We start from the raw sequence: 144,179 nt of genomic DNA, 5'->3' as shown, positions 1-144,179 counted from the left end.
GCACTGCCAGGGATGTTCCCGGTGCCACCTCCCCTCATTTAGACTTTCTCTTCCCACATACAGAAAACCACAGCCCTGCAGGAGGTCCAGGACAGGCACCTCAGGCCTGGTGCTCAGCACGGGCAGCTGCCCTGCGGCCAGAGGCTGGGCTGCAGCGTCTTCTCTCCCCAGGAGGAACGCAGCACGGCCACAGCCCAAAACCCAGGAGAGCACTTTTGGTAGGGAGCACCCACACAGTGCTTATTTGCAAGCTGAGTCAACCCGGCTGTAATGGTTTTGTGGATGCCACCCAACTCACCTCTCTCTTATCCCAGGGATTTTCATTATCTTTTGGGCAATTTTGACAAGAATTCAATTTTCCCTGCCCACACACGCATCCTGCTGTTCTCTCATTGAGCACATCAATTAGCAGCCAAAAATCTCCTCAGCGCCGTGTTTCTCTGGCATTCAGCTGTAAACACCCTTCCCCACACGATTACCCACCCAAAGCAGTGCCAGCCTTCCCTGGGCATGGCCCTGAGGCCTACAGCCTGGTGAACCCGGGGTCTTCAGGATTCAAGGCAGCCCATGAAGAGGCAGAGCCAAATCCTCCCTGGTTCTAGGCTTTGAGGAGGCTGGCTGGGCCTTCTCACTTGACCCCGGTTCTTGTCATCCCCCAAGGTCTCTCTGCCATCCCAGGGAGATAAACCATGACCTAAAGCAAGCAGCGGCAGCACCACATGAAACCCCCACCTCCACACAGCCCCCAGAGCTCTGGGAGAGGACAGAAGTTAACAGGCCTCTCACTGGATATTTACTGCAGCCAGAGGAACACCCGGAGGCTTCCCAGCTGCCTTTGCACACCGCGGAGCTCTCCCAGTTCCTGCTTTTTATTCCTGCTGGGCTACAGGCAGCTATGCCATTTTCCACAGATCCAGCCCTTTCCAGAAGGCAGAGGCTGTTTTCAAGGCCTGAAGGCCAACAAGTTATGGTGTAGCCAACATGCCAGGCCCAGCTTGCTCTTCTCCAGGCACTTGTCACCATGACACAGGACACCAGGGCTTTTGGACTGCCCCAATGCATCACCTTTTTTTTTTTTTTTTTTTTTTTTAATCTTAACTTCAAAGTAAAAGTAGGCTGATCCTTGCTTTGAAGGGAGTCACCCCCAGGAGCCATGTCTGCAAGCCAGGCCACGGGGTACCACAATGATTAGAAGTTGGTGCTCTCAAAACCCACACAAAAGGCCACCACACCAGCACCCAAAGAGAGCCACAGTTAACACACACCACACTCATCCCCATGGACCTTCTGCTCCCAGCTGGGTGAAGAGGCTGCTGGCCACCACAGCACTGGTCCAGACACAGGCACGCAGTGGTGGCAGCCCCGTCCCCACCAACACGAAGGGAGAGAGGGAGGTTAAAACCCCAATCCCAGCTCTAGTGGCCCCAGAGGGAGGTTTAAACCCCAGCTCTGTTGGCCCCATGGCCACTCAGACGCAGCACTCCCAGTGCCGGCCCCTCTGCACCAAGGTGGAAGTGAAAAGCAGATGTGGAATCCAGGACGGTTTCCAACTTTTTCATTTTTTTTCCTCCTCCTTATTTAAGCCCCAGCCCTGAGCCATTAACAAAGCAGAAGCCGCTGGGCACAAACATCTCGTGCAGAGAGGGCAGCAGCAGGGGAAGGCAGTAGTCCTTCCCTTGACCACAGAAGCCACCTGCAAGCCCAAAAGCCTTGGGGCTGTGGGGTGGAGGAGGGCTGTGGTGCTTCTGTTCTTGAAGAGAGGCAAGAGGAGCACCTCCTAATTAAGCCGGGCTCATGCTTCCATAGTCTTTAAAATAGGAGAAGCGTTTTTATTCCATGCCCCAGCTGCAAGGGGCTGAAGAGGTCCCAGCACAGGGGCTCCACCACACCACAGATCGGCCGCACCCAAGGCAGAGAAATCCCCACAACACAACTTAAACCACAACCAAGGGGAAGGCAAGGGCAAGCAATTTTCTGAACCCTTTGATGATCAAACACCCCAATTCTCCTTTTCTTTGTTCGACCGCTGACACAAGATCTCCACCTTCTTAGAGGAAACCCAAAACTTGCATGTTGGCAGGCAGGCAGGGAGAAGAGCCGTACCCCAGCACAATGACTTCTCCTCCAGGTCTGCATGGAGCCTTTGAATTCTTAGAGCACCACCTTGTGTTTAAACACAACACAGGCAGTCCTGAGGGTTCTCATCCCACCTACAGGCACAAGCAGCTAACAAACAGTCCACATCACACCACTCTACAACAGTGTTTCAAAAAGCAGGGAAACAATTCTTCTCAGAATTAGGTTTGTCACTTCAATGTCTTTCAAACAAGTTAATTGTAACCAGGCAAGATTGCTACAAGTCCTGAAACTGGAGCATGGTCCAAGGCCAAAAAGCCCCCTTCATTCACCTGCAGAAGACTTGAAGGGGCACTCCTGCCTCAGAGATGATCATAAAGTTAAATAATGTTCACAGACTGTATTGCTCAAACAGCTTTCAAACACGTTACAGGATGGTGAAAGGGAAGTGATGGCAAAAAGAATGCCTCATTTTGGTTTAACATCCCATTGCAGAAAAAAAGGAAATTCACTCTCTTTCACTAAGCCTGAGGTTTAATTTCCAGCAAACAAAGTACTTTCCAATAAATAAAAAACACATTCAGGCAAACATTTTCACTTCTTTTGATTATTAACATTTTACATACTATGATTTGAAGTTGGCCGCTTCTTCTTATAGGAGACAGACCACTGAGATTTTTAAAAACTTGCTACAGAAGCTGTGTTTTTCCTGTTACCATCATGTTCATTGGTGAATAGCTGGGGCATTTATCACGGCTTAAAACTTCAGTTTCCAAATATCATTTGATAGAATTGTAAGCTGTGGTGCTATAGGCACTTTTTAAATGAAAAATCTGAAGAATCAAACTACTTATCCACATGCACAGCTGGGCTAGGAGAAGAAAGCTTAAACATTTGCCCAGTAAAGATTTTTCTTGATGCTTCTTCATATTTAATACACACACTCTTATGAGCACAGTGCACTGACATGCATGTGAACAGACACATCCTGAGAATAAACACTGAGGGAAATGTCAGCACATCTGTTCTGGAAAGGCAACAAGGCAAAGATCTTGCAAGAAAATTCCAGTAAATGATCAAAAAGAATCTCTGCGTATGTTAACACGAGGTCTTTGCATCCTAGAGATAATCAAAAGCAACTTTATATAGGCTTTTCAATATGGTTTGAGAGAAGCAAGAGTACATCAGCACACACAGGCAGGGGGAACAGGCTAGGCAGCAACATGCCACCAGCACACAAGAGGACAGAATGTTGTTGCACAAGGAGGGCGCCACCAGAACCCGTTATAACAAAGGTTAACCAAATATTTTCAGTGGCATGGCCAGTTCTTACAGACTCAAGATAAAGTGCTGGGACAAACAGGGGTAGAACGTGGCAGATAACCCAGGAAACAACAGAAAACCTGGTTCTAGCCATGAGCTTTGCTTCTGCAGGAGAAATCAGTCACCCAGCCCTCACTCTTCTGCCTTGTAAATATATCATTTCCTGTGCTGTGCAGTAACTAACCAACATGCTTTTGGGCTTAAATGAATTAAGCCAGTTCTTTTGTAAGGTGCTAAGAAGTTTGGAAAATAAATTCCAGTGTCAGTGGCTACCTCACCTGAGCTGCAGTTCAGTGGTTATCCATCCTCTAGTCTTAATCTATGAATCAGCAGGTTTGTAGGCTATACAGGAGATGAAGAGAGCATTTAGGATCCAGTCAGTGTATGCAGTTTTTCTTCAATTTTTTTGCTTAGGTCCAGTATCAGATACCAAGATTAGAGCAGTTGTGGGACGACTCAAATAGATTACCCGTATTTATGATAGCAATATTTAGCTGCTAGTGTGATGCCTTCTGGTAGCATCAAAAGCTTTTGAAGTTAACACAAGACCACAAAGAAAACACCAATCAGATGCATGTTTCATATACATATTTATATATATTTCATGTACAAAGTTACATTCTGAACCCCATGGATTCAATAATAGAAATAAATACTGAAATAACTACACTGCTATATGAGCTTTTCTGCTCACAGAAGCCTCAAGTTTTAACAGACAGCAAGTTTAACGCTGTAGTATCCATCTTGGATTACAGAGGCAAGTAAAATTCAGCGTAAAGTGTCCAACAGACAAAACTTTCAAAAATTACAGACCATAAAATGTTTAAAATATGTTTAAAAGATTGAGAAATGTGCATCAACAAAATTAATAAAGGAAACTTAATCTTGTTAGAGGGCGGGAGAAACATTTAGTGTATAGAAAAATGCTTTGAGGTGCAACATAGGTTGTTACAATATGGCATAACCCTGTTAGAAAAAAACATTTAATTTCCCTAAAGAACTGTATTTGAGTTTACCGTGTCTTGTTTTACAGATCAGGGCCTTCACAAGACCCTGTTGAGACAGGGTCACTTACAAGAGTGCTAAATCAGGTTTAATCCTTTGGTAACTTTTATAATACTCACATGGAAATAAATATTCAGTTACACAGCATTTTAAAAGACGCACGTTCTTTAGAACAGTTAGTATAATAAAACAGATTTAACATTTGTTTGTTACTAAGGCAGCCTATGATAAAGTGTCTACGCTCTGCCAGCTCTATCTGATCCAACGCAGGAAGACCTTTACAAGAAATGGACAATGCAGCAGCTTATACAATGCATTTCACCTTTACCATGCAAACACCCTTACCCAGGCAAGTAATGTGCTGCATATTTTGTGCTCGAAATGTTTCCAAACTATTAACAAGCTGTAGCTATCAAAAGATTAGCTCCTATTTATATGATGCTTTAATCATATATGAGTGTATGCATAAACATTCTGGAGACTGATTTTTAGGGGTGTATTCTCATCTCAATGCCTGGGGCTTTCCTTGTTTTACTCACCATTCAAAGTGACCTTAAGTCAGAAGCATATAAATCCCAGTGCACTGCAATAAGAATAAGGATCCATTTAATCTACTGTACCTTAGGACAGGGGATAGTTTTTAGATGAGAAATACAGAGAAGTGCACATGCCTTTTATCTACACCAACAGTGGTACATAGTTAATCTATTATCTTCTTTAAAAACCTGTCTACTTTTGGACAGAAACAGCCGTTGCTGAAAAATCTGCTGAAGTTGGTCCACTGAGGTGACTAAAATGGCACGGTGGACCAGATACATTTGGCAAAAAAACAGGTACACACTTGCCAGATTTTACTGCTCTATTTGACAGCAGTAAAGCCATTCAAAGAAAACTGATCATTTCATTAATAATTACAAATAAAATGCTATACAAGAACCAAGGAATGGAATTGTGCGTTTGGTTGTTTGTGTTTTTTTGAGAACATAAGAATGCGACAATCAACCAGTGAGTAAAAGCTTTGGAGACTGTGCTTTCTGAAGAAAAATGAATTTAAGATGGCAGGAGAAGCAATGAAACTGCACCACTCACAGTGAAGATTCTGCACAACTGTAAAAGTTTAGACAGCATTTTTCTTAGACGTCTAATTTCATAAGTTAATTCAGATGTGCTTCAAGTTCAGCATACATTTCTACAGGAGTTTTAAATAGGCCTCTATAAGAGCATTAAGTCAGTTTACCTTCTGTATTTGTATAATTTTTAAGAGCTCCCAGACTTCATAATTACGCCAAAGTAGTTTGAGTGACATTAAAGATGAATTTGGAAAGCAAATTATGAACAACATGCTCTCATCACTTTTGGCATTCTGAAGAGAAAAATACTACCAAGATATTAGACTTCTTTAATAAGGATTTTTTTTTTTTTACTACATAGTTCATGTCCTAAATACATATTTACGAGAGGAACAGCTGTGTACAAAATATGTTGCTTAAAAAGTATTTATACATATAAATCTAACCAATAGACCTGAATGGAGTTTTTCTGGTTTATCAGCTATGATATGCATTTGAAAAAGCTGCCTAAATATATATTTACACAATAGACCTCAGCTAAATGTGTTCATTTAAAAAATTAAGAAAATATATAAACACATGTTTGCCTGATAGACCAGAACTGCTCCTATTGCATAAAAATGTTTAGGCAGTTTTAAAAAAGTGTGTCTACATTTAGTCCTCTGAAACTGTTCAGTTCTCTCACATATCAATTTACTAATTCTTCTGCTAATCTGAACAGAACAGTCCCAGCTTTTGGGGGGTAAATGCTGGATGTTTATTAAAACCCCTCAAACTTGTATATTCTAGCAAATAAATGAAAGAGCAAATCTAGGTTTTAAAATAGTCTGAGGAACAGAAGTCATGAAGTGTTTAACTTAGGTTTGATACTAATGTAGGAAATTCAATGTAAAAGGAAGACAGTCTTCAACTCACACTTATGGTTAAAAAAATAGACGGTGAGTAGACAGAATGTCAGCCTGATATTAGAGTCTCCTGACTTTCAACAATTTACTCAATCCTGCTAACATGGTTAAACTTCTTTTGGGTGGGACTAAATGGGAGTATGCAGCTACAAAAAATACACTTTGTACCCTATTATCTGGCACTAAAATTCCTTTACAATCTCACTTGGGCAGAATGCATTTTTCCTGTACACTCTCAGTCTTTTCTCATGCTCTACTTGAGGTCTTTAACCTTCACACATGTAGTGCCTCATGAGTTTGACCAGCTAGGCAGAGAAGATCATTCTAGTGCTTAGGACATAAGGAGTTAAGACAAGAAAAGAAAAAGAAAATGTATCCCCTGGTTCAAGAATTCTGCAATTGTTTTCAAATTTAAATCATCCTAAGGATACCCTTTGGAAACAGTCATTCACATGTATCCATGTCAGGGAAATGGGAAAACACTATGCTCAAAATTGCTGATCGAGGGCAGCAGTTCTCAAACTTTATGGTTCAACAGTGAAAACATGTTGTTTTATTTAAATATTGTCATAATTTCTATACAACCCCTTTCCCCCCACAATTTTTGATGAAAGTAACAAACTAATCTGTATACACTAGGTAAGCAAGACTTTCCAAGTTTGAAAACAAAAGCTGAAACAGTTTGCTTTAGCCCTCACTGAATATTTGGATGAGCCTTGATAATCCATCTGATTTTTTCTTTTTTAATACTCTGGGAATAACTTTGCTGTTTTACTACTCAATGCATTATACAGTGAAATGAAGCTCAGCTGAAATAAAGCCAAACTCAAGTGAGACTACCAAAGAAGTGAACTATATTAGGTTGTTGTGGTACAGTAAAACTAATGTCTCGATTGCTTACTATGGTGTGCACACCAGTTTTGAGAAAGTTCTGATTTCATTATACTGTTCCATGTAACAACGGTGCAGTAAAACAGCACAAGCTAATTCCTGTATAGTTAAAGGTATGACAGATTTGCAATATAAAGTTAAACAGCAAAGAAATGCTTCAACATCATGTAGTGAAACATGTTTCACAAAATAAAAAAACATGCAGAAGCTTTTTTTTTTCCTTTTTAGTTTTTAAGGTCTCCAGCTGCATCCTACAGGCTCACTCACTGCCATACATTACTTGCCACACTATCAAGTGACTCCTCTCAGCTTTGGCTACAGAAGGTTCTAGTTGCAGAGCTTCTCCAAGGAGTTCAGATTCTCCACCTTCATCACCTGAAAAACAGCAGCTTTGATTCAGACAGATAAAAACATTTTTAACACCAAGAGGAGCAAAATAAATGACATCTAGATTTACAGCTCACTACAGATAGTAGTTGCCACTTGCTCCTTTAAAGGAATATTCACAATCTTCAATATGTAAGTTACAAACTGGAAGTTTGTTGCCTAATTATTTTGAGCCTAGTATTCTGATAGTTGCATTCTGCAGACCTAGCCCCACCACAAATTAACTGGAGTTTTGTGAGTATCTCAACTCTACGTATTTCTTTACCCCTAGCTCTTTGATGCAAGAAAGAAACGGCCTAACTTGCAAACCTGCAGCATCTTTCAGGAGGAAATGGAGATGGTTATGCTACAAAGTGCACTAGCATAAACACACAAACCACAAAATGCTCTAGAAATATGGGCAGTAATTGAGCACATATAAGACAATACAACATCCATGTGTTTGATAAACAACGGTCCTTTTCTTCTTTCCTCTTGTTCTAGTTAACCTAGCTTGTCACAACACCGCACACACTGGCACACGGCATCCTTAAACCTACTCTCCTTTATAACCCTTCAAAAGAGAAAAGAGCATTTTTACAACTGCATCTAAACTTTGTGACATGAGCCAACTTGGATCAAAGGTGATCAACTAACCACTAACAAAACCGCATGTAGACAGCAATAAACATCAGTACAGAGGCAGTCTTGTGGTACAGAAGATCAGTTTAATCAGATGAAATGGGAACCTACTGACAACTTCAGGAAGGTTTCAAGTCAGAATTTGGCTGGGATTCTGGTTAGACTACTTTGGAGCTCTGAGGAATCTAAACATGCAATAGACTGAACTTGCTCTTGAGCCAGCTTGCTGCACTGGTGTGGTGAGGGCTGAGTTAATGCAGCTTATACTACGCTATGCTTAAGTTCAAGTCTTTGCATCATGCCACAAGGACAGCAAAATGCACGTTTGGTATGTGGCTATACCAGCTTGTTTAGAACAAGTGCCGAGTTTTCAATACCTCACTGCAACATGGCACAGAATTGCTACGTCCTGCCTCCTACATACACTCCACCAGGGTTACTGGCAGGAACTTGTTTTGCATTGGGAATAACAGCACTTGAGCTAGCCCTTTGTTTTTTTGGTTTTGGGGTGATTGGTTGTTTGTATTTTTATTGTTGTTTTGGGTGGGGGTTTCCTCCCCCTCTTTTTCCTTTTTTTTTTTTTTTTTGATCACTAGAAACAGATTAAAGCAAAAAGGAGTTCTAAATCAGGAGTTGGACTTCCTTTGGGGCATTTTTTCCTCAAACTCTCCAGCTGCAGATTCTAAACATTGAATTATGACACTTATTTTGTTACATTTCCCCAAAAGTTTCAAATAAAAATAAAAAGGCTTGCACAAGAGATTATTTATTGGCTAGATCATGCAAAAGTGCTGTCCAAAAAAAATAAAAATCAGTGATCAAAATAAGCAGGGCATCTAAAGATAACAGTAAACTACTCTCTCCCTCTTCCTTCGAACCAAGATTTGCTCATGTTTAAGTGTTGTTCATGTAATACTTAAATATGCAAACTGACCACAAAAGGTCATTTAACTACAGACATATTTTTCAGCAGCTTGAGAAGGAAGAGCTTAACTTTTCAAAATAAGACTGAATACATAAAAGGTAAGATGGTACATGACTCCAAAGCAGAGTTTCAAATAAACCTTTTCAAACAGTAGTCTCTCAGATGTCATGGTTTACTGGGAGAAGAGGAAATTGAAGGTGTGTGTATATGAGAATAAAGAGGCTTCTATACACTTAGTAAACACGCACATACTGAGCAACCACAGAAATGCACTCCACAATCACAATGGAAGTTTTTATATGGCTTATGACCTTATTTAAGGCTTTTGGTATGAAATTAGAATTAATTTTAAATTCAGTATTTCTTACCCATTCTGAAGTCAATATATCCCTCTCCACCACTTATCACCAACATGGATTTTAAGGAACTCTGGTTGAAGGACTCTGGGGCTGGTTTATCACCCGTTAGCTCTGTTCCACCACTACCCTGTGGGCAAACCACCTGACCTGTATAAAAATATACCGAACACATTTTTATGCCCCATCTCACAGAATTAGACCACCTGTTAATTCGGTTGTTGGCTGACATACCTAATGCCTAATAATACACTTAACTTTGGATTCTATTATCTCTCTAACGAGCAGCAAAAAAAAAAAAAGCTAGCTATACTCTGCTTTCACCGCTCTCTAAAGAGATGAAATCAGATCAGCCCAATGCAAGTCAGAATTAAGTGCCTCTTGACAGAATTCACAGCACAGGCATGCAGATCTAGAGAATGATCTAGAGAATGACATTGAAACAGACTTAAGGACTTTTTTCAGACAACCGAAATGATTCAGCACGTCAGCCCATTAAGTAAACTTGTCATTTACTTCCAGCACACCATGTATATGCAGTTGCTGAGAGGGTAATTCCACCAGCACCACAGTTCCTAGAAAACTTAAGCTTTTTCAAACAAGATTCTTTCTTCTGGGCACTACTCCCTTAGTAGTTCTTCATTCCTGCAGGATGTCAGATTCTTAAATCAGACCTTGTGTCAGCTAGCAGTTGGTCACCTTCTCAGTAGGCAAGTACTCGGTTCCCACAGTACCTTTCTCCAGACAAAACAAAAAAGTCTTTTTTTTTTTTTTTTGGCCAGCCCCTTTTTTGCCCCACTAAAGAGTGCTGCATTAATGAATCAGAAAAGTCTTGCAAAAAGTATTAAGTTTGTTTCCAAGGACACGATTTCATATACTTGCTATCTTCGCCTGAACTCTAGGCTTAAGAAGCAAAGGAGGAAAGAAAAACAACTTAATTTGAGGAATAACAATAAAAGCTCACCAGGTACTGCAACAAAGAATTTAACAGCATCACGGTGCCCATGGAAGCAAAGCTGTGCATGTGCCATTGAACAATATGGTATGAAGGTTCCTGGAGTCACTTTGTCACTATTCTCATCTCCATATACACGTATTACGCTCCCTGGACGGTTTCCGGAGCCTGCTGCTGCTTTATTAGCTGTAAAAGAAGAAAAGAACTGTTTTCTACTTGAAAGAACAAATTACAGAAATGGTTATTTGTTAAGAAACCTTATGGTACCATCTAAAAGCTAAAGCCAACTTAGATAAAAATGAAACAGGAGGGCAGCAATGCCAATTCAAGACAGAGCTGGAAAGAAAAAAGATTGCATGCTTCGTTATTTTAAGTACATCAGAAAATGGAGCAGGATTCTTATTAGTCTAGCATAATCACCAAATTTTAATATCCTACTTTTGGAAAATAAATAATTTGTGAAAGTTTTATATCTTTCATAGGAAATAAGTACCTCTGAATTTGCTCTTACTGAAATATGTTAATGTATATAACATAACTAAAGACACGTTCATTCCAACTAATCATAGGGTATCCCCTTGCAAGTGAAAAAACTAAAAATAGCCACCTGTGGGCATGAAGAAGCTACCATATTATAATTCTATGTCTAATTTTTACTGAGAAGTTTTAAAATGCATTAAAACAGAAAAGTACTCATGCTAGACATACAAGCCATCTCCATTCCAAAGGCTATCAGAGAAGTGAAGGAAACAGTGATTTATAACAAGACAGTAAACAATGTGGATTAATGACAAAGTTATAAGATATGGTATCACATTGGCTGGAAGAAAAACAAAGTCTGTATGAAAGTTCAGCTGCAACACAGGATGATATACTAAACTGCTGAGCAGATTGGTGGCCATTTAGCAAACATAAAACTGCTGCAATGCAGTAACTGCAAGTGGAAAAACATTTAGGAACATACAAAGGGTAAATCTATAGGGAGTGGAAAACAGCCTCAAAGTGGCTATTAGAAGCCTGAAAATAGATTTTTGTTCAGGATCTGCACTTACCCCTCAGCCCCAGTAAACGTCCCTGGTGGAGGATTACAGCTAAAGTGAGAAAGGAGGAAAGGGGAAATGGATAGGTACGACAGTAGAGGAGAAGGATTAATGAGAACCCACCATTCTTGTATTTTGGTTTTGATAAGATAGAGCTTAAAATAGCTCCTAAAACAGTAAATATCTAATTACAGAAGATTCAATATTACGTCAAAGAACAGCATCTTGTTATTAAAGTTTCAGTACAAAATGGACAACAAAAGCATTGTCACCTTCATGTGCTTTATTGCTATAGAGTTTATCATTGATTAGCAATGTTTCCCCTTTCTCTCTTTCCTTGGCAGGAAACTACCAAAGTAATATATAACTACTCTTGTTTTCAAGTGCCTTTTTGAAACAGTATCTGCAGATCTGGAAGGTGCCCTGCTAATGAGACCTAGGGAGCTGAGATATGCAATTGATTATGCACGGATGTGACCGCTGTTGAAACCCTGAATATTTATAACAAGGATTCTCAAACCCACAATCAAGCTATCCACAAATGGTTGTTCCATTTCACGAGCTACTAACAACACTGAAATTAAACCAAATAACTTTAATAGGGATTTTTTTTCCATGTCACCGCTGTTTTAAAACACACTCCTCTGGAAACATTAAATTAAGCTTGATGCAAATTAAGAGCTATAATTTATTAAAGCATGACTTAAGCTATTTCAAATTCCTTGATAGGAAACCTGTCCTTTCCTAGCAGACTCATGCAATGCAAAAAAAGACATTTATTGAATGGACAGACAATGTAATGGAACAGTATGAAAAACGCATGTATGTGCTGTTCAACAAAGCAGATACAACATGAAGACCTTTCACTGTTAAGTTACCCTAAAATCTACTCAACAGATTGCACTAATTTTGATACAAAACACAGTACAATTAAGACTACCAGTGCTACTTTTTATTTTCTGAAACTTCTGTCCATATGTTTTATTAGTCTTAGACAAGAATCGTTGTTTTGTTGTTTGCTTCAAGCAACCAATTTACAAATAAATTCTTCTGAAGCTTAACCTGTAACATTCATTTTGCCCTTGAACTGGAACATCACTTTCTCTCAGGGTTCAACTGCCCACGGCAGAGTACTTCATCCCCATCCCCAATTAGTTTCAGTCTACGACAAGCGTTTAGGGTCTGTCTTTAAGCAGATAGATGGATCTACAGTATTGGAATTTTACCTAGAAGTTGGTGTTCTATTTAGAGAAAGCATTTAGAACTCCCAGAGCTTTAAACACGTCCTTAGAAGCAGCTGATACTAGTGCTGTTCCAGTCCTTTATACAAACTTTGTGAAGAATTCTCAAAAGCTATAGCTAAATTGTACTGCAACAAAACCAACTTGCTCAAATCAAACAGAAAACCTATGCCAGTGATCATATGGCAATCATAACATTAAATACAACACCACAGCTCGCTCTTACAAGCAATCAACTCCTACAAACACTGCTAGTACTAAGGCTTCAAGGTGCCTCTTGCATTCAAGCCAGTCCACTTCAATTTAAAGCGCAATTTTGGAGATGGGATTTTTTGCTCAGAATTGTAACCATGGACACAGATTAGGTGCTAAAACCTGAAAAATTCAGACCTGGCAGTAAAATTTTCTGTCTGTTATCAAGCATCTGAATGACCTTAAAATTATTTTTGCAACTACAGCATATTGCACAGTGCTATTCATTTATATTTTACTTACTTTCTGTTAATGGAATGGAGATGATGACACCATTTCCTGTTCCTACCCATAAACGATTACAAGACACCATAAGAGCTGTGATTCTCACAAATGAGAATCCCAGTTTACCAGTACCTAAAAACAAAAAATGCTTTTCATCAAAAATTATGAGCAAGAATAATTTTACTTCCATAATATAATCTTAACTTCAACTCCCAACTCATGTTGACAAGTAATTCCCTCCCATTTCAAACAAATAAGGCAGAGGAGCACATCCAAGTTGTAAAGGTAAAATAAAAAGTTACAACATTTCTGTGAATAAAGTCATGAACCTATACAGAAAGAGATTAATGTGAACTGCGAGAAAGCACAAAAGATAAAACAACTGTACAATGCTGCACAATAAGTTATTTTGGGGCTTACAGAGCCATGGAAGCTTTTTTTTGTTGTTTTTCAAACAAAAGATGATGAGTTCAGTGTGAAATAGTTTCTTGCTTGTTAAAATAAATGGTACTGTTTCTTCAGGAAGTGAAGAAGTTTCAAAGACTATCACTAATGCTATGAGGGGATCAGAAGACAGCTGCCAAGCTAAGAGGAATGTATGCTACACTAGCCCCCCTTACACTGATGGCATAATAGTTAATTGTGAAGGATTTCCAAAGGCCTGATTACCTATATTTGTTATGTAGGTAGTCAAATTGCTCTTATATAAACTTTAATGAAAAATCAGAAGCCTTATTAGCTTCCACAGCAGTAGGAATTTGATATTTTGCACTTGTATTGGAAAAGAAACAGCATTTTCTGCAGAGAAGTACTGGGTTCTTCCCATTCAGACTAAAAGAGGCATCATTCTAGTAATAAAGAGGAAGGATTTTACTATATCTATTCATTCCTGTCCAAATACCATTTTTGTCAATAGTTCTGAGTTTCCAGGGACACTGTAGACACCTGGTAGAATCAGACTATACCAGAGACCTATTGGACAGACTTAGACTTCTACTTCCAAAATTAAGTTTTCACATAAAACAGGATTTGACTAGACTTCCACCCACCCATCCGGTTTGTTTGCAATGGGAATTGACTGGCTCATGACAGAAAATGAAAGCTCCAAACATAAAGAGGTGTAAGAATACTACAGTTTCTTATCAACTTACCTAGCATTTTGCTTACATAAGGTTCAATGTCCACATCCTGCAGATGCTGATACGTGTGCGCATGATAGAGACGCAGAGTAGAGTCCAAGCGAATAGACACCCATACCCCATCACCCACCCACGCCAGCTGTCTCACTTGGCTTTCTCTTCTTGGGTGTGCATCAAATGACTTCTACAAAAGATTGGATTTTAAATTAGAAAATGAAATAAAGAAGAGTACAAAGGACTTTTCTACTACTCAAACACTGTCAATATCAGCAATTTTCTCAAGTTATCTACTGCTCCCTGATTTGTGAGATTACTATCAAAAACATTGCTTAGCTTAGTGACAATTACCATATGATGCTGATAAAGTAATAATAATACAGGCCAATTCCCTGCCCTAAAGCATGATCTCAAAGACATAGTTTCCTACTACATTCTTATGTAAATAACATTCCCAGCCTACTCTGATTTCCATCTGTTTTATCCAGAGGCCATTTTGTGAGGTCCTCCAGACACTGCACAAGATACATATGCCCCAAAGGTGTTTTTCTTCCTAGTTTTGTCAAGCCTTGCTCTTGCATACAAGCTCATCCCTGCAGAATACACTTTATCCACCAGCAAAACAACTCAATTCCTTATTGTATGAATTCTTTCCTTTCAGGTTTCCCACAAATGTAACTTGTCACAAAGAATTTATGAATTGGGTGCTTAATATTTTCCAAAGAGCTAAGCAGTCACCCTGAAAGTCTGGTCCATATCTTAGACCAAGTACCAGAAGCTGAAGTACTAATATTGCTAAGAGCTTTCAGAAAACATAGCAGCTTCCTGTAGTTGCATACATAAAGCACTGCAGAAAACAGCTTACACACCTTACATAAACAAAACATTCCTTAACTGGTGAGAGAGTACATTCAAGATTAACACTTACAAACCTCTAAAGTGTTCAGACTCCAGAGAAGGTTAGAGGGGGGTGGAAAACATAATGAATATGTAAGTATGCATGAATGCAAAGAATGAGCTGGGAGCTAGCCTTACAAGTTCTGCAAGGATCTACAAGACATTTTCTAGTTTCTGGCCAGGTTGAAATGGAGAACTAAACTCCAAAATAATCACTTTCTACAAATAAAAGCCATCTTGTCATATGTTAAACTCTTTGAGAACAATGAAAACAACTTAAGAAAACTTAAAAATTTGTTTTAAGGAAGTAGTTGTCTGCCTATTTCTGTGATCGTGAATAAATAACTGTTCTCCAGAGTTACTCAGGAGTTTAAGCTGGAGCATGAGAAAGCATTAAAACATTTATTTGAAACACCATTTTAAACTTGCCTCTATTTTCATGGCCTTCGGTTGAACAACATAGATTTTGTTCCTGTAGCCACACCAGACTTTGTCATGTACCACTGTCATGCATCTTATAGAATGATGTGGCCGGCCCAGGTCTAAGAGGTGATAGTTTGTCAAATCCCACTGACCATCTTTAAAAACAGAAGCAAAATTAAAAAAATAGGTTCATATAAGTTTAAAAGTTAAAAGCACAAATATCTTAAGTTTCATTTCTTAAAAGCACTGTAATAATCTGGGTAAGTCAATACAAATTTATGTCTAAGCTCCGCATTAAAGAAAGCAGCTATTAGTTGTATGAACTACCAACATCCCAACTGCTACTTTGTTTTTATATAATAAGGTTGAACCATGACTCACATTTAAAACATGTCAAAACATTTTTAAAAACAGCAAGTTACCTACTGCTAAATGCTTTACTTGGATAGGCATCAGTATATATACACATAACAAGCAACTACCCACACAACGCTAGGCACTTGCTGCTTGACTATGCTGAGCATAGAAATGTTGGCCAGTGCTTTAAGACTTTTTTAAATACGCCATAAGAGTACTTAAGAGTTAAGTACTTCAACATGTGAAAGAGCATCTGTCAGCAGACAGCCAAGTAAATTATAAAGAAATGTAACTATGTGTTGTATAGGTACAGAGGCAGAGGATGCACAGAAGGTGGTATTAACAAAAGCAGTGGGCCAGAGGCTCTCACTTCATATACTGCATTCAACACTTCATTCACTCTGTAGTCCTTTAAGCAATAGAAAGGAACTTTCGAGTCAGAATCTGTGGTGGCAATTTCAAATAGAAGAACCTGGGTGTCTCAGAGCAGGAGGAAGAGAATAGGAGATTCCTAATTGCTACATTTAAAATTTCCCTGAACTTACACCAAGTGTTATGCTTGGTTAAAGTATTGAATATCTACATCAGACTCGAGATTGCAACTGAAATAAGAGTGATTTCTCAATACAATCTGCAAAATAGACATTGGGAGACCTTTTCAAAACACTGTTTAAAAAAGGCATATTTCTTTCAAAAAGTACTATTATAACTTCTCTGTTTCAAGACCTAACAGAATGCTTACCGACTCCTCTGTGAAATATTGCTAGTGTTCCATCAGCTAGTGCAACTAATACTATTCCTTTTACATGTCTGTTAAGAGAAAGGAGGTACAAGAATATAAAGTGTTAAACTGCATTTCTAAAAACGTTTAGAATTTACTTTAAACATACATTTTAGTATACTTTTTATAGTTGCATTAGCCTGAGTGTTTTGATTTCTACAATACCGCTCAACAGAGCAGACAGTAACAGTGACTCAAGATCTAGTTCAGATAGCTTCACGTACCAAGCTACAATGCTTGAAGGAAACATCAAGGATAACAACCTCTAACTGCTTTGAGTACGCAGCTACAAAGAAACTCAATATTTGAGTTACAGCATTTTCAATATATACAAGATCTCTTATTTTTCCTCACACCCTAAGCATTTTCCACTGCCCCCCCTCAAAGAATGTGTTCACTTAAGGCAGCTGACATTCCCAACAGCTAGGGAGGAAATAAAAATCTACTTCATATGTACTCGAATAAAAGTTAATTGTAATTTACATTACATTCTTTCAGGACTTACACAATACTGAGAATAGAATCTTTAAGTTTAATGGCATGAATACATTTCCTCCACTGGGCCACTGACGAATGAACATACAGGCTGCAAAGACAAATCAGGAAGGATTAAAAGGCATTAAGAAAGGTCTACCAGGCAGGAGAAAAAAACAGGTAAAACACCTATAACTGAAATCCACAATTAAAAAGAAAACAGGTTTTCACATTCCACTGAACACTGTATTAAGACTGAAAGAAAGCTATATTAGCAGGCAGAACAGTTTTTCCAGATGCCTAAAACATTACAAAGTCCCTTGTAGGCACATCTACAGTAAAAAAGGCAGTATTTTCTAGCATAATATAATATCGAATGGTAAGAACTACTAAACCATTCCTTTCACTACAAAAAGACTTTTCTATAGTTAAGTGTTATCTGCCAAAAAGAGCCTGCTAATCACTTACAAAACTTTGAGAGTTCTAATGCCCAAATGTAGCCAAGCATAAAACGTTTTGCCTCTAGACAGCTTTTGCAATTAATTTTGACTTGAGACAGTTACCAGCCTGTAGGGCCAAGAAGTACCTTTAAAATAATTTTTAAATGAATCTAAAAGATTATCATTTTCTTACCATCCGTTTTGTGTTCCAAGCCACATTGTCGGTAAAAGGCTACTCATTTTCTGTGCTTCTTCTCTCACTAGATCTTGCTCATTTGGCAATATTGCAACATCTTTATATAACTCTGAGTCAGTGCTAAAAAACACAGTTAAAATACATTGAATAAAGTGCACAGATTATTCAGAGTATAACATGGGTATTTACTTCATTGCTGTTGGCATCTACAGTTATTTGTAAGTATGTGAATGTTTAAAAAATAGTAACAGTACATAGAAGTATGTCAATCATACAAACAAACCTAATAAGAATGAATTTCTTAAAGTGGACATTTACTTATAAAAGGAAAGTTTAGGTTTCGTTCAAGCCTATTGGTCTTACTGATCTCTCCAGGGCAACGGCAGAAGAGTTGCAACATCAGAGGCAAGAGAAATACTTATAGAAAGGCTGAAACACCCTGAACTCCCAGTAATACAGTTGTGCCTGCATGCACAGGGGAAGATTTCAAACTTGCTATCATTTGAAATACTGTTTATTTTCAAGCTTCTCCACTGCTGTAATTACTCAGATTGATTATTCTCAGAAAGGAAACATATTTGAACAACCAATTGGCCAGGAGAAAATGACGGTTTCACATCAGAACAGGAAATTTCAATAGGCATTTCTAGATCAGTGCCATCAAGTCTGTAAGAGGACTTAGTGACAAACTGGTAGACACCCACTACTGCATTCTGTAGGTGTGTGTACTCATGTCCTATGTATTTCACAGATAAAAGACTATACCACCTCATGCACGCAGAACATTTTATAACAAGACTACTTACATAAAGGTCAATATCCTCTACAAGGAAAAAGGTAGTACTTTTGTCACCTGTGATCCTGAAAACATAATATTTTTATTTTTAAATACATTTTAAGAGGTGTAAGCTTTGACTATGTACCTAGGCTGATACACTGGAGATGCCTCTGTTGTATTCTGTACTCCCAGCGGATCTGTAAAGACATGCTCTGTGTAGACTCCGGTTTGTGCAATATCAGCTGGGTCTTCTCCTGTCCCTGCATTTACTTCTGTTGCTTCTGTTGCCTCCTCTGCAGTTGGAATGTTGTCATCTGCTGAATTACTTTCAGTTGCAGTATCTGTGGAACAAAGACTTAAAGAACTGCAAGAGAATTCTGAACTGTTCAAAATAGCCAGAGTGTGATACTTAGAACATAAGTGAAGAGCTGTAACAACCAGACAATCACAATCCAAATGTCTCATCTAAAAAACCCTCCGATCAGAAACAGAGTAACCTACTGAAGTTTCAGTATCAACAAGATGTCAAATGCACTAAGTAAATGGTTTCACTTCAATCTCTATTAAGATTTCATAGGATAAAGCAAATATCCTTATCCTTTGGAGTCATCTGTCAAGACAAGATCAGTGTTTCAATACTGGACAACTTAATAATAAGTTCTTTAGACCAGGCATGAGACAGACTTCACTCAAAGGGAATTGAAAGAAGCAACTGTCTACACCCACTTGATACCACTTCCACAAAGTTTTCTGCTCCAAATATGCAACGCAAGCCAGATTTGTAAGCCATTTTCCATACAGTGCTTGTTTTTATGTCACCACCGTTTAAAGACATGCTATTATACTAAATAAACATGCACCATTTGTTCCTCAGCTGCACCTAATGGTGTTTTCCACCCCTGGGATATGTGTACAGTTTTCATACCTGACTGTTTATCTGCCATTGGTGAGCCACCATTTGCATCATGAGCTATAGGTGCTCCTGCAATACCCTCTGCAGTGCAGCCAACCACTGTTATTCCTCCAAGCAAGCTATCAGTTTCCGCAGAGCTGTTGCTAGTCATACTTCCACACAGAGATGACTTGTCCACTTGGCTGGGATCTGCTTCTTGAGACCCTTCTTCTCCTGCAGGATAGTCTGTTTCCCTTGCCCCTGAACAAGATTAAACTTGCATGTTTCTTGTGGGCAAAAAGGAGAGCCACTTTTGTACCGAATAACAAACTAATTCCACAAAACAGTGGCACTACAGCACGATTTGTAATATAGCAGACAAAAAACTTGGTACTAGTTACTGACATCTCTCTACCTTTGAGTTAATTTAGGTCAAGAGCCAATTCAAGAGTGGAACAGTATAGCAGAAATCCAATAGCTTTCCCTTTAACTAAACATTTCTTATTGCTGTGTTACAGAACTATTTTTAACACACTGATCTTCAATTTTCCCTTGCATAAGAAAAACTGAACAAGATGCGCTTAAAAAAAAGTAGGAGCTAAAATATCATAAGTCTTTACCTGGTACACTAGCAATACAAAGCACATGAGAATTGCAAACAATGAAACTGTCCAGAATATTTCCGGGTTGATTAGCATCAATAATAATAACTTTTGTAGCAGAATGTGTGCTAGTACAGATCCAAACTAGACTGGATAATTCTTCCTGATGTTTCAGCTCCTTCTGCTGGTCCTGAAGCAAAATAAAGGCATAGTAGACATGAACAACAGAAGGTAAAGAAATAAGAATAGAATTATTGCCGTTGATCTTACATTATCAACTACAGAAATATACTTATCGCATGCTTATATAGATTTAATGCCATTGTAAAGTTACAGTTACTGACTTGTCCTCTATGGAGTTTGAATATTAAAGAAAAACATTTTATTCTTGTATAAAAAGAACAAAATAGCTACAACTGCACAATTATACAGCTAAAAAGTATAATGCTACAAAACAATGCTATTTACATGCCAGCTACCATGTTTGCTATCACCAGCAATTGAGATGTCCCAATGCACTTCACACCAAAGTTTTAGTGTGATTTCCATTCATTGTGTTAAGTTCATAAACTCATGAAAACTAATGTATACTTCAGCATTCTAGTTTTTTCCTTCCCCTCCAAAACAGACAGTACTGGCATAAGCAGTGCATCATTTTAATGTAAAATTGCCTTGCTCCTCATTTACCAACAAGCTGACACAGAAAAAAAGGCAAAATATTTTAGTCTTTCATCTCAATATCCTAAATATCTTGGGTTGACAATTTCCTGAGAATAATCTATTACAAAAACTGATTACCAAATATATTATTAATCTACAGATATACAGTAAAAGGCATTTAACTATAAAAACTATTCAACATCCTTTATGGTGATCTTACCTTGAGCTCTTGGTCTAGTCTATCTAAGCTACTTTGAGATCCTGTGCGCTGCTTGTTGCCATCTGCATCTGTACCAGTCACATCGTTGTAAAATACGCTAGCACCAACAACAGACCCGCCATCTCGCGTTTTCCCTCCTGACAGGTTTACTCCCACAGCACACCACAGCTTGAAAGAAAAATAAATATTTCACTTAAATGTTAAACTAAAGAAAAATAAAGTACGCTAATATCAAAATTATGATCTTTCTGCAGTCCACTTTAAGGAATTCATTAACATTAAAGCTATGTATATTTCCACTGAAGCTTAAGTTCTGATTCATCTATGATTTATTACAACTTATAAAACTTGTTAAATTTATAAGCTTTATTACAGAAAATAATTAAATCTAAAGCTGAAAAAATAATCAAGCTATAGGTCATCCAAAGTACAGTCTTGTATAATACCTCCAAACATCCTACCTTCATAGAGGTATCCTTTTCATCTAAAGGTCTCAGGTAAACAGGTACAGGTAAGTTTTTCATCTTATTGTCACCTTGGCCACCATTTGCTACCTACGCAAAAAAAAAAAATAATAATAATAATAATAATCAGAAAAACTTTCCCCTTTGAAGACATGTACAATCTTCATAATCAGTTGATTAGATTTTGTTAAACATGCTTAGTTTTGGTTTTCTTTAAAACCACAAGACGACTGACTTTTAAATGTCAAATTTGAGAAGAGCAGAAATGCTGGAATCACTCAAACAGCTGTGAAATACCACTGTTCCCTAATCTCTTAGAATTTTACAGAACAAAGTTGTTACTGTTATATTTGAAAACATAAGCATAATACCTGTTTGTACTTCTGAGGTAAACTCCAGCCAAATGCTTGTACTCTACCATCCTCTTTCTGGACATGTGCTTTCACTTGGCGATACTGTTCTCTTTTCTGCTCTCTGCGTGAGGCTAAACTGGCTTCAGTTCTACAGAAGAATCATTATTAAAAAAACCTGTTACTTAGGCTCTTCAAAATTCTGTGTCTATTGAGTTTAATGGAAGTTCCAATGACAAGATCTCTGGAAGTATCAGATTATCAAACTTTTGCAACATCACCTGTATAACACCAGGCTTCCTGTAGGCTATTTTTAAGGGACCTGGGAAATACGCAGCAAAAATCAGGAAGTCTACCATCAGTATCTCTATTGTTAGTATTCTTAAAAAAAAAAGAGTAAGTGCATGGGTTATGCACTTCTACAGGAAGCTGTGAAGTTGTAAACCAAAATTATGTATTGCCAAAAAGATGTACATGAGAGAAAACAATACAGATAGCAGTTAGCCTAACTCATGTTGTATTTTTCTACTGAATTTCAAGTGATAGTATTCACACAGCTATTGCTTAGCTACGATGCTTGGGAATAAAAGTGTACTGAATGCTGCCTCCTGTGCCTAAATGCACTTTATGGAAGGCAGTGATATTTGCCAAACAAAACACTACTGCCAGCTACCCAGAATAATCATCCACCACTGAGTATTTCAGTTAGCACTATGTTGATTTCTTAAGTATCAACATTCACTTCAGGAGAACATTATACTTCACTTTGCAGCAATGCTGTTTATCTCAGAAGACTAAAAGAGTAATTACTTGATAGATCATATCTAGTATTATAAAATCAAAGCGTCTTACTCTTCACTGAGGAATTCAAAGGCTTTAGATTTGTCACTAGGTAATTGAGATAAGGTGCTGCTTCTTTTCTTGACTGATGGAGTAATATGTGACGTTGGAGCATTGTATTTAACATTGACAGGAGGTTCTGGTTTCTTAGCTGTATTGCTAGATGAACTGAAGAGCCTGCTAAAACTGGAGTAAGAAAAAAGGAAAAGAAGAAAGATAACAGTTAAGATTTTTAATATACATCCTGACTTTCCTGTGCAGGCAAAACACTACACATGCTAGCCTTCAAGCCAGTTAAGACTAAAACTGAAGCCCAACACAGCAGCTACTGCACACTCAGAAACACTCTGAAAGAACAGACACTGATGTCAGTATTAAAAATTCTTGAAGATTTACTATCCCGTTTGTTTATTAAATTTATTGGGATCTTCATCTTGAATGAAAGTCTATAAGAAACCAATAAAATTAGCATGTGAACATCACAGCTAGAAGACAGTCTTATGATGCATATTAGTTCATGCACAGTGCATTCTAAAAGCCCCACCGACTCCTAGGGTAGGAAACAGATTAGTTATCAGCAAACCACAACATTAAGAGGATTATTTGATAAATAACTTATTGTGAATAATACCATTTCAGATTTAAAGAGCTTCAGGTTAGAAAGGAAAACTTGACAGTCAACTAGACTTCACAGAGAAAAAGGAAGCTGAAATACAGACAATCCACACAAGCTATTCAAGTTTTTATTTTCATAATAAAAAAAGAATCCATTAAAATGTTCAGAACAAGTTCTGGTGCATAGTCAGCTAGGAAAATTACAGCACTTTGGCATTTAACTTCAAAGTGCACAGCCATTCATTAAGTGATGCAGCTTACGATATATTTTGTCTTCAAGAACAGTCTTACCGAGCTGGCATGCTAGGTAACAAGAGGAGAACAATTAAGATATCTCTATCTGCCAAAAGATAATTAGCCAACATATAAAAGTGTGCCAGCTAATTGGTTAGGGTCTTTTATTTATTTTGTCCGTGAGTTGTGTTTCAATACTTACAACTGCCAAATACTTGATCTCTTCTTTTCTTGCATGGCTGGATTTTCTCTTGATGCTCTACAAGAGACGAATTTTAAATTTACTGAGTAAGCATTAATAAAAAGGAAAGGAACACAGTGTTCAATTTATTTAAAAAAAATAGGGTAACAGATAGTGAAAGTATCAAAGCCTATTTCTTCACATTAGCATTTCTAACCAGAGCACAACATACAAATTCTCACAGGATGAAGCAACACAAACATTTACATTTATTTGCATTGCAAACAACTGGCAAGTGCTCTGCAGACAGAAAAGATAAGTCTGTATAACACTTTACAATGAAAACAGCTGGAAAGCAGAAGACTTTAAAATGCTTTTTAAGGTATTTTAATCATTGCCTTTGTATTTTAAAAATATTGTTTTTCAACACATTAGTAAATAAATGATAAAGTGATTGCTCCTGAAGACACAAACAAACAGAGGTAAGACAAGAAGATTTCTACAAGAGAGAACAGCTACAAAAAAGCAAGCCATGGCTGCCTGGGAACACATATTTCTCTCTCAGACTCAAAGAGAAAATGGCTCACAGATATTAAAGACAATGACAAAAACAAATGTCACCATTGTACCTGACCAGCAGGCGGCAGCAAATGACACTTACTACTGGATATGGAACTGACTCAGGGGATGTGGCAAGAATTAATTGGGGCTGAGTTTTCTTTTTACATCATCCCTTCCAGACAACTCAGTGTTCAGAATGCAAATTAGACCAAACTGCATCCTTACTGGTTAATATTTAATAAACCTTGCAGTTTTCAAATTGTTCCCTCCTGATCTACCGAAGTTCTTACACGAGTTACACTCCATCTTGAAGAACTGTATTAGTATTTTGATATCTCAGCTGATAACTTGGCACACTTAAAGATTTGTGCATGCATACAGTATTTTTTTCCTGTACACCCAATTAATAGTAAGATTTCAAAGGTTTGTAATTGTTCTGAAGAACATGCATTTCTTCAAGGCATGCTTATTTTACATCACACGAAATAATACATTTTCACAAAGGTTTCATCAAAAAACCATTCTAACAAGGTAAGTTATATGCATGTAACATTAGAACAAACTTATTCAAAGACAAGTGGGGAGACAAGCAGCAGGTTGATTAAGGCCTCAGCCTACTGATCAGATCGCTCTGCAGTTGTTTTTTTTCCTTTAAAAAAAACTTGTGAAATCTAAGGAGCTCCAAAGATTTCAAGAGTCTTACCTTATCATCTCAGTCCATCGGACAGCTTCCTGAAGTTCCATCAACCTCTCTTTATACTGATTTCTTTCCATCAGAACACGAGCCATTTCAACACGAGTAAAACGCTTCCGCTGAGCGGTAGGGACATCACTCTGAACACACACACACACACAAAAAAAAATGAACAAAGGAGCACAGTACAGCATTGCAGAGTCAGCCTCTGCCTTCAGACAAAAGTCAGTTTAGGGCACAATTCCAGATTCCAAGTCACTGGGGCTTTGTAAAACTTTATTTTACCCAGTAGATTCTACCTTCACCTTCCTCTCCTCCCATCCTTTGTAATGTAGTTTAATCTAAATAAAAAGCAGTTCAAGAAGAAAGTGACATAATAACAGGCAGAGAGGAAAGAAGGAAAGCTAGAGATGGTAAGTTTACTTGTGCTCTTTAGGTCTTCTGTTTCCTTAATGTAGCGGAAGTTTTCTGCTATTACTTATTAAGCGATAAAGCTTAACTGCGCTCACTAAATACACATGGACTTCTAACATCCAATTCTGAATTATTTATACAAAATACAGATGCACACATACACCTACATCATCATCCTCTTTAGCTTTCTGTCTTGCTTCCTCTGCTTCTGCACGAGCTCTAAATACAAAATAAAAAATAGCTGCATTAGATACCACAATAATTTTTTCCTTCTTTTTCATAACCGTGGTATTTAACTTACTTTTTGAGCTCTTCTTCCAGTTCCTTATTCTTCTCTTCAAGCTTTTGCTTTGCTTGTTTTACAGCCTCCAGTTCACCTTGTAATACATCCTTCTCACAGGTCAATTCATCCACCTTTGCTATCAAATCATTCTTCACGACATTCAGTGCATTTCTACACAAACATTTAAAACACATCATTACAAGGATCGACTATGGTCTCATAGTTAAGTTAGCTTTATTTTTGAACTTGAAGATCCTCAAAATTTAAGTTTCTTACATAAAGCTACTATAAAAAGTTAGCTTTCTTCAACAGATTAAACCCTCCCACAAATCTCAAACACTGACAAAATACATTTGTACCACTGTATTTGAAAGAAGTAGAGATAACTCAGAACAGTTTGTTTACAGGTTGCATTCCTCAACAGGCCTCCAATGGATTAGATTCTACAGTTACAAGTGTGTTTCTAACAAAAGGTAGGAAGTTGATCTCATTAGGGCATAGCAATGCGTATCCTTACAGGGAAAAGTCATCTTTTGCTCACGAGGTCTTTAGTTTCTTGAGTACCCATTTAAGTTATGTATTTAGCCAGATCTACCTATAAATTAAAAATATTTATATGCCACCAATACTCTTACAAAAGAGCATATTTCAGATTTTCATGCATGAAGATACAAATTACTATTGATTTTTTAAATGAGAAGGAGAAAGGAAGACTGCCAGCCACCCATTTCACACAACTTGGTGTCACGTCTTCTGTCCTGATCATGTTACATACTACTATGGTGTAACTGAGTGGTCTCTGCACTTCTCTTACATGGGGTTTCACATCTACCTCTGTTCCACGTTAAAGTCGGAAAACATTCAGAGACTAATATAGGTCTCTATAGGAAGCATGCCAACAAATTAAGGACAAATGAGGTATATGGTTACTTTCAGGTACATTTTACACACTACATGTGTAAAATGTGCAGCTATGGAGAGCTCTGAGCAGGTATGCTTATTGTTTAACACTGAAGTGACAAGAGTCCAGCATTCTTTGATGACATTTATCTGAGGATTTATTTGGAAGCATAACAAAGTATCAGAGAAGGGCAGGAATTTTTTACATACACATTCACACTTACTTTGTCTCCAACAGTTGAGTGTTTTCCAAAATAAGGTTTTCTACCTCACGACCCATTCCTTTCCAAAGGAAACAAACACATAAGATTAGCAGATGAAATGGTTATTTTTACAAGCTATGTTTTACTTTTTGTCTAACAACAACTGAACATTAAGTATGTAGCTTGGCAGAGAACTGAGCTATCTGAAGTTTCAGGACCTACCTTCTACAATTAGCTTTCCCCTCCACCTTCTCAACCTGCCTTCAATTAAAGACTAATAGCACCCTTGGCTGACAGCAGGCTAGAGCTACCTCCACCTATTGTATACATTTTGAAGATGTTACAGTATTACTAATTAAAAAACAAAACAAAACAAAAGCATCATTGGGGAAGTACTACTCCATGAAAAGTTAAGTTTAAAATGCTTGTCTGTCTTTTATACCATGTAAGATTCAAAAGCATATAGATGATATATAAAACATGCTGAACAAAGCTCAGATTGCAAAAGCCCTGCAGACCTCCCCAGAGCAAATGATACCTTACCAAAGAAATTATGGTCTTTAAAGCCCATGCATTCCATGTAGAGCAAAAACAAGAACAAGAAATATTTCATGTAAGGTGTAGTATGGGTGAAGAGCAATAAAATATTTAGATTTATGAAATAAGAGTGAATTAAAACAAAGCCACCACCAATAATTTGAAGTGAAATGTGATGTGATTAGAAGCAGGATTTACATGGAAGATGTTAAAAAAAAGTTAGGCTCGTCACAACCATTTCTATTGGTTGGACCTCTTAAAAAAAAGAGTAATTTAATAGAAGTTCATCTTGGCTTCTGTGAAATAGTTTAGAAGCACAATACTTTGAAATGCTAAACCATTCAGTACAAGATTCAAAGAAATATGCTACTACAAAAAAGTAAACTTAGCTCTACATAACTAATTTAATATTATTTAAAATTCTGGAAATTAGTTTCTAACCCCCTAATGCTTGCATGCATAAAGTAGTCAGTTATAGTTTTTTTAAAAGCAACTTTTAGAAGAATAATCACTTTACATCTTATCCTGCACAGCAAAATTATTTTCCAATTAAACCTCCCACTGTTATCATATTGATGAAAATAGAAATTATGCTAATTCGAGGTCAACACAAGAAAGAAGTCTCTTAATGGTGGAGGCCTTTTAAAATATTCTATAAACACAACCTTTCAAGCAACTTTGATAGACTTAAAAGATATTTTGATAACAAAAAATGGTACTTAAATAGACATGCAAGTCAATTTCCTCTCTTGAAATTCCTCACTCTGAGTTTAGGATTAAAAATAAATGACATTTAATACTGAAGGAACTTGGATCACCTGAGGTTACTTTATCAATAACTACAGAAATTCCTTACACTACAGTCCAAGGGTTTTAATAAAACAGCTATTGCTTTTTATATGTTTCCAGTATGCATAGATAAAACTAGCTAGGATCACTTCCAACAGGTTTCAGGATCCTTTTTAATGCAAGAACAAAAACTAGAAAGCCAAGAGTGCAAAGGCAAAAAAAAAAGTTACCAAGCAGGGAAAAAATGCAGAGAATGTATTTTATGAGAGCAGCAGCCAAGAACGCCTAACTGTAGAAGCAACAGATTTCAAAGAATTTTTTTTTAAAAAAGAAGCATACACACCAGAATATTCCCCTGGGTATGCAGCCCAAGAGAAAACAGATTAGAGAATCCCAATTAACTATTTTTACAGATCTCAAAATTAAAAATAAATGGTCACAAAGTGGAGCCAAATGCTTGAAACACACCAACTATCCTGAATGTAGATGTGGCTTTTAAGCACCACAAAGTAGTTCAAATTATGGTTGTATTTAAGTTACATGGTGATTCTATAGTCAAACTATTAGATCACATTCTGCATAACATACATTTATAGCAGTATGTTCATTTTCCACATACTGGTATTTATAGCAGAGTGTATTACTGAAAATGCTAATGAAGACAGTAAAACCTTTGCTACATTATTCTAAAAAGTATATTATTTTTGCATATGGTAAAGTATGTATTATCAGAACACCCTGACAGAAATTGGATTTCTTTAAACAATTTGTCATTCAGATAAGAGACAGAAGTTGCTATATCTTAATATTTCTCCGGTACCTACATTTTTTTGCACGCAGAATGTGCCATTAGTTGTCCCTGTGACAGAGGGCAAGAGTTTTGGATGAAATATGTTCAGCAAGAATGGGATGGTCCTCACTGCTCAGGATTCAAAGCAGTACAGAGTAACATCCATGAAAACTCCTCTCTCAGACTAGGCCCATTACTCAAGTGGGAAATACTTGGCAGAAATGCCCCCTACGTTATATTAAGTTTCTGGTAGAAAGCAACCACCAGAAATCCAGACCACATACACAGTAGTTCTAAATTATTAATAATCTTGATTTCTAGCTTCTGACAGGGCAATTAATGATTTTCTATATGCAACCTAACACATGCACGAGATGCATCTGTATTTTATATGTTTTCCATAGTACCAACTTTCATTACTTCAAAATGAGGCGTGCACAGTGATATGTCCAAAAATAACTTGTGATAATACTGGATAGTCATTTATGGAAAGATCCATTTTTCCCCCCACATGACCTTTTAGCTCCTGATCAACTCATGTCCCCAAAACCTCCACTTTGTTCATTTAGCACACAAGCAGCAGCAAGCCACTTGGTGGAAAAGAGGGAAATGTGTTTCTTCCCCTTCCCCTGCTTTTAATTAATAGTCTGATTCTCCAGTTACCACCACTGCATTATACTGCAATTTTCTTACAAACCACACAACTTCCACAGAGTTGTGATAAAGCCAGGCCATTACAGACTGGCATAATGTGAATTAAACTACCTAAAACTGAAGATTACTTTGGTTGAAGATGTTATCTGACACAAAGGTTTTATATTATACTATACTCTATTTCAGTTTTCCCTATAAGTACCTAAAAACATTATGGCTGATAGTATATGTCATTTTTTTGCATAATTCCAATAACCACCTTAGGATGACAGTCAGATATTTTCATGCAAATGGCTCTTAACAGTAAGTCTACTAAAGACAATTATACACTCCACTAACAAAGAAAACTCCTCTGAACAGGATCTTTGAAGAACCATTCTTACCCAGTAAATCTGCACCTTCATCCACATCTCCAATTAGGCCAGAACCAGCAGATGACAGCTCTTCAAAGAGTGACTCTGTATTACGGTCAAATGCTTTGTTCTCTATGCCTTTGGTAGGAGTGCTGTTAAAGAATTAGAACAAACATATCAAAAAGGCAGAAGTCCATTCCCACTCTGAAGAATGTTTTCTCCATATATTTTTTTTTTGCCAGTAGTTCATTTGTTACCCTATAAAAACAGAATAAAAGTTTTAGAAGCTTTTGTCTTGAAGTCCTAAATGTTATTTTTATATGTTTTCCTAATGTTACCCTTCATAAACAAATGCCTACAAGAAGCAGACTCAGGCAAAGGCACTCTACCAGCAGTGGGATTCTCCCATCAGAATCTGAAGAATGCTGTAGCACTTGAGGAGTCAGTCCTAAATCCAGATTTTGAAGACTGGGTGGAATCACAAGAGGTCAGCTTAACAAACGCTAATATCTTGAAACCCAGATTCGAGTACAAAAGGCCTCTTGGTACAGACCCTCGAAATATGAAAAGAATATTTAGGTATTATTAAGCGTGCTATAATATGAAGTACCCTGCATGTTCACTTGAAGTATAGTGACAGAATGAAGAACTGCTGTTACATTTAAAACCTCCTGAGGAAAGAAACAGGGTCACAGAAGTAGGAGATTCATTATGTAACGCATGACTTTGGTCTTAAAATTTCAAAACAAGTAAAGAGATGAAAACTGAAGTCTGGTACCTTCTAAAACTGGTTTTCCTACTCAAATCACATCACACAACTTACCTAGAACCCTTATATCCACTGAGATCTTTATCCATATCCAGCTCTGGAGTTGACTCAATGATGGCCTGAACTTCAGACTTTTCTTCATTTTCATTTCCACCTAGGGAAAATCAAGTAGTATGTCTCCATAAATCAAAAATCACTTTAAATTGTGACACACAACATTACAGGCATTAAATTAATGTTAAGTTGATGATCAATTCAATATATCTGTGTTCAGAGACTTATTTAAGCAACTAAACAAGATCTATGGATTTTGATACCCTAGCACAGACATTGGAATTTCTAAGCAAGTCTCTCTTATAGACCAACTGAAATTTAATAAAGTTATTGTACAGCAGAAGTTTATTTCAATGTAGTTTATCAGCACTCTTAGAAGGCTTCGGTTTCTTTGGCATCCTCACTGAGAAAACACTATCCTTGCCTGTAACTGAATTGAAGTTCCAGTTGCAACTCTCAACAGTAATAGGCAAAAAATCATTTTTTAGAGAAGGCCTCTCTCTAATCACTAAATGGTCATTATTCCCCACTCCTTTATATTAGCAATCAAGGAACGTCTACCTCATTTCATGACTTTGTGTCTAGATGAGTGTTACTTCTGCTGCTCACAAGGGAATGTCATTTATGACTCTGATTCTAGAAAAATAAGGACTAATACCACCAATAAACAACAGACTTCTCTCACCAATATTTCATTCTCCTAAAAATATCAAGTAAAAAATATTTATCATTTCTGGCAGAATTAAGGCATTTCATTAAGGGTTATGTATAGGTCCATAATAATTCATTTACTAAAAAGTATATGCGGCTCACCAGTGGACACATTTCTTGTCTCTTGAGCTACCTGTACTTCAATATTCTTGCTTACGTCTGGCTTTTCACTCTGCTTATCTGTGCCCTTCGCAAGTCCTTCAACATCTTCCTTCTGAGGAGTTTCAGCAGGCAATGCAGGTATATCAGAAGCAGCCGTGGATGCTGGAGTAGTAGATTTTGAGCCTGCTTGGCTAACATCAGAGAGCTCATCCTAAAACGGATGAATTAGCATTGAAAAGTCAGCATAAGTTAAAATATTAGAAGAGTCATGGTTGTTTCTAAAGAACAAGTGCCAAAAATCCTACATTTTTCTGAAGAATATGCAGATCTAAAGAAATAGGAACGAAAAGAGTAACTTAAGCCAGTATTACCAGATTCATGGCTGTGAATAACTAAGGCTGTGGTTTCGCTCCTGTTAAGGAGGTTGTAACTACAAAATACACATCCTTATTTTAATACTATTTTAAAATCTGAGATTATAAAGTATACCAACAGGTTTATGATGCTTTTCTGTTAAGTATTACACAGCAGTGTGTATTCCCGTATTAGTAATCCTTCTAGCTGCACAGTAAATTGCTGACGGTCTTCCCAAAGCTGCTCTAAAATGTGCTTTTCCAAAACTCGTATAACGTCTAAAAATAGCCTCTCAGAGGATACTCAAGTACTGATGCAGAACACGCATTAAACTAGTGTAGAACTACAGCACGTAGAACTGTACCGGCATCTTAACTGTGACTTAAACAGCAGCATACCAGTGAACATGATCTCTCTGTAGATACAAACACCAACTGGTTATTTAGGCCACTGTTTTCCAAAGTGTTAGAGAAATATCTTTGGGAAACAGACGAAATACTGAGACTGCTACATGCAAAACGAAGGCAGGAAAGCAAGTCTTGACAAAAAGCTCTTTTATGGTCTTGTTTGTGAATCAGAGGTGAAAGCAAGGCTCCTAGGCATCCCGTGACATCTAACAGCACTCATCTGTTAGCTCAGGAAACCAAAACATGACAAGAAAGAAGGAAGTTTATATTTTGTGAAGCTTTAATTCATTGTACTGCTCGCATCCTTTTTCAAGAAGGAAGTGAAGCTTAAGTTTAAGGTTGCTTAAAAAACAAAAAACCTGGCAAGCAGACACACGTTCTTAGGTTTGCATTAAGTGCAATATTCATTCCAAGTGCAAGATTACTAGGAGTTGTAATTTTTTTATTTTTATTTTTATTTATTTATTTTACACTTTTGCTACTTCCTTGCAAGGTAAGACTTCATTTTCTGAGGGCAGGAAGACACACATCTGTGTATATCTGCATAAATGAAAAGCTTGCATCACATAGTAACATCTCCACTTGGAATTTGCAAGCATAGAAATAAACTCTTTCCTTCAATACCTTCTTATCAGTTAGGAAATTGATAGTAATTGACTTATTGATTTTGAAATTACCCCCAAAAGAAAATGAAACCAAGAAAATGAAGAAAACCAAGAAAATGATTTTCTTACTCAAGAAAATGAAACCAAGATTCTAAGGTGTTATGACATATTTGGTGTCCATTTCCAAAAAAAACTACACTATCTACCCAATTGCTTATTGAATTTGTTAAGTTCAGCCAATGATTCATACTTTACCAAGTAGTGACAGAAAGGAGGAAATGATACCTCTTACCAAGAGAATCCAGAGATCACACAAACACAGAATAAAGTCTTAACAGAGCCAATGGTTCTCTTCAAACATTTCTACATCTTTGTGTTCCAAAAGCATCCACTAACTGATGCAGCAGACTGACCACTGACTTTCACACACAAAACTCCAGAAACATGTCTTGATAGACAAAGAAAATAGTGAAGAGAACAGCCCTTTGCTTAAAGGGATTTCAAGTAACCCCATACTTTACATTTCTGACTTAGCTAGCTGAAGAAAAAAATGCAGTAGATAACTCTCAGAAACAATGCTCATTAAACTATTGTGAATGTTTGGTCCAAAAACTATTGAAAACGAAATGCAACTCCATGAAGTGCAGGAAAATCCGAATATCTCAAAGACCAAGCATTTGGAAGTCAGTGCTAACTTAGCAAATCTGACCGTTTTGGCAATGTTGCCAGCTTTCCTGAATACTGCAAAATTAGTTTAAAAATTAGATCATTAAAACTGGAGTAGTTGTGGCTCACCTGCAATACCTTGCAGAAATAAGTAGAAGAGAACGAATGGAACATACACAACTGTACTGAGTAATATTGGAAGACAAGGTAATGTTCCTTCTGTATTCCTACAGATTACTTTGCCTTTTTAGTCTGGGTTTCTCCCTGACACTTACTGTTGTGATACTTTACAAGGAATTACTGTCCATCAATGAATTGCAAACATGCCTGAAAGCAGCAGACCCTTACTTTGTACTTGTTAAAGTATTTAGAGAGAAAAATCAGAACTAAAAGAAAAAATTTCAAATTCTGGTTATGACCTCAATATATCATGTCATCCCACAGGTTCACTTCAGAAGTATTTTATGTTCACAAGTATAAATCTGCTTTGGACTAAAGAAACTTACTCTGACTGAATAGGCTTTAAAAGTTAGTTTACATTATTTTCCACATTCTTCTAGCAGAGTTGAGTGGAACTATACCAAGAAACCTTTTTTTGATGACATATAGTAGCCATTATAATCTTTCTAAGGGCACAGGATGGGATCAGAAACTCCCCTTTTTATTCCACCTCCACCTATTCTTAGTCATAACTAATCTGTATTACAGTCAGCTCTCCTAAAAAGAGCTCTGTCAATTCGTTGAAATCAATTGGCATGGGACAAAGGGAACAGGAAAACTAAAATCCAAGATGGCACAATGGGAATAGTGTGGTAAGTGACAGTTTTTTAGATTCAAACTCCTGTTGTCACTGATATCTTTTTATAATTCATCACTTCCCATTAGCTCCATGTGACCTCTAGATTAAAAAATAATAATAATAAAAAAAAATAAAGTTCCAGTTACTTCTGGATTGCTATTTATTATCAGTTTAGTATTCTTCTGCTGTATATTAAGTTCACTTTCCCCTCAGCTGCACACATCTTCAGAAATAACAGCACAACCATATCTCCTAGTACACCTCAGCAGCATCAGGAGGCAGAGGCTTTACACAGTTTGGAGTTCTTCAACCTGCTCCTGCTGTGTTCCTGCACCCTAGTCCCAACCACTAAGCTCACCACACACCAACACCACTCCTCTATTTTTCCCCTTTCTGCAGCTTGCTCTATGCCACCTCCCACTGCTGGGACACAGAACAATTGGAGAAATTATAGCCAAGCTACACATAAGGGAAATCACATCACAAGCTAATTTAGGAAAGTTAGGTCACTCAACTCTACGGTAGTCTGAGAGAAGGCAGCGGCTGCATTAGAGTACTGCCTATAGCCAAAGCTTTCCTTCCAAAAGGATATTGAGTTGGCAGACCTGCTTATCTAGTTACATACCTAGGCTGTAAAGAAATAGTGACTGGCCTTTCAAAATGGTCATTGGTCAGGAATAAACACTCTTGGGAATAAGAGAACTGCATTACCACTTGTTTGCAAAATACACAGCTGTGTAACCGAACGTGATTCAGGGTTCTGTCTCTTCTCTTTCATTTCCATTTTTCTCTCTACCGGCAGCAAAGTGTAACATTTTTATAGGGGTTTCTCGTAATGCACAGGACAGCCACACTAACAACTTACCTTCAGGCTTGTGTGGGATCGTGGCTGGCTTAGCTCGTGGAATTTCCAGTGCTCTGACCCAGGTGTTTCTCCTGCTTCTCTCTGAGCTTCAGGCGTAAGCAGTGCATCCCCTGGAGGTAACGGGAAGATGCCCAGTGATATTGGACGCTCCTTTCTGTTTGAAAAAGGACAGATTTTGTCAACTATTTCAGATGTCACATAGCTTTTCCTGTTCACCTCTAAAATCAGCAGGGAAGTCGTAAAGTTACAGGTTCAAATGTTCATAACCTGTTCTCTACTGAACATACAATGCAGCATATGCAGTTTGTATTACAGCACATACTAATTCCACATTTCACATGATTTGATTAATTGCAGATTGGGCTATTCCATGGCTTTAGGCAGCAACATTGATTGCACTGAATCTAATCTATAGCAAACTAACAGAAACATAACACAAACAGCAGTTTAAAACAGAAATGTCTACTTCAGAAAAATTAGTTTTCAGCAGCCACTCGAAACACTTTTTTTTTTTTTTGCAAGATACTCTCTAACAACTTCAACAACTATATCAGTAATATAAGCATTTGGCAAAGTCATAAGACATCGACCAAAAGTTCAAATTTAAGGTCACATGAATTATATTCATTTGTGTAACTGGGTAAAATAAACAGATCAAGGAATTACAAGTGTTAAAACCAGCCCAGCTAAAAAGTTTATAGTTTTAACAAAGACCAGTTCAGTACTCTGCTTTACTGTAGGGCCACAGGAAAATTTGAAAACAGCAAGAAAAGAGCAACCAATGCCATGACGTGACTGCTGCCATAAGTAGCAGTACTGACTATGTTACATCAACTACAGCTTAAGATTTACTTCAACAACATGAAAGGTAGATAACTTCATCCTAACTCCTCACTACCTTTGCTAACTTTATCCCTTCTCTACAACAAACAACATTTGGAAGTTCCAAAGCTTTGTATGTTGATCCCTTCCACAAAAGATTCCCAAATCCAGTCTTGCTATCAATAGTGTTATCAGTAAACAGAAAAAGATTAATACTTCCTGATAGCAAGAGACAAAAACATTGTGTAGAATGCAATTCATGGGATGCTAGAGCCAGCCCTGAGAAGGAAAAATATCAGCCAGGCATAGAATTGAGACAAAACAATGTATTTGTTGAGTTAGAACAATGAAATACAGAAGCAAAAAATGGGACCGTAATCAACCAGTGCAGCTCAAGCAAAGTTTTCAGTATACTGTAGACCAAAAGATCAAAGTGCACACAAGTGATGGCAGAAGACTGAGCTTCATGAGAAAATATTGCCGTTAACTATTCCTACGGAGATAATCCAGACAATATTGCGACCGGAGAGATTTTGTATATTTTAGCATTATATTGAGTCAAATCACCACCTCATCTTTTTAACAACCAGGCTTTTCACAAATTAAACTTAACTGTGACACAGTTCTATGCAGAATTAGTACCTACTTATAAGCTATATGCAAAACCACAAAAAGGAATGTTAAAAAGCATAGGAAAAACTTTTTTAAATTTTAAACCAAGAAGGAAAGTTAGTCAAGAAGGGATTGTATTTAGAATTTAATCAATTAAAAAGTCAGCAAAAATAGCAATATTTTAATGGTAAACGGTTTGGCATGAACCTTCGCAGTACAGAGATACAAAGATTCCCTGTCATAGGAGTCTCAAACTCTCACATTGCTCGTGTCTTGGTCTTTCATAAATATCGTTCCATCTTCAATTGTTAATTCAGGAGTAGTTTAGCACAGCAAATCAGGCAGCAAAGCAAGTAAAGCAAAATTAATCAGGGTTACAAAATAAAAAGCATCATATGGCTTGCATTTTTCAAAGTTACTGCTCTGATAAGTTTTCATGAAAAAAAAAAAATAGCCAAAGAGCTTAAGATAATTGGATTCCAGCAGTTACCGCTATTGTGATAGGTGCTGCTTTTCTTTAGATTTCCCACAACTCTCATGCATGCAGGGAACAAAGGACACCACATAAGCTTAAGTTATGATAAAAGACTGAAAACATTTCATTGGTTAAGAAATCCGGCAGGGAAAAAAAGGAAAAAAGAATCCCTTCAGTCCAAAAGAAAGCTTATAAAGCATGCATTGAAGGGCCCCTTGCTTTGGAAAACGCCTCCTGGAGCAATGGTTCGAAGGAGACAGATTTGTTTGCTTTGTAGTCTTCAGAATAGAGAATTGAAACAAAACAGGTACTGGAAAAAGAGTTCTCAGCTGAGAAGTGCTTTTTTGGTGGAATAGGTTCATTATAAAATTTATTTGAAACTATTTTGATGTGCTTAAAATACTGTTCAGGTGAATTGCAAGACTGCACTGTAAATGAAGTTTGAAAAGAGGCCTTATTTTGGACATTAAGGCTTCCTATGTGATGCTGGATGCCTGTATTAAAAGAAATTATCTAATTAGACTAAAGCAATCTCAACTTATTCACAGGTTGTTGACTATTCTGAAATAAAGCATTGAAGCATTCACAGGAACCTTTACGATAAACAACCAGATGCTCTGTTTTAACAGCTGGCTAATGTGAAAAACAAGACAATTCTTTTACAACTGGATTCCTTCACCCTATGTTTTTACCTTTTTGATATGAATAATAGACTAAGGAACTAAGCTCCAATTCCCATAACTCCTAAAATATATTACTAGGAAGAGTTGACTGGGGGGGGAGGGGGAACGGCTTCCAAAAACACTCAGATCCATGAAATATTTACCAGGGAAGGAAAAGCGCCTTACAAAAACATCTTAAACTATCTGACTCCTTAAATATAGGAACTGTAATGAAGTTTTCTGAACATGAAGCTCAATATTTTGCTGTGCTGCTTTTGTTTTGTTTTTAAGAGTTGGGGGTTATTGAATATGGGTTCAGGTTTTTTGCTCGTCTTAAACAAAAACAGCCCAACTAAACCAGTCTAGATAGTTACACTATTTCTCTGTATTTAATATGCATATTTATTCTCAATAATAACACATGGTTTTTAAGCTACTGATGGACTTGAAAGCTTTGGAAAAACCCGTCTGTGCTCAGAGACCTACATTAAAAAGCATACTACCATACAGCATCTACATGTGCCATGTATCAAGGAGAACATCACATGGCTCTTTCAGAGAACATTTCCAGCATTTTTCACTCTCAAAGTTTGTTTTTGCCCCTTTTTTTTTTTTGAAATTAAGTTCATCAACAGTGGGAAGCATGTCAAGTTTTCAGGTCAGAAAGCTACATTAAAATTTTCCAGTTGCTCTCTTTTTGTAATTATGGTACAAAAGCATATCAGGATTACTTTTGGTAACCATATTCTAATGTATGTCTGGTACTGCTCCAGGCAACTAGGACACAGAACATAACTTGAGGGAGGACAGAGAGCTGGCAGGTTGCCATACAAGTACAGAAAAGAGGAGAGGATAACATTTGGCTGAACAATAGTGAATAGGCTTTAAGAGCTCTAATGCTTAAATAATGAAAGATTTTTTTCCCCCCACAAACCAATAAACATTTTTTTTTCAATAGCGTAATCAACTAATTAGTATGTATTTGAACAATTATCAATTTGCTGTTCTTATGTAATTCTTTAGATTAAAAATTAATGGAATGTATTAGTACAAGGTCTCAGTCTGCATATATTTATGGCTACACATGATCAGCCAAATACCTGACAATACAATAAATGTGAGCTTGATTCATGAGATTGTCACCACAGCTTTTTTTTTTGCAGGTTACCATCAACCAAAACAATAGCTTTCTTAAAAGAACAAAAATACATTAACAGACCTTATAACTTGCTTAAGCAAAGGGCACCTACATTTGAATGCTTAAAAATATTACCACATTCCCAGTCCATAAACATTAAGTTTACAGAAGAATTTGAAATTTATGCACGATTTGCATCTTTAATTTGTCCTTGCTCTTTTTGTTTGACAAGAAAAGAGAAAGCAGAGAAAAAGAAAGAGCAGGAGAAGCTAAGGTTCAGTGGGTCAGAGTACCTGAGTATCCTTGGTAGGTTCTGCGTCAGAGCTGGCACACCAGTAGAAATAGAAAAGTGCACAAGCAGCAAAACAGAGAGAGATACCAAGATAGCCGAATTAATGACCACCGCCCCGCCAACGAAGCCAAACACAAATAGCAGCATGCATCCAGGATTCATGGCGCTGTGCTGGCATGGTGAAACGCCGGAACCAAGAAGGCTACACAGAGGCCGAGGGTGTATCTTTGTAGGCAAAGTCTGTCATTCAGCCGCTGCCACAAAAACAATGCCATCAGCAGCAGCTTTCCACTCTTCTGCAGCAGCTCCAAAGCAATGACATCACCTCTCCTCCCCCTCGCACCGAGCTGCCGGGCTCCTCGCAGCATCTATGCAGCGACGCAGAGACACAGCCAGCCCAGGAGTTCTTCTCCCCTCCTTCCACGCAGAGTTCATAGGCTAGAAAGCTCAAAATCTGCATAATATATTCACACCGAGCCCTTAGAACAAGTGGGTATCAAGATACACACCACCAACCTGAACACAAAGCAACAGCACGGTATCAATTATTTTGTCACAGCTGCTGACATTTTTTTCCTACCTACCTGAATGTAAACACCAAAAAAAAGCTGAAATTGAGATACACTTTGTACGTTAGCCTTAATGTTTAGCAGTACAACAGCAAAAGCTTTTCTCTACTAGTTTCTATGCTATTCTCTTACTGCATTCCAATCATACAACAAATCTTTCTGATTCAGCCAAATCGTTGTTGTAGGATTAAAGAACAAAGTCTTGCAAACACAAACGAATGGATTTTTCTTTCATTTCAGGGTGAGAGCATAATAAATAGCTTACCTAATTCTACTGTGTGTAGTGGATTCTAACTGTTCACCCCCTGTTAGCTGATGAAGTTTGGTTCTTTCCAAGTGCTCCATATAATTGTGAATCATCTGTTTAAAATGACAGAAACAGTAAAATTAATACTACTTGCTTTTAGTACAGTTGTGTAATTCTTAGCTAATACAATATATTTTTTTCTTGTAATGCTAAAAATAGTAAAAGCATTCAGAAACATTAAATAGATAAAGAAAGAAGTAAAATTATAGTGTGTAAGGCCACAAACCAGCAGAGAATCCCATAATTTTAAAAAAAGAGAACTTGTGAATTCATGCACAGGAAATATCCCAGCATCCAAAGTGCATGTAGTAAATTCAAAACTCTTGTTTATAATAAGTGCCATACTCAAATCCTTTTTAGGTGCTAAAACCTCTAATTATAGTAAATTAGAGTATCTGCTTGACATGACATTTTATTGCCTAACTGCAAAAAATCTGCAAAAGATCTGCATTCTCTTTCTCCCAACATTTAAATAAATTTAACTTCTCTTACAGAGAACACAGAAAGCTTTGGTTTCGAATCACCTAGATGGACTCCTCATAAAAAGGAGGGAGTGCCTGTGATTAGTCCTTGAGAAGAGCTCCGATCGCTTCCTCTCCTTCTGTGAAGAGACAGCCACGGGCCAACATGCTGACTCCTGCAGTCATGACTTATTTAATGAACCCTGATTCCAATCAGCCTAAGGACAATGCTGCTCAGCAGACAACTGATCTGGGTCGTGCATGGAGAGAAGTAGCAGGTATTGCCACATCATTCTAAAAGGCTAATTTGGACATGCATCTTCAGAATGAAAGATAGAAAAGTCTGAAGAGCATTGAAAGCCTGGAGAGAACCCTACATGACTATTTTTAGCATTTCTGTGCTCACATTCAACATTAATAGGGCACTCAGAAAAGGAAAAAAAATCATAGGTATATTGCACAAGAATTCAGTGCAATTTTTTTCCAAACCATATTCAAGCCATGTCAAAGGCTTCTTTCTGGAAATTATACCTATTCCGTAAAACTAGAATTTCTCAGAATCACAGAATATTCCGAGTTGGAAAGGCTCCAACAAGGACCACCATGTCCAACTTTTGTGGACGCATTTTCAGAACACCTTTATTAACAAGTACCTATACAACTAATACTATATAACCTTTTGTTTGTGAGGATATGTTCAAACATTAGGACTAAATTCAGCAAGACCTGGAAACCTCCACCTACATGTTTCTGTCAAGTCAGGCTTCATGTGTCCAAGGCTACTAAGACAGGAGTTCAATGCAAACACCAGTTGACAGCATCAGCTACATATGGATAAATATTCTTAGGCTAAAATTCTCATATTACGAACAGATTTAAGATATCCTGATTGATAGGCATCATATAAATCAACATTACATGACATACAGATCTTTTCCCTGCATTCAATCGAAATACTTTTTTCTGCTCTGAATTATATTATCTTGCTATTTTTAGAGAAACATTATATAATGTACTTTAACTGCCGTCAAAAGCTTACAAAATTTATCCTCCCAAATGATACAAATGCAGCATTTTACTACAACCACCTCATTTGTTTTCTGAATTATTTTTAAATGCTTGCTTATATGCAGAAGCAATCAAAAAACTGAAAACTCCACTTTCAACTACCCAATGTTTCTTGTTTTTTCTGTTTCCATCAAGGAATCAAAATCAGGTGTTCCAATATTTCCTGAGCAGGGTTGTACATAATAACAAGTCTATAATTCAGAAATCCTAGAGAAAAAACCAATCATGAATTAGTTTGAGATGTATATAAGACCATTCAGTATTGTTTGTATACCCCCCCCCACCATAGAAGGAAATTATTGCACAAAACTCAACCTACCTGGAAAAATGTCAATTTGTAGGGCAGCATTTTTTAAAAAAATAAAGTTTTACACAGAACATCTTGTTTTTCTTTTTTTTTTTTTTTTTTTTTTTTAAAGCCACTGAACAGAAGCTAAGGAACTAATACCTTTCCAAGGAACAGTTACAACATGGGAAAAAAGAGTAGGGTCAGTAAAATCTGTCTAACTTCCGCGTTTTACAAAATATGTTGTTTAACCTACTTTCTTCCCTCCCCTCAGCCTGTTATTCTTTTGTTTACTGGAATGTCTCATCATATTTATTACCCGCATACAGCGGCTAGAGGGCAGGTCAATTTAAAGGACTAAGCAGTTTAGTATTGCTCTGCAGATGAAAATAATGCTGATGGTGAAAGCAGCATATCCATAGATCTCATGCTTCAGCACAAAGCGCATAAGCTATAAGAACACAAAAGTAAGATGAGAAAGGCAAACGTATGCATCTCATGCACGCGCAGTGCAGCACAGCAATTTCCCCACAGATTCAGGGTACAGATGCCTGCAGTGTCCCCACTGTCAGAAAAAACTATGTAAAGCTTACACACTGCCTTGATCCAGGGTCACATGTATGAAACTTGGCAATATTGGAATACCTTCTGCAAGGAGTTGAATTCCTCACCCTCCTTCCCTACACACGGGATGAGGGGCTACACAGCTGGTGCCAGAAATCACGTAACGTGAGACACAGCCCATGGATTCTCAACTTGTAGAAATCAGTATAATTAAAGCCTTGAAATGATAAATGCTGTAATTCATTGAGAAGTTATCTCAAAGTGCTCCTTTGCAACAAAATTTTGAAGACTCCCTCCAAAACCACTGGGATTTGAACTAGACAACATGCAGTGGCCCTTTCAACCGAAATTACTGAGCCTCAGCATATCCTTGAAGTGCACCATCTTCACCCAAATAAATGTCTCATGAAATAACGTGCTAGAAGTCAAAGCACTCAAAATTCAATCAAGAATGTTAAGAATACTCCATTATCTCAAGTTTTAATGTTATTGATAACTTAAGAAACGGAGTATCTACTGTTCTTACAAAGTTATAGAAAAGGACAGATAATAAATAAAAGACCACAGCTACTGTCTTCTTTCACAGAAGTTGCAGTCAATATTCAATCATTCGTAACCTTCTCCTACTGACAGCTCACTTTGCTGCCTCCAAAGGTCACAAGTATTTTGAATATGACCAATTGCTCCAAAGACAACATAATAAATACCAACCACTCTTCATCATTTTTGTGATTAAATACATTGCTCAGTTACCAATAGATGAAGGGATTAAAGAAAGCTCAAAACTTGGAAAAGTTAACTTCCATAGTTAACAGTATTTCAAAACTCCTATTCACTCATTTCAGGGCACATGAAATAGACAACTATAATGAGTGCTTGAACACATTACTGCATCAATACTCAAGTCATTCCCCTTGAACAGCAGCAACAGTCATCCAATGTCTTTCCATCTCAAAAAACACTCAGTTTCGTTAACACATACGGCATGTGACAAGTTCTAGAAGTATGAAATATTACAGGTTTTTCTCCCTCAAACTTCTGTGCTCAGTGAAAGACGAACATCCTGGCACTAGTTTGTATTCCTACCCTTACAAATAATCCCTCAATATACACAAGCCTTTTACTTCTTTTGCCACAAAGGTGTATAAATCCATAACCCCAGTCTGAGCATTTTTCTTTAACCGAGTTGAAAGCATCTCCTTCATGCCTTCCTTTCTCTTCTTGTTCCTTTTCGTGTCAAGGCTTCAGCCCCCTGAGGACAGCAGTTGGCAATTCTCTCACTGTCAGACGAGGCTCTGCACGACAGTGCTCACTGTTCAGTCTGCAGATCCAGCCAGGTTTGGCACAAGCAGCTCTTCCCTTTGGGAACAGGTGACCAACTGTGTATATATAGACATTTCTGTGTCCCACATAATCTAGACCTATTAAGGTAATGGACGTTTTTAGAATCACCTTGATTTAGTACATGAGTCCTAAATGAACTTCCATGTAACTCTTTTACCTTTAAGGGTTTGTGATGAGCTTGTCACCTCGGTAACATTCCCACTGATGAACCAGATGCTTCTTTATCCACATAAAAGACGATGTTGCTGGCAGTTACAATAACATGTAAAGATGCTAAATCTAGGTTTTTACATCAAGGTGCCAATGTTTAGCATAAGGCTTGAGAAAAACAATATGTTGGAACAAATATCCGAAGTATAACCTCAAAGACACCAAGTGTGGTCCCCAGGCTCAGCCAAAGCTGGAAGCATCCCTCTCCATTTAGCCTTCTCTTCCTGTTTCCCCACACTATGACCTGCCCAGGACACTTGTTTATCCAACTGAACCTGACAAAGTGCACACCCAATGCCAGGGATAGGCTCACTGTTCTGTCACATTGTATCAGTGCAAAACAGTGAGAAATTTGCATGGCCCAATTATGCTTCATTAAACTAAGCCCATATTCTCTGTGTCAGGAAGAGCGATATCGAACCATCTTACCCTTGTGTTTCCCAAAAGATAAAAAAGTGCTTGCTTAAGCAGAAGTTTTATTCTGGAAATCTGCGCAGAGAGGTGCTACAGGTGTTAGTCAACTCTCAAGTAAACAGTAAGAAGTGCTTTGCCCTGGTTTCCTGAGCAATGAACATGTAACAATTTTTTAAAGGTTTGTTTGAAGACTAAATGTGCCCTATCAACTACATAGCAAAAGAAAATATGCCCCTTTACATGCTACTTTAGGGGTTTGCTCCGAGTCCCGAGAAGCAGCGCATCACCTCTTTGCAGCACAGGTAAGCAATCTCCAGCAGGTACGTGCAGATAACAGGTCTGCTCTTATACAGGCAATGTAAGGAGTCAATTTTATATTTAACAAAATTGTATTTGAGATAAGTTATAACTGCATACCAGAATTTTTTTCTTTATTCTATAAAAAGAGATTTTTGGATTAGACCGTGTCCAACCCTTTAGCTTTTTAGCATACTGTCATCATGGCTGCGTGATCATTTCCTGCATCTGGCCCTTTACAGCTCTAGGAAGAGGAAAACAATATACATCTCCAGAAGTTAGAATCCAGGAACAAATAAAGCAGCATGCTGCTTTATTGCTCATCCATTCTGAGTGTTAAACCATAGTAATATTGGTGAAAAAACAAAAACCAGCTGTAAGCAACAGAAAGACAAAGGAGCAGAGCACGTTAGCTAAGCAGGGAATCACCACAAGGATGTGAGTACACGTCCAGGCTGCATTCATGCATTCTGTTCTGACTCAACAAGCCAACATCTCAAGTATCTGCTACAAATGCCTAGCTATGCTCCACCTTCAAATGTGCCAACTAAACGCTGAGGTTATCACACCCTAATCCACTTAAAATCAAGCCAGTTAGCTCAAGCACAGGCTTAGAAGGGAAGGAAGCTTACGGAATATATGGCACTCACACCCATTAGCTCACCTCCCAGTGTATGTAGAACTGGGAAGACAGACATAGGCTAATTTGACAGAAGGATGAAGAGGGCTAAAGCCTCTTCTGTGAGCTTTAACAAGTCAGGGCAGTCCTGCTGCCTCTGCAGCTGCACAGATGCCTCACTGCCAGGGCAGGCTGGTGCCCTTGGCTGCAATGCAGAGCACCGTCCCTAGCAGGCTGCACTGCTGAGCACTCCTAGCACTTGACAGCATGGCCACAGAGCCTCAGGGAAGTTCAGAGTTAGAAGAGGAAGCCATCCAAGTCTGAAATATTAAATCGTGATTAAAGAAGCTGGGCAGAGGAGGATGAAAGGAAGCAAATAGCAAAGGCAGGGAGAATAGAGAAAAATTGGTAGAAATTAAGATGGCAGAAAATACAGGCAAGCTGCATCTTTTATGTGACATCTGTCAGAGCAATCACTGCCAACATCTTCACTAAAAAAATCTAATACTCCATTCGTTATCTGGTCAACTGAAAGGAAAACAATTGTCATTTCAGTAAGTACCAAAACCAGATTACTTGCAAAGACAATAGTGAAGCTGATTCAGAAGGAAAAAAGTATTCCTTCCTATAAAAAATAACATACAAAAGGTTTTACAAATATGTATTGTGATCGAAGTATTTAAATCTGTGCACTTGATAACACTGCTTAAAGTAGATTGAGCATTTGCTAAAATACCTTGCATTAGGACCTGCACAGACCTAAAACATGAAGATCTGTCTGTTGGGAGAAGGGGAAGCAGGAAATCACAAAGGGGAAGAGGGAAGAAGGGGACTATTATCAGTCTCTTCCAGTCCTTAAGTCTCAAACACACACCAGAAACCTGCAATAAAATGCTGATCTTCTTGACATACCTCAGACTGTCTCACAAATTCACAGATTACAAAATTGGCAATGGTCTAATTGTAATCAAAAATATAGTTAAGAGCACAGATGAAGAATATCTAGTTACTTCCTGAGGACTGTCACAGCTGTTAAAAAGACCCCTAACCTTCTAAAAACAATCGTACTGCTGGGAGCTTTGTCCTTAGTCCCCACTCCAGAGCTGAGCTTTCTCAGCCTACAAGTTCATTACCCCATCAATTCTCCATGCTTTATCTTTAATATACTGTTGTATTTCAGTAGATGTCAGCTGATGGCCTGAGAGTTTTGTATGCCTTTGTAACATATATACATGTCACCTAAAGACAGAGATCAAAGTCTACATACACAAAAGCAGAAATATCCTATGGCAAGGGTGTTTGTTTTTAGAAACTATGTAAAACATGTTTTTTCTGCATCACCCTGATTTCCTTAGTGTTTTGAATTGTAAGAAGTTGGCTAAACAAAGAAAGAGGTGAAACATGTCAAAATACTAAAACAAGGGAACAAATGAAGAACAAAGGAAGCAAGCATACTGAAAGGAAGCACAGAAAACAAGAGACCTGTTTTTAGGAGCACAGAGATATGGATATGCCATATCACATTACAACTCGTTTCTTTATGAAGGAAGGACATAATCACCTCAGTGACAATAAAACCCAAGACAACCTTCTCCCTACACCAAAGAAAGTGAATGTAAGATGTAAGAGCATTTGATAAATTGGAATCAAACCAGCAAAGGTTGTTGTCCATTTTGGAGCAAAACCTACGTAAAAAGATATTCAGAATGTTTCATTAGCATTTCAGTGAATTACTGGTACCCCACACATTTAGTTAACTCAAACTCTGCAAAAGAAGATTTGATAAAAAAAATTGTGCCATTTCTATTGTGGTAGTAACTCATAGGGTCTAACTGAACTAAACCAAACCTGTGAAGGCACACAGTACTCTGAAGCACTTTCAACTCAAAAGGAAGCAAGCCTACAACTGAGCAGCATTAACCTTTGTCACTTCGTGTTTTACTTAAGTTTCCAGTTTTCAACAGCTGCAGCTTCTAAAGTAACTATTTAGTAACAAATGTGATCTTAAATACATTAAAATTACAGCAAATGCAACATTATAAAAATACGAAAAGCAGAGGTCTTGTCATGCAATACTTGAATGCTATATGCTGGCTGCCATTCCAAATGACTTCCAGCTGTTGTCAGTATTAAAGCAATTTTAAGATGAGTATGCTACGTATTAAAAGGTAACCAAACCCAACACTAATGCTTGCTTCTCCTTCCCTCACATCCTTCAAACTACAAATAGTCAATATCACATTCCCCTCTGTTACTAATGTTCCTAAACCAGCTATCTGATCTTTCAAATAAGAAAGGCAAAGCAATCAGAGTAAGGGGAAGAACGAGAATTGTGCTATTGAGTACTTCAGACTGATCAGAATTATTCAAAGAACATAGGGATTTCCTTACTAAAATAAATATGCTAACTAGGCAGTAAGCATCCCTGCATGGGAAAAACAACCTGCAGTTAAAAATCAAAGCATTGCAAGTCCCTTTATGCTACAGAACGTTCTTTTAGCAGTGTGGCTATTTGTTTTTATTTAACTTAATAGACAAAGTCAAACTTGTGCTGTGTTTATCAGCAATAACTTTTTTTTTTTTTAAAACAGCTATCAATAAGTACGGCAAGGTTTTCTGATCATGATGCTCAGTAGAAGGACAACTTTTTTTTGTTTCTATTTCTTTGAAATCTGCTAGTGTGCTTTCAAAAACTGTCTTTAAAATACAAAAAAGCAAATTCCTTTTTTTTTTTTTTGTATTCTGAAAGTGTGAGAAAGCTACAGAAGGTATAATCAAACTAACATGGAAAAAAACATATCCGGGGATATGAATGAGATGAAAACTAAATCTCAAGTGACACCTGGTTACAACCAACATTAAGAAAACAAATATCCAAGTATCAGAGTATCAGTGAATAGATTAAATACGCAATAATTTTCAGTTGCTCAGGATAGGACGTCTTCCTTAGATATACATTTTTACAGTATCTTGTTATAATGACCTACCTCTGTGTGTCTTGAATGAAGAGCATTGTATTCTTTCTTGAGTTCTGCTTCCCTCTCTTCCAGTCTGCTAACTAGAAGACAAAAATTGAGAAAGGAATTAAATTCATAAACCTAAAAAACTTCTGATCTAGTTGCTTAATCCTGGACAAATCAGAGACAAGAATATTGTTGGCAATGAATAGCAAAGAGCAGAATAGAAAGTACATCAGTTCCTCCTTACACTCTCATCACTTGAGCTTCCTGAACACACCAACAGGAGCACAATGTTACAAACTGCAGTCCCCATAAGAAAGACAGCACTATTTTCCCTGGCTGATGCTAGTTCAATGACAGGATTTTTATGTTCAAGAACAGCTTGTATCAATCCAGATCTTTTCCACACATGAACATAAAAAACCCAAGAGGCAGAAACCACATCATATAGGATGAGAGTTGCAAGCTCCAGCAGAAGTTCTACCTTGCTTTCCTAAAATATGACCAGACATCTCCAGAGGCATTTAACTGGCACAAATATAAACAAGGTATTTTGAAATAGCTTCAAGTCACGCATTGTGGTACAGAAATTAAGGCTTTTATGGTAGCATTCACTCATATTCCACTGAGGTAATAATAATGCAGTAATACAATAAATTCAGTGAAAGAAAATATTCGAATACTTGTGTAGGCATTCCAAATTAAAGATATGTCTAGCAGATTAAAGTAACATTTCAGAAACTACATAATATTAAAGAGGAGACGATCTGGAACAAACTGATTTTTTTTTCCCCCCTTCAGGAAAAAAGTGAAAGAACAACTTTTTTTCCCCCATTAAAACAGAAAACACTTCTTGCTGCCAGTCTTAAATGGGAAAGACATCTTTTTCTTTGGGTATTTTGTGACATGGTATTTATGGGATATAAGGATGAGTCTCAAATTCTGTAACTGCAGTTCCCTTATTCCATTTGCCATGAAGTAGCTTCCCATACTCCATTTGTTTAAATACTCCTGGGAAACTTAGAATTTATAGTTACTCACCTCCAGAGACTCATTGCCAACCACATTATCTGAAGATGAATGCTAGCATTTTCTTTGGTATTTGCACATTTTACCATTGCTGACTGGGTATTCTGAAAGTCAATTCTCATCTCTTTTTAGCTCCATACATCTGTATTTTGGCACAGTGCTTTATTGCAAGTAGGTTCCAATCAAAAAACCTTTGCCAGAGTTAAATGCTGGAACCAAAATACGCAATTGTCTGTTCAACCAAATCTGTATAAACATTCTTAGCTCCTAATCTAATCTCGCTCTTATAAGAACATTAAGTTTCTTGACACAACCTTTTGCACTCTACCTATAAATACCTCACCAAAAGTATCAAATCAAACTTTATTTACATTAATGCAAGATTGAATGCTTCCAATTCTGCACCATTATCAGACTGAACAAAAGCTCTTCGGGTCAAATAACAGGAAGCGATGTAAAAGTGTTTCCATCCTACCATATATTTTACAGCACAATACACACAGCAATACACAGTTTTGAGAGGCAATGCAGGACACAAAAATGATATCTAATGAATGGAAGAATTTAATTTATTATTTTTAGATAGACATTTTAAACCTCCTCATACAGTTAAAGGGAGCCCATGTAAGTGCCTACAGAAACAAGTGTCAAAATGTGTAATTGCAAAGCTTGACATAAAAATTTTACCTGGTATCTTAAAATGGCAGGCATAATAGTCAGAAAAAAAACTACGTTTTGCATGAAATGCCCATGGGAGGCATCCCAGCCATACCCGGGGAGAAGATGCAGGCCGGGCTGCAGCAGCTCTACCTCCCCACGGCCCCAGCAGTGCCTGCAGCTCCTCCTGGCAATGTCCATCTCCGGGCTCTACATTCAAGTCCCCGCTGCCTCTCTGCCCCCCCACAGACCTGGAAGCCTTTCAGCTGCACAAGACCTTGCTTTAGGACAGGCAAACGGCCTGGAAATGATGGAAATGCAAACTGCATTGCTAATTAGCTTCATGTTTTGTGAAACCTGCTCCCTTCCCTAGAAACGGTTTCCAAGTGCCCCGGCACAGGCCCAGGGGCCCTCCACAGCCCCACACCAACTAACACAAGCTCCACGTGGATCCCTGCTGCTTCCTGACAGCAACCAAGGCTGTGATTCAAGGCAACCACAGCAGGGTTTGGTGGAGACAATGGTGGGGCACCCCCAAACCGCTCGATACACTGGCATCTGGGCACCACAACCAACACTGAGTCCTGGAGATGAACTTGAGCTGGAAGATTCTGGGAGAATTACTTTATGCAACGTATTTAGTGGAAATTAAAGTGGTGCTCTAGGTGCTACAAACATGCTTCTTTCTTCACAGCTGTCTGTAACCTTCCTTCATGAAGCCCACAAAAGCACCTCCCATAATTAGCTACACAGCAAACACTTTCACGAAGGTTGCGGTTCCATAATGAAGCACGCTATTTTCTCCTATCATCCAATTTTAATTAGTTCCTGAAATCAAGTAATAGAAAACAGTAGTACATAAATACAGTTACTGAATATTCAAAGAGGAGATCTTCATAAAAATGGTTACTCAAGATCAGGTTTAGTTATGCACGGAAGTTTAAAAATAATATGAACGCCCTAGAAAGTTGCATTTCTCATTCCCAGTTTTCTTCTGGGAGTTGTCTCCAGTTTCTTAATGCTCACATCACACTTCTACAGCTGGCAGTTTCAGCCACAAGCAGATGTACGCTAAGTTTATGTACCTCAGATACCATATTAACAGTCCTCAAAACAAGCTTTTCCAATACCAACAGGACAATAAACACTGGAAACCTATTTGACACAGAACATGTTTCCCCAAAGAGATGATCTAAACCAAACATCAGCCAACAGAGCACACTTCCCTTTTCCAGTTAAACACCATGGAAGAGATCAGATATTCCCTTGGGATCAGAGATCACCACACTCCTAAACACAGAGGGTACCTGCACCTGGTGAAGAACAGCCAGAAGACTTGAGGAAGACCATAAGGTTCTGGCCCCCAAACCTTAGAGGAACTAATAAAGTCACTATTAAATAAACACTCCTGTCAGCAGCAAGAGGAAGTTCACAGCAATGAAATAGGAGACAGAAGAAATGCCTTCCAATGGCACACAGAAGCACATTTAAACTGCATTGTTGTCAGCTCTGTTTTACTCCACCACACAAAAGAGTGGAAGTCTGGAACCGCCCTGATAACATCCACCCGAAGCAGGAACCGTGCCGGCACTGCCTAACACCACTGGGTCCGCAAAGAGCCTGCCAGCCAGGGATCCAAGCAAAGGTCACATTTTTGTTTAAAGTAACAACATTAAAAACACCTCTGACGTTTCCTAAGATGTTGAATTCCTAACGGGTAGCTGATGAAATCAGTTTGATGCTGCACATTGTCCGAATGCTTCAGGGAACAAAGTTAAAAACCCTTTAGCTGCCATCACTGCCATACGTATGAAGTTTCCCACGTGTTTTGCCATGCAAGAGCACAACCTTAGTGCAAAGTATCCACCGCCTCTGTCATAATGGCTTTATAAAGCCATTATATCCTTGTTACATCATGTGAGATACAGTGCAAGTTTATGATGGATACTACAGGGGCAAAATGTAATAAACACTGAAAGAGTGCCACCGCTCATGGCTGCAAGTCTACCTTTCAAAAATGGAAACGTCTTCATATTACGTCACTGTGGGCTTTGTTGACATTCTACAACAAAAAAGACTCAGCTTTAAAAGGAAGAGCACAAAATGCAGGTTCCCTACTATTTTTAGGCCAATGTGAAAGCATCCTACTGGCACACCATCACAAATTCACGCTCAAGGTCTGTCTGCAACCTTCTCCAGCACTATCAATATCCTAACACATTCAATGACCTGAAGCACCAGTCTTAACTGAAGTCCTCTCAAATCAAACCAATTGAACCTAAAAAAAGGAGGTTACACATTAAACTAGACAAGCCTCTGGAGTTTCTACCACTTGACAGCATTACAAAGAATTAGGCAGCACAGCTGCCTACCCTGCCTGTTCAAAAATCAGAGCTTACCTCCCAAGTCTGATGGCTTTTACCAAGTTTGGAACACCCTCCATCTGTATGTTGTCCTCTGCCTCAAACTGCTGATAAGCCTAAGGGGGAGAAAGAGAAACAGACCTGCTAGAACACCAAATCCAACCTGTGTGGCACCTTCAAGAGGAATGGCAAGTTCCTGCTACACAAACCAGGACACAGATCCAGCTCACCGACAAGCCCTTCCTGGCACTGAAGCCATCTGAAAGCTCTCCTTGAACAGTTCTCATCCAGATCTGTTCTTAAATGCAAGTCCCATAGCAAAGTTAACTTACAGACCAAGCACAACCGATTCTATGAGCCAGCAGGACCTCATGATCTAGTAAGTTGCTAAAGGACAGACATCAGACATTGCCTGAAACCAGCACTGAAGCTGTCAAGCAATTATTTAACCCAAAAGTGATAAGACCAGGAAATAATCAACACAGAAAACAAATTTTTAATACAAGTGGCAAATCCAATTCCTTGTCAACCAGCATCTTCGAGTAGCTCTTACTGCTGTGAACTGCAGATCTACTTTGCAGTTCAAAAATAGGGCACTAAATCAGGTAACTTCATTGTCAAGATAATGCTCTACTGATTGCAAATAACACACAAAGCTCCAAGGTCTTGTTGCTGCCATCTCTGGACTGTTCAAGTACCCACTGTATCAAACAAACCTCCAAATCATAGAAATTTATCATCAAAAGCTTGACATAACTTCAAAAACGCTCCTTCAACTTTCTGCTACCACCATTTCATTATATTAATGCAGACAGCTGCACTGCCAGGCTCCCTCACAGAGACTGAAATTGAAATGAACAAGGATATGTACAAGCCAACTTCTATAAAAATCAAATCAAAAATTGGATCTATTACTAACTTCTCCCTTGTTCTCTGGCCAAAATAGTGTTTCACTGAGGAAAGTTTTGAGTGTTTGTTTTGAAAAGTAATATATTTGCTTATACATTTGGCTACTGAAGCAAGTCACTTTTTCCAAAAAAATCCAGAGTCAACATAAATGCAGAAGACAGCAGACTGGACTCGTGTTTAAAGCCAGATAACCCAAACAACTTGGGAACGTAGGAGTCTTAGAGAAAAAGAAAAAAAAAAAAGCTTTTAAAGCTTTTCTCCATTGTTAGAGGAAAAAAAGCAGTTATAACAAAATTCAGCACCCAAACCACTGGCATGCCACTCAATTTAAAAAATAGATTTCCACAAGCAGTTAATTACATGTCAGCAGATTTCAACCTACTCTGACCACTTTTGCTCAGGTATATTAATAGATTAGTTCACAGCAGACCAATCACTGCTCTCATTTTCTACTCCATTTTGGTTTAGCCTCCAGCCTTGTAGCGTGACTTAGTGCAACCTCCCAAGCTAACTGTAGCCTCTGCTCCATCTAGTGGACGACTGATTCCCACAAGGCAGAAACACCAGGTACCACTATAGTTTCTCAACATAAGGCAGCCCACAGATGCCCATAAAAATTAAGCATTGGAAAACTATTTTAAGAAGGTAAAAAGGAACCATAACTGAAGCTGTAATAGCACTGTTGTTGGTCTTCACCTTTTTCACAGCATAAAGAACTAACAGAGGGGGTATAGATGATAATTCCACACTCGCATTCAAGCGGAAAGGTACCAGACACCTTCAGGTCTGAACGCCCCACGGCAGGAGCTGGTTTGTTTCCTAACAGCAGTGCCTTGTCACAGATGCTCTGGCTGAAGTGCAGAGCTGGGAAATAAACATCCCCTTGGTGCAAGAGCAGCCGGAGGTACCCAGGGAGCTCCTGAAACGCCGCCAGGCTCGTCACCTCTCCAAGCAACTGAGAAAGGCTTTAGTCAAAAACAAGTGTTTGTTTCTGGCACACTTTGATGCTCACACTCCTCCTCACAGAACAGTTCTTCAAGTTTAGTAAACGATACCCACAGCACAGTGTAGAAGGAGGGGGAGTATCTGTGCCTTGTCAACAAGCCAATGTAGATGAGCAACGCTGAGGAGAACCCAGCAAACTAAGGTCCAAATTCATTAATCAAGAAATACAAGAACTTGATATGCTCTATTCCTTTTCTGCTGGAAAAGAGCCTGCTTTCAGTCTTCACAAAATACATGGGAATAAAGACCTCCCCTGAACAAGCCTTAGCTTCTCAGCTTGAGGATCTACCAAAAAGGTCTCTTGAACTCCTTAGAAAAACCACTCCTGTTGAGCCGTACCTAGAAATAGCATTACCAACAGCTGTATTTCACACCAGTTGCTGACATTATCACGTGTGCAGATACTCAAGTCACGAGTCACGTCTCAAACCAATGTTAGGTTTCACAGGTGAAAGTTCATATTAAAGTTTCATTGTTAACTACACACGTCTACATCCAATTGCTTCTGCAGTAAGGTGTCAGCAGATCTCTGGCGCTGGGTGCCTTCAGATTGTAGATCAAGATGTCCATCTCTGTGTACGCTGTAATAATGCTGGTATCTGGCAAGTTCAGATGAAAATGAATAGCAAACATCTGCAGAAGATTCACAACAGTAACCAGTCCTGCAATCTCTTGAAGTCAGTAAAAGCAACAGCTCTGTTTAGCATAGGAGGAAAACAAATCTGCATGTTTACATCAGCTGCCAAAACATTTGCCTCATATCCCAAATAAAACCTACGGCCAGCAGTATCAATTGCTGAGTTATGTCACCTGATGTGGGAAATAGTCAACCCAACAGTTGTGGCACAATGTCCCCAGCTCTGAAGACAGAGGTTTAATTTTATATGTAGTTTTTTCCAAATAAAATCTAACAAGCATACTTAGGAAGTTTATGTTTGATAAACTTATGAGGTATGGAAACATATCTGTGCTTCAGTTGTCCTGTCAAATGTGGCAAGGTACCTTGGTTATATTTAAGCACTAGGCAGATCCAGAAAAGAAACCAAATCTCTCAACTCCCAGAGCCTACCATCACTATCAGAAAGCACTTGATCCATCCAGATGACTTTTTTTTCCCCCAATTTCTCTTGGGATTAAACCCGACTATCCTTGTGAATAAGTTAACCTGAAAAATGATTCCTCCAGAAAGCACATCCCAAAGCTGTTCACTTACGCAATAAGCCACAAGATATACTATAGTTGCCTTTCACAAAACAAACAAACCAAGCCACCTGATATTCCCAAAGAGTGATGCAAGGAGGGAAAAGAATAAACTTCTCTAGCTCCCACAGAATTCACTGGGGCACCAGGGGAGCACCGCAAGGCTCACACCCCATTTAGTAACCAGACCAAGCAACACCCACAGCAACACAGCATGTGCAATTGTGGAGCTCAGCTGGACAAGCAAGGTATGCATTTGTACTACAAGTTTTTAAACAGCTCTGTGAGCCTGATTTTCCAGATTCAAGATTGAAATTTGAAACTTCTTAAGGCTGCAAGCTAGTTACAAGCAGAGCTAGTGGCATCGCTACAATCAAGACTTAAAATAATGTGAAACTGTTAGGCAGTTATCTAAAGCTCTTGATAAAGATGTTCAGGGTTATCAAAGACTGGTGTCAGCCTCAGACACTTGTCTGAAGTGTGAGGGATGGGAAGGGGAAGAGAAGAATTGAAGTGTTAAAGCTTCTAATTTGAAACAAGAAACACCAGCACATCCATGCCTGGCACACCCCTGCAATGTTCACAGGTGCCCTCTGCTGTCAAGAAAAAAATCCAGAAGTCTACTCGAGCAATAAAGCCAAAGAGACATCTGCTCTCCGAGTAAAAATTTTTCTTAAGACTGACAGCAAGAGCTTCTGAAACTGCCCGTACTGACATCATCCCAAGACAAGTATCATGAAGATAGATCCTGGAGACTTAATTTGCTTTTACTTCCACTAGCCACAGGGCCAGACTTCCCTGTGCTCCCTGCACAGGTAACAATGACAGCCAAGGCTGCCAATGCAGGGCTGGAGAGGGGCAGACAATGCAAAGTCACAGAGAAAAAGCAGCAGTGCAAAATGAGACGAGTAAATGGATGACAGGCCAAAGAGCCGTGCCACAGCAGCACATTCCTGCACTCAAATAGAAGTCACAAATCCTTACACCTTTGCTCTACTTCAAGCAGTTGTAAAGCTTACCAAAATATCCCAGGATGCAACTTGCCACTTCTATTTTCTGGCAGCAAACTTGACTTCGACAACCACCACAACCCACCAAAACCAAGGATCAGGTGCTTTATATTGTGCAAGTGATAGCCAGACGTGCATCTGCCCCTGCCACACAGGCTTTCACCATCTACAGCAGCTCAGTGCACTCTCAGCGGTGCCACCAGGCCAAGCTGTCCCCCTCTGCCCCTTCCCCATTCCTCCGGGAAATGTTTTGTCATGGTAGGTCACTGGTCTAGGCTGCAGCTGACAGCAAACGTTTAAATCAGTAACGTGGTGGGTGGGAAGTGAACCACAATAATGTAGAAACTAGTTGACAAAAACTAAGCTTCCTTTTCCACTTCTTTAATTTCAAATGGCAGACTTATTCCAGCCCAGCTGGTTACATATGTGGCTATGAACGTAATCCCACATGATACTTCAGTTGAAAGAAATATTTTTTTTTAGTGGGAAGATCACTGTGATTAAGTGTTTTCAAAGCAGTTCATTTTATTTGTAAAGCATTTCAATCTCTGTGAGGAGCAACATGTGAACTCTTTAGCAGAAGGGAGTACTATTTATCCTGCTCAAGGTTTGGATACCATCTAGCAGATGAAACTACCTTCAGAGATGCAGCCCCATGTCTTAATTGGGTTTTATTCTAAAAATCAGTCAATTATGAAAATGCCAATAAGCTCTATTGTGAGATTTTACCAACTTGAACTTCAGTGTTATCTGTAACTTACATGTAAGTAAAAGCCTAGATTTTGAGTCAAAATCTTATTGACTTAGGTTACTGACAAAAAAAAAAAACCTTATTTTGAGTCAAAACAAACCCATGACTCATTCTTGCTGTCATTCTTCACCAGGAGGCACAAAGTAAGTCACCCAACATCTGAACTCTTGTATCTGTATTGTATTTTGACAGCAAGAATTAAAATATACAAGGCATAAACCCCTGGGTCTCCATTTAGTTCACAAGACTGGCATTTCCATCTTTGACCAAACCCACACCACTGTTCTCAGATGAAAAACAAAACAGACCTCCCACATACTTTGAGGCAGTTCAACAGCAGCCAAACACCAGCACGGCCACTTGGTGAATTTCTGCAATCTAATATGCACGAAAGTGCTTAAACATAAACCCTAGGTTTGTGCCTGTGGCAAAACTGTAGTGTCTCACAAAGATGTTTGCCAGGCTCAGGAGTGCTTTGATTCTGAGATTGGAAAGTGGATCCCTAAGAAAACGGGATGTAAAAATGGTTAGTCTAGTATCTATCACATTCCACTGATACTAAGTAATCTAGTATATCACATTCCACTGATACTAAGTACGAAGTAATACATGAAGCATTTTCCGATAAACTGATGTCGCTATCTCAGCCTCTGTACTCTGACCCAGAAGGGCCAAGCCAGGTTTCACTAGCTTACTCACCCTGTGCCAGGAACTGGCACGTCCCATTACAGGTGATAACAGCACCACTATTCAGAATGTCGGTGTGGTAACAGCTGGCAATACCACAGACTGATTTAAGTGCACAGACAGTACCAGACGTAGAGAAAAAGAAATATAACTAGATGGTTCATATCTCCATCCAGTGAATTCAAGTGACATACTTGTATTTTTGGTGTCATAGGACGCACAAATTGCCTTGCCTATGGAATAGAAGAGATAATACTGCAAAGTTAGACTTCTTGAAGAATCTGTATACCTGCATCGTTTTCATACCCTAGAAATTTAGATCACTGAAAAATCAGTTCAGTTGCATAATATTCATTAGGTGTTCACAACTGTGTTTACGGCTCCTTTGATCTTACTCTGCATCAGCAGCATTTCAAGTATTTGTAACACTTTCATGTTGTCCTAGACAAGCTACCAAGCCACATCATAAGCCAAACCCAGTGTTCCATACAGCTCTGTTGTTTCTCAAAAGTTATGTTTCTACCCTTACTCATAACACTGAAAACCAAACTTCACAGAAGATTATTATATCTTAGGATGAAAAAAGAAAGCTCTAACTTCTTGCATTACAGACATGGAAGGTGGCTGACAAGAAACAGAGGAGGAAAGAACAGTGGAGAAGAGAGCTACTCGACAAGTGGCAGCTCGCTTTTAGAAGCTGATCTTATCCCAGCCTGATCAGGCTTGATAACACTCCGTCACTGCATTTGTGCATGAGCCAGCAATAAAAGCTGTATATTAACAGCCAGGTATACTCGTCTTAGGTGAACAGAAATGAGCTCAGAAGCACCTCTCATCAGTTTGACAAAAACATCAATTGACATTAATCAACATTTCTATACTGTGCCCAAAAATGTTAAATGAAAACACAAAGATCAGAACCTTCACTGAACACTTAACAGACTCGAAGCAAAAAAAAAAAAAAAAAAAAATGAATCCATGATTAGCAACAGAGCTTTCATTTTCACTTTCAGACTGGGGGTGGAAGAGATGGAATGAGAGAATATTTTTGTGGTTTAGAGGTTTTTTGTTATTTTTTCTTTACCCTTTCCTCAACTAGAGGTAGAAAAACCCACAATGAAGTTTTGATCAACCACTGAATCCACCTGGATAAGAACCAGTCCAACAAAGAGCTACATTACATTCATTTTGTAACTTTCCATATTTCAAACAAACTAAACATTGCTGTGTTTCTCCAAAACTTACACAAATTTTGGTAAATTACACAGAACATCTCAAAGTAGTACACTTCCTCAACTCATTTTCTGTAAATACTAAATGACTTAAAAATAATTCAGCAAAGTTTTATAAATGCTCACTAGAATCAGAAGCAGAGGTATTCTTATCCAGTAACACTTCTAATCCCAAAGACTACATTTATTTTTAGCACAGGCAACAGTTTAATAAGATGCAAATTTATTTGTGGGGAAGAAAGTTAGCTTATTCTCTTGTTACTGATTGCAAAACAAGTTCTAAAAGCTCTTGAAAAAGTTGCTAAAGAAGAAGATAGCACGATTTAAAAGGAAAACAAATACGATAGAAGAAGAATCACATTATAAACCATATGCATGTATCTAATTTTTTTTTTTTGCCTTAATTGTAAGGAAAACAAACTTGCACAGGAATTAAAAGTTATTTGTCAAAATGCACAAATCAGTATAGATATTCAGCACGCATGTTACCATTCTACAGAACAAAATTCTAATACACTATTATCACATTAAACACGGTGCAATATATATTTTACTTACTTTGATCAGCATAGTTTTTTGCTTTTAGTTCAAGCTGTCGAGTTTGTGATTCTAATGCTTCCACTCTGGTCTGCAAGTCCTTTTTCTCTTGTTCTTGAGAATCTTCAAACTCAATGAATTTCTAGACAGGAAAATATAGTCAAATTAGACTTGAGTTCAAAAAACTTTAAAAGGCATGAGCAAATTTCATTTCTATTTCATCAAACTGAAGCAACAGATGCACGATCATTCCTAGATTTAAGTAGAAAGACTTTCACTTCAAGAAGCATGTAGGAAACAATACAGAGCTCTTCACAGCAAAGAAGGATACAACTGGGTTCCCAGAATAACACCTCTACAGCCCACATTCACTCTTGTGTCCACTGGTCAAGTATCCCATCCATCCAGCATGCTTCGCATAATCACCATCATCTAAGTACCGGCTTCTTCAGAGAATCCCGCTCAGTACTAACACAAACATGAATTATTTTATTTTATCCCAGCTTCACACACTGCCTGCCAACCCCACATAGGAATACAGAAGGCCTCAGTATCCTTTGATTTGACTGAACATCTATGAAGCACACCTTCACCAAGAAGCCATGAAATGAAAACACAGCCACTACAGTACACACCTTCCAACTGCCAGCCAAAAATATCACACATTTTCCATCCCCACCCAATTGCTTCTAGTGTCCAACAGATTATAAAACGTTGAGTCTTTATCAACAGCTTAATAACCATCTCCTCCAATCTGTCAACTGCTTAGCCAACCACTTACAGACACTGCAATAGTGCTGGTCACACCACCTTCTGCTACTGTGGTTTACCAAGGAGCAACACTCAACATTCTGGAGCTCACTAACAAGTACCAGCATTTATATTCTGTAACATACAAGTTAACAATTCATCACTATGGAAGTTTTAAAAGCTTTTTTTCCCCCCCTATTTATCTTAACCAAAACCTGAAGAAATTGAGCATGTCCTGGCAGCACAAAGACTACCTCGAACAGCTAAAGATGGATTAGGTCACACAGAGCTCCATTCAGCACTGCAAAAAGGCCAAAGCATGAGGAAAAGCTACTAAGACAGCTAATGACATGAGGAAAAGCGTATCAGAGGCCTTCACCAAGAAGAGCCCAGACAGCAACGGGGTTCAGAAGAAAGCTGCAGCTGGATACCACGTGGAAGCAAAGAAAAGGAGCCCAGATACTAGGGAAGAGCCAGCAAGTTAAAAAAAAAAAAAAAAAAAAAGGATTATTAATTTCACCTTATCATCAGGATTAATGGAAAAAGGACAGTGCCCACTTCCCTCCTTTCCTTCAGTCCTCCCACTGAAGTGGGAAAATCGCCCACTTGATGGGACTGAGCGGAAGGAGGTGTCTAATGGGAAGGATTCCCTTGGAGCAGTCACAAGGTTACGAGCTATCTTCACACTGGGGATCAGTTTAACTGGTAACCTTTAACAACACCCAGAAGAAAAAGCAAAGTGCACAAGCAGAAGGAAAGGCACGTGAGCCTGTTACAAACCAGCTTTTCAAATAGTAATATTACAGGTGATTTGAATATAACCACGTCCTGTGTGTTTCTAGGAAAATTTAGTGGAAAAAATTATTCAGACGCTCACACACCAACTTTTAATAAGCTGGTAAGTTTTAACAAACATATGGACTACAGCTTCTTACCCTATGGAAGGGCTTCAGCTTAGCACAGTCATCAGAAAAGATTTTTATTAAAAATGACTTCAAATGTACAAATGCATCAAAATCTATGCAGAAGAACAAGAGTTCCTTTCAGGCAAGCTCTACATGGCTATCACAGGACTCCGAACGGCGTTCATATGACTGTGCCTGCAGCAAAAGTCATGAAACAATCGAGAAGCAGCTGACACTAACCCAGGTGGGACTGCTTCGGGTTCTGCAATTTAAAAGTTAGTTCTTCCCCCACTTCCAAAAGACAGACGTGAAAGTCTTTGCACAGCACGCCCTCCAAAAACAGTTTAGGAATATTAATTTGACAGCGTATGACCAAAAACCTCAAACTTAAAACTTGTTCAATCTCCCCTTTGCAGCAGATGATATAATAGTTTTGCCCCTTATATTGAAAAATTCAAGTCAAGTCTAGCTTATTCATTCTTTGCAGACTTCCATTTTAAGGAGGGCTTCAAAGTTGGACACAAATTTGGCACCAGGGCTAAATACCACCATGGTCTGGTACATAAAACATGGGAAAACATGAAAGAAGAATTATGAAACAGAACTATAACATCTTTGTTTGGGAAATCATCAGAGAACCAACTAAAGTCAGATGTGTTTCAGAATTTGCAAAAGGCCAGTGACAATTATACTTTTGACTAAGCAGCCGTTCAAAGCCATCAATGCCACTGCTGGTCACAAAACTGTGGACAGAGTCCTTCATTATTTCCTATTTCCTCTCATGTTCTTCAACTGCACGCAAGAGAAGTGGTTTTGCATTAAAATTAAATAAATGATCTGTTAGTTTTTCACTCATTTACCTTCACTTTGTTAGAGTAAGGGTTCAAGTTACATCTCTTCAGAAAACTTTCTGATTCAAGACGGATCTTTTTTTCTCTCCCTCTGCTGAGAACTGTACCAGATCAAGCCACAGACCAAGTCCTTGAGGCTGAGTGTGTCTGTGCTGTTTCATCTCCCCTTCCTGTGACGGGGCAGGCCCAGGCAGAGCCCCGGGAGCTGGTCACCCTGCCTTGACTAAGCCTGTATGACTAGGATGGAAAGACCAGTCAGATAAGCAGTCACTGCAGCCAAGCACATTGACAGCACACTTAAATCCGGCACGCTCTCTGCACTGCTTAAAGTAAATGCAGCAGCACACATAGGAACACACTGGCCACTCGATATATGGATTTCTCATTTCAACCTGAGCTGCTAATTACACAAAATACTCAGGCAGACAGAAAAGCTAGCATTCCTCGTCTCATGCAACTTCCTCCACAGGCCACAAAGCCATATCTTAGCAATCTAATGAGAAGTGAGTTTGGGGGCTTTTTTCCAAATAAAAAAAAAAAAAAAAAAAAAAAAAAAAAAGAGAAGAACAAGTTGAAGGACACCAGTGCATCTTTAAAAGAATGAGTCTGATTACAGAAGACTCTAATCTAAAGGCTCAAACTGTCCTTAGGAGGTCATCCTGTTTCCAGGCTCTTAATCTGCAATGATCAATGCTGGTGTCTGCATCCTAACTTTGATATATAACGATGTGTAAGCACAGGATATGATGCACACTTCCTTCTGCATGTGCCTACCGCTGAAATTCAAGCCTGAGATACCTTCACAAGCTATGTTTGGTAACTCCCATTTAATCCTTCCCATTTTCTCTAGGCGGTATCAACTATGTCACTTCAGACAGGCATTTGTCTGACCTGTTCTTAAAGACTTCCAGTATAAAGTATAAGAGTGCTTTGCAAATAAGTTCCAGAAGTCTTCACACAGATTTAAAATTGATTATATAAAATTTAGAGCAATAATCATTGCAATAAACATGAACTCGGATCACAAACTAAAACAACAAAGCATATACTATACATTCTGAACAGTCTCTCAAGCACATGTCCATTTAGTGACTTGGTAATATAGCTCTAGCAAAATTAAACATTTCTTCCTGTGTGTGTCTTCATCTTCTGTTTCCTTCTATATTAACTTGTTTTCTTGTCACATGATCCAGGTTCAGTACTGAGCACATCTGATTTGAGGGTACCACCTACTTGGCAGCCCTTATTACCCTATGACACAGACTTGAGTAACTTTTATTGCAGTGATGCTAGCTTTTCAGCCAAAGGCATGCTCTTCCTTGAGTATCCTATAGATAGGAACTGTTGAAAACCAGCTCAGCTAGACTTGGTGTAGATAATGTGGAGCTGAAAACAACCAAGTATAGAGCTGATGCTATTTTAGTAAGCTCTGAGACCTGTAACAGAAGTTAGCTATCAAGTTCATGCTATTACTTAAACTAATCTTCATGGTGGTGAGTCCTTTTTCATGACTGTAGAAGTAGCAGCTACATATTGAATATCAGACCTGGAAAGCAGCTTAATCCCACCAACAGCAGAAAAACTGAAAGGGAAGTTAGGCTGCTTGACACTGCTAGACAGTGACGGATTTTGTCTGTTTCCAAGTCCACCTGAAACTCCTGCTAGCAATGCACACCAAAGTACAAAGTGGCATAGTGATTTTGGCTTCCTGCAGAAGTAATGGGTAAGAGAGCAGAACTCCAAACCCTTCCTCCTCTCCCACTTCTGTCGCAGGGCACGCTGCCTCTCGTTTACGAGGTGGGAAGATAAGTTATGCACTACCATAAGCAGAACAGCAGACTAGCGAGTTCCTCTATTTCTCCAGTTCTGCACAAAGCACAACCATGTTAAAAGTCAGGCAAATGACTTTATAGCAATTAACAAGATCTCGACTACTATCTGAAGGACTGAGAAGCAGGTCTGGTATTTCTGAAATCTTCCTTTATTTTAAAGTCACCGCAACAGAAGCGAAAACAGCTTCCAGAACATTTCCTAGCTCTTTTTAAGTTCAAGAATTAAAGGAGGCAAATTAGGACAGCGGTGTAAAGAGATTGCTATTCAAACAGTAAACCATTTATCTTCCCAGAGATATTACCACAAATAAATACTCCTACAGTGGCAAACAGAAAGTAAAAAGAAGGGACGTTACTTCTCCAGGGTAGTCAGAACAGACAGAATGGAACATTGAACTTTGTAGCTCACAGGTCTCCATTTTGCTATCAGAGCACACAAACAACCTCCAAAATGAAAGAAAAGAGAAACACGAAGCCAATAACTTGTTGTCCAAGAAAAACAGCGCTACATTCACGTCCCCTCCCTCTCGTTTCACTGATAGAGCACCCATCGGGTTACCTCAGCATTCAAAAATAAGTCACAATGATCAATCAAGTCTGAATAAAACACACCCCTCATGAACATACCAAGCTTTATGGGACAATTTCACAAACGTATGGCAGAACTGACCCCAGCACATACCAAAAAGATGACCCTGGTGCTCACAATGGAACATACCGTCTTTGATCTAATTGCTCTTTAAAAAGCATCAGTGAGCTGTCTTGCAGCACAAGTAGTAGTTTTTAAGACAGCGTTACCTCTTGTCCCCTTAATTTATCATGACACAAAGAAACGTTGATCACAGTGAGGTACAAATATGTACGTACAGCTTCTGAAGAGCCCAAATAACACAATTTATGCCATATTCTATTTCATCATATTGTTATGGTTTCTGTTCAGCTGCCCAAGGCCTGATTTTTTCAATCTGGAAAGTGCTTCCTGGGTTTCAAGCTTGATTGACTTGCTCATCAACTAGTTCAGAAAAACATCGGTATCTGTCCCTTCTACTGACACTCTTAATAAAAATATATATTTAAATAAAAGCCTTTTACACGCAGCTTGTGTCAGAATTAGTGATTTATGGCAACAGTCTCTCTAGACTGAAGTCCAGAAAGCACTGTAAAATAACTAGATGTCTGATGAGAACAACAAATGGTTCATGGGTACAAGAGTCTGGGGACACTGTTGACAGCACCTTAGTTTGCAGCAAACTACTGAAGCCCTGGAGCAACTTGAAAGACAACATTTCTCGCTCACTTATAGGCATAATGAATGCAAACATCTGCACAGGGCAAACAATGTTTTCCAAATTAACTTTTCCTCATCATGATTGCCTTCACCTTCAGCGTTGTTATTTTTCTAATCTGGAAAAAGGTAAGCACAACCACAGAGACAAGCATGGGGTGTGAGGTCTGGAAATAGACTTATAAGATGACTTGTTCTATTACAGATAATGCTGTCAATCCAATTTCCTACAAGAGTTTGGCAGGACAAAGGGCTGAAAGCAGCTATCCTGCGCAGCTGCCTTCTATTGTATTTCCTTATAACCTAGCAGACAAAAAAAAAATCCAGTTAACAAGTTTACAAGGAGGAAATTCTCTGGCATTTTCACTTCATTTTTTGTAGTCGCATCCAAACTCTGAGCTTGCCATTGAGCAACCCACACCACCTGTTGCCAGCTGCAGCTTTTAGATGCAGACTGCACAGCACCGGTGCAGACAGTGCCTCTTTCCATACATTTTGCAGCGCATCCTTTTCGTCAAACCTTGAGCCCAGAGAGCCCAGCGCTGGCCAGCTCCCGCCAGGCATTAAGCACAGCGGGGAAGAGGCTGTGCTCTCGGTCCCAGGCCTGTGTGAGCTGTGCAGGGCTGAGGCCTCACAGGCTCCTCCTTCAGCACTGGGTTCAGTTTTGGGCCCCTCACTACAAGAAGAGCATCAAGGCTGGAGTGTGTTCAGAGAAGGGCCTGGAACACAACTCCTGTGAGGTGAGGCTGAGGGAACTGGGGGTGTTTGGCCTGGAGAAGAGAAGTCTCAGACCTTATTGCTCACTACAACTACCTGAAAGGAAGGCGTGGGGAGCTGGGGGTTGGCCTCTTCTCGCAGGTAACTAGCGACAGGGCTAGAGGGAACAGCCTCAAGGTGGTAAGGGGAGGTTCAGGTTGGAAATCAGGAGACATTTGTTTTCAGAAGGGGTGGTCAGGCGTTGGGACGGGCTGTCCAGGGAGGTGGCGGAGTCAACATCCCTGGGGGTGCTCAAGGAAGGGCTGGACGTGGCGCTTAGGGACACGGCTTGGTGGGTGGTGGTGCAGTAGGAGATGGTCGGACCAGATCATCTTGGAGGCTTTTTCCAACCTTAACAATTCCAGGATTCTCCTCTAGACTGCTGAGTAAGGCTGGGGGCTCACAGCAGGCACCCACAGCAGCGCAGCCCCAGCCCATCAGGGGCAGGGATCCCCTTGGTTCCCTACCAAACCCCGGTCTCCCCCCAGCCCCCTCAGTCCCCCCCCAGCCCCGGCCGCCCCTCACCTCCTCGGCCTGCTTGCGCAGCGCCTTCTCCCTCTCGTACTGCGTGAGGAGCTGCTCGTTGTCGTCCCGCAGCAGCTCCAGCTCCACGCTGGTCTCCTGGCTGTGGGCGCACACCGAGTCCAGGTTCTCCAGCACGGCCACCACCAGCGGCATCAGCTCGGCCACCACCTCCTCGTCGTAGCGCCCGATCAGCCGCTCGAACTCGCGGTAGATGGAGCCGGCCAGCCCCGACACCCGCTCCGACATCATGGCGGGGCCGGGGCCGCCGGGGTCCTCCTGGTACACCACGCCGTCCGCCAGCTCCATGGCTCGGAGGGGAGCGCCGGGACCGGAGACGGGGCCGGGGAAGGGGCTGGGGGGGGGGGGGGAGTGGAGGCGGCTCCGCGGCGGTGCCTCAGCGGCGGCCGGGAGAGGAGGAGGAGGAGGAGGGGGGGGAGCGGGGCGGGGGGGGGCGGAGAGCAACGGCGGCGGCGCGCGGCACTGACCTCAGCCGCCGCGCCGGGGCGGGGCCGCGCGTCACGTGGGTGGGGGGGTCACGTGGGTGGGGAATGGGCGGGAAGGAGGTGGGGGGGGGTGAAGGGGGGGGGGAGGGGGCCGCGCCCCGCCTGAGGGGAATGGTTGCGGGGGGAGGAGGTGGGGGGTGTGTCAGGAAGTAGGGCGCACAACGGAAGGGTTTGGGGGGATTTAAGCTGCTTTTGGTGGTGTTTTATGCAGTGCCGCTGTCAATAGGGTTCTGTGCTTTTTCTCTCTCTAAGTCCCGACCCTAACCATTGCCCTAATTGTCATCCTGAGCCCGCAGAAGTCTCCCAGGGAGCAGTGCTCGCAACGGAAGCCTTTTGGGAGAACCGAGCGCCCTTTGGGAGCCTTTACGCAGCCCCACACACAACAGCACCCTGCGCTTTCTCTTCAAACCCTAACCCTGTTACCCTAATTATGACCCTAAGCTCACCTCAGTCTCCCTTGGCTGCTCCCAACAGAAGCCTTCTGGTAGACCTGAACTTACTTCGGCAGCCTTTATGCAGCCCCACTCATAACAGCACTCAGAATCACGTAATTATCTAGGTTGGAAGAGACCTCCAAGATCAGCTAGTCCAACCTCTGCGCTTTCTTTCTCTTCAAACCCCAAACCCGAACTCTAACCCTAACCCTAACCTTACCCGTTACCTAATCATGATCCTAACCCCACACTAAGCCCACCCAAGTCTCCCAGGAAACTGTCCTCGCAACGGAAGCCTTTTGGGAGACCTCAGCTTCCTTTGTCAGCATTTACACAGCTCCCCACACACCAGGACTCTGAGCTTCCTCTCTCTCAAACCCAAATCCAAACCCTAATCATGTGGCTCTGGGTGCTGGCGGCCCCTGTGGGCAGGTGGGTGAGGGCACGGGGATTCCTTCTCTTTTAATAGACTTGCAGAAATGCCCTCCAACAGTTCCCGTGAAAACATTATTATTTACTACATGTACAGAGGCATAAATAGATCAAGTGAATGGGTTAGGGATGACTGGCAGAGTTAAAACTATTTTTTTAGGACTTAGCAGCTCTGCAGCAATGCTGAGTTCTCTGTGTTTCTTCATTTCCGACAACAAAAAGACCTCTTGTTTTCAATGCCTGATCGCTTCGTGTCGGAAAACCTGCTCTGTTACTGGGAACATGGTTCGGAAACATGTTGTGCTTGGCAGGAGAGGTTGGTTTTCCTGGGGTTTGGAATGATGATGGTGTGTTTTGTCAGGGGAACAAAGTCGGCTATTTCAGGCACTTACTGTAAATTTGAGAACATCTACATAGATTCAATAAAAAATTAGAGAAGCTTCACATTCTTCATTTTTTATCATACAATTCACGTTTGGGGAAATCACCTTTTTTCATTACGTGAATGTAGTTCATGTGCAATGGAGCTAAGGAACCAGGTGGCCTAGCAGCAGTACAGCAACAGAAATAAAAAAATGCAAAAGCTTGAGAAGTGATGAAACTTCAACTGCAGTGACTGCAGTAATTTCCACTGGAGTGCAGTAGAGGTTTGCACTGTATTTTCCCTCATTTGGGCTGATTCTAAGGCAGTAAATATGCTTAAATTCACATACTGCATTGTGTTTACATACTAAGCTAATGGCTCTGCATAGGAAGAACAAAGATAAAGATTTCAGTCCCCTGTGTTGGGTTTACATGTGAGTTCTGTTCAGACATAACTAATAGTTCATATTTAAACTAAGATAATATTTAATATAACGCAGCCAGGACAGCTAAACTACACATTTGATTGTAAACATGGCAAAAGGAAAGAAAAGTTGTTTGCCTTTGAATTATGACCAAAAAATTAAGTCATTTTAGCTTAAAATAAAATAAAATAAAATAAAATAAAATAAAATAAAATAAAAGTATATTGTCATACAGAAATCATCTCAAGTGAAATTTTCATTTGAATTATTGGAAATGACCCCTATGAAAATATTATTTTGTATTTCTCTTTAGCAGTTGTCCACTCAGAGAAAAACTGCAACTTCCCCATGTTTACCAGCTGTCTGCCATGGATTACTGTCTTTACTTGATGCTGGGGTGTTGAGGGACAATGTCTTTCAGAATTTCTCTCTCCCTTTGTACCACAGTTTCACATTTGCTTCAGTTGTTTGTATTGAGGAAGACACTGAAAGCCTTTGGGTTGGGGGTTGCTGGCTTGTGTTTGTTATTTTTCTTTAAGTGAGCCTGAATAAATCTTGTAGGAAGAGTGCAGATATCCAAAGTAATTCCATTCTGCTCTCAGGACAAGGTTGGTAGGCCATATCCAATTGCAGTGGACTCTCAACCTAGACCTTACTGCATTATTCATGTGTAATACTGCATGACGTGAGGACATCTGTAAACAACTGCAGATGATTATAAGGCCAACAATACTGATCATCTTGACTTGTTGCAAATGCTCTTTTGTCTATATGGTTTTATAGTTATTGTCATCATGCTTGGCAAATTGCACAAATACATTAGCTCAAAAGACTTTCGTTTTGGCAGACAGCAAAAATGGGTCAAGGTGTCCGCTGACAGCCTTTAAGGGAAGGGGTCTCTAAGGATATACTATTTTTATCCTCTTTCTATTAGCAAAATTGATAGATGTGGTTTTCTTTCAAATAGCTGGAGCAAGTCCATCAGTGAATGGGCAGGCTGCTGCTGCTAGGGTTGCAGTCAGACTGAGTACAGGGGGAAGAGAGTTTGTGCTCCATTTGCTCTGTTTGTGCTCCATTGTGCTCCTGTTTTATGTCTAGTAACCTCAAAGTTTTATACCATGGATAAATGAAATATTTAAAAATATGAACATTAGAAAAACTACCCAGGACAAGTTTCAACTGGTGTAAAGATGTATCCTGTGGGCAGTCTTACTATTCTGATCATGTTTTATTATGTGTACCTCACAGTCAGTGTGAGATCAGAAACTCAAGGTTGGATTAAAAATACAAGATAAGAAAGTATATCCTAGCTGCTTGCAGAAAGATTAAGAAACCTCAATGGTCTGTCAATTTAGTATACTGATCATGCATAAGAAATGGCACAAGAGACACAATAGTGTTGTCTGTGTTGCTTGAGAACAGTGACTGTCTGTGGTGACAACTAGAGTAAAATACAATTCATAGACATGGGGAAAGAACTACCTGAGAAACAAAGCAGTTTTCTGGATAATAAAAGTTATATTCTGCATTCCTACAAGTATCAATTTATTTGAAATTAAATTGATTTGTAATTTACCATTAGCCATTGAATCAGTTGGGGATGAGAAGAACTTAACTTGGGCTTTACCCAGAAGAAGAAATTAGTTCTGTAGTCCTTTATGTCTTAAAGCACAACAGAAATTAAGCCAGAAGATAAAGGATCATGGTTACAATAATCAAATGGTAGCAATACGTAGCTAAATGAGGAGTTGCATAGCCAAGAGCAACAAAGCAAGTCAGACTTCCCAGTCTGGTTATGAGCAGCAAGAGGTGCATAGCACAGAACACAAGTCCAGACGAGAACTCACCAGGTGTTTGTTTGGAGCAGTACAGGTACAGGCTTTTATCGGAGATCTTCCTAAAGCTTGGGCCAAAATGTAAAAGCCAAGAGCTATGTTTAAAGTCTCCTGAAGTTTGGAGACATTCACAGTCAGCCTGTTGCCTCAGGCCCATTTAAAAAAATCTCTGCTAGTTTTAAGTAAAGGGTTAAAGGCTTAAGCTCAGTAATGGCGTTTCTCATTCATTCACACTCTACATTGAAGAATGAAGATTTTTTTTTTCTCTTCCCATGATCTCTCCATTTTTAGAAGATTATTTATCTAGACTGTCTCAGACCTCACGTTTTAGGTGAACATATAATTTCAATCTACTCAGTAATTTTGGTAGAATTTCTAACTATAGCAAAAAGATGCTATATTAAACATAACAAATAAGTATACTTCTGTGGTGGTTTATGTACTATATAATGTACAACATGTTCTGCTAATCATGGATTAATCTCAAACGTGACAAAGATGACCCTTATTTAATGAGGTTAAAAGACTTGGCAAAGATCACACGGCAGGCCTACGGTAAAGCTGCAGACAGTTCTTGCCCACCTTACGGCAAGTCCTAAGCTTTAATCGTTAAATAACACAGTTTTAGCAAGGCTATAAATAGGTGTCCTATTGCTGCTTTTGACTAAATATTTTTCTAAACATTCTGTTTCTGGGGACATTTTTCTATTTATAAATACTGCTTTGCCTTTGTGAGGATCATACATTAGGGTTTGTATTAGTAATGTGAAATATCTGAAATAAAGGTGTATTGGAACAATGGAGTATACCTGGTAGAATTTCTGAGTATTCTCCTGATAAAGCTGAACTTACTCCTGGTAAGTGGCAGCTAAGTCCTGCCCAGAAGGAAGGGGAGCCCACATTGATTTGCTTTCAGGAAGATCCAAGGAGTAAAGGCAAGGAAATTCATCCCAGTTTCAGAACCAAGAACAGGACAAGAATGGGTTTCCTCTTGGCAGCACATGCACCGTGAAGACTAGGGCATTGCAGATGTTTTATCCTCACATCTATCAAAGGGCGTAAAACCCTTAAGAAACAGGTAAGTGTTGAAGGGGGGTTTGCCTCTGAGAGCTGATATGTAAAATGTGATGCCTTCTTTAAAGGAGAAACATAAAGAAAAAGAGACACTGCGATAACGAGGCTTATAGAAATAATTCCGTGCATGGTTTGTAATGCAAAAAAACGGAATTGAGCTGCAAAGAATCAATGCTCAACAAAGCATTTCCTTTGCACCCCACTTTAAATAACCCGAAAAGCAGCATGCAGGCAGATGACGGCACCACCCCCTCCCCAAAAACACTCCGGGCTTCGGAGGAACCGCGTGGGGATGTCCGCGGGTGAAGGGTCACGGCGGGCCAGGCCACCGGCGGGGGATGACACGGGAAGGCGGCACCAAATCCCCTGAGCGGATCAGGGCCCGGGGGCAGGCCTAAGGAGGCCCCGGGAAGGGTTAAGGGGCAGCCCGGCAGCGGCGCGGCCCCCGGGGGCGGCTCGGGGCTAAGCCGGGCTCGGCCGGGAGCGGCCGCCGAGGGAGCGCCGGGGCCGGAGCAGGTGGGACGGGGCGGGGGGGACAGGGGTCGAGGGGGATAACGGGGGGCGAAAAGGGAATGAGGGGGGCATGGCCCGGCCGGGAACCCCTCTGCTCACACGGGGACGGGGCGGTGCGAGGGGGCAGCCCGCAGCAGGCTGACCGCCGGCTGGTGTGAGTGTGCACGGGGGGGTGAGTGTGCAAGGGGGTGTGCTTGAGCACTTTGGGGGTGTGCACAAGTGTGCAAGTGCACTTGCGTGTGAGTGCACTTGTGTGTGCATGCGTTGTGAGTGTGCACAGGTGTGTGGCTGCACTTGTGTGTGCACATGCCGTACTTGCAGCAAACCGTGTGCCAAACAAAATAGAGATGTCTATAGATTAAAATGATGTTTATGGATTTATTCAACCTACTTTGTCCTAAATTGCCGGCGGCAGCCCCTCACTGCACCTGCAGTAGAGCTCTTTGCTTTGGTTCCATTTAGAGCTTTTCTGAATTTAATATTTGCTAATTGCTTGGTTCTGTATCTGGCAAACCATTATTGTTTTAAGGTTACATTTGTTGCGCTTGTAAAAACCCTGGTGGGGAGTGATTGATTTATCAAATCAGCGCAGATCACGGGGTGACAGCCTGCAGACACAGCCAATGCAGTCATTACAATAGCATAGCTGATGGCACACACGACTCGGGGCTGGGATCACACTTGCCTGCTGGTCCTGGAATAACAACTCTTGTTCTTCCTTGCTAGGATGATGGCTGCTGTTGCAGAGCGCACCTTCATCGCCATCAAGCCTGACGGGGTCCAGCGGGGACTGGTGGGAGAGATCATCAAGCGGTTTGAGCAGAAAGGATTCAAACTGGTGGCCATGAAACTGATACACGTAAGCTGTCCTTAACTTGCACATCTCCTTTTCATAGAAACGGCAACCTAAAAATAAAGTAGGAGACAATAATGAGAAATTGACCGTTCAGAAAATTTAAACCTGGACCTTTGGTAAGTCTTTGGCTATTTTGGAAAAGTTCCAATTCGCAGCTCTGGCTAAATGCTTTAGACATGCTAAGTATGCTAATTTTAGTAACTTGATGTCCTTAGCCCGAAGAGAATATTCTTTTAGGTGCATCCTATACCTAATAAATATCTCTGGATATCTTCAACAAATACCAGTTCACATACCCGTGTTAGCAACAGATCTTTTTTGAGTTCAGGTGTGGTTAAAACAAACAGCTCAAATTCATGTTTACTATAATTACTTACAGGAAGTTGCTAGAAATGATGAATTTTGAGGTGTAGGCATGTTTTAGGATTGATAGCGCTCTGCAGTTAATCTATCTGATTTCAGTACGCTCTTAAGTTCGTAGAAGAAGCTTTTTGTTTGGTTGTTTTTTAATGCAGGCCTCTGAAGACCTTCTGAGAGAACACTACATTGATCTAAAAGACCGTCCATTCTATGATGGTCTGGTGCAGTACATGCACTCTGGACCTGTTGTAGCTATGGTGAGTTCTTAAAAACAAAGTTTAGCTAAGAAAAATACACTGTTTAGTTGTCTTACCTGTAAATAAGCTCGTGGTACCTAATGAATACTAGTTTACCTTTGAAAGGATTCAAATAATCAAATAATATAGTTTGGAAGATGTACTTCTGACTTGGTTTTTCTATGTATCTTTTTATCACAGTCTTTCTCTCCTTTGATCCTTTGAGTCAGTATGTTGAGGAATAGGGCAGGGGAAAAGGGAGAGCTTAAGCTGAAACTTTGATAAACAGTAAACCTGCACCCAAAAAAACCACCGTGGAATGCCATGTATTAATCAAGCTGAGAAGTGATGATGAAATATTTTTACAATACTCTCACGTTCAAGTAACTTTGAAAATCTTGTTTAGTCTAATTTAATTAGAAGGAATTTTCCTTTTATTTTTTTTTCCCTTTAACAGTGTGTTTGTTGAATAGTTGAGCTGGAGGTTTAGATCTTCAATGAGCAGAGAGCTTTCGAAGGCTGTTTACAGTACTGAGATTTAAAATAGTTCTCTTCCCATCCTTGGGGAGGAAAGGTACATTGCAGATGGGCGGGGAAGGGCAGAACTGCACTAAAGGCTTCAAGAATTTGACAGAGAAATTGGAAATAAAATATGACTCCCTATTAGGAATATAGGGATGGTGACTTGTGTTATGATGAACAGCACTGCATAATTCTGGAAGGTGTTATTAATTCTTGCTACTTTGTCTAGTGCAATATAATCTCAATGGATTTTTTTTTTTTTTTTTTTACTAAGGTGTGGGAAGGTCTTAATGTGGTTAAAACTGGAAGGGTGATGCTGGGGGAAACTAATCCAGTGGATTCAAAACCTGGCACTATTCGTGGTGACCTCTGTGTTCAAGTTGGAAGGTATATTTTGAAAGTACTGATTTAAACTGAAGCCCCTAAAGCTCCAGTGGTATGTCGTGATACACATAGGAAAAGTGCTCCAGCCTTCTTCATTTTATGCGTGGAGCTGCTTTCCCCATTATAATGTGACTGGATCTAAAGGTGGAAGTGGAATTGCAGTCTTCCCTTTGACAAAAATGATGAGCAAAGCTGTCACGGCCCACTCCATGCCTATAACTACTTTACAGTTCCTCACGACTTCTCTCTGTAATGGTGACCACTTAAAAATGAAGTTGACTTTGCTTTGCACTTGACGATTGTATTAATTTTATATCCACCTCTTCTTTTTGTAGGAACATCATTCATGGAAGTGATTCTGTAGAAAGTGCTGAGACAGAGATCAATCTGTGGTTCACTCCTGAAGAACTGGTTGATTACAGAAGCTGTGCTCATGAATGGATCTATGAGTAGAACTGAGCCCATACCTTTTGATATCCTTACTATCTGTAATCAGTTGTTACCAGTTATTTTAAAGTCCTTCATATCAACTAGTATAAACCCGTTTCAGAAACCTGTGGTATTCACTGTTGTGAATATTAAATATAATCAGTGTTTGTTGCTGTTTTGGTTAAAAAGCTATCAATTTATGGATAGGATTGTAGTTTTAAAAACTTTTTAGCTACGTATGGGAGTGAGAGAGGTGAGATTCAAACACAGAGAAGCAAAACATTCCTTGTTAATAATACAGAACATGTATTTTCCTGAAGCACTCCCCAAAGTCAAAGAGGAGGTTTTAGTAAATAGAAGCTAATGCAAATCTCTCAGTGTTAAAGGTGCATCATTTTGTTAAAGTGTTAGTGGTCAACCAGTGGTATGTAAATACATTGTGTGCTCAGATGTTGAGGGTTGAGCTTGATATCAAATCAAGTGAATCCTCATGCCTAAAGGGGGTGCAGAAAAACTCTTATTTCTCCTTCCAAAAGGTGCTGTGCCTGTACACAGAGCACGATAAAATAACTTCTCTACATTGACATGGTTTCATTTTTTTTCTGCATGATTTATTTAGCATTTTAAGGAAGGATTAATAGGCCAGGCTTTTTGAAATGCTCTTTTATGTGAAAAGAAGATTAATGTGAGAATGGATGAGCATGATCCATTTTCAGTCACTGTACTGTAGCAGTCCTCTAACATTGCACAGAGGAACAATGGAGTGATGTTTGCTGTACTGACCACAGAGCTGATAATTTAGCTTCATTTGTACTTCTACATCCATACTTCCTTAATACCTGGAACTCCAAAGCAAGGAGCAAGGTGATTTTGGATTAGATACTTCATAAGTGGCTCCAGCATTATTTATTTATTTATTTAATCGTGTCAACAAATACATTCGTAATAATGCTAAACCTATTTCAGTAGAGGCATCTGCTTCCATCACAGAAAACAGCCTCTTGCTGAAATATTTTGCAACAAACACTCAACAGAGGTTTGGGATGTAGGAACAAAAAGTGCGCTGGAGTCAATGTAATGTATTTATTTCCTTGTAACACTGTATTCATTAAAAGCAGGAGTTTTGTGAAACTACTTGTTCAAACTCCCATATTTTTGCCTACAGTGAGTTGTTGTTTCAAAGAGTAAACTGCAATGAATATTGAATTTGATGCTTATCATACGTTATGAAGGTAACCAACTCCTAATGAGATGCTCCAAAATAAAATATTTGCTGTTTCTTAAGTTAAACAAAAGGTTTGTTCATTATATTGCCTTAGGGCTAATTAATGAGTCTAAGGAGAGGGAACAAATTCCCTACCTACCAAACTGTAGATGATGTTTGTAGCCTCTTTCCTAAAAATAGTCAGTGCTACAGAAGGCAAATAATTAAGTTAAAGGTTGTTAGAACAAAGGGAACACATAACAAACCTGTGCACTGGATGAGTAGTAGTCCTGAGTTCCACTTTTGCCTGAAGGATTAGGTTTCTTTCTCTTGATTGCTTACTACAAAACAGAAATTTGGGAAGAAATGTGGTTTACGTGGAGGTGAGGCGGGTTGTCAGAAAGATACTGATTAGTGTCTAATGCATTTAGACTGAGAGGAGGTGGAAGTTGGCCACCTCTTGGAAGAAATGCAGTATTCCTCTTGCACATCTGAGCTGCCTGACTCAGCGTTTCCAGTTTCACTAATTTAAGTTGCCTGTCAATAGGAGACTGCGTACGTACTGCAGAGGGTATTGCTTTCATGTTACAGCCGCAGTGCTGGTGTTGAATTATAACTAGTTCAGGAAGAAAAAACGTAGCTTGTAAATTATATCAGCTAGTAAGCACTATAAAAACTAATAACATTTTTCTTAATTCTCATTAAGGTGCAGGTTCAGGAACTGTTAAGTTTTACATTTATGTTTTGACACTTCTCAGCTTCACCTTCTGATATCAGCCAAAGAAATATCCCAGGCAACTTCCTCGGCTTCCAGCTGCCACATCTCTCTTCTGGGGGACACAACGCCCAGCCGGCCTGAGGCGTGCTGCTTCTGCTGAGCTAATTCGGCCACCACCTGATAGGAGACAGCGGGGCTATCTATGAAAACAGCAAAGCAAGGCCTCCTAGTAAAGAAAAGATTTAGCACGGCTCCACATCCTTAACCGTCTCACTTTTCACTGTGAAAAACGCGTTTTGATGCCTGACGTTAGCCGCTGTTTACCAAGCGTTCAATTTACAGCCCCGTGCTCGGGTCTGCTCGGTTCTGCACCCCTGTGGGGGGAGAACGAGGGCAGAAGGAGCAGGGAACGGGAGCTTTGAGGGGCTTCGAGGGCAGCTGTGGAGGAGGCCGGGTGCCTCCGAGCTGCCACAGCGAGGCCCCAGCAGCTGCCTCCCTCCCGGGCGGGCCGCCAGGCGCTGAGGCAGCGCGGCCACCGCGAGGCCCGGCGGCTGCCCGGCTTCTCCTCAGCGGCCCGGCCCGGCTTCACCTCAGCGAGCAGGGGCTGGCGGCAGCAGGCGGGAGGCGCAGACGAGCCCCCAGCCCCGCCGGGCCCGCCCCTAAGCGCCGCGGGGCGGCCGTGAGGAGAGGAGGAGCCGCCCGCCCGCCTCCTCCTCCTCTTCCTGCGGCGGCTGCGGAGCGGGAGGCTGCGGCGAGGTAGGCGGTGGCCGGGCCCTCCGGCAGGGGAGGCCGGAGGGGAAGCGGGATGCGCCTCGCCGACACCCGGAGCCTCACGGGGGGATTGGGGGGAGTCGTCTCGCTTCAGCCCCGGTGGCTGCGGAGGGGAAGGGGCTGAGGGACGGGAGCGGGCCCGGCGCCACGTGGGCCCGGGCGGGGCGGGCAGGGCGCCGCCATGGACGTGCGGCTGCCGGCTGCCGGCCGACCTTGAGCCGCCCCTCGGCACGGGGAGCTGTGTGAATACGCGTGTGTGGGGGTGTAAGTGGGGGTGTAAGTGGGGTGTATTCGTGTCCCGCAGCGCCATGGCTGCCAACTGCGAGCGCACCTTCATCGCCATCAAGCCCGACGGCGTCCAGCGGGGGCTGGTGGGGGAGATCATCAAGCGCTTCGAGCAGAAGGGGTTCCGCCTGGTCGCCATGAAGTTTGTGCACGTAAGTCCCCGCGCTGCTGGCTCCCTTCTAAACGCCTTCGTTCAGCTGCCACGATAGGTAAAGGTACCATTTTCCCATGCTATCGTTTTCCTATGCTGCCGTTCTTGTATTACAACGGGAATCTGGACAACAGCTGCACGCCCGTCAGGCCGAGCCTTCTACCAGCCACGAGCACCTGAGCTCTTCCTTCCCTTTCCTAAGGAAAGGGCTCTGCTAGCTTAATGGAGCCCCTGAGACGAAGTGACCTTGACTGAAAGGTTGTAGCCAACAACATGCATCAGACACCTCGTCCATAGCTTGTTGCCCAGGATTACTGTAACACAAAAAAGTAATCTTGCCCACTTGAAACACTGAAGGGTGAAAACACCCTAACTCCCGCCCCCCATCCTGCACTCCTTTAATTTTATAGCAGGAACTCATCTCCTAACACTAGTAACATCTTTTGTGTCATGGTATTTTGACAGCAATATATTTAATGTTACATCTGCTCTTTTAAAGGCTTCTGAAGACCTTCTCAAACAACATTACATTGACCTGAAAGATCGACCATTCTACCCTGGTTTGGTTAAATACATGAACTCTGGACCTATTGTGGCAATGGTATGTAGCTTTTTTTTTTTTTTTTTTTTTTTTATAAACTGCTTTCTTGAGTATATTTGTCCCGTGCTGCAAGTTGTTTTAAAATAGTAAGATGCACTGGTTGTTACAGGAACGCTACAAAACTGTTTAGTTCTGATACTAATACAATTAAGACAGTTTAGTGTGAGTTCTTTATTAAAAAGAAGGAAGATGTGCATGTTTAAAATGCCAATTAAAATACTTGAAGATTCTTGACAGCTTAATTTCTGCCCCAAAGAACCTTCTACTGGGGGGGGGGGGAGGGAGAAGAGAGAGAAGTTTAGTTTACTGCTTTCTTCCATGGATGTTCATCTTCTGTGTCATTCTTTATGCTTTCCTCAGAACAATAAAACCCCTCTAGAAGCATCTCATCTTGTGACTAGAAAACATACATGTAACTACACATTCCTGCAAGTCTTTGGGTTGTTCATTTTCTAACAAAAGAGAAGTGTTTTAAGGTTGGCTTTACATATCAAGTAATTTTAAGGCTTGTTAAGGTATCTCACATAACTGGAATGACAGTGCTGATAAACTGGAATTTCTTATTTAAAAAACAAATTTTCCCTAGATGTTTTTTCCCCCTCTTTAAACAAGCTAAGGAGAGAATCTAGACTTTTTTTTTGAGATAAAACCCTTATTTCTTTACAAAATGTGAATTATTACTAAAGAGTAATCTTTGAAATGTTGTAGAAGCAAGAATTAATAGGTTTGGTTTGTCTTGTCTTTTTCTTGTTTTTTGTCCCTGAAGGTATGGGAAGGCCTCAACGTGGTTAAAACTGGTAGAGTAATGCTAGGGGAAACCAACCCAGCAGACTCAAAGCCTGGTACCATCCGTGGTGACTTCTGCATTCAAGTAGGAAGGTTTGTGTGCTCACTATCAATGTTATTGAGAAACTTAATGGTGGTAGTCTTTTCTTCAAGAAAGTCAAATTATTGATAGATAGCTAGCCTGATTCTTTTTTATTTGCAGGTTGCATTTTGTAACAGATACTTAGGAAAATGGCTTGGTACAAAACACTTTTTTTGAAATACTCATCAGCTACTCATCAGAGCTTCATGTAAGATCAGTCAGTGGCATTGGCTGTTGTAGTCAAATAGCCCTAGTCCCCCCTGCTAGGCTTAATTAGCTCTTACAGTGGGGCTGTTTAAGTACTGTAGTTGACATAGTAGCCCTGTAGCTCTAGGTGCTTCATCCACATTTTCCATTTACTACTAGGTTACTAATTTTTTTTCTCCTTTGAAATGATGTTTGTCTTCTTCCACAGAAACATCATTCATGGCAGTGACTCCGTAGAAAGTGCTCAGAAGGAGATCAATCTGTGGTTTAAACCTACGGAGCTCGTTGACTTCAAGTCTTGTGCACACGACTGGATCTATGAGTGAAATGAGCTTCCACAAGGAATTGTGCCTCTTAACACGTCATCTCATTCCAGCCATTGATCTGGGAGCAATTATCACCACGGTTAGCTTAGTCATTTTTCAGCATTATCAAATAAAAGGATGATACAAACTAACTCCTTGTGGTGCATTTACTATGACAGACTCGTCCTATTGAACTACTCAGTAAAGTGGGATGAATATTTCAGTATTTTCCCTGTGCACAAGGTATAGTGGTGTTAGAATACAGATTTCCCTATACAGGTATTGAAGCATAAAACTTTGCAGTGAATGGTCACTGAAGTTGCTTTGCAGACTACTGAAACACCTTCAGCTGCAGTCCAAAGCCAACTTGCAGAGGGAAGGGGTGGGGGCGCTACTTCAAGCATGGAACTGCACTGAAAAGAGTGACATTATCCCGTGACAAGATTTCTATCCCAATGCACAACTATTTATATCAGCTGTGAAATACAAGGCCAAGTCCAAGTATTAAGCTTGCACTGTATTAAATGCTTACCTAGTGCCCCAATCCCCTTTAAGAAAACAACATACAGGAAGAGATTTTTTAACATTTTTATTTTGTGTAAAAAAAGGCAAATTTAGTGAATTATTTTCATCTTGTACACAAAGTTATAATTTTAATGCTTTTCACATCCATGCTGAAAATCTGCGGTCTCATAAAAATGAAAGGAACATTAATTTCTCCAAAAGCATTTTTTCACTTAGTTATGTACATTGCATGAGAAAGTTTTAAATACTCTCTCATTGACCACACAAATTACCAAGAAAATAAAAGATTAAATTTGTACAGATATTGATTTATATATCAAATACATACAGAAATGATGTAAAAACCCTATCTGTTTAATCTTGATTCCCGCCCCAATGTTTTCCCAGGGGCCAGAGCTGACGCCTTTTGTATAAATGGCTGTGGCTTTTTGTTTTAAATATGAAAATTAAAAGGAAGAAAAATTCAGTTTAAATCACAGTTTTTTTAAAATCCCTTCCCAATAAAGGATTGTTACCAAATATATTAGCACCATCGTACAAATATTGACGGGAGAGGGTATTCACATCACATAAAACAACAATCATAAAAAACAAACAAACACTGAAACCCGTGTTAGTATCCGTAGAACAAAGAATTGATAACTGCTTTAGCTTTCCTCAGATGCAGCAAGGAAAAGGTTAAAGAGTTGTATTTAAAATAACAGATCAGCAGAAAGATTCTGAGCAACAGAAGGGCAGCTGCAAAGGTGCGTAACTTGTGCTACCTTATGGTTAAAAAAAAAATTGCTATGCCAAATAGTGAAGTTTGACCCCATTGAAGATTTCAGATGTCTAACACCGCTCTTCCTTTAGCCAAGTAACATGGCTTAAAGTGAAAACAAAAAAATACCTAGAGCCATGTTACTAACGAATGCTTTACAAATACAGTGAAGCCTGTACTAGGGATACCACAGGCAATCTGTAACCCACTTTTTGGGGAATCCATTCTCAATACCTAGTAGAATTTTGCTCAGCCTTTCCTTAAACCTATCTTGAGCAAATGACTTCAATTAATTCCTCACGTGGTCTACTTAGGACAGATTTCACTATACTTGACAAACAATGTGGGTATATTTTGAATTCAGAAACAGAGGAGAGATTTCATCCGTAAGTCTCAACAAGCAACTCCTAGTGTAGTCACCTGTGTATCTGAGAATGCAAGTCAACTCCTGTACTTTAGTGTTTTAATTAAAAAGTATACCTGTTTTTAAAGAACATTATAAAGACTGACAGACTTCAAATCTGATTCTGTTATCCTTCCAACACAGGAAGTGTGTTCATCTTAAGTGCTATTTTTGCCTCTTCACATTTGAAGACTATAGCTCAAAAGTCAGACATGACTGGGAAACCAAGTTCTGAGTCTGGGCAATATGCAGAAGTCCAAGGTTCCAGGTTTCCTGGCTTTGCAATATACCTTGCTCATTATAGCCCAAGTTTTCACATTATGAAACACAAATTAATGCAAATTTTTCTACTGTATTCAGAAGCTATCGATGAAAGAAGAATGCAAGACTGTGCCAACCTCATTCCAGCTGTGACAATTTGCAAGTTGTCACATTAAAAAATAAAACAATAAAAATAATAATCATAATAAAATGAATATTGATGTACTTACCAAACCAAAACAATGCTTGCAGAACTGGATTTTACAGCAGAATAAATGGAGAGCACAGGAAAATAAAAATCAGGGCTCACCAAAGTGTCATTAACAATGGTCTCTAATCCTACTTCTCCAATCCAGGCTGTTTAAAAGAAATGTCACGTGTGTCAGAATCTGAGAAAACGTATTTGAAGTCTACCAACCGTGATAAAGTCCTTTCACTGTGGCTATTTTAGAGAGCGAAAGTGTCTTTACCACCTGAAGTTACAGAAACGTAATAGTCTGATAACCAGATTCTGTTCATGTAAGAAGCTGTTGTTAAAAGGGGGTCAGTATTAAAGAAATTTCACTAGTAAGGGAGGAGAAAATTCCAGACATTCCTACGCTATACAGGACATTTTTTAATTCCAGTAGTAAATACAAAACTTTACATAATTAACCCCTCTTGCATAGAATGAGGTAAACCTGTGCATATTACCAATACTATGTACCCAAAGTTAGAGCAATATTTTAGAAAATAATCAAATTGCTGGTTTTCAACTTTCTATGCACTTTTTTTTTTTTTTAATTCAAACAACAATATACAAAAAAAATGGTCTCCTGGGGCTCTGTGGGTTGATATCCTTAAAGCATTTCTTAGGCTGTAGGAACAAAAAAATTACTTTTTTTTTTTTTTAAGCCCTAACTTATAGTCAAGAGTCAGATGATCATTGTACTGCTCTGAAGGGGACCTACTAAGACCCAGAAGCACTTATAGAACATATGCAATTAATTCCTGAGAGTTTAGTTAATGAACCTTACTGGTAAAAGCTAAAGCTCTTGATGCACGTTTTTCCAGTCACAGCTCTGCAGGGCTGATAAATAACTTTACTAATCAACTCCATAAATGAAGCCATCTAAATAAACACACAAAGTTTAAAAATATGGAAAGAAAATCCAAATAATTCAGAGTTCATGCAAAAGTACTTCGTATTTTACTATTAGCCATTTTCACCCTTCTGCGTGACTTTTGTCTTTAAAACCGCTGGACAGTTCAACAGGTGGGGTTAAAGGGATACTCGACACAAAGATTCCAGGCAATAAGCAAATCCAGTTTGTGAATTATATGCTAGATTGTATATGATTTATATACTTTCCAAATCTCAACTTCCATATCATACTACTGCAGCAAGAAAGGAACTCTGCAGGCTGTGAACTTTTTTTTTTTTTTTTTTTTTTAATTTGCAATGCTTGGCTCATTTTAGCTCAACTGAAATCACATGGAACATCAGTTTTGAATGTTCAGAAATAAATATTTAAGATGGCAAGGAAACATCTAGGTCTTTCTGAATGGAAAAAAAAATAATCAGAAGAATACTCCGAAGTTCCTTCCCACTCCCAAGGGAAGGCCTGAGTTACTAAGTTTCTTTAGCCTAAATTCAGAGCTAAACTTAATCTTCCAAATGTGGGAATTTTCTGAAGTTCCAGTTTGGCATAGGGCTCTGTAAACAGTTGCTGGAGCATTCCAAGACTACACACATCCACGTACAGACAAGAGCTTTATAGTCCCAATCCAATGCCCACTGCAGTCACTGAAGACAAGGCTACTGATATTAATGGGCACTGATTCAGACCCTAAGGAACTTTTTAAAATTACAAAACGTCTTATATAAAAAAAAAGCATTTAAAACTAAATAAAAACATCTTGAAAAGTTAAAAACCTCCCTCATGTGATGGCTCCAATGCAACTGGGGCTACTCACTGAGTAGAGCTTTACAGGACTATCTTCCACATACAATTTATGCCTCTAAATCAGAGCTTAAATGCCTTATTTTCACCGTAAGAAAACAGAGGCGTGACCAGTGCAGTTCGCAAGAGTCTGTAAGTCTCCCAACTTGTACCAAAAAGGTTCATTTGTCATGACAGTTCATCTGTACTTGCAACTATATCTTCCTCCAACCGCTTCCCACAATCGTGCTAATTAAACTTTAATCTTACCAAAAAAATTAGATTTTCAGTTCTTGTTAACAATGCACAATAAATCTGAACTTGAAAATATTACAAAATTCTTTCAAAAGCTTCAAATACAACACAAAAGTGTCCATTCTTGTTTTTAATAAATTGAAAAATCTTCTTTCACTAAAATAGTTTCCCCGCCCTTCCAAAAAATTCTGAACTGAGTCTAACTCTTCTACAGTTAGCAAAGTGCCCCAGGTACAGTCATCCAAACTGCACCATCAAAGTGGGAACGAGATCAGTCAGTCTTGGAGAAAGGCTCTTTTCCTATCACCAATAATCTGCCCCTCACTTTTCTGAGCTGCTTTATGGTTCTTGTTTAATGTAGTAACTGGCAGATCCGTTGCTTTCCTGATCAGATGCTCCTTGAAGGAAGCTATATTCTTCTCCGTCTAGCAACTCCTCCTTCAGCTGCAATGAAGACACTAAAAACAAAAGACGAACATTAAAGATCTGTAACATTCAAAAGAAGTACAACTTTCTCTTAAATTTACTTTATATAATTTAAATTGGCAACAGCTCCAAGGTTTCCCATTTTCTTACATTCTGCGTTTTAGTGGTTGTTCTTTTAACATGCAATATCCCACAGAACACAGATCCTTTCTGACCTTACACTGAACTTTGAGTTATGCTCTAGTATTAATACATATGAGTGAGCAATTCACAATCATATATGCTCTATATAATTTTTCTTCCAAGATTTTACTATTTTAAAACTCTGGTTTAAGAGGGCAACAAAATGTTGCTAAGAAAAATTCTTTTTTTTTTTTTTTTACTGCTCACTTTTTTGTTTACTGTCTACTTCCAATTTAGTCTTTAGGCTAGTTACAATGAACTAGTTGCCATTTACAATCTCTGAGTCACATTACTTGCCTGATTACTGTAAACAGTCTACACAAGACAAGAAAAAAACATTGATAAAGATTTCTTAATATATCATTAAATTTTTAGGATCCCAGAGGTTTCATTCAAGACATTTTTAGTAGTTGTAATCTTCTCCCCTTTCTTTTGTATAAAGAAGAGAGAAATGAGACCTGAGACATAGAAAGAACGATGTTATGAATAGCAATAATGTCACAATTACTTCTCCAATTTCACTAATGGACAGTGGTAATTATTGAAACATGAGCACAATGAAAAGGACACTGAAAACAAAGTATGCCAGTACTTTCATTAAAGGTGCAGTACCCACATTAAAGGGTTGATTATACAATAATAAATGATTTGCTGTGACCAAATGAATGAGAAAACTACTAAAGTTTATGATTACTTAATATAAAGTTTATATGCACATCAATGTACCTTGAAATGCAGAAATATTATGCAGTGAAACTAAAAATAAATTCCATAACCTATTACTAGTTGTAGCCCTGCTATAACTTACAAGCCATTTGATAATTCTTTTATTATTTTTCTGTCATCTTCCATGTTGGAAACACTCGTGCTAAATAAAAATAAAATTTGAAAATAAAGATATTAAAAAAAAGTCCAGAAGTTGCAACATAACGCAAGCTCTCCCCATTTATTTAACAGAAGCCATCTCACTGGCTACATAGCCCACACTCTCTTGCCTTAAAAACAAACAAAAAACCACTTCTCCCTGCATTATGTCCAGCTCTGATCAAGAGCTCTAGTCTGTGGAGACAACAAAAGTGCTGTCTAAATCGCAAGACACACAATTGTTTACTTGGGTATGCTGCTAGTACCTTAAGCAAAGGCTACACCCAAGATATCAATACAGCACGGAGCGATGGTTTGTATGTAGACAAGAAGTAGGGTGAGTCTCTCAGAGCAGCCTCCTTCTCCAAGACACTGGCTGTTGTCTCTTTTTAAAGTGATGCTGTTCTACAATTGCATTTCAGTGCTTAAGGATCATTTCATATGACTCAAAGATACAAATCTACATCGAAGAAGCAGCACAACTTTGCTAGAGAACAAAAGCACTTTGTATTCCAAATGCTATGAGGCACTACTGAAACCTTCTCCAACATGTGGCAGTAGGAAAGGGGAAAAAGACATTTAGTGAATCTTACCAAGTTCTCTGATAGACAAGAAGTTTTATAGTAGGTATCTGTCTTGTCAGTAATCTTCCACTATTTTCATTCAAAGCCATACAGGTATTTCCTGAAAAGCGCCTACATCCTAGCTATGACTACTAAAACATAAGGCAGTGTTAAATGTTACAGAATAGATACGCAATTTATTAATTATGGTTGACCTCAAATGTGTTGAGCTTACATGTTGTTGGGGTATACTTCCCTCTTCCCTAGACTTAAAAGGTGTGTTTTTTCTGGTTTCTATTTAAACACCTTTGGTCAAGGACAAGGCTACACCACAAAACTAATTTTGTCCCAACACTTCAAAATTCAGAGTTTTGGCATCTGAAAAGTTCCTGAAGATGGTAATGGAAAGCATCAGGTCCCAAAACCCAAAGAACACCAGGGTTTTGTAGGAATTCAGAGATCTAATGACACACAAAACTCAGCCTGTGCACATCTGTGCACTAAATAAACACCTGAGCTGTAGATTTGCAGTCAGAGAAGACAAGTTGTGCAAAAACACAATCCAGAAATCCTCTCTCACCAGGCTTACAGCTTCCTTGGTACAAAAGAGAAAAGAGACATTTCTTTTTACTTCAGTTTGCTACTCGTGTACATCAGTTACCGAGAAACATTGGGGGGTACACAGAAGAGAGTCAGGACAAAGGAACTGTTCTGGATGTCCTCTGCAGTCAATGAAAAGTGGCAACACCGCATCATAATCAGACTAAAGGAAGTTTTAAAAAACATAAATCAAGGAAATTTGAAGCTGTACGTATTAACCTGGCAACTGTCCTGCAGGTAGAGCACAATCTGGTTTGTCTGATGGATTGTACCTCTCCACTTTATCAGTTAGCGATATTTAGTGTATCTGCTATACTTCCATACATAATAGGAAAAGATGAGAGGAAAAACTACCAGATCTTGTATAGTAATCTATACTGAAAAAAAGACTGAATACATTACACAAGCTATCCTTAAATAAGCTCGAAATTATAATATTTTTATGTATTTTAATGTCATAAAAATTTAATAAAATTTTAACATCACTGATGATTTTAGTGTTTTTCTCTGCTCACTCGTATAGTTGCATGATTATACCATTGATACTTAAACAGAACAGATTTTATAGCAAAGAGGGAAAAAGACTCATCTTAAAGGACAAACTAATTTCAAATATAATTTCTACATTAGTAACTCACAAAATGTCAACTAACATCTCCATTCTCCAAGGATGTTTATCTTTTCCCAGATAACTGTCTTTTTTCTGACATAAAGGCAAATATCACTCCTTATCTATTATGTACTGCTATTTTCTCTACAAAAGATGTTGCACACTACCTTCCTGCTGTTAAATATTCCCAAAACACACTGCCAGTCAGTTAGGCTTAACAGAATGCACTTCTGTATTTTAAAACTTCGCAGAGCATCTTTGTCCCCCAATAACCTTCAGCTGTCCTGCTATTAAGTTTTCAAACAATTAGAGTCCTTTTCTACTATAATTAATTCAGTGATGTGGTGCATCGGTGAGAATGAAAAGCTCCCTAAGGGTGGGGTGGGGGAAGTAAAAATAAAAAAAAAAATAAAAAAAGAAAAAGAAAGGAAAAAAAACAGTTGATGAGTCAGCATGTTCCTTGCTAGCCCATGCTCGGTTCCCCACCCTGTCCATCACTTCCCTCTGCAGTAAGCAAGGCTGATGTGTCTAGTTACCTGTTTTGAGGCTGGGACTGAAATCTTGGCTAGTCCTGGGAGGCTGGAAGGCCTCCGGGGCTGTCTGTGCTGGAAGGGTTCGATATGGAGGAGGAGTCAACTCGTCATCACCAGAGAAGCTCCTCCGCACCCCACCTGCCATGGGTAGGCTGGACAAACTGACAGGTTTCTTCCCAACTGGTATCTTCCTCTCTAAACATCAAGTCAAACTACAATAAACGCTTGGGTTAAAGTGCATTAGGTAACTCAGACTGTTCAACTGAGAAATGGCTCTGCTTCGTGTTCACAGATTCTGGAAAACGAGGGCCTTCATATACAATGGTACCATTTCCTTATTAGTGGGAATATTCTTCCATTTCTCAACCACCACATTTTTACTTACTGAATTCTAGAGACTGGATGGTAGGACTCTATGCACATCATGCTATCAATGAAATATAACTGCTGTAAATTCCTACTGCTGCAGCTACACCACACAGTCACTATACAATCCTCTGGTCATACAGTTTGAAACTGTAGTTGTTTCTGTGTGTGTACCTAGCAGAGACAGGAAATGTGGTTCTTGGAAAATAAATCCAGTCGAGACAAGATTTATCCTCTCCTAAAGCCTAGGTTTAAAAATATATACTCATGGTTACTTTAGAATGATGCTTACCATTTTTATAGTGCCTTATGAGCATTGATGAGCCTTTTGGTGTTTAGCAATTTTATTTATTTAATTAAATTTAAATTCCTTTAAATTAGTAAGCATTGCTTTCATGAAAAAACGCTATGAAACCATTTTCCATGCCAGTTGTGAATCTGTTCCTCCTATGTTACCTAGGAGACGCTCTGATTCCGTGACTGAGGAAACCTCTCATTACAATAGCAGGGATGCAAGCACTTTAATACGTCATCTCCACTACTTTGAGCTATATCAAAACCAAAGATTGTAATGCTTAAGTATTCTCAGCACAGTCAGATAAAGACCGTATCATTAACAAAAGCCTAGCCCTTAAAGTAAAAAGGTAATGAGACTATGCATGCGCTCAAGGTATCACACATACATTTTTCTTACTAGAAGGCTTCAGTGTGGGGACCCCAATTAAGCTTTTTAGATAGTAGGAAGTTGGAACAGGCATAACTCAGTTTAGCTTCAGGTCCTACTCAGGTATCTTTTTTTTTTTTTTTCCTGTCCCAGTCTAAGGGCCTCTTCCCTTATAGCTAGATCTGTGATAGAACAAAAATCAGTGGATGCAGCTTATTTCAATACAACACCTACTGGTCAAAGATTTAAAGCTTTGAAATAAGGGAGATTGGTGACAGGTGAGTTTTTATTTTAGCTCAGACAAACGTCTATTTTTTTTTCCTAGTAACCTCAAGATTAATTGATTCCCTGAAAAAAATATTTAATAACTATTCTGATTGAAACCAAATTACTTTAAGATACATAGGCAGCTGTCTATAGACCCACTGTTCCATGTTTTCAATGCTCAGAGGCATTTAGTTCACCTTGTACTTTACAACTGAGTGTTTGAACTGTATGTGAGTTATTTTCCCCCTCACTGCGTTTAAAGCTGTATTTTTACAAAATTTTACCTTACCTTATTTTCCTCTCACACCTATTCTTTACCTACGACCTGTGGCCGAAGGCACTTGATAACCCTTAGAAATCCACCTTTGGAACTCTGATGACAGCAATGGCAGTAACATTGAAATCATCAAAATCCATACTTTGTTAGATAAGACTGGCCAGAAGTTAGAAAGACCTCAAAAGAAAGCAGCTGTACTTCACATATATAGAATAGCATAGTTCAGATTTCAACAGCCTCTGTATTATAAGGTCAGTTTTAAAGGGATGGGGGAAAACTGTTCTGTCTTTCAGACTTCAAATTTTAGTTCTATTCTTGAATGAACTCAAGTCTCATAGCAAAAAAATTCTCTGGAAATAAGCCTAAAGAAGTCAAGATTGGATTCTAATAGTATGAAAAGCCTAACTTTCTTGCTTAGAACAGGATTTTGTACAATGAAACCTCTCCAGATGTTACCTTATGGACTATTAAAGATTTTTAGTTTGGTTTGCTAACTTGCAGGGGAATAAAAAAAAAAACTTGAAACATTACCAAAACTGTTGATTTTATTATTTTCTAGGCTGTCACACTAGAAAATAGCTTGACCAAGAAGCAAGGCCAAATGAAGACAACAGATTATAGACCTTTTCTGTAGCTGATCTGTCCATGTGTTAGCAACATAAAATACTGCACCTTCTTTTCAACACTCCACTCTTTCTAAGAAAACACCAAAAGAATCTGCATAAAGAGCTGATGCTCCAAATACAATAAACATAGTTAGACTGTCCTGAACTAAGCCCCTGACTTCTATCAAACCATTCTGATGTGGTAGAGCTGGTTCTTCTTTCAGGACAGAAAGCAGAGCTGATTTTCAGTCAATGATGGGAGGTCCTCTTGTGACTGGCTATCTCTGCTCCATCTATTTTACTCATACAAAAAAGACTTCCTGCTTAAACAGTTAGTGTCATGGAAATAAATATGGAGGAATGCAAAACGTGCATTTGTGCAAAAGAAACTTCAAATTGGTTGTGATTTTAAAGAAAAATTGATCCTGAGGGAAACAATAACTATGGGAAGAACCTGAATAGTTCTGTTAAAAAGCTCAGATTCTTAAAAATTGTCATTACAATGTTTTACTGTGACAAGAACAGTCACAAATTGCAATGCTATTTATTGTCTCTGAAAGTAGTCACACAAAAGTAGTTTTATTTACATACTGCTTCCCACAGATGTCTCATCAAAAAAGTTGCTTTTTCTTTTCAAAAGGAACCAGCTAGACAGTAATTTCAAATTTCTACATGTAGTTCTTTCAGATTCAAGTAACCTGAATCTTATTTTTACATCTGTTTTACAAAAGCAGAGTCAAAACCATATTAACGGATACCTGAGGATTTTGTATAAGGCACTCTTGCAACTTACTTAACGTATTCTTTACAATAACGTCTGGATTCTGAAAATACTATAACATTTATCCATCTACAATTCACAGATGATTAACAGTATCAATCCTGTTGCAAGTTAAATATAGATATCTATGTTCTTAGTTATTTTAAGAGTTCCTTTTATGGCATACTGCACCTTTAAGCTTAACATCTGTTTTACACACAAACAGCACTTCCAAATAGAAAAGGGACTTAAGGAGAGACCACAAGCTTTTTAAACAATGAGAAAAATGCAAATGCTATTTTGTCACCCACTTTTCTTATGTCCTTTGTACTGTTGCGATTTTGATTTTTTCTTCTGTTTTGATGAACTTGACTGGTTATCTCTTGATGCTGCAAAAAAAATAATTAGGAGTACAAAATTAAAGTTTACTACTTTGAAAAAAATACTTAAAAATGTGTCACAGCTGCTATAGATTTCTCCATAGTGACTGAATGAAGGCAGAACACCTTTATTGAGGAAAAAAAACTCATTAAACTACTAACAGTAACTAATATTACCTTCCCAATAAACCATTAACAGTTCTTGAAACACAATTATCGTTTAACTTGACCTGACAGGCCACATGTTGATGCAGGTAAATGAACTGTAGTCTTCTCACATAAATACTTATGTAAGCGAATAACTATGAACACACTGAGTTCCATTAAATTCAGTATGTAAAGCACATATACTTGCAAACTTCATGTAATATAAATTCTGTCTCCAGACCTTGTAAGTAAATAACATTTTTTTTTCCTAGATTAAATAAGCACTTGGCAGTAAAAATAGAAAAACTTAGCCACAGAAATGCTGAGAAGTACTTTGAAAGTCAATGTGGAAGAGATTAGAACTGTGCACTCCTGTGCATTAACAAGAGTTTGTTCCGTTTTTGTAATGCCTGGTGACCTAACTTGGAAAGGATGCAGTTAGGAAAATCATAACATGTTGATAAGGACCAGTTAACTGTTTTTATTTACACGACAGAACTTACACTGTGGTGCTGGAGGCTGTAGTTGATATCCAGTTAGCTGACACCATCCCACTGGATAGAGGTCTGGGGACTCGCAATCCACCCACTGATCATATTCATCTTCCCACCCATCAAAGTGTATCCTCAACAGACGATGGATAATGCGAGTTACTGTGGCCACACATACCAGGCGAGGTTCCATCAGATCAACAGCCTCCAGTTTCATTCCAACATGAAACCCATGGTTTGGAACTTCCTGGAAAAGTAAGCACGTTGGCAAGTCGAACATCAACAAACACACACGTTACATCACGTTATATCACGTTTACACATGAGTAAAGCACACTCACAAAGCAAATAACATTTATGAAGTTTCATGTTGCCCTGTATTTAACATTTCAGAAATATTCAATCTTAATATACTCAAACAGTTCCTATTTCTAAAGAGTCCCTGTTGCCCTAGTTTTCCCCAATTCTGCTCGAAGAACTGGGTCAATCCCATGGAGTACGCAGACAAATCTAAAGAAAATACTAACTGCACTTCAAATACACATGCATAATACTTATTACCTTATTGAAGAGCTTTACAGGTGCTGCTATTGAGTCAGTTTCCCTGAGGTAGTCAAACCATTTGAAAGGGAGTTTTGCATACCCTGTGAATTTTAAACAACATTTTCATACATCAACTGCAAACTTCACGCATTGAAACATCAACAAGAACAGTATATTGGCACTGTGTTATGGCTAAAAAGACAACAAAGAAGCAAAATATTAACATCAGAAACTTCCACTCTCTGAGCTTTCGTCTAAAGGACAAGACAATCAACCGGACACTGCCCATTTGCAACAAAGATGAATGAACTTCTAGATAATACAGAAAGTGTCATTTGATGTTAAGATTAATCATTCACACTTGAAGCTTTCTGTCCACGTAGATCCTTGATCTCTACAAGCCCCACACAAATGACCCAGAACAGATCATGTAATTAAGCACATCCAGTGTCTTTCCTGTGGGGAAAGAGCTCCACTATTGAAAAATTTGATGCGTTAGGAACAGACTTGTACGAACATGTAGAGATATTTTAAAACTTAAATAATGAGGTTAAAGATAGCAAGAATAGGATAAATTACAGTTTTTTTTTTTTTTTTTCCGAATCTTAAAAGCTATTGTAAAGGTAAGAAAATTTCTTTTATATTCATTAGATGAACAAAAGCTGAATATGCCTAAAAGATGTAGGACTTCTTTGTTTGTTTGGGTTTACTTTGGTTTGTTTGGTTTTCTGTTTGTTTGCAACTCCTACAGCTGCTTAGATTCTCAAATTCTAACTCCTGTAGCAACAACAGCTTGAAAGATTTCTTTGTGGTAGCATGCAATGTTGGACATTCTGAACAACCATGGTGCACTGGGTATAGCATGGGGAGAGAGCTATGGGAAATGCTTTCATCTCATTTGAGTGTGGGTAGAGAGCTCCCACTGAGTCACAGCTCAGTACTGAAGGGCCAGACTCAACAGGTAGCTGCCACTCACGACTCAAAATACAATCTCAGCCTTAGAAGTGTCTAAGCATCTTCAGCTTCTGCTGATTTCAGCAAGGGATCAAGATATTTGGAAGGAATGAGCTTACAAACAAGAAGTCCAGTAACTTCATAGCAACTCATTTAAGTTATCCACATAGCTAACTGTAATTTGAAAAAGGGTGTTCACATCAGGCATGTGGTATCTGCGTGAATAGATGTAGCTGGATAGCTAGCAATTGGTAATGGTAGTAATATATCACTTTTTGCGTGCTAATACTTTTCTCATTTATGTACAGTTCCTCTGGCTAGACCAACATATCTGTATATGAGCCCTTTAATTTACTTCTCACCACACAGAGACACACGCATGTGGTCCGTGTTAAAGTAGTCAGATTTAAGAAACTCCCTTTTCTAGCTCATAATGTCAAGAGTGGAATATACATCATAAGAACTAAAACTCTGGTCATTTCGATCCTATTAAATCAGTAACAAAATGCTTAAGTATATTAATGCATTTTATGGTCTGTATTTTACTCCTAACTCCTCTTTCAAATGACATTTAGATTAATGCATGTGTGATTTTAAATCGTCTCTCAGCAGACGATACAGGACTGTTGTGGAAAACTGCAATAAAAGGGAAAAAATACATGTAGGTAAAAAAGTTGCCACAATACAAAAAAACAGTAGTATGGTAAGGTGTAAATAATACAATTTGCACACTGTGTAAATAATGTTTGAAGTGTAAAAAGGAGGTCATCATAAAAGGGAATGTTTTCTATTCTGTATCATTTAATGCATTTATTTCTAAACTAACTGATATTGATACACACACTTTTTCCCCATGCAACAATGATTATTATTGTAAGAGACTCCTGCAGCACATTTTTTGAGGAGTGATCATGCCCATGAATTCCTATGCAATAAATTCACTAAATGAGCTGACTGAAAAACAGTAAATCTGTCTAACTGCAATTTACAAATACTTAAGGAACCCTTTAGTGTGCAGTAATGAAAATGATATGAAATTATTTTCTTCGTGTGTAGTTACCTAGAAAATCATTCAGTAAATATAAATAGAAGCCTGCAAGAAGGAAAATGAAGGAAAAAATCCATAAAAATCATTTGCTGTGACACACCTAATTGCAATCCTCTTTATAAATTGCTAGAGCAAGACAATAAAATGGAAAGATGAAGGCAGTAAGATATTTCTATAGGCACATATGCTAGTGGACAGACAGCTTTTTCCTTACAGTAGGGATTATGAAGCATACAGCTCTAATGGCTACTTCCCTGAAGTTCAAATTTGTGCATATTCCTAGAAATCTCCTGTCATTGTCATCAATTAACCTAAACTTGAGATAATTTAACAATGTTCGTTAATCCTCTGGCAGTCAGGACAACCCAACAATGACATATTATGAACCGCTCAGTGACTAGCATATTTACACTTCCCATTCACTTAATGGTTATACTATTCAAGTGGCTATCCTCAGTTTATGACAGCAAAAGGAGATTTTAGTCAGTGATTTATACAGATGTTCAATTTTACTTTTTCTAAACTAAAGTTTATCTTTGTTTTAAGATTACTTTGAAGTTACGCTGTTGTATTTGTTTCTGACTTGAGTCCTAAAAAGTGACATGAATTTTGTAGACTGAATTAAGAAACAAAGCATATGGCACATACAATATCACTGAAAAAATATTCAAAGTAAAATGTGGTCAGAATGCTATATGTACCTCTGGGTGGAGTTAGTTCAATCATGTTAATTTCACAGAAACCAACAGGGAAAATAGAAGGGGAAGTGGCATGGTAACAAAACCAATCAGACCCATCTGCTGCTTCTGAGCCATCAATCCCAATCATAAGATAGCCATCTGCTAAAACCTTTGTGAAGAAAAACAAAATTTTACATTAAATACCTTTAACTGTGTGATAAGGCTAGAAAGAAAGCATGCCATGTTTCAAGAGTGAAAAAATAACTGAGTAATAATGAAAATACTTAGAAGAACATTCAATTATAATAAAACAAACAAAAAAATCATACCTGTCTCCACGATGGTGTATGCTATTGTCAAATGTACCTTTGTTAACTGCAAAGTTATGAGATGAATATTTCCTTTCACTGAGCTCTATTTTATTTCTCTGTGAACACCACTTCTACTTTTAAAGCTTTATAATTCAGTTTACTCTAACCTGTAAGGATATTCTGCACACTATTAATAAAAAAAAAGATTCAAAATAATTACCACAGTCATTGGTAAGGTTATGCTAGGCTGCTCAGCTACTTTTTAATTTTTTTTTTTTCCCCTTTTAGTAAGTATATCGCATGTATAGGGTCCTTTTCAACTATGCTAGGAAGAAAAGATCATCCTTGAAGTGTCTTCGTAGCCTTCAGCAAGTAAGCAAGATGAGGCTTTTTTTCATTTTGGAACAGAATTGCAAAATTTTTAAGATAGTTAGCAGAAGACTGTCCTGAAAGTAATCTCACAAGCTATTACATCCAAATTAAAGATAAGGCTGAATTTCCAGAGATCAAAAATGAAAAAGTTACATGAATATATTCCTTTTCATAGTACTTGCATATAAACAATTAACGGATGCATTCAATAAACAATTTATTTTTTCTTTGTTTCAAACCTGAATAAAGGTAAATGAAAAACAGACTCCTGTCCATCTTCCCATACACACGTTTGTTTTCTTACCTTTCTAATAGTTGCCACACATATTGCTGAAAGGTTTAAGGGGTCTATAGCTTCCAATTTCATTCCTTCTTTAAACCATTCTCCAGCTGTGTCAACCTCTTTTACCTAAAAAAAAAAAAAAAATAAAAAAAATAAAAAATAAAAAATCAGATAACAGCATCAGAAGCAAAAATCTAATAAGCAAAAATCTAATAATCTAATCTTTGAACAATATAAAACCACACACAGTCAAAAGAACAGATTAAAATACTTGTACTGTCACCTCTGTTTATGTTAAGAAGGTCAAATTAGTTAACTGTGTGAATAAAAAACACCAGTGATTTTGCTCGGCATATTTCCAGGACTTAAACAGAGTAGTTTCAGGTCTATTTTTATAAATACCAGGAACTAAAGGTCCTCAATTGACTCAGAGAAAAGACTGCTCTTGCTAGCAGACTCACCTTCATAAATAAGTGTGCGGGTGCATCAAAATGTGCATCCTGTTTCTTTGTAATATCTACAAGGAATAAGAGTACATGTTAATTGGAGGTTTTGTTAGTAGAGCAAAAAGTATGTTTTTCTCTGAATATGTGAACTACTAGAAAGCAATCACCTTATTAGTGTGGGAGGCCCACAGTTTATGGTAAGATCACCATAAAAACCTAGGGGACATTCTCTACTTTCCTCATTGACTTCTACCTGAAAAACCTCTAACACAACCTCATTTATGGAAAAAGGAAATAAAATCCAATGTTCACAAGACAGCTCAATTACATCACCAAATTGCTACTAATACATAGACGCTTTTGGAAAAAAAAAAAAAAAAAAAAAAAAGGCAAGTTGGCAAGTTAACCTCTCTGAGCTATGTTATGACAGAAAATTACATTTATGTAATTACATATAATTTTGTATACAATTATGTCTAATCATTCTATATACATAACTGATTTTTGCCAGCTGCTGAATCCCTGAAACCCCACTAGAGACATTATATTTAGGAAATAGCACTGTTCTTGATTTCTCTAACTACTCTTATTTATAATGAGTGTCAGTAAAAGTTTAAGTGCTAAAACTGTCCTGAAGGGATGCCTTGTGAACTGTTTTACAGAAATTCTCTTTCAGACAAGGGACACAGTCACAGTGCAACAGGGAAAGATTCAAAAACAGACTTTTTTTTTTTTAAATTTAGAAGCCTTAAATATTTCAAACTACAACCACTTTTGTGTTTTAGATAATAAGGGTCTTAACCACGTATCATCTATTATACTGTTTTATCTTCCCTTCCCAAAAATTTCTAAAACACAAAATCTTTCAAAAAAAAAAAAAAAAAAAAAAAAAAAAAAATAGTCCTTAAACTTGAGTGGGGAAAAAATCATATCCCATAGGATACTTGTTCACATTGTAGTGTGTAACAGACAAACACAGAGAAACTAGTGGAGCAGGACAGTGCAATTCCAGATATCAGCATGAAAAGTGATACTGTGCTTGAATACTGCAGCTCAAGGTTTTCCTGCAGAGACAACTTGTTAACCACTACATAAGACTGAAGCCCTCTAGATATTGATATACTAAACTCTAGATATTGATATACTATACTCAACTAAAACTTATTATGGCTTTTTCAACACTGTAGAAAATGCTAGTTGTACTTTTAGCTGAAAGTCTTGAATGACAGTATAATTGTTAAAAGTCCCTATACCCCATTATATGTACTTTTAAAGATAATTGCTAAAGCTAGTTTTATTAGCTTTATGAAGTAGCAGTGTTGCTTAAGTCAGGTTTCTCCAAGTCAATACTGCCCCCAAAGACACCTCTGAAATCCAAAAGGCTTACCAGATCTTTTGAATCTATGTCCTATACTTCGAGACCAACCAATGTGATGAATGAGTGGACTGTACATATGGCACCAGAAGTCATCAGTTTTGTCTTCACTTTCTTCATATACCAATCTTAACCGTCCCCCAATGACACTCTCTACAACCGCTACCCTTGTTCGACAAAGGTGTGTTTTGTCAACAACTTCTACTCTCATGGAAGTTTTGAACGGATACTGCATACTTTCTGACACCTTAAAATAAGGGGAAAAAAGAAATTATGTAAAAATGTTTCAGCTTAGTCATCTGTCTTCTACTGTTAAAGCACAACATCAAAGCATTTTCCCTTTAATTCAAGTAACTACTTAATCCACCTGGAGAAGTGACACGAATGATTTCTCTTGTATTTCGTTGCCAAAATGTAACATTTTCACAAGACTAATTAGAATATATCCTACAATGGTGTAACTTTTATCAAGTACAGCCTTAACACAGCTCTCATAAAGGTTAAATTAATTCTTTTGACTTAATGAAAGTTCGTTCAGTTAATAACAATGAATAAAATGACCTTGAGTAACAATTTTAACAACATAAAACCCTTTTGCTTTGGCATCTTTAAACACAGAATTAAAATTATTATGAGGCATGAAAAAGAATGTTCAAACATAATAAAAACTGACCACTCACAAACATTTCATCATATACCAAAAAGAAAGGAACAGAATGGAAATAGATGTTATCCTGCCTCAAGACTTTGCCAACTTAATTTGGCTTCCAACAGAGCCTATTTTTAAATACAAATGAACATCTTCAGAAAAAAATGAGGTGGGTGAGGTTATTAGATGCAATGTTAAGACAACAAAACAATACTTCATATATTCCTACTAAAATCTATGTACCATCTCATAATAATTAAGTTAACTTAGAGCATACCATATAGGCAGCTGCCATACAACTTAAAAACAGGAAATCTAATCTAGAGCAGATGAAAAATATTAAAAGCGTCTTTTTTTTGCATCTAGAAATGTGTTATATTAACTAATTTTGCTTAGTTCCTTGTAACAGTGCACAATAAAAACCATTGCTGAATTAGATCAGATTTATTTTTTCTTATATCACAGGGTAGCTTATTAGCACTTTTTTTTTTTTTTTTAAATTGGTGTATTTTAAAATTAAGTAGACTAACTAATTTCTAAAAGAAAAGTACTTCTGTTAGAGGAAACAGTTTTCCCAACAGCATCACATTGACAAGTGTGGGGGTAAACGAAGAATAGAGATTCCCAGGAAAACTGTTTCAAGTGAAGAAACTACTTTATCATCTTCACTACAAAAGGAGATACTGTGCCATTGTAAAATATTTCAGCTCTTCACTCTGTGCTGCAATTTTGTTCACAGTACATCATTGATATTGCATCAGCCTTACCTTCTGAGAAAAGTCAGGAGGAAGTGTTTTGGCACCAGTAAGTCGTTTCACTAGAAAAGCTTTCCAGTTTGTGTATTTGTGTTGGATGGCTGTTGCAAATGAAGGGGACAAAATAAGCCACTGATTTTTAATTGTGTCCGTTAGAGACAATGTTATAGTCTGGAATATGTAAAGAAGAAATCCTAGATGACTGTTAAAAAGCCTGAATGAAAATAATGACAAAAACCTCTTTAGAGAATAAATGCTACCCAAGATTAAATGTATGGGTATGTCAGGGCAAAGTATTTAGTAACAAAATATAGATATAAATCAGTGCATGTTCACATCACTGATTAGCTAACTGCTTTCACCTTGAACTTAAAAACTACGTTGTACCAGAGGGGCTACCACAAGAAACATTTTCACTGCAAGCCAAATCCTTATTTTTCCAATAGATCTAATGATTTATTTCTAACTGTTGAAATCATTATAACGGTAAAAAAAAAAAAAAAAAAAAAAGAAAAAAAAAAAAAGAAACACTTGGATATCAGAACCATAAGCAAATTTATTAAGAAAAGACTTTTCAATTATAGCAATCAGTGAGGCAACTATTTACATACTTCGAGGAGGGACTAGAGGCTTTCCACTGGTAGCACACCAACCAACCGGGTGGATATCAGACCCACAAACGTTGCACCAGAAGTCAAGGCTTGAATCATTTTCAAAGCCTTCATATCTTAGCAGAGCATTGTAGCCTGAAATAAAACAATCATATAAAAAAAAAAAATTAGTATTTCTTTACTCAGTATAAATTACATTGGATTTTCTAGGCTGGAACTTTTTTTAGAACATTATTCTTAAGGCACATTGCTGTATGTTATCATATTTTAAATAAAATTAAAATTATTGTACTATAAACTTTCAGAAATTATATATAGAGAAATAATTGTTTCTTTACCCACAGTCTGTGCTTTTTATATTTTAGCTACACAACCCTCATTTTTTAATTTTACTTTTAAACAAGTTTTTTTTTTTTTTTTTTTTTTTTTAAAGAAGGCTTGCTATCATACAACTGCTTATCCTCTCATCTGGCACTGCTTTTAGTGAATTCCAGCAATATAAAAAACAGATGCTTTCAACTCTCTTTGAAGCTACTGTGAAAGTGTGACAGTGATAGTGCTATAACATGTAACCTAGCAATACAGCACTGACACCCTAACTAGTGCTGATATTCTACTAACCGGGTGACTACTGACTATAGTATCAGCTCCCTTCACAGAACTATTTTGAGTATTTCAATTAAAGTATATTCACCTGCTAATTTTACAATTCCAGCTATCCAGAAGACTTTGGTAGGTAGGCTGCAGTCCGTGTTTGGTACCTCCACTCGTACTCCTTCTGAGATATCACCCCAGCATGTCCCCATAGGTGCCTAACATTTAAGGTAGGGGGGAAAAGTGAACAGTTCACCACTTTATTTATAGCACATGAAAATTATTATTTTTTTTAAGTCATATTAGTATTTTGTGAGTAACTTTCAAATAAAATATGATAATCGATATACATAAGACAAAGATGGTTAGAAAATAATCTATGAAGACCTAATTTGGATATTTATCTAAAGCTTATGTGTAGTTCTACTATACTACAATCACTGTGTATTTCCTACCAGCTTTAGGATTCCAAATTTAAACACCTGTAAAGCACAAGCACACACTGTATATGCTCAGAGGTCAGCTTTGTTCCATTATGTTTCAACTAGGTGCTACCTACTGATTTTAGTGAGAACGATGTAACTCCTCTTCAACTCTATTAGCAGAAAATTATGGCACTTCAAATTCATACTTGTGCCACAGACAGAAAAATCTTTATATTCTGTAAATCCGTAATGTGCATGAAAAATGCTTACAAGTTATTCCTTGAGTCTATTCTGAAGTTTTATTATGGTGGGTTTTTATCACCTATTGGTTCAGATCCTCTCACAAGAACAGGCTTTCATATCATCTGCAAGTAATTATTCTAATAATAAATTAAAATAACAGAAGGCTGAGGTTAACTTTTTAATGAATAATGAAGGGAAACACATACACTGTCCTGAAAGCTTAGGCTAATGTGTTAATAACAAAAAGAAATAGAAACTTGACGAATTCCTAAGGAACCTGGGAAACTGGAAACAAAAACCAACGTTTAGTTTGCTCTGCCAGGAAGAATGTTTTGTTGAACAGAGCATCATGAAAGATAGCCAAAGATGGTACAGCAGAGATACAAGAAATGCATAGTGCTAAAGAATTTAATACCTTAAAAGTTACTCAGCTAAAGTTAACAGTAACAAAATATAAGTTGAGCCAGTCTAAGCTAGAGACCACTAAGAATGGGAAGATTCAGATTTTGGCTATTTTAAAGCAACAGGTATATCAAATGTAATCTATTCTGACAAAAGTAAATTCTGATCAGTTCAGACAATGTCCATATACAGGGACAGTTAAAGGAACCCCTGGTTATGTATTGTATTCTAAGGCTGTGTTTCATTTACAAGGTCAAGGTTCTTTGCAAACGTAGAGAATTTCACAGCTCACTGGGAATAGCCTCTAACTTCACTGATTTTTGGCTGTGAGCCACAGGAGATGAAAACTGGATTAATCCTGCCTAAATTATTGGAAATTCCAATACTGGAATTTTGCTGGCAATCAGCAATGGCCACCTAGTAGCTCTAAAGACTAAAGTTATCTTAAAAGGGGATACCATTCACTTGTAGAAATATTTGAGGCTAGGCATGCAAAACTTAAAACAAGTTTTAACCTATTAAAGTTAGTCCGAGAAAGTATGCAAATTTCTTATTCTTGAAGCCTGGTCTCTTCATGTTCTGCTATGTCCCATCTACACCAGTCTAGACTGGAGAGCTCATTTCTGCCATCTGGCAGACAGAAAGAAAACTTGCAAGCTGATGCTTTATTTTCATGTACAAAGCATGCAGATGCAGCTTCTTAATCAAGTCCTATTGCATATTCACTATCATCTCTAAATTGAGATTTGTAGCTTTTTGAATTGAAATGGGGAAATAAACTTTCAAATTGCATATTTTAGTAAATCTTGTTGCCTTGTATAGAGATACAGATGAGTCCAAACAATCAAAAATAGCAGTGCTGAATAATTTCCTAATCCAGCTGCACTACATTAAAAAATATTTTACTGCCTGCTCATCTATTCAGTTGATTCAGAGGAAAAGTATAGAAAAACACTTCTCCTCCCATCAACCGATAATAGAAATGTCACAAATATTTTTATTTCTAGAACGTGGATTGGTATAGAGGGAAATAGCAGAAAGTTAAATTTGTCCTTGTCTGTGAAAATATTGGTTCTGCTAGTTCTCCTACACCAATCCATGTGGCTCACCCTTTAGAAGGAAGCCATCCTGTGTAGCATCATTACTGAAAAGCCAGATAACATTACTGCCCTGAAGTGACAGTTTACAGTATACCTGGTATACTGCACATCTTTTCCTTTTTCACTCATAATATTCTTACAGGAGGATGACTGGATAAACCAGGGCTATAGCAGCCATCTTCCTTATTGTCTTCTCTGTCTTTGTCCAATTAATTAACATTCGCACAATGCTTTGAAAAATAAAAATCAAAGCACTATGTAAGTGTCAAGTTTGATTTATCTGCTGGCTGGAATGGTAACTCTGAAGTCTGGATTGGCATAATAAGAACTAGCAGAACCATAATTTACAGGTAAGAACAAATTTACCTTTCAGACTCATGACGAAGAGATCCGCTTCACGTTACTCCCAAACAAGGAAGATCTGCTTCATCGCTTCCTGCTCCGGGAGATGACATGGGAGGGTTTATCTGTGAGCGGCAGCTGCCTTTTCTGCAAGGTAAGTTGCAATCAGGAAGGTCCTGTTTGACAGGGTTTGAAAGCAATGCCTGAGCGCTCAGTATCCCCACATGCTTAGCTGAACAAAGAGCTCATAGGTTAAATTATTTGCTTCTAAAGGTTTTGGATGGCATCAATACTGCCATGATTTCAGATTTGAAGCTGGAATCAGGATTTTCATGTCAAAGAAATGCTACCAGTTCCTGAAGCATAAGGATACAATGCTGCTACCATGTGTAAACTCTAACCCCACAAAAGGTAATGCAGAGAAGACAACGTGTACAATGGTTTAAAAGCTAGAAGCAAAGCACTGCCACCTAGTGCAAAATCCTGGAAATGTTCCCAAATAATAATTATTTTTTTTTTTTTTTAGTAACAAAGAAACAAAGAGTAAAAATACTTCATAAAGACCGATAAAACACTTAACTTCAGAAAGTATGTGTCTCACCAGCAGAGTAGGAAAAGAATAATTACTGTTAATGTACAACTTAATGCACCATTAAGTAGTACTGATGCATGATTCAAATCACTATTTGCTTTCAGCTAATAAAAGCAAAAGTATAAAAAAAAGTAGAAACTTTAAGATCATGAAACCAGAATGCAAGTTACCAATGGAGATAGCAAATAGAGCACACTGTATGTTGCTAAATTATAACAAAATAGAGTAAAAATTCAGCAAATAAAAAAGAGGCAAGGTGCACAAACTGTAATTCTGGCTCTGCCACAGTCTTCCTGCACAAAAAACTAACAAACAAAACAGCTTCTCTATTTCAGTTTACTGACCTAGAAAGCAGATACGGCAGTAATATTGCTAGTGAATTTCGTTAGTGTTAGTCAAGGCTGAAATGTCAGGATGTCTGGAATGAAGGTAACAAGGAAGTGCAAAAGCCACATAAAGGGCATCAAAAAAGCCTCTGAAATTAATTCCTCTCATACAGAAAAAGCAATGAAGAGAATTTCAATTATTTTGTGTCTAAAATGTGATAAATGGAAGAATAAATAACTCCCCACATTATACAAGAAAATGGCAAATCTGGGAAAATTACACCAGACCTGAAATACTGAAGTACACTGAGTTATGAAACGAATAAACAAATGAATAAGGGAGTAAGACATGGGATTTTGCTTAAGTTTTCTTTAACATTGATCCCAATGTTCCCTATTAAATATCCAAGCAGATAAATAATCAGGTACACAATTCATCTAATAATAAACTTAGGGGCAGATGCGTCATTATTTTACTGTAGTGTCAATTCTACACCTTTATCTTGGACAGGATAAACTTGATATACTCAGTCTTGTGGACACACACAAAACGTGCATGCCATCTATAATATAAATTGTAAACAAACGTCAATTAATACAAAGTTTTACAAATCAAAGAATCTATCACATTGAAAAAAATAGCAACAAGCTTTCCAGACAGACAAAGGGAATATTTTTTATTTTAATTATCAACAGAGAGAACAGGAGAGAGAGAGAGAGAGAAGGATCTAACAAGAAAAGATGTGTTTTTGGATTTTGACTGGTATAATAAATATGCTTTTCATAGAAATAACTACAGTAAGGGTAAATGTAAATCACACTATTCCAAAGCTAAATAACATCCACCAAAAAAGTAGAAGTTTCAAATGAGACTGCAGCAGTTGCATTTTACTTCTACAAAAAATGAAAAAGTAGGGAGTAAAGAAACACCATTCTGAACATTAGTATTGTACCTGTTCACATTACTGGCGTACTATTCAGGTCAATGAATGAAGCAGTAAGAAAGGAAGTTCTGACTCCTTTTAATATGGAATGTTACAGCTTAATTTACCAATGTATCACTATTGTAGATGTATCCTAATTAAGCATGAAGCATTTGCTGTTATAATTGCACAGGTCACATCATCAAACAACACCTTTTGATATGTACTTATGAAATTACTTGTTACAACACATACATAATTGTGAAAGGAAAGGGCAAACATGCTTGCTTAAGCACATGGAATTTGATACAAATTCATGAATCTATACTAATACAAGGCTCTGTTCTGGGCAGAAGTTAAGGCCTCTAAGCATAAAGGGTACTATTCAGAAAGTGCCAACTGCCAAGAGCCCTCAACTCCTACTGATTTATGAATTGACAGGGCTCAGCATGAATTCCAGAACTGGCCAGAAAATGTGTCTCTCTTCTCCCTTATGAAGGGCTTCTGTGAAGCAAAATGTTTATTTTGACTGAAATTTTCAGCAGATAATCTCGGGCAAAATAAAACTTGTGTAAGAAGCTGAAACACTAGCTTCTGAAATAAAAAAAAAAAAAACACAACAGCACACTGAGAAAAGAGACTGCAAAAGTTTTTACTTAGAGATACTTTTACACTAGAAACTACTAGCAGTATTTTAAACATATAATCAATGGATTTCAACAAACACATTAAAGACAGATGCTGATAAATATTTTCCTAATTCCCCAAGCTACATTCTGTCATGACAAGAATGAATGAGGACCTTTTGTTTGGAATCTTCATAATTATAACACAAAGAAAAGTATGCTTTTTCATTTCAGATTTATGAAGAGGCTCAATTTTCCTTTATTTCTACAGTACCTAGCAGCACAACTGACAGGAAGAATGACTAAAAACCAAGATTAAAAAAATATCAAACCCAAATATGTAATGGAAAGATCAGTTCCTATAGATTGGGGCTTGCTCCAGTATAAGAAGTATTTTATAACATTATCTAGCATTGCATGAAACCTAGTTGGTTTGCTACTCTATAGCGTGATTTTGTGCCCAGAATGTTTGAAAAATAATTTCACAAGTGTTTAAGACCCCTTTTATTTTTTTCTTTGTGAAAGCATGCACGATGGGTGTGACAGAGCATTCAGAATGATTCAAAGAACAAACAGAAACATACATATGTATCTTAAAAAGTGGTCATACTCATACAGTTTACAGGTTGCACACTCCAAGGCTTGGAAACAAGTTTGGATATGCATGTTTTGCAAAAACAAATGCAAGAATTAACGGGGATTCTCTCTCTCATGCATGCACACACATACAAACACACACAAAAGACTAACGCATTGAAAAATACTTACATGTTTAAAACAGGTCACAGGAGCTGCCGTAAAGCTATTGCTATTGATGTAGTTACCCCAGCTGAAGCCTTCCACAGGGACAGCTGTTAAGAGAAAGTTATTTCATTTAGGAAGCTGCTAATGAAACAAAGCTAAAACAAATTCTGAGTGATATAAGATGTTTATGTGCCATTACCTGCTTTAGTCTTTGCCTGGTTTTGTAAAGTTGCTTGGTACTGAGCATATGCTGCTAATTTAGCCACCAATGGTTGTTTTTGTAGAACTTTAGCCTTTTTTGTTGGAGGTTTACCCTAAAACAACAACAAAAAGCTAAGTAAATAAAGCCTTTCCAAACTCCAACCCAAAAATTTCCATAGATCTGTAGCATATTTTGAAAAATGTCACTGTGGGGGAAAAAAAAAAAAAAAAACAAACTTAAGTTTTAAAAATAATTTATCACATATTTTTCACAACATGGTATGGAAGTTGACCAAATACATAAAACTACATATAATATTAATGACATTCAAACACCAACAGCAAAACAACTCCTAAAAGATTACGTTTGTACTAGTATTCCAATTTGAAGAACATATATACTCATTGTTTTACCTGGGAAAAAAAAAAAAAAAAAAAAAGGTATCTTTGGAAAGCAGGTTAGAAGGAAGAATTTTTAAATCTAATTTTATCAATGCACAGTTTCTTGGCCTTTGTTGCATATGCAATGAGCATGAGATAGGATATAATATTTCTCGACATGTCCAGTTCTTTTATTCAATGTTACAGAAATGTTTTCCTGATTATTTGATTAATATTTTAAGTGAACAGTTTAAACCCCATTTTGTAAGACTGTGAAGTTCAGAAAATCCTCAAAAGCAAACACAACAGTGCTAAATAAACCTTTATTCTCTCTAAAGCCTGAAAGTATCTTAGGGATGAGACTCATGGATTTTCAAATCACTACATATATAGACTAATTGTTGATTACATTATATTTTTCTTGCAAATAAAAGTGGGCCACTGCAGCAGAAATGCAATAAGGAGTCAATATTCTGTGTAATTTGCTCTGCTGAGCAAAGCAATTTGCTCATTATTGATATGGTTTTGAATTTCGCCTTAGAAATCATTTATGTGACAATTTTACTGTGTTTAGAAACTTGACTTGGTTGTTTTAAAAACATCATGCAAGTTTTACAAGCGTACACATTTTACAAAGACAGACTATAATAAGTATATAAAGAAAATGGTGTCTGTACCGCTACCTGAAGTCTGGCCAGAATGCTGGCCTTCTTGGAGTTCGATGAATAGCTTCTGGAACACGATACACTGCAGAAGCGTTTCGTTTTAGAGTAAAAAGCGTCACGGACACCAACCATTCCACACATCTCGCATGTAGCTAATCAGAGGGCAGAAAGAACAAAATGTTAGGGGTGTAAAAAAAAGCCACAGTAAAAATTCAGAACAAAGACAGCACGAAAAAGGTCCTGTAGGTGGCACCAAACTGATCCATTTCTACCAAATCCAAAATTCTACCCGGAGAAATCTCTGCTAATCACTAATAATCTTGTCCAAAATATTTTTCCCCATTGGCAAAAGCAATCTTTCCCCTCCTCCCTGTCCTTTTATTTTTCTTGTAAACTGCAGTTCATAGCTAGGTAATAGTGAACAGGGACACACTGGCAGGCTTTATCCAGCAGTGGTAATGAAGTTTTCCTAGTATTAGAAGAAATATTTTTATATATTATATTATATTATATATAATTATATTATAATTATAATATATAATTATATTATATATAATTATATTATATATTATATTTATATTATATTATATATATTTATATATTTAATATTTATATATTGTATATATGAACAAGATAAAGGGTAGATATACTTCCAAGTGTAAGAGAATGACACTTACAGAAGAGCTCAAAGCATGAAAACAATGTGCATGAGAACACATACTTGTGTGAATATTATACACAACACATATTAAAAGGGGGGAAACGTTCATAAACTATTTCTTTCCTGACAGCAAGATTCAAATTCTATCTTATTACAGTTTTGTAAAACCCAAACAATCCACTCCCCTTCAGCTATTTCGGTCAAATTTCAAGGGCAACAAACACTTGGGACTGGACCCTCAGAAATCACAGCATAGGTTGAAAAACAAAGTCTTGGTACTCACGCTCCACTTACTTACCCATGCCAGATTTACCATCTGGATAAGTATAGACCTGTCCATTGTTCTTTATGATTGGGAGACTGGATGGCAAAGGAGCAACCTCTTCTTCACTCTCATCTGAACTGGAGCTGCTGCTGGTGTCCTCACTACAACTATCATAACCGTCAAACATCCCGAATGAATCACGTCTTTTCCTTTCTGTTCGTGAAGTATGTTCTGTCTAAAAATAAATTAAAAAAGAAATAAAACAAATAAAAGCAAACAAAACAAACAATACCAGAGCATTCTGAATACAAAAAAATTAAAAGGCAAACTTAAGAAGTTTCAACGGTCAAAGTCAACCTTTAAATGTAGAACTACTACAAACTGCTCAATCAGCACAGAAATATGAGCCACGTATTGCTAATTGAATTAGTATTAGCAGAGCCCAAACTAGCCAATTTCTGGTATTAGGATAAACAGGAAGAAAAATCTCTCTCGGTCCACTGAGAATACACAGTAGCAGCCCATACATTCCTTTTTCTTGGTATCTTCAGAGTTCATTAATCCTGATGTGCTGATTAATGACAGCCACAGAGATCTTATATGCAAATGACCACCTTCCAGATGGCTGCAGCCAATTTCACCAGAATTCATTCATTTCAGAAAGCTGGGCAGAGAAAAGACAGTTCAATGAGGAGGGCACTATTCCACCGAGCAAGAACGAGGCTCTCTCTGCTACTACTGGCTTGCAGGGTTACAGATAAATCACTCAGCTTCCCTAGGATTCAGTTTCTCATGGGTGAACCAGGAATACTTCTCTACCTCACGGGGATGTTCTGAGGATTAATACATTAACAATTATGAAGAGCTCAGTTACTATGGCAATAGGGTCTGAATAAATACTAAAAGATAGAAAGGTGACTAATTTGCCAGTCATCTACAAAACCCTGTTACATAATAGTTTTGCTATAACCTATAGATCTGAGGTCAAGTGAAAACATACAGATTTGAAGAATGCAAAACAGTTGAGAAATTTCTGAAAACATTAAAACATAAACAACAGATTAACTGATCTTTTTCTGATGCACATCCACTACATGCATTGTAATAGTCACATCTTTCACTCAATCACTATTTTAAACAGCTCTACTGAAACAAGGTTACTGCTACGTAAGTGAGCTGCCCTCATCAAGCTATAAAAAAGAAATTTAAAAGTATTTCCATTACTCTTAACAAGATCTACTAAGATTGAGAGGTATTAATAAATAAAAAAAAGAAAAAAATCTACAATGGAAGCACAGGTTAGGGGAATGAAGTACAGCAAGAAAACAAAAATAAATAAGAAAGTCTTTGCTTCTACTTCCTTCCCACTCCCATCCAAGAGCTAGTTTTATTTAAAAATCACTGTAGACAAAAAGAAACGTGACTTCACTTTCCCTTCTTAAATTGCATTTGGATTCATAGCTTTAAGATTTCATCACAGTAATTCCCCAAATCCCTTTCCTAGAGAGTATATGCCTGAACATCTTTATTGTTGGATTTTATCCAAGCCTTTTTCTGCCCTGCTATTCTTTTATTATAATATTCTCTCTTCTCCTTTTCGATCTAAGTCCTATTATAGAAGGATTTCTTCATATTTAAAAAGGGAAAACTGATTCCCACACTGACTCAATCCTAGTATCCCACTAACAAAAACCCAAAACCCACATCCCGTAAGCATAGAAGATTATACAATAAGATACACAAATCACTTAAAGCAGCTCTGAAACTTAAACAAATTCAATGTAATGTTAACAGTACACACATCCCGCAGCCAACCACTCAAAGTTATATTCAAACCAACCAAAACTTAGGACAGGGCATAACTCTGCATCTCCTTGAAGAAGCTGAGAGCTGCTTGAAGCAGCTAGGACAACAGCTGCAATCAGAGGAAATGCAGGGAGAGGGCAGAACGAACCCTTGTCCTAAGCTGCGCTGGTAGCAAGCCTTACCTGAACACTATCACTGATACTATTACCAGCAAGATGCAAGATCAGTTATTCGTTTGTGTGCACGTGTGCGTAGATTAAGACAGAAGTTGAACACGTTGCCATGGATACAGTGTTCTGCAAAAAGTGGCAGTAATTTACAGATCAGAACATGAAGACTCATTCCCTTCCCCAGAATCTCAAACTCTGTCGTGCCCCAGCTTGGCTTTCCTTGACCATTGCCTGCAGCAGGAAATAAGACACACCACCATCCTGACCATTCACAGCAGTAACACTGCGTTGCATCCTCATTTTTTGGACAGATCTTGGTGGTGTACCAGAGCCCACGGACAGAATATCCAGCCTCAGCAATGCATCCTCTGTCAATCAGCTGACCTGATTTCATTAAGGGACCAGGGCCCTGTCCCACACAAAGGAGGGCTTCGACCCTTTAGTGGAAGCTGCAGCACGGGGTGGTCTCAGCACATCCCTTTTTCTTTTCAAACCTGAGACCTCTGGACGCACGTGGCCGTTCTGTTCACCCAGAGCTTTGCTGCCAGGGCTGTGAAATGCTAGAGCAGCTCAGGAGGAGAAGCACAGCTCTGTTCCCAGCCCCGCAGAGCCAGCACAGCTCCCACTGTGAGAGCAGGAGCAGGAATGGAAAGCTGGAGGCAAGCTGAAGCTCCAGTGGCACAGGAGGAAAGGAAGAAAGGCTGCGGCAGGCAAGCTGAAGCATGGTGCAAGATTGCAATCGCAGATACCACAACAGAACGGTTGGCTCTTTTTAATTTATTTTTTATTTTTGCTATCACATACATTTGGAACCTCAGCATCACTGCCAAGCCCTCTCTGCCAAAACATTCACAGATGAGAAAGAAAACATTTCCAATTTCTCTAGAGAAATTGGGACCTCTAAAAAAAATCGTTCTTCAGCATTACAGAGGTTTCTAAGGAGCAATCATCAAGGGTTAGTTAAGCTTAACTAAAATGCCAAAAGAAGTCTCATATTCCACCTTTCCATTTACTTTATATTCGGTCAAATTGTCTCAGCTCAAGTTATGAGCAACTCTAAACAGTAACTTTACTAGTTGTTTTAAAATAACACTATAGTTTTTATATAACATTTTCATCCAAGCTTTTGCCAGAAAATAAGCATGCTTGCCAGATAATTTGCATAGGACATTCCTAATGTCAATTTATAGTTATTATCTGGATTGTAATTCTTGGGAAATTACTCAAAATACATTTTGTGTAACTTGGAAAGCATACAGTTTTTCAATAGAAAAAATACCAACTACTTTGTTTATAGAAGTAGGTGGAAGCTAGGGAAGAAAATATGCAAATACCTATTCTGGAATTTTGCTAGAGTACATCAAAACACTTCTATTTTGATACTAAACACCTCTAAGGTTCTTTTCAACCCATGTTGAGACAGTATTTGTAGAAACAAATGAATAATGTGTGGATCTCTGATTGCCCTTCTTGCTGAAATGAAAGGTCCTATTCTTTTCCAAGCTTTAATATCCGAAGCAGAAAATAGTTAGGGTACAACTCTGAACTCAAAGGTCAACAATTGCATCCTTACATAAAGGGCAACAGATGTCTCCAACAGAACCATAACTGAGGAAAAAGCATCTGCTTCAGTAACAGCAGCAGCTTGCAACTCCTGCTGTCTTCTTCCAAGTGCTGAGCAGCAGCGTGCCTTACCAGCTGACTAGCCACACCATCTGACAGGGGAGCACTTAGCTGCTACCTGCAGCACCTCTGTGAATGGAAGCCTCAGAGAGAACAGCTTTCACTGTACCAGGTGCTCCCACTGGATTTTGAGACACACTGTCCATGAGAATGCAGTCCTCCACCCAAAAAAGTAGCACGATAGTTACAGTGCTGAAGTGGCCTGTCATAGCCACAAAACTGGGGGTCATCACTGTCAATGGGGGGGAGTGAGCTTACATTATATGTATGTTTACAGGCTTTAATAATCAACATTTAGTAATATTTCTCCTAAAATTCATTTTCCAGCTACTAGAGACAGTAGCAGAAATTGATCCAACCGTAACAAGATCAATCCCCATGTTTCACAATACAGGCATCCAAAGAAAAGAACGTTTCCTACTCTCAGGAGCTGGATTTAGCATGAAAAATTACATTGAGAGGGAAAATTACCTTTCCCTCAAGATTGAAACAGATTAGTGCTCTTCACCTCTAAACGTGAGGGAATGCATCTGCAAAGCTTGCTCTGAGCAGGAGGCCTGGCTTACCATAAAGCTCAGAGCTGTGCAACCGGTCATTAGGCAAAGAGCAGTAGCTGTTGCACTACAGGATAACCCAGTAGGTCAGCGAGCAGAAGCAATGCACATACAGGCCAAACATTTAGGTATACTGGCTAAGCTTATTTTCCTAGTGAGATTACCAGTTCCTCAATAGGAATGGTTTTTAGACACAGCGATACAAGATCTAGGCGAAGCGGGACTGGCAAATCCAAGTCTGCACGAATATTTGCTTGGGGGGGGTTTCTTGCATAGTTCTTACTGAAGGGGTGGGTGGAGAAAGGAGCCCTAAAAAGCTGCTTTCGTATTCTGCCCAACTTCTCATTTTCTTGTTCTTCCTCTCCCCTCTGTGAGTACTTGGCAACGATGTATTTTTAAGAAATACTCTTAATTAACCATTACACAAGGCAAATGGCATGATAAAAGAATATAGTTAAGAAAACCGGTTTCCCTAAAAGCAGGAAGGCAAACTATAAACAAATATGATTAATAACTAGTTTAACTCCTTTAGCATATAGTTACACAGTTGATTTTAGTCAGCACATTATAGCACACGCTTTCGGAGAATAGTAACTACTTTTTCAGCACAAAACGATGGTCACAAAGGGCTCAAACACAGAGTTAAACCAGAAAATAAAACCACATAATGTTAATTAGACATCAAATACTTACTCTGGAAATTGCTTTAGTGTTCTAATGAAAACTATACTCAAGTTTTGGCACAATTTATGGGAGTGTTTTTGAAGGTGAGAAGTTGCTATAGAAATTTTACCCTGTTATTAAGTGACCAAACCCCTTGCCTCCAAGCAAGCACACCCTGGCAAAAGGAGGTTGATACAAAAATCACAGAAAGGTCTCAACCTGCTCAAAAGGATTGTCATTACTTCTGAATCAATTTAGTGCTTGAATTCAGAAAGGCAGCAGTTTAGAAGTGAGTAGGAGAGCTGTAGCTTAACAGAAGCCTGCCAGCACCTACACAGATAGGCATCTCTTTCAGTGCTCAGATCTGACTCCCAGAAACGTGACAGAAGTTGGAGCAGATGGTATTTGAGGCCAAGGTCAACAATGAGGTCACCATAACCTTCAGGCCATGGGTCTGTGATAAGTCACATTTACTTTAATCACATATCCTTAACAGATCATACGTTTCCCATAATGTACTTCGAAGTCAGTATTAAATTTGATGCACAGCTTTTAAATTCATTCATTAATGTTTATGCCACAAGCTCAGTTTTAGCTCCAGATGTCAGCATTAAGGCACCGACACGACAGAACTTATTTGTTACAACTCTTCTGAACTTAAGCTGGCCAGAGCAATTTAGTGCAGTAATACTAGCTCACCGCTGACAGAACTGAAGATCTACTTATGCCTCAGAGCGTGACAAAAACAGAAAATTCAAACAGGACCAATTTAAAGAAAACACACTTTCAGCTTTCATTAAAAATAAACAAGCAAAACACTCCAAAGCTAAACATCTTGGGATTCCTGGAAATCAGAACCAACCAAACTTACTTTTTTTATATAAGCAACTCACCTCTATCTGGAAATGTGCCTTCCACTCTTATAATAAGTAAAATCTCAGCTGGAAAATTACAGAAATGTTTTTCCTGTCTCTTCATTTGCTATGTATGACAGCATTTTGTCTGAAGCCAGTTTCTGCTGTTTGCCAATGGTTTTGTCCATAGCCTCTTCCCCAGGGGGTTTCACACAAGAAGAGGGGAGACTCTTTTACAAAAAAATATATCAAATTAGCAGGCAATTTGGAAGGGGAGGGGTGATGTAAATATGTGAAATATCTGAGTTTTGAAAAAAAATGAAAATCTGTTACAAAATTCATTATGTGTTTACAAAGCTCTTATACACAGGAGTACCCGGAAGAGGCAAAGTCTAGAAGGCAAATACTTTGTTTTAACCATCCTGTTAACATTAAAAAACAAAAACAAACCAAAAACCCAACACCAACCCAAAACCATAGTGTGCTACACCTGAATTCCTTCTATGTGCTCAGAGCTGGATTCAGCAAAACATCACATGGGTCTAATGCGTGCCGACTTACCTGAGAAGTGAAGGTGTGTTGGAGTATGCAGAAGGTATCAAGAACCTTGCAAAATTAAATCACATTTTTGGAAAGTAAGAGAAATGAAAGCTAATGAGGAGGAACTTCTTTTGTAAAGATTATTAACACCGCTAGTGTCATCCAGCTCTTTAGGGAGCAAAAATGAAGATAGTTCTTATTTTCAGGGTACAAGCCTGTTGTATGTGCGCAGATCTCCACGCTCTCAGGAACACCTGAACGTTCTCGTGACAAAAGCAGCGACATCCCCCTAGGGGGGTTTTTACCTCAGCTACGTTCCCCTATAGCGTAGGTTACACAGTTCCTCAAACCGATCCCTCGGCAGAACTAACAAGCAAAAGCAACTGCACACACCGATCAGCTTTGTCGGCTTTTTTAAAGTACACGCTTTTAGTTCCCATTTAACGCTCCAGATCAGTCTCTCCCATGCCCTTTTTGCTCCGCTCCCTGCAAGTCAGGACCGGACTGCAGCGCTGCAACCAGATGTAACGAGCAAACAAACAAACGCGGCTCCTCAAACATGCAAAACACCTGAAACACGGAGAATTGCCCTGCAGCTTCCACATAGCTGACTGGGACTGCAAGTTAAGGATCCCAGCGGCTGCCACAGGGGCTTTGAACTTTTTTATTTTTTTTCCCTTTTGTTGAAGGAGTCGCGTTCCCACACGCGGCCGCTTCTCCCAGGAGCTGACAGAACCCGGGGGAGCCCCTCAGGAACCGGGCTGGAGGCTGACCTGGCCGCACGGGAACAAAGCCACGACAACAACAACACGGCCGCGACTCGCGGGGGATCGCGACAGAGAGCGGGGCGCGACAGAAGAGTGAATCACGAAGTGGTGGGTGCACGGCAAAGGAGGAAATCGCGACAAAGGGGGGTGAATCACGACAGGAGGATGGATCACGATAAAGGGGGGTGTCTCCCCCTCCTCACCCGCTGCTCCCCGCTCTCACAGCCCCCCGCAGCCCCCCTTTACCCCCCAGCCCCGCTCCGCACCCCGCGGGCTCCTCTCCCCCCGCCAGCCCCCGGCGCTCACCAGCTCCTTTGTGTCTTCCATCAGGCCCTGGCGGGCAGCAGGCAGCGGCCGCCGCGGCCCCTTCAGCTGGGCTCGGCCCCCTCAGGGCGCCCCCGCCCGCCCCCCAGCCCAGCCCCTGCCGGGGCCCCGGGGCGGCCCCGCGGAGTTCAGCGCCGCGCCGGGGGAGCGGGGCCCCGCGCCCTGTGCCGGGACGGCAACAACATGAGCGGGCGCGCACTGCGCAGGCGCCGAGCCCCGCCCCCCGCGCGCCCTCATTGGGCGCCCCGCGGGATGGGGCTGCCTCGCTCGCCGTACCCCCCCTCCCCCCTCCGACCTATGGGAGAAACCATTTGGAAGCTGGGGGGGAGAGAGTGAGAAAGAGATGAAAGAGAGGAGAATCCCAGCCTAGAACTGCTTTTATTTTATGATATATAGTGAAGAATGCGGTATCTCTGCTAATCTGATGAGGAAAGCGGCCCGTTTTTACGCCCCGGGGTGCAGCACCCCCCCACGTACGCAGTGGTGCGGCCCGACCGCCCCCGCGTCACGTGGGACGCGGGGCAGGCGGGGCGAAAGGGAGGCAAAGAAAGGAGACCACGTGACCGCGCCTCGCAGCCGGACTCACGTGGGCCGAGCGAGGGGAAGGGGGGGGCGGCGCGGCGGGGGCCTATCGGGGGAGGGAGGCGGGGCGGTCACGTGAGCAGCCAGCGGGGTTTCCGGTTCCGGTCGGTGCGCGAGGCGGCCCCGTGAGGAGCGATGCGGCCGGGGCCGGGGGCGCCCCGCGGGGGGGAGGCCGGGCCGGGGCCGCTGCAGCCCTCGGTGAGGAAAACGCAAATGGGCGGCAGCAGGAAGAAGAAGAAGACGGCGAGGCAGCTCCAGCGGCTCGCGGAGGAGGAGGAGGCGGCGGCGCTGGAGGCGGAGGAAGCGGAGCAGCGCGGCCGGCACCTGCAGGCCCTGTCCGGAGCCACGGGCGCGGAGCGGGAGCTGGAGGAGCTGCTCTTCGGGGACTGCCTCGCCGCCGAGGAGGGCGAGCTGCTGCAGCGCCTGGCCGGCCCGCCGCGGGTAGGGCTCGGGGGCGGGTGGGAGCTGCGGTGGCGGCAGCTTGCTGCGTGCGGGTACCCCCCGAGGGGCGGTGGTCGCCCCGCGGCTGGGCTGAAAGGGGCCGCTCGGTTGTTTTCAGCACGCTGCCGAGGATGGAGGGAGTCTTCTCAGAGACTCCAGCGATTCAGAGGTGGAGAATGAAGCGAAAAGTGCTTTCGTGTCTAAAGCGCCGGCCTGGGTGGATGAGGATGATGAAGCTGAGGAAAAGTAAGTCCAAGCTCGGGCGTAGGAGTGGTTATAAAGGGCTTCAGCGGGAATGATTTTCATGTTCTGTGTGTTTTTGTTCTCTAGGATTGATATGACACATAGGTACAGGAGAGACCTGATGAAAAGCGATGCTGAGAAAATTCTTACCAAGAAAAAGCTGAAAATAAGACTTGAAGAACAGTAAGTACTGTTAATACTTATTTGGCAAGCTTTATTATATTAAGAGTGTGTGGTTTTCCAAGTCCCATTGTGGGCTGATCTCCACGGAAATGTTACCATATTAATGTGAATTGTTTAGAGCTGGTGCTTCTTATGGTGCTTCTGGTATTTTTATATCCAAAAGTAATATTTAAAGTAGTAGTAAATAAAATATGAATTTGGTCTTTCTTCATTAAGTTGTTTTTGTAGAGGTTACTTAATTCTTCTAAGAAATTATACCAAAAACTATTTGTAGTGATCTGTTGTGGTTTAATTAGGGTGATGAAATATCTTAATTTAGTATAAAATATAAGAAAGAATAGCAATAGCATAACAATGTAGAAATTCAGATGGGCTTTGGTTATCTTGGTGTAAGCGTGCATCATTCTGAAGAGCAGTGCCTTAATGTTTGGTATCAATTTTGCTTTAGATTCACATTCTACAAGTTAACAAAATACACTAATAAAGGAAGTTGAATGAAATTTGAGGAGAACTTCACATACCATTTTAAGTGAAAATAATCTTGCAAATTTTCATCTGTGTGTTGCAAGACATAAACGTATCTGATGTGTAGAAAGAAATAATTGGATTAAAAGCTTTTCATCCTTCTCACTCCTCACCATTATCTTGCTAGGTTTCAACGAGCTATGGGAGGAGTTCCTGCCTGGGCTGACAGAGAATACAGGAAGAAATCCAAGCGGACTAGAAGTGATAGTAAAGAAACCTATTACAATTCTAATATGCCTTTCTGTGCTTTCCTATTCAGCTGCATAGAAAATGACTGCTTGATATTTGGTTGATTCCTGTGGTGTGATAATTTGCTGGGTTAATCAGTTTTCTTTAGCATGCTTTTATTTGATTTATTGTTTCTGTATGGAATTTATAGGTTGTGATCAGTGAGTGGGGAATTAACCTTTTCAATATGCTTTGTTTTAATTAGGTGGCAGCGATGATGATGATGATCTGCTGTGCAGAACTGGTAACTTCATAACAACCTCGGAATCCCTGCCAAGAGGTATTTTGGAGGTAAAGGCAAGCCTGGTTTTGCACCTTAGTCTGAGCTATATATACATGCTTTGCTCTTTGGGCAGAGAGATCAGTGACTGCATGAGTTTCTTGTATGTGTCTGTAATGGTAATGTTTCAATATTTACACTTCACACAACTTGATAGGTCACCTTATAAAAGCATGAAACGAATTGAGGTGTATTGTTTGCTGTAGGGATTACTTCATGTATCCTTAAATAACATCTGCTACTGGGATTTCAATCTGTATGGGAAGGATGGAAATCTCCCATACGTTTGAGGTTATTGAAGTGGTCTTTGAAAAGTGAGCCTTAAGATTTTCTTATGCCATCTCATTTACAATTATTTTCTTTTTTATATCATCTCATTTGCAATTATTTTAGGTGAGTGAGAATGTAGATAGTTTTATGTAGGCTTTCTGCTACAACCAATAGTCTAAGTAGCTTTTTATTATTTCTGCCATGTGGAAACAACTTAAGCTTACTGTGTGCGTGAGTTCTGCTTGTATCGGTTGCCTAAATGTCAGCATATAGTTCGAGATGTCTTATAGAACAAAGAATGATTAAGCTGACTGTTCGTCAGCATAAATAAATGCATAAATTTTGTTGTTTTCTCAAACTGCTTGATCTGTTTTCTAGATGAAGAGCTGCTTGCCAGCTAACCAGGAACGTCTTGCTGAAGGAAAACTGTCAACTGTGCAGTTCCATCCATCTGCTCAAGTTGTTATGACTGCTGGACGTGATCGATCCGTGTCACTCTTTCAGGTGAAGAATTTCAATTTACATGATGTAGATGGCCATTAATACCGAATACTCTTTTGTTGAATGTACCTGAAACAGGCTGGGATGATAGACTTGCTTTTTCATTCTTCCTTTGGTGGCATGCGCAGAGTGGTTGTAATGTCTGTGATTAGAAAGTGATTTCAAATGTCTGTGAATTGAAATTTTTTGGAAGATTTCTATGGGAGACTTCAGTCAGCGATTTCATACCAGCTATTTGCAGAGTATAAGTAAATTAGTTTCATCAGGCTTTTTAGTTTATGAGTAACAAGGGCTGGTGAGGTTGTGGTGTTTTTTTTTTTTTAAGTTGTTTGTAAAACCTGTATTGTGAAGAGCAATCCACTTATATTTAGAATTTGTAATACTGCTGAGAAATTAGTTTGGGCATGGAGATGCTGTACTGGAGAAGGAAGTCCTGGGGCACTCCTGTCTTGCTCTTCTGAACACTAAAAACCATAACTGTTAGGAACTTTCTGCGTGGCCCGGCATCAGTGAAATGGTCAAAGACAAAAGTTGAATTTGACCTCCACAAGTCTGCAGGAAAGGAGAATGCAAAGCAAATGTTTCCATTTGGAAAAGTGTGTTAGAAATGACATTTTGAAAAAAGCATGGGCTAGACAGGAAGGGTAAGAGGTAATCCAGGAAGGTTGGGAGTTCCTAGCGTATAGGGTGAGGGGTGAGACATGGGCTATTTGTAAACTTGGAAGAAAGGGAGAGACTTGTTTCCATCTGGTGTAGTTTTACTTTCTCTTATACTGGTGAGTCAATAAGAATTTACTGTAGAACTATGTGGTATGTTCCTTAATATGATGATGTTTCTATTGAAGGTTGATGGTATAAGGAATCCAAAAATACAGAGCATCTATTTAGAGAGTTTTCCGATCTATAAAGCTTGTTTCAGTGCTGATGGAGAACAAGTTATAGCCACTGGTACTCACCATAAAATGTTTTACGTGTACGACATGATGGGTGGAAGCATTATTCCTGTACATCAAGTAAGAGGTATGTTAGACCTTTAAGTGTTTTCAGTATTGTTAAATAGATAAAACTGCCATTTAGAAGGCATATGAATTTATTTAAAAGGAAGTGGAGTGAATTGTTGGAAGTAGTGATACTTATTAGAGTATGTTTAGCTTTAGTTTGTCAAGGATACAACACTAAGTTTGTGTGGCATCTAACTAATGACGTGGTTTATGGGGGCAGTATGTTACAGAAACAAAAAGCTGAATTACAATCAGGTCTTGCTTCTATTCATTGTAGGTGTGAACGTTAAGGAAAAGAATAAATTGTGCCAGCATGACGTTCTAATTCTCTCTTTTTAAAGGCATGGAGGACAAATTTGTCAAAAACTTTGAAGTCTCTCCAGATGGATCATTTATGCTTCTAACTGGAACTTCGGGTTATCTTCATTTGCTGTCAATGAAGGTAGTTTTAGTTTCATTATTCATTTAACTTCCATTTCTTGGTACCCTTTTCCTTTTAAGCCTGCTTGCCATCTAGCTTTTTAGTTAAAACAGGTATAACATACTGTGACAGCCTTTGAGAGTGAGCTATTAACTGTCTATAGTATTAGAAAATGATTTGGGGATGTTTAGAATTTTACAGTGAAGTTGTGTTTGGGACTGATAATGGAATTAAATCCACAGTATCGTGGATTTTTTGTTGTTGTTGTTTTTTTTTTTTAAAAAAAAGTCTTATGTCAGTGACATGTTTCATTTTATTGCATAAACCCTGCTAACAGAAATGAATGGCCTCAGTATGGAGGGTGGATGATACAGGACTTTTTTTTTTTTTTTTTGGAATAGTGCTAGCGTGTGTTGGTGTACCTTTGTCATGAATTGCCCTACCTACTGTGATTCATAATGAATCTAGAACTTTATTTCAAGTACATTTTAAAATGCCATATGATAGCACTTGGGAAGGGCTATATGATAGCAACTTAGAAATAACTAGGAAAAACACCTTTTAAAAATAAAGTTCAGTTCCCTTATGTAATAAGATCCCTCTGAGAGAGCAGAAAAAAAGTGTTGAAATGCCAGATTCATTGTCACCATTGTTAATTTCATCCTACAGACAAAGGAACTGATCAGCACTATGAAGGTAAATGGAAGATCAACTGCATCTGCTTTCACTTCAGACAGCAGTAAAGTATATAGCTATTCAAGTAAGTGTTTTCTCTAATAGTACTAATTGTAATTCCATTTATATTGTTTTTTGTAAATCAACTGTTTTGCTGAGTTAATTGGCAAATTAAGTGATCAGATAAATAAACTGCTTTAGTATATTCTTAGATTAAAAAAAATCCTATATTTGATACTTGTAAATGAGTTAACAGCTGTCTTCTTCTGAAACTTACTTTATCAAGACAGACAAATCAATGTGGTTTCTGTAATCTTCTATTTCATTCTGCAGAGGAAGGTGAAGTTTTCATTTGGGATGTAAGAAGCAGAAAGTGTCTACACAAATTTGAAGACGAAGGCTCTTTGGAAGGAAAGTGTATTGCTGTTTCAAAAAATAACCAATATGTGGCATGCGGGTGAGTAACGTGGATGTTTCAGTTTCTTTATCATTTTGAAGTTCTTCAGTAAGTTTGTTTGGGGCTAGTAGGAGAGTAGGAATGTAGGAATACAGAAAAAGTTCACTTTTAATGAAGCTGTAGTAGAGGTGAATGGATGAACCATTGCCTTTTCTATGATAATCATTTATTTTGTTCCATGTATATATAAAATACCATACACACTGAATACTGGTATCACTCCTAGTGTATTACTATTGCCTTGCAATAGGTCTAGCAGTGTTGTGGTTTAATCTGGCCGGCAGCCAAACACCACACAGCCGTTCTCTCACCCTCCCCCCTCCCTCTCTGGGATGGGGGAGAGAAATGGGAAAGTGAAGCCTGTGAGTTGAGATAAAGACAGTTTATTAAGACAGAAAAATAATAACAATAATGATGATAATAGTACTACTACTACTACTGTGTTCAAAACAAGTGATACGCAATGCAATTGCTCACCACCCGCTGACCGATGCTCAGCCTAACCCTGAGCAATCCAGCCTCCCCCCTGACCCCGGCCAGCCACCCCTATATATTGTTTAGCATGAGGTCAGGTGGTATGGAATACCTGTTTGGGTCAGCTGTCCTGGGTCTGTCCCCTCCCAGCTCTTGCTGCACCCCCAGCCTGCCTGCTAGCAGGACAGAGCGAGAAGCTGAAACATCCTTGGCTTGACGTAAGCGCTGCTCTGCAACAATTATAACATCAGCATGTTATCAGCACTCTTCTCATCCTAATTCAAAACATAACGCCCTACCAGCTACTATGAGGAGAACTAACTCTGTCCTAACTGAAACCAGGACAAGCAGTTAATTTTAAAATCATATGGAGTGAAATTGCATAATCTGTAATATAAATACCAGTCTGGTGCCCCATTTCTTTGACATTTTCTTCTAGTTTACTCTTACACTTCTGATTTGATTGCTGTAAGAGAATGTTATCACTTCAAAAGATGTCTTAACTCAGTTGCAGCAACAGAACTGTAATATTGCTTAAAAGTATTTCTGAAATAAGCTTGCTGAGGTGCAACTTCAGCTAGTGGTATCAATTCATTACAATGAGACTGCAAAATATTTACAATATGCATTTTCTCAGCCCACTGCAGAAGAGGATTTTAAAGTAGACTTGTTCTGTGTGGAGGGTGTTTTTAGGCATATTTTGCATAAAAGCAAACACACAAGAGCTCAATTATTTCTGAATCTTTGATAGTAAGCTCTCACTGCTTTAAATTCATCGTATATAAGAGACCAGTTAACAAAGTATCTCTGGGTAGGTGTCATTGTCACCCCACTCACTCCTTGCAATCCTCCACTAAATACTGTTGCAAACTTTAAAGCAAAATGCAAGCTTCAAACAGAATATTACAAACTGTGCTAAATAGTTAGCAGTGATCTCTTTAAGTTGAATGTTGGCTATGGATAACAAATTAATATGTACTGGAAGTGCTATTTATTGGTATAGTCTTTGTTAATTTCTCTTTTCAGTTCAGTTTCTGGAGTTGTAAACTTGTATACTACTGATGTCTGCCTCAAAGAAAATAATCCTAAACCGGTTAAAGCCATAATGAATCTAGTTACATCTGCTACATCTGTGACCTTCAATCCTACCACGGAAATCTTGGCTGTGGCCTCTAATGAAGCTGATGAGGCTGTCAAATTGGTATGTTCAGCTTCTTGCGTGGTATCTTGGTGGAAAAAATTTCCTGTTGATAAAATAAAACTGATGCTGAGTAGATAAGTATACTGCAGAATTTGCTAGACAGAGCAGATCAGGATGTGTACAAGGGACCGTATATCTAAGAAAATTTTTTTTTTTTTTTTTCTTTGAAGCATGTTCTGAATGTAGCTTAATTCACCTGTTACTACTTTCTTTAAAATGCTTTTTTTTTTTTTTTTTTTTTTTTTAAACAGTGCTGTAAATAAAACAACTTAGCAACAAATCTGATTTTCCAGTATCTGTTAACTGTTACAGTCTTACTGTGTGGTAATAGCTCATTCAGAATTCTGGTCAACAGTAGATCTAATCAATTAATCTGAGGATTTGAAAGCCTCTTTTTACTCCTTAGATGTAATTACTCAAAAATAAGTTAGGTGCAATAAATGATTTCTTAGTGTGTTCCCTGCACCTTGTTTCTTCAGTAGAAAACCTAGAGTGGGGTAGGATAGGAATAGAACTGATCATTTGAAATCAGTGTTGAACTTAAACGTTAAATTTTTACTTTAATGTGATTTTTTTGCTCCTAACTGATGAGTTACCTATTTCTTAATAGATACACATTCCGTCGTATACTGTATTCTCAAACTTCCCAGTGTTCAGAAGAAAACAAATTTATCTTACTCAGTCTATGGACTTTTCTCCTAGAAGTGGATTTTTCTCTATAGCAAACAACAAAGGCAAAGCTTTATTATATAGGTATGTACTAACTTAGGCTGATAAATGCTACGTAGCACACTTACCTTTTCAAGGTGGGGCAGAGGACTGGTAAATGATTAAAAAAAAAAAAAAAAAAAAAAAAATTGGTCTACTTGATCTAAATTTTAATGAAGAGAGTATGATGCTGACTTCCTATCCTGGGGAATGAATCTAGTTGTTTGCAGCAAAATATAGTTTATAATCAGAAATCTATGTCAAAAATTTTGTTGAAATAACTTGCTGAAATAACTAGGAAAGAAAAAGCCAGATACTGGATGTTCTTCCTTTTTTTTTTTATTTAAATTTAAAAAATAATTGGAAGACTAAAACAAGATATGAGTTTCTATACTAGCATCCACATCTGTCATGGTTTGTTCTAGCTGTGAAGGCAGGATGAAGAGCATCCATGGGGGGGGGTGCACTGGCACAGGTTGTCCAGAGAGGTTGTTCAATCTCTATCCTTTGAGATACTCGAAAGCAATTGGAATGTCTGACTAGCTTAAGATAAACTTGATTTTAATGTGAGGTCTGATTTATGAGGTCTGAGAGGGAGAACTTATGGGGAAAAAACAACAACAACAACAAAAAGCAAGAATGTAAAAATGAGAATAAATCTGTTAATGTAATTGTCCTTTATTTAAATCTGAACTGCATGTTGTAATGGCACTTTGGGTAAATCTATTAACCTGATGATTGCTGTCTTTTACTACATACATATTTCAACTATTGAATAGTTGTCATTTCTTATGGTGTTTGCTCAACAAGTTACTGAAGTTTTAAACCTGTCTCAACTTTTTTTTTTTTCAGGCTGAAACATTATTCAGATTTTTAAAAGATAGAGGAGAAAATGGGCTAGTAACTCAGGTAAGAGTAGCACTACAGCTATTGATAGGATTGTCTTGAGGAATCTTTGTTTTGTTTTGCTGTTTCCACTACTTCATAGGTGGCAACAAGAAGTTCTTAGTGTGTAATCTGAAATGGTCTTGTTTGTATTTCGTACACACAGTGGGCTACTTTAGTGGGCAAGATTTATACTTGTTTTATTAATCTCAGCTTTTCTAATAATACTCTTAAAGTCAGTAGGTAGTTTAACGGAACTTGCCTAGTCCTGTTGACAGCAATTTAAAGAAAATCTGACCATATTTAAATCACGCTCCTGGGCAGTGGTGGTAAAAGCAACTGTGGGCTGGCTTAGCTTGATCCTGTTGTGAAGTCATGTTAAGCCTGCATATTTGAAAATTTAGGTTACATAAATAAGCTTGAAGTACAGTTTGTGTGCAGGTATCTTATTGTAGACTTTAATATTGTCCTGGGAAAGGACATGTCCTGTAGTGTTGTCAGTAACATAGTAGTGCTATTTGAACCAAAATGTGATAATGATGGAAAGCTCAGCCCATTCAAATGGGAGGCAGATTAATCTTCTGCATGTTAAGCTTGCGTAAAACTTTGGGATGGCTAAATATTCTGAAAATACTAACAAATGTCTCTGTACTGATCTTTCCACAGGTGTTGTAACCTGGAATTACAAGAATGGAACTACATGATCAAGCAAATTTTTTATATGGAAGTTGAAAAATAATATAACTTGTGGCTTTTGAATGTTTTTACTTAATAAATGTACCTGATAAGTTTTCAGGCATGTTATTCCAACTTTTTTCAATGTTTTGTTTAAGCAAATGACTAAAGACTTTAATGGTTGCTACTCAAGTTAATGTCTTCAAGAAATGCTTGATGTCCTCAGTTATTATGAGAATATAAAGTATTCCACTGTTAACATAAGTATTGGCTTTACATAAAGTGTGAGCTCTGCTTTGTGCATTTGGCTTGAGCTTTGCCACCAGTCAGATCCATTTGTGGCTGGAAACATGGTTTTGCTGACCGGGGGAGCAAAGAAGTAACCTGAAGAACCCTGTTGGTGCAGTGGGCCAGCTGTAGCTTAGGAGGAACACCAGCCACCATCCTTTGTGCTTAATGTCTCATCACCAGATCAACTGTTGTACTGTGGTTTTAATTCTTCAGGAAGACTCCATTCTTACCTTTCTGTGAAAGTAAAGCACCCTGAATAATCCCAAATGTCACTTCATTTGATTTTTCAATCAGTTGTAAAATCCTGATCTCATTACAGCTGCTGTTGCTGGTTCTTTCTGATGTGTCTCAAATCATTGTTTTTCCTGAATTAGCCACATATTTTCAAATACATACAGGAAAAAGTTGGCTAGGAGTCTGCTACAACATTAGTGAAGTCTCTATTTTGAGAATAAATTGTGACTAATAACATCTGTCCACTTCACAGGAGGGAGCTTTTGGAGCAGTAACATCAAGAGCAAGGTGTTCCAGTAAGCGTTAGTGAAGGTCGATATTAAGCAGTCAGTGAAAGTGTTATTACAAGGAAGGTACTCTGAGCATGAGGAAAGCTAATTCTAGAAACCTGTCAAAGGTATGAGTTTACTGCTAAATACTTGTCATAACTGTTTTCAAAAACAGGATAGTGTTCTCTGAAGTACTGGTTTTTTTAACACAGCTTTACTAATGGTGCATTTTACAAATCATGGAAAAGCAGAATATGCTATGAAGGTGTTAAATAGATTAGAGTATTTAAACTTATTGAAGTGTTAAACCTAAATATCTTTGGAAGAGGAAAAAAAAATAAGCACACTTTACTAAGATGCTTGATACAGGATTTTTCTGTTACAACCAAATTTAGTTAAAATCTAGATGGGACTGAAAATCTGTTAAATTTCAGAAAACTAGAAGCTGAAACTGGTTGATACTTCACTAGAGGGCAGCACTTAATCACTTATTTTGGACATTCAATGGCTTTATGCAATGTATCAGTTCCTCCTGTGACAGCCCTGCTCCTGAGTAGGGTTGTGGTTCTCAACATGACTCAGCTTTTTTTTTTTTTTTTTTTATAATTTCTGTACTTCAGGCTTAGGTTTAAACAGCATGACCTAATCCACAAAACTATTGCATCTTTTTTCAGATAGGTGCCATGACTTCTAAAAAGGTAGGTTTTTAATAAGTTAGATTGACCAATCACATGAAAGTAGCTGTGAAGTATTTTAGTACACTTAATCCACTTGTCTCTCTGCCCCTCTTCTTCCAGTGTGTCTCCATTCTTTCCATGAAGAAATAATTCTGAACTTAGTGTTTCAAAACCATATAGCAAGCCGTTAACAGATCTCAAACTAGGAATTAAGGGATTCCTGGCCTTGTTAAGTTAACAAGTCCAACAGCTTCTAATGCTCTTCCCTGTACATCCTGCAGATTTGTGGTTTAGGTTGAATGGGACAGGAAAGCGAATAGAAAAGGTGTTACATAGTGTGGTGTGGTGCTGTATGCTGTTGTGTCACTGCAAATGCTTCCAAATAATGCCAGAAAGAAAGGAGAGATTAAACATTTTAAACAAATTCTGTGATGTGGTTAGCAAATATGAAGCTTGACAATGAGGAGCACTGGAGAACAAGCAAGTTTAACCTTTGCACTAAATATCTTAGTTCTTGCTGTTGTATTTTGTCTTCTGCAAAACATAGCTTACAGCTCCATTCAACATAGAATAGTGAAGACTTCTGCGTTTTGAGAAATGAAAAAAACCTCAGTGTGTCTGTGGCATTTTGTAATGTGTTTTCAGTAATGACTTTCAGGTAATTACCAGATTTAAAAAGTGGGATGTTGATAAGTATTGCAAGAAGTTGATGTTACTAATGTGTCCAGGATATTTATTTGTGATTAATTTCTAGTTCATTTGTGGATGAATTACCACATTTTAGATAAACATATCACAGTACTCATCTCAAATGAAAAATTCAGCTTTGTCAATTTGCTATGTGTTAATAGTACTTATACTTCTGACCTATTTAAAACCTTTGTGTTTAATTCCTTTTTTTCCTAGCGTGGCTTTTTTTTTTTTTTTTTTTTAGTGGCATTGCTCAGCTGAAGTTCTTTTAATGAATTATTTCTCTGCTTTTTCCTCTTCCATTCTCCTTGGCAAAATAAATTTTATTGATGTAGCCCATTAAATATTTATCACCACAGCCTTTCCCCTTCAGGCTGTGATCTTGTCCAATTTTGCAAGCTAAAGACAATTAGTCTGGTGCTTAGAAAGGAAATCTGAAAGGAAAAAAAGACTGACTAGATGCTGGAGTAACACTGGTTACTTAGATTATTAGGTTTACTACTAAGTCTGTCTTGAAACAGTTTGCTCCTGATTCTGGAACTAGATTTGTGGTGAAATTGAATAGCAAAAATTTAAAGGATCAGAATGATTTTCACCATGTCTAATTCAAGGTCCAAGAGTGCTTCTCTCAAAATTATTTGGAAAGTTAGTTCCATAAATCGCTGTGGAACTGCTTCAACCACTACCTGATTTTCCTAGCTATTTGCTGATTAGGGAGAGCAAGTAAGAATCTCCTCTCTGGATGCAGTGCTATAGATGTGGCAGTTACAGAACACCTTAAAAAGAAGCTGGTTTCTCACCTAACAGTGCTTCTCAAAAGTATTTAAAGGTCTCAAGTAACACCCTAACGTGCACACACACACCCCCCCTCTCTGCCCCTTTTTTTGTTGGTTTTGGCAGGGGGGCTGTGGTTTGTGAGTCCTGGTGGAGGATATGGAGCTCTTCTGAAGGATGTCAGCAGTAAAAGGCTGTACTGGACAAAATGCTCAGGTTACTGCTATCTGATACGTCTAGGCATCCAGCTGGCATTCAGTAGACCACACTGTCACTAAAATCTTGTGTATTTACACTGCATTTTTGAGCAGCAATGCACTAGGCACTTAATGACTTCCTACTGTTGTTTGGCTTTCTGTTGATGAAACTATGGAACAAAGATTACGTTTTCTGGAACAGAACATCTCTTGGGTGCTCAGACATGATATTTGTCCTGTGTCTGTATGGCAGGGAATACAGTCTAACCCATTCTGGGGCACTCATTGAGGCAGTCTGCACCTGTGTATTTTCTTCTGGTGACTAAAACTATTAAGTTACAGATCTTGTCAAATTACTTTGAGCCCCCTTAACCTGAACAAAATCTTATAAGCTGATTATACACTTTGAACTGACTGCAGCCTGATTTGATTTTCATAATATATATTACAATATGTGCCTGAAAACTCAAGATCACTGTACTGAGATGAAGTCTGGAAATGAGTGGAAAAGTCCTTGTTAATAGGAAATTCAAGGTTACATTTAATTGAGAAGACACAAGAAATGTGTGGGTAAATATAGCAGTCACATGGGATTCAAGAATAACAGGCAAATTTGTGTAAGTTAATTTTCTATTTAACAAAGCCCTTTATTGCTTATAAAAATGTTTATATCTATATTAACATAATCCAGCTGTCAGTTCTCAAACCACTTAGTGCTGGTGTATTTCAGCTGTGTATTATACCACATACTGAGCCGAGGCTATAAAGTGATGTATACCAATTAAGATTAATTATTGTAAGATTTAGTATGGACAGATAGCTGGTCAAAATTTAGCAAATCTTCAATTAAAGTGTTTCTCCTTTTTTCTTTCTCAAAGAATGCTGTTTGGCAGAACAATGCTGATTTTCTGTGTCTAAATTTATCTCGACCTATTTTGATTGGATATAACGACTTTAATGTAGTTGTGGAACAGAGAACAGAGGCTGTCCTTGGGATCCCTTGAGGGTACGGGTTTCAGTTGCAGAAAAAGCAAAGTTTAAATGCTGTTTCCAGTTGAATGGAAGACTCTTGAGATTTGTGACTCTTATTCGCGGTTTAAGTGATGTGTTGCATCAGGCCTGATAGCAAGTGGCTTTTCTCTAAAGATACTGAGGAATTCAGAAATACACAGACTATACTAAAGTCAAGGAAAAGTTTTAAAACTGTGTACTTAAGCTTTCCAATCAGAACTGTGTAATTTTGGAGTAAGCATGAGTTGCTGAGGGCTTATGAAAACTTTTTATTCAAATTCAGGACTATAAACAATACGCTTTCCCTTTGTAGGATGGAGATTATAGATCTTATTTTAGATCTAGATCTATAGATCTTATTTTCTTGTAGATTTTTGAAAAAGATGCTGTAGCTTCACTGTGGCAAAGTTGAATTGTGTTTCTAATTTCCCTCAAGGTATTTGAGTAAAAGGCGTGACAGGCATAGAGCAGCAAGGTGCAGATTATTATGGTCAGAAGAGAAACCAGTGTTTTGCTTAAAATTCATCCTATTGTGATTAACATAATAGCAATTTGTACTTGCAGGTACAATGTCCACTTAGTAATCTTAAAGTGGAGGTGCTATATAATTCAAAACAGTGTCTTGAAGCCCAGCAGGGCTAAATTAGGGAAAAATGTTAGTGTCTTCCTTGATTGTAATCATCTGTACTTGCAGCCCATTCAGTTTGAAGATCTAAAAGAGCTTTATTAAGGGATGTAATCATGTATAGTAAGTAATATTAGGTTTGTCTTGGGGGGGAGGGGAAGGGAGAGGTACAGAGGTGAAATAAATGATATGCTGAGTTGGAACTGGGATCTCAAGTTTAGTTGCTTGATTTCCTGTCATTTTTTTCTAAAACATTGGATTAGCTTCTCTCATTGGATTGTTATGCCTTGGCCTGTTTTTGTATATGCACCTGCTATTCCCTTTTTTTACTGATTTGTAGTTCTGGAATGATACTGAAGGTGTTCCTTTCATTCTCCAGTCTGTTTTCCTTCTGCAGATACTTTAAAGTGACTCTGCTGATGAATATGGTGTTTAGATTTTGTGAGGAGTACTAGTTCTCTGGGAACTGATGTTCAGGTCAGAGTATTTCTAACCTGTCAGCTTTGGCAGGTTTCTGCAAAGACAGTCAGTAAAGTTGAAATTGTTGCAGAAAATTAAAACTTGCACAGAAATTCATAGGTTCCCGCGTCTCTTCTGAATATGGATGAAAATACAATCCAGGAAAATGGGAGGGGGGTATGTCATAAAGTTGGCTATAGTCAGGGCCATCTAAAAATAATTACCTTTATTATAAACTTACATAAATATCTTGCTATCTTGTGTGTCTAATAATGCCAGAGCTGCTTTTCCACAGTGAAATTTTACTTGTCTAATTTTCTAAACACTTTGTGACCATCTGTCTTCACTCTGGATATGAGACATTAATTAAAGCCTTTAAGAGATGTGCAGTAAACTTACCCTCAAATCTCTGAGAAGTCAGTTTTTTTACACACAGCTTAAAGGAGACCATTAGCTGTCTGGATTCCTGTCAATAAAACAAACTCTGGTGATGCTAGGGGTAAGTCCAATAATTAGGGGTAGTGACATATTGAACAGCAGAAAAATCCCCAGCAGTTAGCAAAATGTCTGGAAGAATCCAGATGTGGGAGATTCAGTATGATGATTTCTATAGGTTACATCGGTGCACTGCAGAAAATGCAAATGACAAACTAAAAGAAGTGCTCAGTAACACAGTCAGTTGTATTTATTGCTAAAATAATTGCTTGATACTGTTGTGCTGATATAAACTCAGGGTGTCTCTGTAAACAACTGTCTTGTAACAATACATACAGAATTCTGCCCTACATGCAGTGTACTGATGCTTCTACCCAGAAAGAAGCTAACCAAGAAATACCTTTGGAAATTACATTTTTGGGGGCGTACCTTTAAAAAAAAAAATAATGCAGCTGTAATAACTCCCTGAGTTTGTTTGAATATATCCTCCAGCAAATCATGTCTTCACCTCTGAGCAATTAAAACAGTAGAACAGAATTTCACTTGAATGCATTTAATGCTTTTTTCTTGGTTTTGCCATATGCTGATTTCTCCTGGAGGGAGAAAATCTGAGAGTATCATGTAACATTTTTCCAAATAGAATAATAAATGAGTGGGTGTTTGAGATGTGAAAGGATATGAATCTCTGAAGCTGGCTTAGATAATTTGTTTTTTTAGTTGCGCGGAGTAAGTCCAATGTTTTCAGGAGCATTTTCAGCTCAGAAGATTGTGTGCTTATGCAAAACATGGCCAAGAACAGATGAAGGTGAAATATGGTAAATTAACGAATGGGTCAGGTCTCTAGTTTTTCCTGATGAAGGTGAAATATGGTAAATTAATGAATGGGTCAGGTCTCTAGTTTTTCCTGAGTCTGGAAGACTTGACTAACTTCCAACAGCAGTAAAATAGCCAGATCTGCTGAAGGGCTCTGCAAGAACAGGACCCCCCTGCCCCAGCTCTGCACGTCCGAGTGCCTGGCGCTGGGCACAGCTCTGTGGCACAAGCTGCTCTTTTTCTTCTGAGCTTTGTTGTCTTCCTGATCTATCCTCTGGGAACCTCTTCCTTGGTTTTTCAGACAGACTTAGATAAGTCCCCTGGAAAAAAAGAGTGCTCAGCTGGCACTCTTAATCTAAAAATATGAGGCACATAATTGCTGTTAACACTCATAACAGTTTTAAGTTCATGGAAAGTTAGCCAATATTTTTAATGGAGCTACTTCACAGTTAGATTATGTTCCTGATGAGCGTGTCATTGCTTCATTAGGTTTCTCCCCTCATAGTTTTCCTGCATTTTGATAGCAAATGATCCTTTGCTCTCAAGGACATAGCCAGGGCTGATGTTTCTGTGAAACACATGGTGATGCCACCTACAGATGCATTTCATCTTCTAGGTGTCTGTGCCACTTTCAGAGATCAGCCTAGGAAGAAGGGTTAGGGAAGAAAACTTGCAAAAAATGAGTTTATTAAATTTTTATGGTAATGATCTTAAGTGCTTATGTATAGTGGTAGTGAAAATGATGAGACTGATATACTCCAGCTACTAACTTATACTTCATTAACTTTATTAGGCAAAATTACTTAAGACTTCATAAATATCAAATGCTAGTCCCTGCACACAGAGCAGTATCATAACATTTATAAGCATCATTAAGTGCTGGAGTGCACATTCGCACACATGTGTTGTAGCAGAAGTGAGATCACTAAACAACAGAGATGCATTTATTTTCTGGGGAACAATTTCCTGAATTCATGGGAGTTTTAAAACTATTTCAAGGAGTTCTGCATTTCCATAATCAGGTATACAAATGCCTTATTCTGAAGTTTTTACCCAGCAAAATATCAGCTGGGTATGTCAGGTGTTTCTGGGTTGGATGATGATTTATGGGGTCATGGTTCAGATCGTAGCAATCCCTCATTTCTGAGAGGCCGGACACCTGTGCTCTGGCTGAAGCTGGGGAGATGCAGCAGGAGGCACTTGCACTGTGCTGTTATGGGGGCCTGGCATTTGCTCTTCTCTGTGCTCACTGGATGGAGCAGTCATGGGGTTAAACATTGAAGGTCTACTTAGTGTCAGTCATTCATCTCTAAGCCTTCTAAGTGAAGCACAAAGTCCTTTCAAAAAGTAAAAAAGCTTTCATAATGATGAGGCTGTGTCTTGTTCCCACAGAATTCAGAAGGAACAAGTACATATTCTTCCATTTCAGACTTTTTCTTTAATTATAGCCTCAGATTTTTCATCACAGTGGTCAAAAAGCATCTCTTAGTAGTACAAAGAACTATGCCCATCCAAGGTATTTTAGAAACAGCTACGTAAATGGATTTGTCTGAAGATAACGACAGGTTGAGCTTGTTAAAACCAAGTTGACAAGTTAAGTGGAGAAGCCTGTCTTGAAGTGGCATGTGATGGGACACCTGTGCAGGCAGGCAGCTATAGCTGAGTGGAAGCAGAGCAGAGGTTCTTTTTTACGGATGAATTCAGCTTGGGTCAAGGTATGCCTGAGTGTGGGAAGAAAGGTAAGAGTTCCCTTATGGTATAATGCTTTTCTGAATCTTTTTCCTGGGGGGTGAAGCTTTGCTCATCGGTATATTTGTGTGATGGTGGTGAATTTCTCTGCAGCGACCTGGAGCTGGAAGTCCAGACGGTCCTTCTGAGCTGCTGTTTCTCTTCAAGTTTTAGTTTCAGTAGTTTGACAATAGCTGAATTCTGGGAAAGGTATCCCTAAGGGAATCTGAAGTGTGTTTTCTGAAAGCTCTAGGGATAGCTCCGTTAATCTAGATTTAGCGAGTTGTTTGGGATGTAGTACTCTTATTATCACTGTAGAAACTGCCTGTGCAGAGATGGATTGAAACAGGACCACTTTCCTGAGAGATGTTTGCCTTCTCAGACTTATAATAGGAAAGCCGTGGGGATGCAGGCTGAAGGGAATTCCTGCCAGGATGAGCAATTGTGTCTCTTGTGTACCTGGTTCTTGGTATTTTTCCTAATTCCTGGTTTCTTGCTGGTGGTTTTGGCTTCGTGGCCATCCCCATTGAACTGCAGGCTGCTGGTTTACAGAAGAGGGAGCAGTCATGCTCCTTTCTCACCTGGCTGCTCCTCTTGGCTTTCCTCAGTGTAATGTGGTGAAACAGCTCTTTTTTTTTTTTGTGAGTGCGGATTAATGAACAGTTAAAGAACAAAGAAATGAATGTTAACATACTGATGGGACTATCACACTGTATATATGTGACTGAGTAAGCCCTGCCATGCCTGCAGTGTGCTTAACTGCGGGGCTTCTAAAATCAGGAAGGGCTCAGGAGAGACAGGCAGCCGTTGAGGGAGGCAGAAGTGCTGCAGCAGCGCGTGCAGGAGCAGAGATGCATTCCTTATGCCCTCCTCTAAAAGGCTATTGTATAGTTTGCCTTATTAGTATGGAGCCATTTCACTGCTCTTGATGTGTGTAAATGCTACCAGAAGCTCTTGCTGTGTAGTAATTCTTAACCGTGCTAGGTGTGTTTCCCTGAATTATGGTGACGAGGTTGCCTAATGTTGCTTTACAGCGCCTATTGCCTATTTAAGGATACAGCAGGCTGTTTGGGGTATAGCTCTTACAAAGGCAATGATGAGCTGCTGTACAGACTTGTCACTAATACCTGAGTGCATTCTAGGTAATCTGTTCTGCAGTATTTTTTACTGACATGGTCCCTCTAAAGCTAAGAGAGTAACGGGTGATTTGTAAGCCTGAAAAAAAACCCCTCCATTTGTCGGATGGGGGGAAAAATTTGTACTAGGTCTGCAAAGAGGCTTCATAATTTTTACATGTGAGCATCTTGGAAAATTTCAGGGGGGAAAAAAATCAAGCTTTTATTTTAAAAAACAACAAAACCTTCTGGTATGCTTACTCAGAAGAGCCATATGTACCGCAGTCAGTGTGGATAAACCTCCTCAGCTGAACCCTGCTACCCGGGGGAACAGGGTGTTCTTTAAAGTTCAAATCAGAATTTAAATTTTTCATATGCTCTTCTTGTCTAATAGTACGTACAAACACACAGCTCTCATGTAGGGTATTTTTTTTCATCTTTCCATCTCTGCTCAGGCAGAAGGATTCTCATTCTGGTAAATATTAAACTGGATGAAAACCTCGATTAAGGGGGGGAAAAAAAGTTTTAGGGACTGCTCAGCTGGGTTAGGCCTGTACAGGCTGATAGGGAACGAGAGATGCTTGTCTGCTGGGACAGCACTGTGAATCCAGGATCATCTGAGGATCAGGAAATAAGATTTTTGCCACCTAATACTCTGGAGGAGCTCTAGGTCAGGTGGCAGAAATTATTTCCCAATATAGTTTTTGGATCCCTGTGAATGTGGGCAAAACAGCCTGTGGGACTGCGCTGGGCTCTCCTTTCAGACACTGTCCCTGTGGCCATGGCCGTGATCCCATGTGCTGTTCTGGTCGTGGGTTCCATGTCTGGCTGTGGGGTTTCCCTTCCAAAGGGTTCTGGCTCTCCTGCTTCTGATAAAACTCATTTGCAGGCTAAATCCTTCTCACTGTGATAAGTTATTTTTTCTTTTCTGCATCTTTGCCTTCCAACCTCCCTTCTTTCTTTTTAATATAACTAGCACAGGTGGGATAAAGGCAAAGAGCAAGTTGCTGCACCCTAGGTGAAATTTATAGCTTTTGAAAAGCTCCTGTGGCTTGGGATGTTAATCCTAACCTGGGACTGTTGCTTAAAGAAGCAAATGTTTAATAACCTGCCCTAATGCTCTGCTGCTGGCAAGGGGAAAAAGACTGAGCAGTCTTTCCCCAGACATGCCACTGTAATATCTCATTGCAGCAGTTTTAGTAATGGCACAGAGCTTCAATTTTTTTTAAATCTTAAAAGTGGTCCCAAGCACATATATATGTACCAAGCCTGTCTCTGATTTTTCCAGAGTTCATTCAAAATTTAGTTTAATAATAATGAGACAGGTTTGTGCTTCCCCACCTACCCCAAGAGTGCTGTCTGTTGAGGAAGGGGTGGGAGGCCTTAGTGAGATTGCTTGACGAAGGCTGGAAAAGGAGGGCTAAAGGGGTTGCTGTGTGGAAGGTGGCTTCATCCTTTTTGGTTGTTTGGCCTCCTGTCTCTCCCCCTCCCCATCCACTTTCTCCTCAAAACCTATTTCTCCTTTGCCGTGTGTTCCCTTCTCTCTGCACAGGAGTCTTCTTGGCTTTGCCCCAAGCTTGTTTTGTTTGTATTTTTTGTACTGCACTTTAAGATGGAATCTCTAAGTCCAGCCAGAGACCAGAGTCCCCTTGCTCTAGGCACGCACAAAATGCTGTCTTCTGCCCCTGAAAGGTTTTGAAGGTTATATTTTTGCAAAAGTCCAGTTCTGTGGCTTTATTTTTCATTCTGGGGGTGGTAAGTTGATCTAGTCTGCTGTTTAGCCCAGTGTAAAGCTCTGAAGTCACTTGAAGAATGTGGATGAGGGTTTAAGAAAATGTAACCATCTTCTAAAAATTTAAAATGAGCAGGTTCCATGACCCAGCAGATTAATTCAGAGGGAATCAAGTGATACGCGGCAGAGGTAAGACATCTGATGAACAGCTCCAGTACAGGAGGGCAAATGATGTCAGCTTCATTTAAAAGTAATTGTTTTTGTACATGGCTGGCATATAAACTATGATAACCTGACATTACAATAACCTGACACTACAACGTGCTCCTCAGTACAAATGGGTGGTGAAAGCAGATGTTTTATTTTAGTATTCAACCAGCAGCACTTCAGTGGCACCTAATTAGCGTATATATAGATACAGCTATTTGAGACAAAACCATTGTAGAGCAGAAATGTCTCTACAAGTACTGGTCTGCAACTTTTCTGGACTTCCAGTGTGTGAGCTTATTGCTGGACTAGCTTTGCTGAGAAGCAGTAAATAGTTCAAAACCAGCACAAGAGAGAGGTTCTCCAAGACAATTTCTTGTTGGTAAACGCAAAATAATTACCACTTGATGGCTGCTCATTCCAGTCTTCAAAATAAGCTCTTGATCTCATTTTGTTCTTTAGTAGACAGGTATACTCATACAAAAAAGTGATCACCAGAGTTAGTGCTAATTAGCTGCCTTGCTGGCAGTCTTTGCCCAGAGACGTGAGATGTGAGAGGACAGCAGATGTTAAAATATCCTTTTATTCTCAGTATGCTCCTTTTGTCTTGTACTTTGTTGTCACTTACATCTGTGCATTGTGAAGGTTAAAGAATGTGATCCATCATTTTTACGTTTCTGTGGAAATTGCTGTGAATGGCACAAGGTGTAAGGCAGTGCAGGACTGGGCACAGTATTTCTAGAAGGGACGTGGGGAGTTGGCAGCATGTAGAGTTCACATGGCTGCCACTTGTAATATTTTCCTTTTTCTTTCAGTAATGTGACTTTTGCAAACACTAAGTAATGTGTTTTTATGAAGCCTTGTGATCTGCTGGTGCCCAGTGGGCAAAAGTGTTACCAGGCTGATGGCTTGCAGGTGGGACATTTTAGTGAGGTAAACTCATGGGTGTGGATGATTTTTTGCAAGCTCTGTTGAAGTCTGGTATGCAGAAGAACTTTGTGAAAAGAGGCAAATTTGAGGCATCCCTCCAAGATGTTTGTATTTTTCCTATTGTGTATAAACACATTCCACTGGAGGAACTTGGTGTTAGCAAATATGTGGGGAGTGCTGTGAGCATTGGAATGTATCTTCAGCATTCATACAGACCTAAACACAGGTAAATCCCTTGTTCTTTTCAGTCCTTAAAAATGTTTAAGTATTGCAGTCTTGTTTTGGAAGTTTCCCTTTTTCCAAGTTGTTCCAAGTGCTCCTTGCAGATAAGGGTTCTCCAGACAAGTGTATCAGGGAAACATGGGGCCCTGTGTGCTTCTGTTCAATATCACAGGTTTTGAAATCACCTGGATTTAGGTGGTGATGTATTGGTAGCTTAATGCAATCATGTATGCAGGGTGTTGGCTTAGAACACTTTTGAAAGCAAGATATTTTTGTGAATTTTAAAACTCCGCTGACTATTTGAGTGGCTTAATGAAAACCTTGACAGTTCTAACTCGTCTCTTTGTTTTCTGACTGCTAAATGACTTTTATTGTATTTTACTTTATGCCATAGCGTTATCACAGACTGAAATGAATTTATCCCTTTTCTCCTTCCTCAGACAGAAACTGATGAGGTCTCAATTTTCCAAATAGGCTTCATTTACAGGCACAGAAACCTCTGAAAATTCAGGCTGCTTTCATTCCCCCATTTCAAGTTCCAGACAGTAAATAGTGTGCAGCAGTATGGGGAACACAACACAGAGCTTTTCATTTACAAAGCCCTATTTGCAGAGCTGGGGAGAAGTCCTTTGTCTGGCAATGGAACAAGTGCAGTGAGAAGCAATGGCTTTTCATTTTCTTTGATCCAATAATTTACTGACGGTACAGTCCCAAGAATGCCCTTGCAGTGCTTGCATTGTGGTGTGGCATTGCATCAGCTGCTTCTAACCTACAGAGGGAGCAAATGTAAAATGGGGGTGGGAAGGGGTGGGGAAGCACATTTCCTGTTACTATGGGGCATGTATCCGACTTTATGTGGCACTTTAAATATTAAAAAGGAGCTCATTAAGCAATTTCTGCAAATTAGGCTTCTCGTGGCATAGCATGGACTTGCTCTGTTTTCTGTACTGACTGCTACGGCTGTGATTGTGTATCCATGTGTTTCTCTGCTGCTGTTTGGAAGGAGTCATATTTTTACAGCAACATAACCCATTTTCCCTTTATTGTAATTGTTTTGGAATAAGAAGTAATCATCCAGGACTGACCAACTTGCTCTACCAAACGTTCTGTTCTCAATTCTAGTAAATTGCTTTGAGAATTGAACAAAGCGCTGTTCAATCATGCAAGATATCCATTCTGAACAACACCAGGAAAGTAAACCTACTTTAGCCCGTTGCAATCATGTCTTTTTCTACATCTTGAAGATAAAAACTGTAAGAGCATGATACCAAATGTGCAGAACTTATGAATCTCCATTCATTCAATAAGGAACTTAGTTTGATAAAGTAACTCCATGTACCTTGTTCAAATCCCCAGACTTGGCAGGCGTTTAAATTATTACTAATAGAGTAAGACTTCTTTGATAGGAACTTTTATCAGTGGGTATCAGTGTTCTGCAGTTAAGACTGAAGCTATCAGGCTATTTGAAGGGGCCTGCACAGGGCTGGCAGGTATCAGCAAGGCATACCCCCACCTCCTTTAGGATCTCTTTGTGTCTCTGGGTTCCTGCTTTCCTTTCTTTGTCCATACAGGTGTAAACAAGGGTTATCTGCTGGGTGGCTGCTCTCGTGTCCCAGTAATCCTCTGTTTGAGCTTGTGCTTTCAGGATGGCCAGAACCTGAAAACTTTGTATTTCAGTGTGTAATATTAAACTAACATAGATCAAACAAAAGCTTTCAATTATACGTTAGCCAGACTTAGTGATAAATAGTTCTTCGTCTACCTGTTGCAGAACGGTTGATGACTGAACGATCAGTTTGGATTGCCTGTTGGGCTAGAGTCTAAGATCTTTCCAACTTGTTAATCTCTCAGCAGCTGCAGCACGGTGTGCTGTAGGGGTGGTGCATATCAGAGTAGTACAGGGCAGAAGGAATTGGCCTGGAGGTTTTATTGCAGTTTTGTCTGCAGATGCTGTCTGTATCCCCTGTGCTCCATGCTAAACCTCCCAGGGAAAATGCTGTCTGGGGAAAGCCTTGTTTGCTATTCTTGCTGTTAGCGTTAAGCAGATATTTGTATAGATAGGGAAAGATTCCCTGTGATCTTCAGTCTTTCAAACATGGTAGCACGTTACATGAGACTGGGATCAATATCTTTCAACATTTTTCATTTCATTTGTTGGTTTTAGTTGTTTTATGTCATAGTTGGTTAAGTCTGAAATTAAGTGTACAGGCTTCAGTGTCATGTCATATTCTTGCACTGATGCACAGTATGGCCACTGGCACGTGCTCTCCCATATTCTTTGGGTGAGGGGAAAAAATGTAATGGAAGTCTTTATAGGTATAAGAAAAGTGATATTGAAGATGGTTATTGTTCACAGAAACACTACCTTTTCCAGAAACACTGTATGAGGTTTTCCTATACTTCTATTTATATGGAAGATAGGTAGTGACTGCTTGAAAGAAACCAACCGCCTCTTGAGTAAATAATACTTTATAGGCTTTTATAGACTTTCTTTCCTTTTTCTTTAAAAGATTATAAAATGGTAAATATGACAGGAACAGAAAGTTAGGGCTTTGAAATTGCTCGACTGTAACAAGCTAATAGTGATAGAGCCTTTGAAAAGGGCAGCTCACATGGGAAAATGCTGGCATTATCAGGGCAATTGTAAATTCAGGTTAGTAAAACAACTAAATAATGTCATTAATTTTATCACTACAAGTGTCTTCAAACACTGGACAGAGCACTGCTATGTCTTTTAGTTACTTTCTCAAAACAAGTCTTAAGGAGAAATAGCAGCATCTTTCATTTGTAGAAGTAGGCTCTTTCCGTCTTTACCAAAGCAACACTTGTACTGAAAGTCTTTGCACTAGCCCCTTAGTTTTGAATAAAATTATGAAAAATAGATCAGATTTGTTTATGTTAGCCCTTTAAAGATAGGCAGAAATGCATTTATTAAAATTGAATATTTTTAAGGGTTGTCCCTTTCAGATGAGCCTGTAAATAGGAGGTAGGTAGTTAGTGCCTGAGATAACAAGTGCAGTTTGACTTTCAAATTCTAGAAATATTTTCACACATGGGAATGGGACTATATATTCTCTTTATATACTGTTTACATATACAGTACACTTGAATATTGCAAGTAACTATATTGCAAAAAAAAAAACAAAAACAAACACAAACAAACAATAGTAGTTAGTATCATCCTCTTGCCCTCTTCTCTTGTAACTCAGCAGAAGAAATATCCTTCTAGGACAGAATCCCGGAGTTGGTCTATGCATTCTTGTAACACTTGCCAGTGCTTTTTCAGGCTTATGCACCCATGGCATCAACGCACCTGCACAGGTGATTAGCAGTCCTGCCTCATACTGACTACTGGAAGGAGTGTGTTCAGATACAGGTGGCAGCTGCTGCTGCTGGAGCAAGTGCTGTAACCTGCTTCTAGGGGCTCTGTGGGACTGGGAGAAACAGTGCTCCAGAGCAGGCGGGTTGTCCGTGCAAGTTGCAAACAGCTTGCAGCCTGTTGAACACTGGAGCGTGGACCGTGCATGATCTAGGAGCATTGCCTGTAATTGATGTCCTTTTTTCTAAAGCTTTTAAATTTGTATCATGGAGACTCATCTTGCTAGGTTTTAAGTAGTGGCTAGAAGTAGGAGCTGAGGGCAGTCCCATTTTGTGGCCTGGGATCTGGAGTTTACTTGTCAGTTTGGGAGTCAGCATGGCAGAACGAGTCAAACTTCAAGATCATAGAAAGGCTTTGGCTGGAAGGGACTGTAAAGATCTTAGGTAATCTCTGTGTATTAATGATGTCAGCACATATAAATTAGAAGCTGTAAATGAAGTGTAATAATTTCCCTTTGAATAATGGAAAAATAGATCAGAAACAGGTGAACAAGCTTCTCATGCTTTTAACTAATATTTTTCTTGAATCTTGCAATTAAAATTAATTGCTCCAATTTTTCATTTGTGTAGAAAATAGATGGATGAATCATTATATATTTGTTATTGTTGCAGACTTCTGCTACATATTTTATGCTTGCTTGTATACAATACCTTACTGCCTTGAAAGCGTCTTTCAATATTGCATCTTTATGGGATGGTAATTCAGCAGAACTGCACTGATAAAAGAGGGTCTCTAATCTTTAACTGTTATTGAACAGTTTTTCTTTTAGGGAGAGGTGGAATAGTGCCATTCCAAGCTAGCCTTGTTGGGGAATTCCATTAAGGGATTCCATGGATGTAACTGGACTGCTTCATAACCACTGCCTTCAGTATTGCTGTAGTAGAATATAGTAAAGTGAGGGTATTTAAACCTAGTGAAAAGAATAAACCATTAGGCTACGCTGTCAGTAATAGGACAGTGCTTAATCTGGTTAGGCTCTGGCTCAGGTCAGGGAAAAGGGATTACTCAGTGCTATCTATGTATTGACATCTGGAATTTGGGGAAGGGAATGAAATGGTAGTGGTTAATCTACACAAAGTGTTGCAGGGACCATTGGTGTCATGAGATCTAGGTGGACTGTTGCTGTGTTGGGCATCCTTTCACAAAATTGAATCAACAGAACAAATAAAGGAAATACATGTATGGTATTCAAACAGGATGACAATGATGGTACAGGGACAGAAGTCAGAAGTGTTTCTGCATGGCATTGTTCATAGGTAAATTTATGGTTTTTCAACATTTGGTTACAACAGGAATCCAAAGCTTGACCTGCTGCAGCATATTCAGGATTTCTTTTCCTGTTCCTGCTAATCATGTAAATTTGGGAACACAACGTGTGTCTAAGTACTGGCCGTTGCTAATCCTACTTTAGTGTTTATCTTTCTTTGATGGAAGTTATATTATTGCATTTTGAATGTACTTGAGAAAAGCAGCTCATGATTTGTGCTGTCCCCGAAGGGAGTCCTTGTTGTTATCTTGTTTAAACAATGCTCATTGTTTGAGTTGTTAATGTGTTCATCATTTATATATGGTAAATCCTCCAGACACTGTATTGTTACTATTGTAATTGGGCTTAGGGATTTACCCAAGTGTGTTTCTGTTGCATTGCTCTGTTTCTTGCTTCTTGATGCTAGATTGCTAGAAGACTGAGATATAATTGCAAGATTCCCATTTCATGGGGGTAAAGTGACTGTGAGGCTGGAGGGTGGTGTTAGTTCCAATTCCAGCTGTCTGCAGCCTCCAAAGCTTGATTTTTATATTGTAATTATGACTTTCTACTTAGCCCTTGATTTTTCTTGAACCAAGGGGACCTTTCAGAGCAGGGTTTTAATGAAAGATATCTGGTTTATTTGCTCTGCAGTCTGTGTGTTTATATCCCTTTAGGAAGGGTGTGACTGGGCAGCAGAGGGGAAGGTCGTCTTTGCCTTGCCTGGCTGTGCCAGAGGCAAGAGGATATTACAGACCACTTGTAAGAAGTTTATTGTTCTAGGTCACATAAAAGAAAGCTTTAAAGATGGGGGGAAAAAATATTGTGTGGTGCTGTTTTAAGGAATTACTGCAGCAGCAGAAGTAGCTGCTTATACAGAGCTGGGGGCTGAAGGGAGCTACAGCTCCAGGAAAAAAGCCCTGAGCTCCCTCTACTTCCTCATGTGTGTTTGAGGCACAGCCCAGACTGAGCTGGTGCAGAACCGAGTGGCTTTTTTGATTACATTTATTACTAGTTGCTTTTCTTAATACAGCATTTCTTTGCTTTTTTTTTTTTTTCTTTTTTTTTCTTTCTAATGTACTGCAAAGCTTTATTTTCTTTATAATTAGAGATTTTTTTCACAGAGCCAAATTCACTCCTAACATTGTGGAGCATTTTGTCTGTAAAGACTTTTTTTTAAATCTGAAAGTTAGGGAGTATGTGTGGTGTAGGAAAAAGGAGTGCTGACTGGGTGGGTTTGGCTGGGTGTTAAAGCAATATGTGTCTTAAGATGAATACAACGAAGCTTGTATTGCAAGATACTTGAGATGCTCTAATCACACAGCTTGAGGAAACAATGAAAAATGAGACTAAAGGTTTGCATTTCCTTTTTGAGAGCTTCATGTTGCCTGTTCTCTAGATGTGTGTAGGGAACACAAGGTATCTCTGCCCTTTGCTCATCTCAATAGTGAAGAACTCCCGTTGGTGTGTGCA

The 144,179-nt window shown here is 38.9% G+C and overlaps 5 protein-coding genes across 22 annotated transcripts; 3 read left to right on the top strand and 2 right to left on the bottom strand.

Annotated features, from left to right (window-relative positions):
* Positions 1–3,970: 3,970 nt before the first annotated feature.
* Positions 3,971–67,042, bottom strand: SPAG9 (sperm associated antigen 9). 12 transcript variants are annotated; one of them, XM_032199741.1, is made up of 32 exons: positions 66,707–67,042; positions 59,824–59,944; positions 48,450–48,520; positions 40,158–40,252; positions 35,323–35,476; positions 31,627–31,837; positions 30,814–30,913; positions 30,021–30,142; positions 28,537–28,548; positions 27,411–27,425; positions 26,889–26,946; positions 25,783–25,935; positions 25,649–25,700; positions 25,077–25,207; positions 23,834–23,890; positions 22,795–22,968; positions 21,964–22,093; positions 21,590–21,682; positions 21,129–21,296; positions 20,267–20,438; positions 19,680–19,907; positions 18,900–19,095; positions 17,974–18,096; positions 17,372–17,452; positions 16,828–16,895; positions 15,735–15,883; positions 14,424–14,595; positions 13,291–13,404; positions 11,567–11,605; positions 10,524–10,700; positions 9,572–9,709; positions 3,971–7,645 (listed from the first exon to the last, which is right to left on the bottom strand). In XM_032199741.1, the coding sequence occupies exons 1-32, from the start codon at positions 67,010–67,012 to the stop codon at positions 7,530–7,532; spliced, it is 3,996 nt and encodes a 1,331-aa protein (XP_032055632.1). In that variant the 5' UTR covers positions 67,013–67,042; the 3' UTR covers positions 3,971–7,529. The 12 variants fall into 12 exon arrangements, with proteins under 12 accessions (XP_032055632.1, XP_032055636.1, XP_032055638.1 ...); XM_032199745.1 differs by lacking the exon at positions 11,567–11,605; XM_032199747.1 differs by lacking the exon at positions 19,680–19,907.
* Positions 67,043–71,687: 4,645 nt separating this feature from the next.
* On the top strand, positions 71,688–76,324 carry LOC116496389 (nucleoside diphosphate kinase-like). Of its 2 annotated transcripts, none has more exons than XM_032199421.1 (5): positions 71,688–71,776; positions 73,012–73,144; positions 73,657–73,758; positions 74,534–74,646; positions 74,979–76,324. In XM_032199421.1, exons 2-5 carry the CDS (start codon positions 73,013–73,015, stop codon positions 75,094–75,096), a joined length of 465 nt encoding a protein of 154 aa, XP_032055312.1. In that variant the 5' UTR covers positions 71,688–71,776; position 73,012; the 3' UTR covers positions 75,097–76,324. The 2 variants fall into 2 exon arrangements, with proteins under 2 accessions (XP_032055312.1, XP_032055311.1); XM_032199420.1 differs by lacking the exon at positions 71,688–71,776 and adding an exon at positions 72,246–72,288.
* A 1,348-nt stretch (positions 76,325–77,672) lies between these two features.
* On the top strand, positions 77,673–80,334 carry LOC116496390 (nucleoside diphosphate kinase). Its single transcript, XM_032199422.1, has 5 exons — positions 77,673–77,750; positions 78,070–78,202; positions 78,701–78,802; positions 79,569–79,681; positions 80,086–80,334. The coding sequence occupies exons 2-5, from the start codon at positions 78,074–78,076 to the stop codon at positions 80,201–80,203; spliced, it is 462 nt and encodes a 153-aa protein (XP_032055313.1). The 5' UTR covers positions 77,673–77,750; positions 78,070–78,073; the 3' UTR covers positions 80,204–80,334.
* A 2,564-nt stretch (positions 80,335–82,898) lies between these two features.
* Positions 82,899–115,988, bottom strand: MBTD1 (mbt domain containing 1). 6 transcript variants are annotated; one of them, XM_032199419.1, is made up of 17 exons: positions 115,905–115,968; positions 114,331–114,521; positions 108,595–108,796; positions 107,648–107,787; positions 106,588–106,702; positions 106,413–106,495; positions 100,766–100,883; positions 100,072–100,206; positions 99,473–99,561; positions 98,069–98,303; positions 96,697–96,752; positions 96,257–96,361; positions 95,291–95,438; positions 92,603–92,688; positions 92,057–92,291; positions 91,338–91,415; positions 82,899–84,766 (listed from the first exon to the last, which is right to left on the bottom strand). In XM_032199419.1, the coding sequence occupies exons 3-17, from the start codon at positions 108,746–108,748 to the stop codon at positions 84,648–84,650; spliced, it is 1,896 nt and encodes a 631-aa protein (XP_032055310.1). In that variant the 5' UTR covers positions 108,749–108,796; positions 114,331–114,521; positions 115,905–115,968; the 3' UTR covers positions 82,899–84,647. The 6 variants fall into 6 exon arrangements, with proteins under 6 accessions (XP_032055310.1, XP_032055304.1, XP_032055306.1 ...); XM_032199413.1 differs by lacking the exon at positions 114,331–114,521 and having other exon boundaries at positions 115,905–115,988; XM_032199415.1 differs by lacking the exon at positions 114,331–114,521 and having other exon boundaries at positions 92,606–92,688; positions 115,905–115,988.
* A 616-nt stretch (positions 115,989–116,604) lies between these two features.
* Positions 116,605–125,931, top strand: UTP18 (UTP18 small subunit processome component). Its single transcript, XM_032199859.1, has 14 exons — positions 116,605–116,945; positions 117,064–117,191; positions 117,276–117,371; positions 118,024–118,103; positions 118,330–118,415; positions 119,053–119,178; positions 120,021–120,195; positions 120,518–120,618; positions 121,267–121,357; positions 121,606–121,729; positions 123,230–123,404; positions 124,015–124,157; positions 124,965–125,021; positions 125,664–125,931. The coding sequence occupies exons 1-13, from the start codon at positions 116,640–116,642 to the stop codon at positions 124,987–124,989; spliced, it is 1,656 nt and encodes a 551-aa protein (XP_032055750.1). The 5' UTR covers positions 116,605–116,639; the 3' UTR covers positions 124,990–125,021; positions 125,664–125,931.
* Positions 125,932–144,179: the final 18,248 nt, after the last annotated feature.

This window comes from Aythya fuligula, chromosome 18 (genome assembly GCF_009819795.1).
Source record: "Aythya fuligula isolate bAytFul2 chromosome 18, bAytFul2.pri, whole genome shotgun sequence".
Classification (NCBI taxonomy): Eukaryota; Metazoa; Chordata; class Aves; order Anseriformes; family Anatidae; genus Aythya; species Aythya fuligula.
This window is presented reverse-complemented; position numbering and strand designations above follow the sequence as displayed.

Coding starts and splice junctions, on each gene's coding strand:
- MBTD1 (XM_032199413.1), bottom strand. CDS start 115,925: ATGGAAGACACAAAGGAGCTG. Junction 108,797..115,904: donor TGGAAGACACAAAGGAGCTG/GTGAGCGCCGGG, acceptor ATTTATTTTTAG/ACAGAACATACTTCACGAAC. Junction 106,703..107,647: donor TGGCCAGACTTCAGGTAGCG/GTACAGACACCA, acceptor TTGTTGTTTTAG/GGTAAACCTCCAACAAAAAA.
- UTP18 (XM_032199859.1), top strand. CDS start 116,640: ATGCGGCCGGGGCCGGGGGCGCCCCGCGGGGGGGAGGCCGGGCCGGGG. Junction 116,946..117,063: donor GCCTGGCCGGCCCGCCGCGG/GTAGGGCTCGGG, acceptor GGTTGTTTTCAG/CACGCTGCCGAGGATGGAGG. Junction 117,192..117,275: donor GATGATGAAGCTGAGGAAAA/GTAAGTCCAAGC, acceptor TTTGTTCTCTAG/GATTGATATGACACATAGGT.
- SPAG9 (XM_032199741.1), bottom strand. CDS start 67,012: ATGGAGCTGGCGGACGGCGTGGTGTACCAGGAGGACCCCGGCGGCCCC. Junction 31,838..35,322: donor GATCCCACACAAGCCTGAAG/GTAAGTTGTTAG, acceptor CATCCGTTTTAG/GATGAGCTCTCTGATGTTAG. Junction 19,908..20,266: donor TTGTATTGCTAGTGTACCAG/GTAAAGACTTAT, acceptor AATCTTGTTCAG/GGGCAAGGGAAACAGACTAT.
- LOC116496390 (XM_032199422.1), top strand. CDS start 78,074: ATGGCTGCCAACTGCGAGCGCACCTTCATCGCCATCAAGCCCGACGGC. Junction 78,203..78,700: donor TCGCCATGAAGTTTGTGCAC/GTAAGTCCCCGC, acceptor GCTCTTTTAAAG/GCTTCTGAAGACCTTCTCAA. Junction 78,803..79,568: donor CTGGACCTATTGTGGCAATG/GTATGTAGCTTT, acceptor TTGTCCCTGAAG/GTATGGGAAGGCCTCAACGT.
- LOC116496389 (XM_032199421.1), top strand. CDS start 73,013: ATGATGGCTGCTGTTGCAGAGCGCACCTTCATCGCCATCAAGCCTGAC. Junction 73,145..73,656: donor TGGCCATGAAACTGATACAC/GTAAGCTGTCCT, acceptor TTTTTAATGCAG/GCCTCTGAAGACCTTCTGAG. Junction 74,647..74,978: donor CTCTGTGTTCAAGTTGGAAG/GTATATTTTGAA, acceptor TTCTTTTTGTAG/GAACATCATTCATGGAAGTG.